Source organism: Dermacentor silvarum, chromosome 4 (assembly GCF_013339745.2).
Source record: "Dermacentor silvarum isolate Dsil-2018 chromosome 4, BIME_Dsil_1.4, whole genome shotgun sequence".
NCBI lineage: Eukaryota > Metazoa > Arthropoda > Arachnida > Ixodida > Ixodidae > Dermacentor > Dermacentor silvarum.
Genome location: NC_051157.2, coordinates 105,866,466 through 106,010,644, shown reverse-complemented (window position 1 = coordinate 106,010,644; position 144,179 = coordinate 105,866,466). Strand labels below are relative to the sequence as shown.

Below are 144,179 nucleotides of genomic sequence, written 5' to 3'. Positions count from 1 at the left end.
CCATCACAGATAGATTTGAAGATGAGGCCCCAGCGGGCGCTCACTTCGGCCACATCGCAGATCGTTTTCAAGATAGGCGCCCGCGTGGCAGCTCCGTGAGCAGCAGCCGCAAGAGCTGAACGAGGGCGATTTAGAAAGTAATGCCTCCAAGCCCACCACTTTGCCAATAGTACTGATAACGTTTTGAACTGTGTATCATCAATGCACTGATGTTTAAGCTATAGAGTGTAACTTGCCTCACCTTCCTCTCTCCTTTCGTTCCAGAGTAATCGAGCAATCCATGGCATCCAGTGGTTGCATTAGGTTGAAATGGCGGGCTTTAATTGAATTTCTGAGTGCAGAAGATTGTGCGCCCATATACATTCATCGCCGTCTGACTGCAGTTTACGGAGATGCCTGTGTTGACGTCAGCACTGTGCGGAGGTGGGAAAGGACTGTGAAAGACCAAAACCCAGCCGCATCAAACCTCCACACAAGCCACAACCTTCCGAAGTCATAAATTCAATTACAGCTCGGTGTTTCACTCCATGTTGCACTGCGAATGATTTATAATTTACGTGAAGACAGAAAACGTATCTGCGCATGATCAGGAATGATAGAGTCGCCCTTCAAACCTAACTCCGCGAGCTGGTGAGAGCCATCAGCAACCACCAATCAGGGATATGCGCTGGCGTATCCACGAGAGATAACTGCTTAGGCCTTACATTTCATCTTTACGTAGTAAATCGAAACCTGGCTAACGCTTGTTCTGTAATTATTATTGATATGCCGAGGGTCCACCATAAGACGCGCTTCTTAGTTCTCATGCCTGAATAAAACTATACTCTCATCAAACTTGGAGTGCACCTACTTTGTTAAGTCTGTCCTACCAAGACTGGTTTCAGGAAGCATGCACGGCTCTCTTCGTATTCGCATTGATTTCTGCAACCATGTGGCACTAACCATATTTATAGACTGTATTATCTTCGTGCAAGTACACTGCTTCCTTTCATATACGTTACTCGTAATTTCGCGCTTGAAAGTTCACTGGTTGCATGGACCGCAACCATTGCACTGACTGTGTCCTGTACATACGCTGCATCAGTTTACACTACATTTGCTATTACAAGGGATGCGCAGACAATTATTCAGATTTGAGACCAGACAATTTCGCAGGCCCTTCCCATCTACCGCACAATTAGGACCCATGGAAGATGCCTAGAAATTTATCCCTGAATTGTCTTTCTGCGATAAATTGTAACATTTAAAATTTGTGGACATTCATGACCTACTTGCTCAAAAACGTAAAAATGCTGAAATCTCGTAGCGGTGAGGAAATGAAATGAAGAAACGCTGAGAAAAAAAGAAAAAAGAAAAAAGAAGAGCGATGAAGAGATGATCAAACATACGAAAACTCAGCTTGTAAAGAGGTAAAAAGAAATAAAATGAATAGGACCAGGGACACACGACGGGAGCGCTTCGTAAGTTGTCTCGCCCACACAAAGTTTCCCCTCAGCGTGAAAGAAGAAGCGTGATGTGCGCCGCGTTTCACGCTCGATGGGAGCACAGTTCGGTTGCCAAAACCTTTTCACATGCGCGTGGGCGTGAATAGGTCTTCCGCTGCAGTGAAAAGACCCGTAAGGGCAATTCTTCGAGAGCAGCGATTTGCTTCGCAAGATGATCCCAAGCGTGATATCCGATGCACAGATGCAGGAGAGGGATGGAACATCGAAGCATCTGCAGTGCAGACGGCCCTACAGCTAGCATTTCTTTATAGTGTAGAAACAAAGTTTCGCTATAAACGGCAAGAAATTCACGCAAACACAGAAAATTCGTGCTGACAGTGCCGAGACGCAGTACAGCGAGGAAAACATTTTTGTTCCGACTATGCGTATATCCTGGTATCCAGTCCTCTGCAACACAGATGCCAAGTGCAGCTGGGCTGTGTAGCTGAAGAAGGCTGTAGAAATGAAACAGAAACGAATAGTGCCGAAGATAATAGGAGAAAAACAAAGAAAGTGCTGAACATAGAGCACAGTGAGATGTGACAATAGAAGAAGAAATTTCGGTTTCTCTTTACTACTGCCACCGAAAACGGCGTTGTTGCCACGTCTACTGAGAGCCGCCGCTAGCACGGTTGCCTCTGTCGCCTGTCAGGGCGTGCGAATCGACCGAAATGTAGTCGATGACGGCGGGCATCGGCAAAGGGGCTGTCTCCTGCTACATTGCTGGGGGAGACATGACTGAGTGCTCCAGCACTTTCTCAGTGTAAACCTCCGCAGCTTCTATTTCCAGTCCGCCAGTTCGTGCAGCGATGCACTTGCTATCGAGGCTGTTGTTGTTCCTTTGTTTATAGCTCTCATGCGCCACAGAAGTATCTGGCAGCCTTATTGCTCGAATAAACTCGCACCTACATGGTTCTGTTTATAACAGTTGTTGCGTCTGATTGCCAGTTGATACGAAAACGTGCCTTCCATGCTAGTTACGAGCTTACTTTGTCCTGCGCAGCTCTAATGTCGCCCTGTCTGGTTATGCGCGAGTATGTTTGCTAAATTCGTTCCCAACCTTCCGGGACCTACATGTTTGAGCTAATTACTACGAAATCTCGCCCCCAATATGCTCGAATTGTTTCTTAAGGCAAAGTCTCCCTAACAGCATAAGCACAACGAAATAGCTACCCAAGGTCACCTGTACAATTTACTTCTCAAACAAATTTGGCTTACGTGACTAACGGTGATACTCTCCCTCAAAGAATGTTGGTTCTGCCTCACTTCTGAAGTCGTTATCCGAAGCCTGGTAAACAGATCGTTACGCGCTTGTCGCCTTTCACTTGCGCTATGATAGGCGGCAAAACATAAAATTCTAAATTCTGAGAATAAACACAAGCCAATTAAACCTATTGCTTCTTTGTAGTGCGTCAGCGAAATACGTTGACAGACCAAAATTCAGCCGGTATGAATGGATGCTTGTTGTGCAGAAGTGCAAAAGACAGGACACAATGGAAGAAAGCTAACAAGCGCAGACATACAACCAATTAATTGTAAAACAATAGACGCACTACATACGGAACCACTTGTACCGTATGTAGTGGTACTACATACGGTACAAGTATGTACCGTACAAGTATGTACAAGTATGTACAACCACGCACTACCACTTGTAACTGAACTACTACTTGTAAAACATGCAAAAGGCAGAAAATCCCCCCCCCTCCAAAAAAAAAACAATACCTATAACGAAAACAAAGCAGCAGCATAATTTACAGCGCAATACAGACGTCTATTTTTAGGACAGACACCTGCACCTTTTATCTGGACACGTTATTAAAGGGTCGCAGTTCGTAGCGACGACTCCGTGCCCTAAACTGCATCGGCTGTCAAATTTATTAATTTATATAGAGGTTTTATTGTACTTCGTATATTACGCCTGTAGACCAACATAGATAACATGTCTCTAGCTTAATTTAAAGTGGCAATTCCGGTCCGCAGATTGCGCAAAAGATCCGCAGGGTTTACGTTTAATTAAGCATTTCGCTTTGTACATTTCGCGGATATTAATAGTCACATAAAAATGCGAACCGTTGCATAATTTCGGAAGTGACCACCAATGAGACGAATAACATGTTGTGCGTTTGTTTCACGCAATGAGCACACATGAATGAGCTACGCTTCCGAACTTTTGCATGGTATGTTTTGAGGTGTATAGCGGAGAACTTACCCACTATGCCGGAAATATTATACTCACTCACAAGTTGATGGGTTGGCGTGTGCAGAAGCCATCGCGATGTTTCTGCTGGGCTTGATCTACCCGCGAAGAAATGGAGCTTTCTAGAACAATAAACATGTTTTGATGTGTTAGGTATTAGGGCATACACTAGGCGCCTGTTCATGCTGCTGCAAAACCAATTTAATGGATTTCGGCACCTGCAGCGCGCCAGTTTGAGAAAGTGTAGCTTTTATTGTGTGACGTAATTTAGATATATAGCCCATCGTGAATGCCTTAATCACTATATGGTTGTTAGTTGAATTCCTTTTAAAAGCCTTCTAATTTACAAGCACTACACTGAGAAATAAGACGGAATCGTAGGTTGAATGGACAAAGCGCGCTGTCAACCTGTGTTTTCGTATTGTATCCCTGTGTGGTGCTTTAAAATCAGCGCGTTCTTAAAAGAAATATAAGTAAATGAACTAGGCACTTTTATTTCTCGGTTTGTAGAAGTAGATTCTGAATGCATGTATACCTCCAGTGCATGCTTTTTCTCAAGTTTTCCCGAATGCGTCGAATATGAATCCTGAAGGTATCTGTACTGTATACGTACGGTACTGCCAAACAACGTTCCAAAATTCGAGATTCTGGGCCAGGATGACCCAACAATAATATTCCAATGCTAATTCTTTTCGCGTTTTGTCAGTGGTCTCAGCGACGCTTTTCTTGTTATCACCGGGAGCAGCGGTTCTGAACGGTGGATGATAGGAAGGGAACATAACAACGCGTGAGGAATATTCTTGGCTTACTGGCCGCCCTGGTTATAAGGCACAAATGCTGCGCGTTTGTTTCACGCAATGAATACACATGAATCAGCGTCCGAATGGCGTAGCATGAAATTCACATTCGAAATGCTCCCTCCCAGCGAGCTGTGCGCAAAGGGGGCGTTGAGCGAAAGAAGTATCAATGCACGGCGGCAATTTGTGTCTTATCTGACTGGATCAGCGTCAGAGACGATAAAGTGCTCTGGGAATGTTCCTAGAACGCGCTGGTCATTCTGTGCCCTGATCCTGAAGGACGAGCCGTCGTTTCCTAAATGACCAGTGAGGCCGTCGTAATGGCTACCGATAAGCTTGCAGGTATACTGATGGCGCAATCGCAATGCTTCTTGGAGAAGTCTGCCATCAAGCAAAGGAGAGGACTGGGTTATTCAAACAAAAGAAAGTATTTGCCAGTGCATGTGCAATAAAGGAGCCACACCATGATGCTCTGCATTTAGACAACCTGCACTATATACGCGCACTGTATTAGAATAGGTCGTTGCCTAGAAATAAATCATGGACGCCATTGGATGACTGTCACTATTATTTGGCTTAATAAAACGTAATTTTATATAGGCGCACTTCCACCGTAGTTTTTCATGGTATTTTTTTAGACTTGCATGACACTCAGGAACAGATGACATACGACAAAACCAACTAGCAACGAATTGTGTGGATTTAGTATTTTGCTCAGTCTTCTGTCTTTGATTTAGAAATGAAAAATTTCCGTGGAAGATGGAAGAAGCTATAGGATGTGCTACCAACTGTTTTTGCTGGCCCTCTTCATGACCACGTGACTACATTGGCATTATCTTCAGTTCGCTGACTGATCTTTATTGAAAAAAAAAAACGTCTGTCTGCGTCAGAGAGAGCGTGTTCTATTGAAAATAATGAAAAAAAAAACGTTCCTTTAATAAATGTGCTTACAAAAGTACTTCACAACACGAGAACTGTATATGCAAGGCGTTCACACGGTATTACGATTCTCGCAGACCTACCGCTCACTGCTCTTCCCTCTGACATCGGTTTTAAGTGCAGAATGGATACACTACAGAGACGAAAAAAAATGCAGGACAAGGCACTGGAAGGGCAGCACAAAGCGTCTTGCCCGGTCCTTTCTTTTTTTCCTCATGTAGTTTTTGCTGGCGCTGTGCAGCCATCATGAATTCATACTGGCTTGCTCTACTCCCATTGCTTTTAGGTTTATTATTTAACCCACGAGACTTCTGGTTGAACACCCAAACATATCTGCCTTATCACTTTCACGCGCAGTATAACATCGCTTGGAAAGCCAGGCAGTGATCGTCCGCGAAGCACGTGGAATGTGACGTACCTATAAAGATTCCTAGGAGGAACGCTGGTGTTCTGATAATTCCGCTGCCATGGGCACAATGAGTAGCACATGAATTTGCCTAAGCTTCGTACTCGTGGCTCGAAAAGTTCTTGGGGCGTTACTCCTTACGCTTTGCTATTCTAAATTTTGAAGGCGTCATAGTATCATAAACACAGCAAAGCAATAAGGCCCTGCGTGCATTCGCAATTATTTCAAACGCTTGCATTCGTGACTCAATGCTTTCGTGAAAAGTTCCAACATGGGGAAAGGCATTCGAAGCCGCAAGAAAGAAGGGAGGAAAAATTCCTTTGTACTCCACTACTCATCATCACACTCACGATTTATGAACCGCCATTGCTGTAGGAAGTTCTATTTATGTCAAACGACCTCGCCGATTTGTTTTAACCTCCGTACCACGGGTCTTACTAATCGACGCTTAACAAGCGGCGGTAGTGCAGTGCTGCAGAATACCCGGGCTGCAAGCGATGGTATATTGTCCCTAGCTTCTAGGAAACTGTTTTATACGAAGATGGGCTTATGTAACAACCACTGGACGACGTAGGTAAAGTAAAATATGGTGTGCCAATGGCCTTTGAATTTATTCATAACTTTCAATGAACTTGTGCATTATTCAGGAACCTTTTCGTTTGCAAGGGGTCATTGCCCTTGGCTATTCGTCTTCGCTAATACCACTTGCGCCACCATGCTTTGCTCATCGATGTGTGCTCTTACGAACAGTTCCAACGTAGGTACTTTCTTTGGGCTAATGGAGCCCCGAATATCGAAATATTGTGATTTTGTGGCAACGACGAAGAGACAAACGCGGCGAAAAGTGTGATTTAAGAACCTAACTTCCATTGACCGATTATTTGCCCAGAAAGCAAGAGAGATCCAAATCACAACAATACAGACGACCACAGTCGTCGGCCGGCAAACGTGTGTCTATAGAGAGAGAGAGATAAATGAGATGCGAAAGGAAGGGAGGTTAAACGGAAGACAGATATCCAGTGTGCTACCCTGCACTGGGGAAGGAGTAAGGGGAGACAGAAAAGATAAAGAAAAATGCACACATATAGAAAGAGAGGGAGATTACGGAAGAAGAAAAAAAAGAAACACATACACACACACGTGTGCTCTTACGCCAGGATGCTCGTAGCATCAAATTTCAGCCAGTTGTGATGCTGGATATGTGATTAGAGAAGGAGGGCGGCCAGTGGCAACGAGCATTTACGAATGCAAACTTTTTTGAATACAGCTCCCGATATGGCACGTCAAGTCCATAAGTGATACAGTGTATGCATTCATCACCTTACATGCCAGAGTAATTCGTAGTGCTCGCAGGCATTCAAGAATGTGCAGCACCATTCACCTATGGCACTCAATGTGATTGTACAAAACACCCGCTATAAAGTTTTTGTTTTATTGCGATAGCAATTATATAGACACTTCAACCGGATTTCTGCCGTCGTCGTCGCCGTCGCCGTGAGGTTCCGTATAGATAAAATCTTCGCCGCGCGCCGTATGCCCCAGCGGAAGCGTGCGGGGACGCGCGCTATCACGGAGAGCGAGCGCACTCAATCTCCCACGCGCAAGCAAGGAAGCGGGAAGCCAGCGCCGGAGGGAGCGGGGGGGGGGGGGGGGGGGGGGGGGCGCACTTCTGCCAACAACCGCGCTCGTCGCTCGACCGCACCGTATCTTATCTCCACACGGCTCTGACCTTTATGCACTGTGCATTCGCCGCTCAGTTTCTGTTGAAGCGATAGACCGCACGTACCTTCGCCCGCTGCAGCGTATGGGCTTGATGCCAGCGTTTTGACAGTGGTGGTCTACGGTCATTCAGTGTGATCTATTCATGTTTGTTTGTGCGCGCTCACACCACGCTTGTTCATTCAGTTAGTAATAGTCGGGCCACATTTTCCAACGCACGCTACACATGTAATGCTGCCCGGATCGGCAGTGCAGCGCTACAGGTGTGTCCCTTCGCACGCGCTGCCCACGGGAAGCGCTTCTCATCAACACCACCGTTTCACACGCGCCTTCTCGTGGTCATCGAGTCTCTCTTCGTGTCGGTCTACTTACGCCGCAGCACACCTGCTTACTTAATCAGCTCATGTTTACTACAATTTATATTGCTACCAAAGCCGCTCACCTTACATCGTATGACATTGCTGTGTTGCTATCGCATTCATTGCTTCGCCCTTAGGGCGAAACTGTCACATTTATACTAGATTCCCGCTAAGACTCAGAGTAGGAAATATTATATGGCGGTATATAGACATTCATGCATGATATGCATACACATTCTTCAGTCTTCAAAATCCTCCTTAGGAAAAAAATATGGTCTACCTTTGTCGACACATGTTTTTTATTCGATAGACATCTCAAGCAAAAACGGCGTTTAGGATGGTATAAGACGTTAGCGCCAATGAAAACGCGTTTCTTCCAGCCTTATTATTAAGCTTGGGGATGAAAGCATTGCGGAAAATACAAAACGCTGCACATTTTGCGGTAAATTATGGAATCTTCTGATGTTGCGCACGTGTGAATGACTACTTTAATCTACAAAATTATTTTTTTAGCTTCATGCGGTATTTGCGAAGCAACTTTCATGCTTAGCCAAATGTATATGTAAGTTTCTATTAAGAAGAAAGCCAACATACACAGGCGGAATAAAAGGTGCATCATCAACAGTAGTGGAGGCATGTGATGATGTAGCGAAGTGCCAAATATGTATTAAGTAAAGAAAATATGTTGCACTTCCACAATTTTTTGACATGGTAAGTAATTGAGCAGGCTGTTTTAGGTCTGTAAGTAATGGCGTATTATTTGAGATGGTAAATGTAGATTAGCACTGATTACGCCAGCCAAAGCACCAGTGTACGACGCACCTGGGGTTCTTTAACGTGCACCTTAATCTAAGAACACGGGTGCTTTCACATTTCGGCCCCATCGGAATGCGGCCGCTGTGGCCGGGAATTGATCCCGCCACCTTGTGATTAGCAGTCCAACACCATAGCCACTAAGCAACCACGGCGGGTGACAACATTCCTGATCTGCAACATAACACCTTTATTGCACTTCACTTTCGTCACGTGAAGCGCATTGGTTGTTACAATATCAGCTCACTCACGCCCAGGCGCAAAAAGTCTCCCAACCATTTTCATCCCGTTTTGAAGCCAAGATCCCCGAAACTGTGAATTTTCGGAAACGTGGCCTTTAATAGTATACAACGTAGAAGTTCAACATTTCAAAGCGAACTCTCTCTAAATGAGGTCTCCCTAAAGACTCGTACTATGGTTTGTATTGTTAGGCATTACTCAACGAGCTTCTTTGGCCATTAGCGACACAGTTTAATAACTTCTGCAACCAGAAGTTGATATTCTGTACGATGCAGTAAGAAGCATTAATTTTCTGATGGACTGCTCATTCTCGTGAATTTACAAGAAATAAAAGCTTTCCGCTTATCGAGGTGGCCTGCTTATACGTCTCCTATTAAGAGATTTATTAAAGCACGACTTCTGCTAGACGAAAGTCGTGATAAACGCACCCCAATCCACAGACCGGCATCAATTGCGTTAGTTACCGTGCGCGTTAGACGATTCAATTTCACGAGACATAGAAAAGATACACCTCATTTGTCGATTTCAAGCTCGCCGTGATAATTACAAATAGAAACGTATTGGGCCACTTTGCTGAGAACGATAAGGCAGATGTAAACATAAAGCTCAAAGCAGAATAAGAGAGAGTACGACCTGACAATCCGCCGCAAATGACTCGTGCAGCAACCATTTCCTAATGCTTGTCGGCGGCGCAGCGAAAGCGACAAGATAATACCAGATAGCCCCCGGGACCGCTCCCTTGATGGAACCTAGCAGTTATCCCTCAAGGCCTCCTGCAAATGGCACACCGAAACCTAATGCTTTGTGCTGAGACGTATGGTGCACTATTGTCTGAGGCAACCTTCCGACAACACCATTTTGAAGATCGATCAGTGTAATGCACGTCTCTGTGGGCTCGACGACATCGTTCTCGAAATGAAAAATAAAGTGGGTGCCAGTGAATGGAGGCCGACCAGGCACGTCGTTTGCGCTCGTTTAAAACACGTACAGCCAAGAATACGTATTGAGGAGGAGAGTTTGGCAGAAGAGATGATGAAAATCCAGCAGCTATTCAAAGGCGTCCTTGATGTAAAGACATCCGGTCTTAAGAATTCTTCACTTGATTTCATAATTTGTTCATGCGGGTTTTGATACGTGGTACTTGTTTTCAGGCGCTATTTTTGTGACGATGTCAATGTGAATCTGGAGCCGAATTTGAGTTCACAAAGTTTTTCTTTCGTAAATGTACCTTGTCCTTAGCCGGCCATCTTCGCTAATAAGTCTATCATTAAGGTTGACTGGAATTTTCTCTTACGCACAATTCTTCGTAAGAACTTTTTGTGAATATGTGCCCTTTGTTCTTCTTGCTATTGTATTTTGTGAATTTGTAGGGGAGCAGTTTTTGTTGATGCTCTACACGTGAAATAAAAAAGGCATAGGGGAAAACTTCTTTTCAAAAATAATTTAAAGGTTAAGACACTACAATTTACTTATTACATCTCATAATGAATTGTAGTTTATGTCCTGATAAATTAATTACATAATAAGATTGAGATAAACACGTTCGTGTCATGTTGTAATTATACTCACGCATGGCTTTCTGTGGCAGTGAAAGGAAATGCTACGGAGGTGGAACTTTGGCCCTTCATTAACAGCGCCAAGTATTCCGGCAGCATGTGACAGCGCCTTTACTTTCTTGGACCTGAAGCTGAATCAGCGTACCTTCCACGGGTGACGGTTTCCGCATTTGCCCGAAGGCGCAACCGCAAAACGAGCGAAATGAGTCAAATTTAAAACTTCGCGCTCTATTTTGTCTTGTTGTAAATGCCGTGTTTATGTCTCCTCTTCCCCAACTTAAACTAAAACAGGTGAGCATTTGGGAGTACATTCAGGAGCACTCATATCTGTGCACGCTATGCCTGTTTAGCTTTCCATTCATTGCCAGCGAAAGTTGCCCGCGAGGGTAGGAGTTTAACGCTGCAAGGCTTCTTTCGCAGAGTATTATTTCAGGAACGCCAAAGTCGAGTGACTTGGCGGTCGCATTCCTTGCTGCTGTTCCGCTCGTTCGCATGGCGCTTTAACCTTATCTATTGAAAGGTGAGCGGCTCTTAAGAGAGCTACCATTGTGCTTGCGGATGTTCTTAGCAATAAATAGAGTTCAACACTGTAATATACGTTTCACGAGCTCCCGCGATGTTGGAGCGGACTTCCCTCGCTAGCAGTCTTCTCTTAGGTAGTTACCACTTTTAACAAAATACCTTTTAGAGAAGTCATCGAGACAGGAAAAGGGCTTCATTAAACTATCTTAAGCAACTCCTTTTCCTCTCTCAATGACTTCGTACTAAGAAAGTTTTACTGTATCTTGGTCAAATATTCCGATCTTGGAGCAGTACATTCTGAACAGGGCTACCCTAATAAACGTGCATAATTTCACAACTTCGTAAGCAATTATATGGCACTCTTTCTCCTGAAAAATAGATAAACAATAAAATATTGGTAATGTCACCAAACTAATGCCATCATGAGGCCCAAAGTATGTGAGACCTAATGTTCACATCAATCAGAGAGTAACATTTAAAGTAGCCAATATTATTGAAACAACGGCGCGAGGTGCCTTTTGTAGAATAATGCCTGCCAAACGTTAAGTGCGCATTACCAATGTATGTTTTCTTATAAATTGATCGAGCTTTCAGACTTGACGCAAAATAACGAACACAACTAAATTCCCAGGGCTCCTGCTCTGATTTGTGGTTAACCGCGCTGTTTACTATCAGAACTGGGAAAGAGTGTGTATTTATAACCGTTGCCGCGTTGAAAAATACTCGGAACTGTTGTTGCAACAGTACGAGCAAAAAAAGATCTTCTCGTAAATTTTAAGTAAGGAGGTCATCCCCTCGAATGGAAAGCATAGAAATCGAAACATAATAGCTGGTGTTTTTTTAATGTATTGATCAGGCGGCCAATTTAGGAACGGCGAGTAGCGCCTAATCATCAATGAAAAAGATAATTAAATATGGTGAGGAAATTGAACAAGAACGCCCCGACACTTAGTAAATAGCACTGACCTCTCTATAATGTTTGATGTTCTTGTAACGAGCACTGCCGTCTTCATGAAACTGCCGGATTTTATGTAAAACAGCGCTAAGACGAGCTTACCCGTTCTGCCTAGTCCTTCTGCCTAGTCCATGAGTGGGAAGTGAAGAGTGGGCCGTCACAGTCAAATCAAGGGTTCACTAAGCCTTTCTTTTGGTTGATTCTGAAGTGACCCGAAGGAAGGGTTATCTGGTGTAGACCTTACTGTTGTGCCCTTACTGTTGTAGCCTCTAATGACACAGAAGTTACTTTCTTGACGAAAACCTTTGTGAAAAGCAAGAGATGGGGCTCGCAACATTATTCAAAATCAGGCGTGCTTGCTATTGAGGATAGGCTTATGTCTGCTCTTGATAGAAGGAATTGCGTGGGTGGCGAAGTCGTATCACTCTCACATGGCGTAAGATTGAACAGGAGCTTTCTTTAGACACCCGTTCGATAACAGAATGCATTCACTCGTACAGCCGTGATATGGCCCCAGGAGGGCGAGATCTGATCTGTTTCGTTAAGGGGCGGTGGTAATTCTTACAGCAATTACCACTCATTCAAAAGAATAATGTTCCTATGGAGGTTACCCTCTTCAACGGTAATATCACAATCAAAGCTCGGAAGTATTTTGTTATCTAGGTAGTGTTTTTGCACTTTGGAGAACATTTTATATGTATTCTGGCAGGGATAAGTTATCTGTTTTTATCCATTTAATTCTTGTTAATTACTCATCAATAACAGTGCACACTCGTCATTCTTCGCCCTTTGAAATGATTATTGAAGCTTTTCACGATAAGTAGGACACGTGTCTTAGGTTCGAAGGCTCAAAAATGAAAGGCAATACAGCCATATAAACGCTGCTGAAACCACTGTTGTTATGGGTGGGTTTATCCAATAATTATTTAATAAATAATTAGTTATTAATTATTTAATAATTATTGTTATATTTGTCAATTAGATAATTACTTGATTAATTATTCAATTAATTGTTTGTTATGTGCCGACATGGCCAAATGTATTACAGTGAGGTGGTGGCAGGGGAATTAAGGATCAGTTAAAAAGAACGTTTTCTGATACAGGGTTACTGCGAACATCACATTGGCAAAACAAGCACAAAGACTGAACAAGAAAAACAAACATGAAGCTAAAGCATTGAAAACTTGAACATTTTTGTGCAACATAAATCTATAGCGCAAGAAGTATTGTAGCGGTATATTAAAAAAATATGCACCTCGCTGTGCTTGCGGGTAGAACACTAGACCCGCAACTTCTGGAGAGCTGGAGCACTGCTTGCGCAGATAATGAGAGATTCGTAGGTCGCAAAGCGAGTTAGAATTTCATCGATAACTCCAGGCGTGATAGTCTTCAATCAATGAACTGATTCCAAGGGCCTTATACCGTGAAAGCTATTACATTCTGACTCTATTCCAATGTCCTCACGCCAAATTTACGTTACCGCCGACGCAAGCATCGGGCGCTGACACGCAGCTTTAAACAGCCCAATTAAACACTCTCCTCGTTTATAAGAGGTCACCTTTGTCTGCTTCGAAAGCAAATAGCATTGCCTACCTTCAGAGGATTTTCTCATAGCTGACAAGAGGCGAGGAGCACACACAAGTGGAGAGGGTTTCAGTGTCTCCGCGCTAGCGCTCTGAAAGTACATAACGGGATGAGGGAGGGCTGTGCCGGCGTCTGTGGTTGGTCAGCTTCCCCTTTCCTAGCTTGTGGTGGCTGGCCGAAAATTACGGCGGCGTACTTTAGTGGTCCTTTACCACTAAAGCAAATCTACAGCGACGAAGAGTTGGCAGAGCGATGTCGTATACGCGTCAAAAGGGCTCGACGACGTTATACACCACCACAAAATTTCTATTATACGCAGAGAAATCCATTCTCATCGGCAGCTTCGAGTAGCCAGTGCCGGTGCGATCGGTGGGCAACCGTATTTCATATCTTTCGAAACGGGACCAGTCTCCGGCTATTCCGAAAAGAAAATTCAGTTTTGCTCGGTATATTTATGCATCTTTAGTTAGTACAGGTCACTTTGCTGTGATGAGTTTTCGCTGTTTTGCGACGTCACGTGATGTCAGGCGAAGTGGGTGCTGCCCGAAAAATTTTGGGCAATAGCGTGGGGCTCATGGAGAAAGAGGCGTATAATAGTGGAATATATATTTTAAAAATTTTGTTCGAGCTAATCATGCATGATCAGTATGTAGACGTCATATCAGATGGCACGTTTTCGCGGTTTACGTGACTTCTCGGGACAGACACGTGAAGTAGTGGTGGCCCGAAAATTTTTGAACAATCGTGGAGCGATATGACAGAATGAATGACAGACAGTTTATTTCGCATTCCGTTTTTACAAAAACAAAATGCCAGGACTGGAGCAAAAAGCTACTTTCCAGCAGGTTGACAAGGGCTCCGGCCCTGTTTGTATTTGGCAGTGAAGATATTAAGGAAAAAAAAACGAAAAAAAAAAAGACACACAAGATATACATGACATATACATCGTATTTGACATTGTAATAACTAAATACAATTTAACATGAACATGTATTTACATTGCAATCATTTCTAATCGTGATTGTTTCCTAGTATAACACATTGATAACAATATTACTCCAAACATAATATACATATCACAGTCACATATAAACGTCTTTAACATGTTTCCAACAACAATCTGAAAAAGAAGATGTAAAGAGAAAAAAAAAAACGTATAAAGAAGCATACGAACATTGGGCTATATGTAACAATTTACTGGTAAACCTAAATGCATTCGAAATCACCGACACAAATTGAACAAAACGCACATGTTTAATTTTGATAATTTCGCAGAGAATAAAGGGAAGTGTTCTGCAGAGAAGTTGCGTTTATGGAATATGCACCTGTCTATTCACAGTTAGCATAATGCCGTTTTAATTTCTGCTGGGTAATTGTGCTTATATCAATATTCTTTTTTGAAAAATTGTTCAGTAACACCGGCATTCTGCATTCTAATCTATTACGCCCTTGTTCAGTCCGTGAAAAAGGAACCGCCCATATTTCGCGATTTCGAATGTTGTACTGCACTTCACCAGGTTTTTCTAACTTGCAAAGATTAAGAAAATTGATATCATTTCGTCTTACGCTAGTAACGTATTTTACTGCCAGATTGAAATCGTACAGCTGATAAAAGGGAAGAACGTTAAGTGCTGAAAATAAATGTCCTGTGTGAGCGTCATGCGCAACCTGAGCAACGTGGCGCAAAGCTTTTTTTTGTAAGACAGATAGCCTACTGAAATTTTTTTTGGTCGTCGTTCCCCACACAAGGCTGCAGTAGTTTGCATGAGAAGCAAATATAGAATTGTAAAGCAGTAGCTTTATTTTTTGGGGAAGAGTGTATCGCAATTTACAAAGTATACCACACGCTCTAGCCATATTTGCAGTTATGCGCTCAACATGCTCATCCCAACTTCAATGTTGATTGAAGGTTACCCCCAGTGTTTTCACACTAGCTGCAATAGCAATTTTTTCATTACCAAAAAAGATTTCCAAATCACGATTTACACGTTTTTGTACAGGAGTAAATAGTACTGCGGTTGTTTTTCTTGTGTTTATATCTAATGAATTTGCTTTAGACCACAGAAATAGATTACGCAATACGGTGTTTGCTAATTGTGACAGCTTTTCTATTAGTAACAACTTGATGAGGGCTAGTTGGTTCATACTTGAGCGAAGGTATGAAGTAACAGCGCGTAATGAACAAGGACGAGAAAGGAACGAAGACCACAGCGCTTGTCCTGTGGTCTTCGTTCCTTTCTCGTCCTTGTTCATTACGCGCTGTTACTTCATACCTTCGCTCAGCTTTTCTATGTAATACGACTGAAAGAAAAAGGCTGTATCGTCAGCATAAATTATAAATTGGGCGTCATTGCTAATATTGATTAAGTCGTTAATATATATAATAAAAAGAACGGGCCCTAGTATGCTCCCTTGAGGAACCCCTGCATGTATGTTTAATAAACCTGAGCGATCATTTCCAATACTGACACATTGTTTTCTTTTGTTTAAGTAAGACTTAAGAAGTTCAAGAGGCAAACCGCGAAAACCGTAATGGTCTAATTTCATGAATAACGTGATATAATTGATCCTATCGAATGCTTTGGAGAAATCTACAAAAACACCTAGTGTTATTTTCTTTTCCTCTTTTTGCGTTAACAGAGCCATTTCAGTAGACATGCCGTGACGAAACCCGAATTGATGCTGAGTTAACAGAGAATGTTTCTCGCAAAATGACACAACACGCTTACAAATGATTTTTTCAAGTCCTTTAGAAATTATTGGAAGTACTGACACGGGCCGATAATTTGAAAGGCTGTTTCTGTCACCAGATTTAAACAACACAGTAACCTTTGCACATTGCATGCCTGACGGAAATACTCCAGTAGACAGACAGACATTGTATATATGGGTGAGGACTGGTAGGAGGGTGTCGATGACAAATTTAATCGGCTTTATCTGTAGTCCGTCAATATCGCGTGCTTGGGTGTTTTTTAGAGACATAAAAATAGCGTGCAATTCATCTGGAGTTGTGGGTCGAAAAAATGCACTTTCCGAGTTTGGAACACCTAGAAAATTGGCAGCCTGAATGTCAAGTGGCATAAATAGAATAGAACCTGATTAGCACAGTTTTACTTTATGGTGCTCTAATACAGACGACATTGTTGTTTGTTTTTGCAAAGCTAGCACATACAATTTCTCATTATTTAGCTCTTACACTGCAATCTTGTAACTAACCTGCAACAAAACTTCAAATATTATAAGAATTGTTATGCTGCGAAATCTTTTGTGATTGTAAGAAATGTGAGAATACGATGGAGTTTTAGTGCGCCATCACGCCAGAACGCTAGGTTCTTGTCTTCATTTTCGCTCCACAGCAGGAGTTTTGCATCGGTGAAGCATAATTGTCCTCATTACCGTCAGCATAACAATCATATGCTTTTTTTAGTTTGATTACTGAACAAACGCGTCTCTCAGAGATGTTCAATAGAGTCTGAAGTGTCCCCTGACACTTCAGACTCTATTGAACTACCTATGAACTACCTTCATAGAACTACCTAGGAAGCGTCATAAGGCTTTCGTAGCGCAACACATTGCTTAACGATATCAGTACATCATCAACTTTATATCAATAACCTTAGGGTTTTACCCTAACACTTCTGATCAGGTCTACAAGCTTCAACACTTCGATATCCTGCCAGTCTTGTTGTACCTGCATCTGTTACCTCGTGACTCTATAAATGAATGTTGAGAACAGAGAATCACCAGTGTGTTTCACCGATTCGGATACGCTTGCTCAGAGGGTCAAAATTCCTGCATATTTGAATCTCCAAACTCTACGCCCACACGTTCGTCGATGCCCAATGCGAAACCTTGATATCGTGGGTACAATGTGCAAAGCGTATGCCTATGTAGAGTATAGGAAACATTTTCTTTCGCGGAAGAATAAAAATATAAAGGTTAGCAACACATCCCTGCGACAGAAACCCAGTAAGCGTGTTTTCAACGAGGACGTTTTGCGAAGGCACACCGGTTGTTGCTTATTGCAGCTGATGTTGCCTTTCGAAAGAGAAGGGAAAAAAGTTGTAAACCTTAAAGATTGCAACATGTTTCCCTCTTTCTCTGTTTGAATACACCTGCTCTGAATAGGGCATTTATCGTGACATAATTCAATCGGTATGAAACGTTTTTGTACTCTCTCCAGCCATCTTCTAGTGCCTAAAAGCTTGATACTAAAAGAAGAAACTCCCCTGAGGAATTTTCTCAGTTTGTAGCAAACCTTAGCGGCAGCATTGGATGTGTTGTCTGGTGGCATTGTAATTCACAGCACGCGGGAAAACGCGTTCCTAGAATACTTTTCTCATTTCTTTGTAACAACCGAATTACTATATTCGCACATTCCGAGTTTCGCAATCGGCTGAGAACATGCGACAGAACGATTTCACGTGGCTCCAATCGCTTGCAAATGCTTTGAGGAAAACGTTTTCGCTCCATACCTCCAGCACTTCACGGTAAACAATGTCACTGAGGAAATAAGCAAACTGAGTATAAGGAAGGATTTAAAAACACCGCCTGCAGTGCGCAATGGTGCCTTATCGAAACAGGAGGAAGCGCGAAGGCAATGTCGACAACGGCGCAATGCAATTGGAAATTGCAGGCTTTGCTTCTACGAGGAAGTGCTACATTTCTGTTCGTACGTCCCTCCTGAATCCTCATTGCGTGTACTGTTGATGGCTTTGTCGTTGTCGTTTGTCCTAAAAAATATCATCACGTTTGCAATCACTTTTACGATCTGTTGACTCTGTATAGCAGCGAATACGAGCGGCAGAGGCCACAGTGGGTGAAATTAACCCCCCCCATCCCCCGCCACCTTTCAGGGGAAGCAAACATGTGTCAAGCCCAGTTAATGGGTTGGCATAGGAGGCTGTCGCTGATCACGTTCTTGTAACCCTCCGCTGATCTTGTCAGGTAAGCTCGGCGCTATTCAGAGAAAACTAGACCAGCGCCTCGGTGTTGCTCAAGCGCTTACCAGTATTCGTTTGTGCGTACAATGTCTGAGAAATGTACATAATGATTCAAAAAGTACAGCAGGCCAGAACCAATATATGGGTTGTTCAACGGAGACTGAGACTCGTGTTTTGAAATTTTTATTTATGAAACTGAATATGGAACACTTTTATCCATTTCAATACGCTCCCCAGCAAGTGAAATGTTCGGTTCGACCGCTTCTACCACGTATGGATAACATGAACCAAGGTATATTCAGAAACCTACAAAACGATTGCATGTCTTGTTCCACGTCGAAGCAAGGTTATTTTTTACCGTTTGATGACGCATCGCAACATTCCATTCACCCGTTTTATAATCCATATGTGGCACTCTTGTACTTGTTTGTGTACCTCACTGTAAACAGGCACATTCTTTTGAGATGAAGCATGTGTCGGAACCATCTGTTAAAACCGCCGCGCTTTCGGTTGGTATTACATGTTTCGGTTTCGCCCTTCTAGCCGAGAAACCTTGTACGTCCGAATTCCGCATTCTCTTCTCTCACTCTCTTTTTCGCGGTCTGTTCCGCCGGCGTTGCATCACTGTGGCAGCACCGTGTTTTATTGCGATAGCAATTATATGGACACTTCAACCGGATTCCTGCCGTCGGCGTCGCCGTCGCCGTGGCCGTGAGGTTCCCTATAGATAAAATCTGCGCCGCGCGCCGTAATCCCGAGCGGAAGCGTGCGGGACGCGCGCTATCACGGAGAGCGAACGCACTCAATCTCCCACGCGCAAGCAAGGAAGCGGGAAGCAAGCGCCGGAGGGAGCGGGGGGGGGGGGGGGGGGGGGGGCGCACTTCTACTCTGCCAACAACCGCGCTCGTCGCTCGCTCGCACGGTCACTTATCTCCACACGGCTCTGACCTTTATGCGCCATGCATTCGCCGCTCAGTTTCCGTTGAAGCGATAGACCGCACGTACCTTCGCCCGCTGCTGCGGCGTATGCGCTTGCTGCCAGCGTTTTGACAATCGTTGTCTGCAGTAATTCAGTGTGATCTATTCATGTTTGTTTGTGCGCGCTCACACCACGCTTGTTCAATCAGTTAGTAATAGTCGGGCCACATTTTCCAACGCACGCTACACATGCAATGCTACCCGGGTCGGCAGTGCAGCGCTACAGGTGTGTCCCTTCGCACGCGCTGCCCACGGGAAGCGCTTCTCATCAACACCACCGTTTCACACGCGCCTTCTCGTGGTCATCGAGTCTCTCTTCATGTCGGTCTACTTACGCCGCAGCACACCTGCTTACTTAATCAGCTCATGTTTACTACAATTCATATTGCTACCAAAGCCGCTCATCTTACTTCGTATGACATTGCTGTGTTGCTATTGCATTCATTGCTTCGCCCTTAGGGCGAAATTGTGACATTTTTTTACGATGGTTGATGCACATTAAATCCAAAGTTTTTATAGTGTTGTCGCCGTCTCTCATCTGTCCGAGGAGTGGGCGCTACATCAACGCGCGCCATGTAATCGGAACAGTAAAAACGCGATGATCGCCAAATCGGCAGCTCCCGGACGAATCGGACACCGCTAAGCCTCGCCGCTGCCCTTCGTCTCGATCCAGGCACCGGCGGCCTCACATCGCAGTAGTCATCGAAATGGAGCCATCAGACCATAAGCCGGGCTCGTCTCAGGTGAGCCCAGACCGCTCTCTCTGCGAAGACGCAGCAGAAGAGAGGCAGCCGATGCGTTCATGTTCAGGACCAACGCCTCCTATAAATTTAGGAGGCGCTGTCAGGACACTCGACGCGGTCTACGCTTTCCGGACACTCAAATGTGACTACAGCGAGCATGCTGGCCGCCAAAGCAAGGGCCGAGGCCACCGCGGTGCGCACACGTGCGGCGTTTACGAAAGAGGAAGCGGCAGTGAAACTAGAAAAGGCAAAACTGGACGCTGAAATAGAGGTGTTGCGCTCGGAGGGAGAAGCAGCCGCCGCGGAAGCAGCAAGCCGACGTACTGGAGGCTGTTGCACAAGAAAGCGAAGAACATCACATCTGTAGGGCCGCTTTGCAATGACCCGAAGACCGCGCTCAACGCACGCTTAACTTCATGCTTAACCAAGCTCCAGTGCAAACCGTGTCGCACCCAGAACCTCCGGGGCAGCAAGGCCCGGCGGTTTTCTCGTTTTCCCAACCACTACTGAGGTACGCGAGAACGCGCCCAACGCACGCTTCAACTTCGTGCTTAACCAAGCTCCAGTGCAAACCGGGTCGCAAACGCAACCTGCGGAGCAGCAGGAAGGCCTCGAATTTCCCGACCGCTGGAGAGGTACGCGATGGCCGTGCTCGACGCATGCCAGACGGCGCGTTCCTCCTGACACCGCCGCAATCCGGCTTGACCCCACGACCCTTAGAGCAGCGTGGCGGGGAGCGCCTCCACATAGCCACTGAACACTCCAGCGCTCGTGGTCGACACAACGCAGAAAGGCGATATGAGACTTCTTCGCACAACGGCTTCCACCGTCGACAGCTGAAACCGGTGCCCCCCACCGAAGTGGATAGTATGGCAAAATTTAGTGCGTCAAGACTTTTTAGGGGCATAGCTCCTTAGGGTGTGGGTCTGTCCCTCCTCTGTAGTATGTAGTAGGTAGCCACGTCTACATTAAGAAAAAAAATTCCCGAAGTTGTATCCGTAGCGCGGAATCGAACCAGGGACCCCTCGCTTGCGAACGCGCGGCGCTAACCACTACGCCACGAAGCGCACATGGACACGCACCACGATGACAATAAATACCCAACATCAACGAAAGACTGCGCGCTATCTAACGCGTTTGTGCTAGCGCGTTACGGCCCGTGTAAGAAGCTGGTGTAAGACGCTGTGGCCTCTCCGCCTTACCCCCGTATTCATAAACGCTCCTCGACTTGAACTTGACTTGCCCACCGCCTTGGGCAGCGCGTTCGAAACGCGTTGAAGGCGGTGGCAAGTCAAGTTGAAGTCGAGGAGCGTTTATGAATACGGGGGTTATATTCTCAGCAGTCATGTGATGGCGTCGGCAAACGCGGTGCACGTTCCGGCATGTGTAAACAGCTGCGTAAGACGCCGTGGCCTCTCCCCCTTACTAGAGAGTATTGCACGTTTCTAACGCGTTTGTGCTAGCGTCCCCTTAAGCGGGAGACGGTGCAATTATAATGAAGGTCGCTGTTATAAAATAGGAATGACGTCACATATGGCGCGTGTAATTGGTGGAAGTCAATCGTTCGATTTAGCGCGGCGAGACTGGGCGAATTACCCGGAAGATTCACAGTTTACCGATGATTCCCTCCGGAGCTTCGCCCACTCATCATCATTCACCCCAGTGGATATGCGGTGATTTTTTAGTTCGGTGCTTCACGAAGTTAGATGATCGCCCTGAGAATTGCAGATCACGGAGTGCAACAGTTTCAGTGAATGGTGCGAAATCTGGATCTGAACAGCGATGAAGAACTTGATCTTCTATTGAAATGGCTGGGAGTCGGATTATCAAGCTACACGAAAAGGCTCAGGTCAGTGCATGTCGCCAATCCCGAAACTGGTCTAGACCTTCTCTGGGAAAGGCTTAAGGACTGTTACGGCCTACCGGAAGTTATAGCGGACGCCCTTTTTGAAAGGATCGAAAACATTCCCAGGTTGACGGACAGGGACACACATAAGCTGCGAGAGCTTCGAGACCTAATGCTGGAACTAGAGTGTGCGAAAGCCGACCCTCACCTCACCGGGCTCAGCTACTTGGATACCGCCAGAGGGGTGTCCCCCATCGTGGAAAAGTTGCCGCCGCGTCTTCAGGAAGCATAGATTTCCAAGGGTTCAAGGTATAAACAAGACCACGCACGGCGTAGCCTTCCCTCCGTTTGCCTTCTTTTACGAGTTTGTCCGCGAATAAGCAAAAATGAGAAATGACCTGAAGCTTCATGCTCCGCCCCGCAGGCAGTAATGTCTCAAAGTACTCCAAGAACTGACAAATGGGAAATGAATGAAGGTAATAAGAAGGCACCCATTTCTGTTCATCTCACCTATGTGGACTTCGGCTCGCAAACACCACTTCCACAGCACGCTAGAATGTGTCAAACTTGATCAAATATTGTCCTTTGCACAAGAAGCCGCATCCTTTGCAGAAGTATCGAGCATTTAGGGAGAAGTCACTCGATGAGCGTAAATCTTTCTGGAAGCAGTTTGGCTTATGCTTCAGATGCTGCACGAGTACAGATCATTTGGCGAAAGGACTGTAATGTTGTTGGCACGTGTGCAGACTGTGGCAGTGACAAGCATGCTAGAGCACTCCACCATGGGAGTCCGAACGCTGTGTCTCTCGACTCCAAGCAGAGCGATAAAAGTGACAAGCTGAACTGTGAGCCGCAACTGCCTGAGGTCTGCTCAATGTGTACAGGTGTGTGGAGGGGGCTATGCTGGCAGGTCCTGCTCGAAGATCTGCTTGATAGACGTGAGCCACGCAAGTCAGCCTCAAAAGAAGGTCAGAATGTATGCCTATCCTCGACGACAAGAGCAACAGGTAACTCACAACAACAATTGTTTGATGTTTTCGGGATAAATTGTCAGTGTGCTGCCTACACATTAAAGACTGTGCTCGGGAGTTGAAGTGACATCGGGGAGAAGAGCTTCTGGGGATACGTTGAAGGCATCCATGGTGGGGAGAAGTTAGCACTCCCAACAATAATAGAGTGTAATAAGCTGCCGGACAACAGGAATGAGATTCCTACGCCCGAGGCGGCATGACATCACGCTCACCTCAAGGCTATAGCTCAACAGATCCCAAGCCTGGACCCAAACGCTGAAATTCTTCTTCTGGCTCAGCAGAGACATTTTGAGAGTCCATAAAGACCGCCAGCAACAAAACGGACCGACTGACGCACCCTTCGCCTAAAAATTCGACCGGCTGGGTAATGGTAGGCGATGTTTGCGTTCACTGCCAGCGCACGTCCGACTGTGTTAGAAACTTAAAAACCAGTGTACTCGAAAATGGTCGCCCTTCTATCCTAAAACCTTGCCCCAGCCATTTCCTTGTTAAAGAAACCATTTACGCTAAATGGTGCACGTGGCCTTCCCAGCTTGTTCTTCGCTCAGCCATAGAAGACCGCTGTGATGATGTCGCAGACGCCTTATTCGAGGTGACTAAAGAAGACAACCAACCTTCTCTATCCATGAATGACAGGAAGTTTTACGAATAATGGACACTGAGTCCTACAACTATGAATCGGACAACTGTATGGCACCCCTTCCTTTTCGCTTTCCGAGACAGCGGCTTCCTAACAACAAGAGACTAGCTCAGGTTCACCTCACCATTTTGAAACGCACGCTCGAGAAGAAACCAGAATCAATGGAGCATTTCATGGCATTCATGAAAAAATAAATGTTCAAAAATGGCCACGCAGAAGGAGCTTCAGCGATTAAAGAGGGAGAAGAATGCTGGTATCTTCCTATATTTGGCGTGTGCCATCCGCAGAAGCCAGGTGAAACTAGAGTTGTGTTTGATTCTAGAGCGCAGTACGAGAACACCTCTTTAAATAGCGTTCTGCTCACGGGACCAAACTTGACGAATAGTCCATTAGGTGTGCTCATCCGTTTCAGGAAGGAGCTTGTTGCAGTGACAGCGGGTGTTCAACAGATGTTCTATTGCTTCGGCGTGCGCGAATACCATAGAAACTGCCTACGATTCCTGTGGTTCCGCAACAACGACATTCACAAAGACGTTGTAGAGTACCGGATGACGGTGCACGTTTTTGGCAATAGTCCGTCGCCAGCTGTAGCAAACTATGCTCTTCAGAGGATCGCACGCGAAGGGGAAGAGGAATTCGCCACGGATGCCGGGCAGTTTGTGGAAAGAGACTTTTATGTTGACGACGGCCTGAATTCCCTTTCCACGGAGCAAGAAGTTTTCAGCCAATTGAAACGCACACAAGGCATGTTAGGAGCTTCGAACCTTTGGCTGCACAAAATCACTTGGAACAGCATTGGACTGATGGAGGCGTTCCCAAGGGACGACCGCGCAAAGGACCTGAGGGATCTCGACCTGGGCGTCGACACACTCCCCATCCAACGCAGTTTGAGAATCTGTTGGGACTTGAAGGGATACGTATTTACCTTCAGGGTACCGAAACTAGAGAGACCATTGACCCGGCGTGGTGTCTTGTCAACCGTTAACAGCTTGTATGACCCTCTAGGATTTGCAGCTCCCGTCACGATCAAAGGAAGGTATCTTCTCTGTGAGCTTATCACAGAGACCCGTGACTGGGACGCCCCACTCGCTGATTAGAAGAAAACGGAATGGGAAGAGTGGAAGGATTCCTTGAAGGCGCTTGAATATTTGCATGTGCCTCGTACATTTGTACCCGCCTCGCTATCTACGGCCCGTCGGAAGGAAGCGCACATCCTTTCAGACGCCTCAAACAAGGCAGTTGCCGCTGTGGCGTATCTGAGGATCACAGACCAAGACGGCACGTGCCATGTGCGATTTATCATGGCGAAATCGAAGCTGGCGCCACGTCCTGAATACACTGTTCCTAGGCTTGATCTCTGTGGTGCAGTCTTGGCCGTGGAGTTAGTGGATCTCATAGAAAGGGAAATGGATACTACGTTGGACTCTGTAGACTTCAACTGTGACAGCAAGGTTGTCCTCGGCTATATATATATATAATGAAACAAGGAGGTTCTATGTGTACGTCAGCAACCGAGTACAACGCATCAGAAAATTAACTCCGCTATATCAGTGGAACTATGTTCCGACTAGTATTAATCCAGCAGGTCTCGGCACAAGGTTCCTACCCGCGTCGTAGCTTCAAGTGTCAGGCTGGCTGACTGGTCCAGAATTTCTACGGCACCATGAAGAGTGCTCAGAAGTCCTGCAAGGCAGGTTTGAACTAATTGGTCCTGACCTTGACGCCGACTTGCGGCCGCAAGCAACTAGCCTTGCAACAACTGTGAGCATGAGAGGACTTGACACCGGTAGGTTCGAGCGCTTCTCGAGTTCCACCAGTTTCGCGCATGCGATGGCACTTCTCGTACGTGCGGCGAGCAACTTTCGCACGAGAAAGTCTCTTCAAGATCTTGTTTCACCGAATCTGACTCGACCATCTGCAAACACTCTTGCACCTAGTCTTTTGACTGTAGGATTTGCATAGGCGTCAGTGGCGTCAAGTCCAATGGCTCGCCGACTCTTTCTTGTGCCGTTGACATCGTGACTTCTTGACCACGCTGCAGAGTCGCCGCAAGTGGCAGTTCCCAAAACAGAAAAGCAAGTGTGGTGACCTAGTGCTCCTCAAGGACCAGAACGTTAACCGCAACGAGTGGCCTATGGCACGTGTAGTGAAAACGTTTCCCAGTACGGATGCGAAAGTGCGAAAGGTGGAGGTGAAGACGGCGAGCAGTGGTGTGGTGAAGAAATTTTCCCGGCCAATGGCCTCCTTCTTGTAGCACACGAGGACTGATGTACTGTTCCCTAGCCCTAGAGTGTGTTCCCTAGAGTATGTCGGAACCACGTGTTAAAACCGCCGCGCTTTCGGTTTGTATTACATGTTTCGGTTTCGCTCTTCTAGCCGAGCAACCTTGTACGACCAGAATTCCGCATTCTCTTCTCTCACTCTCGTTTTCGCTGTCTGTTCCGCCGGCGTTGCATCACTGTGGCAGCACCGCGTTTTTACGATGGTTGACGCACATTAAATCCAAAGTTTTTATAGTGTTGTCGCCGTCTGTCATCTGTCCGAGGAGTGGCCGCTACATCGACGGGCGCCATGCGATCGGAACAAAACAATACATAGTTAAGTCATTGTAGGTGATCTTGAAGTATGTGTCAAAAGATGGCTTGACTCATGCTATCTAGGCGTGGTAGCAACGGCGGGAGGCATGCATTTCACTTACTGGGGAGCATATAGAATGGAGATGCGTACGTGCGTATACATGCGTATGCAGTACAATTGTGGGTCACATTAAAGGGGACATCACCCCAAGTTTTTGAGCTTGAATTATGCATTGCATGTAAAACTGTGCCTGTCTTATAGCAAGCTGGCAAAATTCGAACACATTCGATGCTGCAGAAGATTTTTATTTGAAATAATTTTATATCGCAGTTGATTCCTACAGCAGTGCGGTGGCAGTACTAACGCATGACGAAATCTGAAATATGGCGAATATGACCTGTTTCTGGCTCCATCATTGGCTTCCGGCGCTTGCAGCACACAAAAGCGTGGCCTTCGAGATCGGCTCGCGTTACTCCGAGGAAGCCGTCACTGGGATCGTGATTTGGCTACCACATATGTGCCTGGTATACGCGTGCTATCGTTCTCGCATGGACGTCTGGCGGTGATCCCCAGACTGTTTCTGCAGTTCCTTTCTGCTTCGTGCTATTTTTATTGCCCGGGCGAAAGAATTGCTGGCACAATGTGCCGTCCTGAGAATCTAGGACATCTTGCTCACTTTCATAGTAAGACATCACGCATGGTGGTTTCTGCTGGAGTAGTCACATGCTGGTGGTAATGCACTCTTTCGCACGGTTTCAGAATGTTTCGGCGCAGACAACACAGCTGTGACGCCACGCTTCTTGACGTCATATGCACAGCTTTCTAAAAAACAACCCAAGGAAGTTTTGGATGCAATATCGAAGCGGAAAAGCCTTGTAGACAAGATAAAATTGAATGATGTCGAAGTTACCGACACTCAGCGCATTTCGGAAGCTTTTAACAAGTTTTTTTGTCGGTATTTTTACGTGAATCCACCCAGGAAGATGATGCTCACTGCAATGGTCTAGAGCTTCCAGATCTTGTCATATCGGAGGAAGGCATATTCTCGTCACTCCTAAACTTAGATCCCAAAAAATATGCAGGTCCTGACGACATACCTAATGATTTTCTTAATCGGTTCGCCGAATGGTCCGCGAAATAGCTGTTCATAATATTTAACGCAAGATTAAAAGAAGGAGATCTACCTGATGACTGGAAAGTCGCCAAAGTAATCCCAGTCCACAAAAAGGGAGACACGCTTAATGTAGAAAATTACAGACCTATCTCTCTACTCTGCACCTCTTCTAAGGTAATGGAACACTTTATTTCTAAGCCTTTAAGTTCCTTTTTAGAAAATAATGACTTCTTTAGTGAGAGTCAGCACGTATTCAGGCGTGGCTTTTTGACCACTACGCAGTTACTTCATATGACTAACGAAGTCACGGTGATCTTGGACCGAGGTGGGCAGGTAGACATTATTTTGTTATATTTCGAGAAAGCCTTCGATCGGGTTTCACACAAAAAATGATGATACAGCTAAACAGCATCATACGCAGTGAACAAACTTTGCGTTGGCTTGATTCGTATTTGTCGCAGCGAAAACAATTTGTCAGCACAAATGCTTCGAATTCATCGCTTGCCTCTCTGTACTTTCGGGCGTTCCACAGGGCTCGGTATTAGGGCCACTTCTTTTTCTTATTTACCTAAATGACCTGGCTTGCGAATTTGCCGTGCGGTGTCGCTTTTTTGCGGTCGACTGTATTGTTTATTCGAGCATCCAATCTGGGGATGACCAATCAAGCTTAACCGACTATTTATTTCAATACACGACTGTTGTATCCAGTGTCATATGACTCTAAACATCTCGAAATGCACGCACATGGTTACTACACGTAAAAGAATCCACTAATTTGCACCTACAATATAAATCATATGGATAATAAACAAGCAGAAGAATTCACATATATTGGAATTACAATTGATTCTAAGATGAGCTATAACGCTCATGTTCGGTATGTTTCCTCAGCAGCAACGAAAAAGTTATGGTTATTAAAATACCGTTTAAAAAATTGCACTAGTGCTACCAAATTAACCACACATAAGGCAGTTATTAGACCAATACTCTAGTATGTAGATATTGTCTGGAACCCTCACACAAAGGCTGGCATCGACATTATCGAAAGCGTTAAAAAAAGCTCTTAAATTTATCTACAATGCTTATGATTGGCGCATTTCAGTCACCGATTTAAGGTTACGATCTGGGCTCCAGACATTAGAAACTCATCGCAAAATGTACGGTCTACAAATAATGTATAACATAGTTAACAACCACACTGAAATGAAATTTGACAACTAGATGCAATTTAATAAATCCCTACTGACCAGAGGTAAGCACAATCAAACAATTTTAGTGCGGCATGCAAGAACAAACGCATAACTTTCTTCCCTCCTCCCCAAAACAATTCGCGAATGGAACGCCCTTCCGCAAAGTGTAGTCAATTCAACCACTCCCGCTTCCTTCTTATCTGCAGTACAAACGAACGTACTTGTAATGTCATGCGTCATGCGTCATTGTTTCTTTTTTGCTTGTGTTGGATATTCTGATGTCTCTTTTGTTACGCCTTTCCTAATGGCAGCAAATGTGACGGCGTCATCGTATTTCTTTGTACTATGTATTAGAATATGTTTGCCTTGTCGTGCTTCATAGGATCATTTTTTGCCTTGTCTATTGGGCTGTCTGTTTATTATTTTTTTTTGTTCCCTAGAGGAAAAAGAGTTTGAAATCACGTGATATTTGTACCACTCCTGTCTGGGCTTTCAAAAGGAAACCGGTAGTATTGTGAAATAAAATAAATAAATATAAACCATGCCAAAAAGGCGGTAGCTGTCGGAGGTATCGGAGGCAGCGATTTCAGATGCAAATTTCGCGTTTAAGTGTGCTTTGAGAGCGCCGTTTTCATTTGATTTATTTTGCTTTTGTATTTTAATCTATTAAACATTTATCTCTCATTTATACAATTATAAACTGACAGTAGTTCAGTGACCACGGAGAGGAGGGAGGAAGGGAGGGGGGGGGGGGGAGAATCGTGGCCCCGTCGGGTCAGTGACAAGTTGGTGTCACTGTTTTCTGCGCTATGATGTTTTTTCGTCGATAAATGCTAGTATTTCGCACTGAATCGAGAACACACTGCCACATCCTCAGGCGTAATTCTATGTACACGCACTTGTGTTGCTGCCTTCCTTCCTGAAGTAAACCAGTCGAGTGTGGCGTTCGTCCTGTGACCTTTCTTGTGTTCTTCGTGTTAACGCCAGAAGTTATTGCGTTATGTGTGGCCCGAGTAGCTGGAGAGCAAGTTTTGCTAAGAAGTCTTTCATGCTGAGCGTTTCATAGCCCTCTTGTACTCTTCCTCATAAGAGAAACAGACAGCATTATTGAACAAGACAAAACGGCGCTATACTACTTCGGATAAACGTAATTAATATAAGTATAAAAACAGAAACAGCTGCATTTCTTTGTTTGCTCTGAGGACCTTTGTTATCGAACGCATATTGACGTGCGCCGCGAAAGCGGCTCCTGGAGACAAATATTACGGTAATTTCCTACTTCCTCTAACCCATCCTCTCACAGGCAAGGAACTTGAGACGATAGTGCTCGCATTCCTTCATCTACTCCGCAAACACAGCGGAAATACCGGGAGACTATGTTTTTCTTTTATTTATCTTTTTATACAGTTTTTTTGTAGTTGTTGATACAAGCTGTCTTCCGTCCGCTCTGTCGAAGGGGACTAAGAAAGACTCATTTTCCCCTCTAGCCTCAGCTTCTGCTGTGTTCCCACTATAGGGGCCGACAAACTTCAGTTTAGGCATACAGCCGTAGACAAGAGGACCCTAGCTACATGTCTATTGTCTCCAACAGCAATCCATAGTCGGGGCGTAATTTGGAAATGCGTAGTTTGTTTTTTTCCTTTGCTCGTTTCGATAGATGTGGAGTTCGTACAAATGTGGTTGGAAAAGGCGGAGGCCTAGGCATGCAAACTGTTACCACAACCACCCACGCTTTCGAAATGCCACGCAATGCACAATCAGATGCACTGCTACCCTGCGCAGTGAGTGAGGAACCCAGCAATGAATATCTGACCCCAGTCAGCGCAAACATACAAGAAATGAGAACCTCACTTAGAACGTCACTGCTTTCAAGTTTCCAATAGAAATGTGCACCATAAAAGGTAAAGTCAGATAGTTATTTACGAATTGTAATTACATATGCACTTTCCGTCTATAATTTCCCGCACACCGTCTGTATGCCAAGGAGCCTACAGCATCTGTGTTTTTTGTACTTGCACAGCTCGCGTAGCGTTTTAAACAAAACGAGTGATGATTTAGCTGCTGCTATAGTCTCCATGAGTCATAAAAGGCTGTTACGTATAGCATGCTTCTCCCGTCGTCAACAGTGATGCTTCCCGACTAGGCACCTGCCGTGGTATCTTATTGGCTATGGCGCTGCGCTGCTCAGCCCGGGATCGGCCTACGCAAGAGGCCGAGTTTCTACCAGAAATCTCGCGGTCGTGCATATAATGTTCGCCGCCAGCGTTTCCCGTTAAACGTTACGGTTACATAAGCTGCAGTTGCCGGGAAGCCTGAGAAGCAGTCAGGGATCTTTGAATGCTTTCGCGTTCCGCTCCTAAAGGCGAAGTTTAAGCAGTCCTCCAATGTTTAAGGACAACAGACTTGGACACGCGGTTGTAGGCTGAACTGATGTTTATAGCACTACAAGTGCTACTGTGCTGTGCGGTGACAGTATGCGGTGACAGTGACCGACGGTGATGGTGTATCTATGTGCGGGCTTTCTTTCTCTATCTCTACTTTCCTATCACATTACCTCTACCTCCCCTCTCGCTCCAGCGTCAGGTAGCAAACCACATCTCAGTAGGGGTGTGCGAATAGTGATTTTTGAGACCGAATCGAATAAGAGTCGAATAGTGCCAAAAGTGAATTGAATCGAATATAGAATACTCTTCGAATAGTTTTCGATTAATGAAAAGCTGTTATCACAATTACTGTAAACGATGTTCACATTCCAGTATTCTAAAAATTAGCAAGTTTCTTTCATTACATAGTACGTTATGAAGTGTTGCTTATTAAAAGCACAAATGAAACATTAGGAACAAACAAGTAGTCTCTTCGCATGCACAGGGCTCTTCAGAAAGTGCGAATGATCGCTGTACAGGTTGTAAAGTAGGGCTGCCTAAGTGCTATAGCTTGCTACACTACGCAAGTTCTCCTGGTTTATGTCTATACTATGCCCGTGGGGCTGAAAACTTACCGTACTTTTGCTAAAAGTTTCTCTTTATTTCGGCGCTGTTGACGTGAAATATTCGAAAAGTATTCGAAAAATATTCGCATTTACGAATAGTAACTATTCGACTCGAAGATCGAATGGAATCGGACACTATTTGATTGGTTATTCAAAGGTTTCGAATATTCGCCCACTCCTACTGAGATTTTCCACTCTGGTTAACCACACTGCCTTACACCTTCTCACTCTCTCTCACTTTGAAAACGCCAGGAAAATATGCGACATCCGTTGGACAATGCAGCCATAAACTTTCGAGCCATATATTATTCCGCATCGCGCCGCAGTGAGCCCCCAGTTACGCATTATAGTTCGACTTCTCTTTCACGCAGCTACTGATGACCTCAGCTTTTCTTCAGCCTTAAATGCAGATTCAGCAATGGCGCTATAGTGCGCACGACGGCCCGTAGACGCACACCACGCGGTGATCGTTTATTGAGTGAAGCATTTTAGGCGCCTGGGCTGTCGGCGTCCGTCGTGATACGCTCCACACGAGTGCTCAAAACAGGGTGAAAACAAGTGCAGAATTGATCAAAAGCGGTTCAAGATAAACTAACATGACTCAGAATAATTTAAAAGACAGGAATAATCAAACATTATGCGCATTAATTAGCGGAAACTTGTTAAAATAGGTTTCAAAACGCGAGAGTGGTACTAGCGCAGTGCAAGAGAAGGCGCCACTACCCCACAAGCGCTCGATTGCTAATCCCTCCAGTGCTACTCCTGCACCGGCGCGTGACTGCTTCGCACTTACCCAGGTTTCACGTTAGTGGATCTGCATTAGCGCTGACTTTGAACTAGACAAACTCAGGATTTGAGCAGGATTTGGGCTTGATTGGAACTGCATTTGAGCTACATTCTGCAACAGCACGGAGTTGCCACTAATCATCCGACCACAGCCGAAGCCAACGGTTGCGCGCTGCAACCGTTTCATGCGAGTTTCGCGCAGCGCGCCGTTTCGCTTCTATCTCGTCCGTCTGCTGAGGACTTCGAGCCTAATTTTCATTTCACAAAGCGCACTCCACTCGAAACGCGCGTTGAGCGAAGGAAAGCTCGAGCGTTTTACTCGAGAATCTCAAGGTAGCCTAGCAGCTACCTTGAATCGCTCCTTGAGTGCAGTTAGTGCGCAAACGTGGCTGCGCTGTGATCTGTCACTCGCCTCGTCGGTTTTTTTAGCGTTACATTGCCGGCGCAGGTTAGAGCATACGAAAGAGAGAAAGGATACCTATAAGGTAGGGAGGTGAACTATAGATGCAGTTCCTGTTGGCTACCCTGCATGGGGGGAAGGGGTAGAGGATAAAAGGAGAAATAGAGTGGACGGGGGAAAGAGAGACGAGCACAAACCAACCGCGTACACTATAGAGCTGTAGGGGGCGACGTTCTTAAAGTCTATCGTGAAGGACCGTAGACCGCAGTACCTCAGTAACGCGAGTAAGGCCTTCTGCGTGGATGTTCTGTCGGAGCACCGGCCTAAAGCTTCTAGTTCCGTTAGTGGACGATTGTCCAATTGTTCCAACACTTTGCACAACACTTGTCTTTGGGCATTATAGCTCGGGCAGGCACAGATAATGTGTGCGAGCGTCTCATCACTGTTGCACATTCGCACGGGGGGCTGTTGGTCATTCCAATAAGGAAGGCATATGAGTTTGTAAATGCAAGCTTCGCTTGAAAAATACGACAGAACTCATCTCACGATAACTGTCAATGTTAATGCGATTGGCATTCGAGCAATGTAGCCACACGCCATGTATACCAAGTCTAGTTTATTTAATAGCTGTATTTGTTATTTTGAGACCACCGTTGCTTCGGCTATACGTGATTTGCATTTTGCTATGGTGCTCTATGTTCAAGGTTACCCGGGAGCATGGAGGCATGACGGCGACTGTATGACGCCGTCGCACCGACGAGGATGGAATGACTAAGAAGTAATGATGTTGATGGAACGACGAACACTGTATGACGACAACGACATGAGAAGGAGGTGACGATGGCATGACGATGGACGCGAGACAACGATGACGTGTCGACAAAGGGATGACGAGTGTATGACGACAACCGGGTGACGAAGCCGCAATGATCATCATGGCACAACATCGACGACTTGACGACGAAGGTATGACAACGGATGCACGATAGCAACTGCCGGACGACGACGCAATGGCGACTATGGCATGAAAACGGCGGCATAATCACGATTGAAGGACGACACCATAACTATGACAGAATCACGAAGAAGGAACGACGTCGACCGATCGACGGAGGCACTATGACGACAATAGGAGGACGTTGCTGAAATGATGATGGTGGTAAAACGACAATGTGACGAAGACAACATGAAAATGCTATGAAAACGTCTGGGGCACCAAGATGACGACGACGACTGTATGACGATAGTCAGATGTCGAAGTTAGAGTGACCATAATGGAACAGCCACGACGGTATCACGACGATTTATGACTACGAATGCATGACGTCGACTGTTTGATGACGACGCAGTGACGACGACGGCATGACAATGGTATGAGTACAATAGCGTGACGACGATGCCATGACGAGAGTAGGCAGACGAAGCTGGAGTGACGATGATTGCACGACCACGACGGAATGATGACGGCCTTATGAGAACGGATGAATGATAGCAACTACCTGACGACGATGGCATAATCACGGCGGCATAATGGCGATAGAATGACGGCAGCACAAATATGATAGAATGGCGCAGAAGGGTTCACGTCGATGAAGCGACGAAGACGGGATGGCATTACAATGGGACCACACTACAACGGTGGTTAGATGGGTATGTGGGCCGACCGGCACGTCTGGAGCCTAATTCAGCGCTTTTCTGCGTCATGACGCAAAATTGGCGTTGTGATAAATATAACGGTTCCGCTGCGCGTGTCGTCTGCTACAGGTAGCAGACGGCGCGCAAAAAATAAAGCCCATATTGGAATAGTTATAGGTCGTCTGTTCGTGTCAGTTTCAAAGGTGCTCCACCAAAGAAGACCACCAAGGAGACTTACTGCTTCGCTCCGAACTGCAAGTCAATTTATAAATCTCTGAGAATGAGGCCTAAAATTAGGCTTGCTTTCGATCCCAAAAGACCCTGATCTTTTTAGGAAATGGGAACTGGTTCTTCATCGAGCGGACAAGCAACTGCCGCCGACATCAATTGTATGCGATCGACACTATCAAGAATATTTAATTCAGCGCGATTTCACCCATGTTGTCAACAAAGAGGTTGACCTGACTCCGAGGGAGCGTCCAGCGCTTACCAACGATGCAGTGCCATCAATTCTGCCAGGTGCTCTGCCTACGTCTCTAAAGTGATGCAAAGTGATACCTAAAAAAGGAAAACGAGGAATTCTTTGTGACTGCGATCACGTCAGGTGATCAAGACAACAATTAGGCTGTTCTGAGAATGCGGAGAGATCCCAGGAACGAGATGTTAATGAAGCCCGTGTAAATGACAACGACAACTTTGTTTTTTACACCTACGCTTGGTCAGATCATCAGCTCGTGCGTTCTGCCTCACGGCCGCTGGACACGGCACTCAGTGGAAGGTACAACGGCTGCCGCGTTTTCCGTTTGCGTGAAAAACGAAAACAGCATCACGCTCACTGAAGTCATCCTCCTGGAAGCGTGTGATCATATGTGCGAGCAAATGCTTCTGTCCAGGGAACGGTGGTGCAACAACTGCTAATTAAATCTGCAGAAGATGTCAGTTCCCTCTTTCTGGAAGTAGACAAAATGCTTCTATGCCAAGGCAGTAAAGCCATGCATAAATGCTGCCATGTCACGCAATAAAACACAATGCCGGGATTTCTGGAAATTGAAACATTAGAACTCGTTAAATATCGCGTAACCACATTTCCATATACCTTATAAAACCACTGCAGTAATGTTTTATGCATGGAAAAAATGCTTCTACGTCTTTAATGCAATGGAGCGCTGCTTTTATACAAATAAATGTGACCAATCACCAGGCTAGAAAACTGACTTCAGCATTTCGTTTTTTTTCTGACTAGACGACAACAACAAATTCCTCATTCTGGCTTGGCCTATACACTGCTCAAAACGGTATTTTAATGCGTACTTCAAAGCTAAAATCAGAGGCAGCGATACTATCAAACATGCTGCTCGTCTACACAGCGCAGCCGACGTTACGCGCAGCTGAACCATTATACTGTCCGCAGCGCACCTTCTGCGTCATGATACGGAGAAGCGCACGGTGAACTATGCTCGGTCGGCACACCTACCCATCTAGCCACCATAACACTGCTGAAGTGATACCAATGGTAAAATTAAAGCGTGACAACAACGGAATGACGACAATGGTATGACAATATTTGTTTAAAGATGATGGCTCGACGCCGATGGCATCATCACGACGCTGGTGACGCCGATGGCATCATAATGATATGAGGATAATCGGATGATGACGAGTGTATACCATGACGATGACGCAACGACAGTTGTATCACGAAGCCTGTATGATGACGATGGCATGATGACGATGGAGTGTTGGTCAGGGCTTGACGAGAGCGATTGACGAAGCTGAAGTGACGATAATGCAACGACCACGATGGCATTCAGACCCAAGCTGTTAAACAGCGCGGCTCATTAGGTGTGCTTAGAAGCCGTGACGACGAGGACAAGACGGGACTTAGATGACAAAGCTGGGATTACGACGATAGAATGACCTTGACGACAAAGCTGGTAGACAACTTGGGGTCAGTGCGCTGGCAAAGGAGGAGGAGAGAAAGAGAAGGCAGGGATGTTAGCCAGAAATGTGTCTGGTTGGCTGCTTTACTAACGGGAAAGAGGGAATATAAAGATGAGATAGAGAGAGGAGGGGGGGGGGAGGAAGGACACGGTGAGCTCGCGCACGCACGCGCTGGCAAAAGAGGTTAGATAGATAGATAGGCTCAAAACTCCCGAAGTGGACAAAGAATGCCAATCGTGTAAAACATTAAAAGGGGTGATTAGCGAGGCACTGGGGTCGTTCCCCTCCAGGGGCCGATTCAGTCACTTCGCGCCTAATGTAGAAACCCACTGTCCAGACTTTGGGGAGGCGTTCTGCTATTTATCTCATATGCTCTGGCAATGCCCTGCGTTACGCAGCTCATCGCTTGCCACTCTAGCGGACTGGGAGGCAGCCCTTAAGAGCGGCGACCTCTCAGAGCAACTACGGGCTGTCCGGAGGGCCTTTGACAGGGCGGAGGACCACGATCTTCCGAGCCCGACGTGGGTGCGGCCCGCGACGGCTACGGGGACTCCCTGAAAAGGGAGGTACCCTAAAGCAGTTCCTTAGGACCAGCAATAAAGGTCTGTCTGTCTGTCTGTCTGCTCTCGGCACTGTCCCAGCAAAGAGGAGCGCATAAATAGAGAAGAAAGAAGTAAGTAAGCATTGCGCACTTTGTATTTTACGTGAAAACATATTTACCTGTAAGTATATTTCTCGAAAGGCATCGCTTTTATTGCAGCTTGCTACTTCATGAACTTGAATGAAAGACCGTCTGCGAGTCTTTCCTTAGTAATTAATTAGGAAAGCGGGCACGGAGTGTGCCAACAGCTAATCAGAGCTTCCGCCGCTACTCCCTAGACGTATGGTGTTAACAAAGTGGCTACGAGGTCGACTTGCACTCAATATTTGCCGTATATCAGCGCAGCATTTAAAATGCTCGCATGTTCGTCTTAGTTGAAATTTCACTAGAATTGCAACTGTGAACTTTTTCAGAAACAAAGCCGCAACAGAAAGTTATGCTTCCCTCCATTGGCGCATTTCGCCTTTATAGAAAGTGAAGGCAATGTTTAAATGAGAGCTTCTTGCCCAGAGGCAGCACTGCCTATTCAACGTGTTGCGACAATTCGCGCACGCGATGGTCGATCGCCAGCGTCGCTAATTAATTGCTGTCCCCGGTAGGTCGCCTGCGGTAGTGAATAAATGAGGAGGCGAAACGGCAGCCTCAGCAGCGGCTGCCGCCTTTCAAAGAAGTGTGCTTCGACAGCACACTCGTTGACTACATTTTTTTTGTGAACACAGGTGTTTTCCTCAGTTGGCCTCAGGGCTCATTGTCGTATGAGCTCACTAAAACATCTTTACAGATATTGATGTAGTATATTTATATTTATGGGTAAGCCACCGGGTCGTGGTTACTTTGTTGTGAAATGAAGTGTGCTTCAGGGTAACAGAGAATTTGGCATTAGAAAAGAAAGAGGCATATGTTTCACAATATGCCTGTCAATGCAAATGAAACCTTGACAGACATTTACACAAGAAAAGAATCCGTTACGTTTAACTGGGGCTGTATAGTTTATTCGGTAGTGAAGAAAACCAGGACCGCGATATTGTTGCGATGCATTTTCCTATGCAATTCCTTTTCTTGTTTTTCTACGTTATGTCATTGGTCAGAGCAATGCTCCCCTTTGCTTTATCAATAGAATCAGCCGGTCGGGAATTGTAGATGATAAGAGTAACGATGACTGTATCACGAAGCCCGTACGATGGCAGCATGACGACGATAGAGTTATGGTCACGGCTTAACGAGAGCGATTGACAAAGCTGCAATGACGACGATGCAATGACATACGTCTAGAGTGACACACGTAGAATCAAGCGGAAGACATGGCTACAGAATCGCGGCCCAGCACCACTTGTAGAAGGTTGGTTCCGACTCCCGTAGGCAGAAGGCGATTTGTGAGCTCAAGGCTGGTGATTGCTCCGCCATGGCTAGGCCGGCTAAAATGTTGCAGCTGTACCCGGCATACAGAAGATTTAAACCGATAAACCCAGTAACAGCTTCCTTTGCGTCATTCTTAAAATTTGAATGCACTTGCAAGTGCCATTGTTCTTCCCACGGATACAAAGGGCTTTTACAATACCGATGATCTCTTTTCAAGCTCAGAAAAAGATATTCTCTCTGTTCAAGCTCTTGCCAGAACAAAAGCTTTGTTAGCCCACAGTATAGCTTAAGAGTGAAACACTGACTGTATTGCATTAAAAAGTTACAAACTTCTTTTTCCCTTACTGATGCGATATATTAGCGGAGAATTTGGCTCGTGCTGGTCAGCTATGCATATTATCACGTAATCTGTTCTGTGGTCCAGCATCTTTAGCAACCCTGCTTTGTGTGTGAGAACTAAAGCACTTTAGCTTTTAGTATAGACTGAAAATCTGAAAATGTTGGATCAGGTGACTGTGGCAGGGCTGATTACGGGAAACGTTATGAAGCATAACTTGAAAGCGTGGGTACATACAACAACTAACCAAACGCTATAAATAACCAATATTTAGGACTGCGTTGGTACACATAGCACGCATACTCCGGTTATCAACCGAGAAGGTATGCGCTTGGCAGTGTCGGTAGCGTTGATTGCATAACCAACGCTACCGACGCCGTTAGAGTTTACTGTTACATGACAGCCGATTTCTACTATTTATTACATTGGTATAAAACAGGAAACATAGAAATTTACTGGGACCAGTTCTCTATGCTTCAGAAGCCGCAAGGGCATGCGAGAAGAGGACACGCTCCGCCTCGTCCAGGCTCTGGTGATCAGCAGAGTAACGTTTAGCATGCCGTATCACTACGACTCGCTAAACAAACGCGACCAAGAACAAGTCGATGCCATCATCAGAGGCGCGTACAAAACGGCCCTGGGTCTCCCTGTTACCACCTCAAACGAGAAGTTAGCGGCTCTCGGGATCCACAACACCTTCGCTGAGCTGTCGGACGCGGTTATGGCTTCGCAAAAAGCCAGACTACAGAACACGGCGGCGGGCAGAGCCATCCCCCACCGGACTGGCACGGCAACGGAGCTTCGTGCCCTCGATGGGCAACGATCACTCCCGCCTGAGGTCAGAAGGAAGATCACGGCGAACCCGATACCAAAGCACATGAGTCATGAACTGCACGAAGGACGACGCAAGGCACGGGTCAACAGACAGCGCCGACAATTCAAGGCTGACCCGTACGTAACGTACGTGGACGCGGCGGCGTACCCTGCAGGGGGCCTCTTCGCGGTAGCCGCCGTGAACGGGAGAGACAACTCCTTAACCCTCGTGGCCTCCGTCAGGGCAGAGACCCCAGCTGCGGCTGAGACCATAGCCGCCGCGCTAGTAATAAAGCAACATGACAGGGTGGGCCGGGAAGTTCATGTCGTTACCGACTCGCAACAGGCCTGTCGCAACTTTACAAACGGACGAACACCGGTGCTGGCGGCTCAGATTCTAGGCCCGAGGCTGCAAGAATCCCATCAAATCACGCGGACGCCGGGTCACGCGGGACTGGAGGGGAACGAAAGGGCGAACGCCTTAGCTCGAGCGCTAATTCACCGAGCGGGGCAAAACCAATCGTCTCATCAATCCCTACCCTTTACCTTTGTGCCCCTGCCATCAAATTACTGCGACCGACTCGAGATTCAGCGACTCAACCGCAGGATTTATCCTCCCCCTCACAAAAAGCGCAGCACTGAAGAGGCAATAGCCCTCAGACTTATCCAAACAAACACATTCCCAAACCTACGCAAATACAGCAAAATATACCCACAAACATATCGCGGCATCTGCCCCTATAGTGCGGCGACACACGCCCTACACTCTTTCACATCTCGTGGGGGTGCGGGGGCAAACCTCAATATTTAAAGACGCCTAACACGTCATTTGAGCGGTGGGAGGTACAGCTGACCGGCAATACCCTGGCGGGACAAGAAGCTCTCGTCCAGCAAGTACGTCGAGCAGCCATGGCCAGTGGAGTCCTGGAATGAGGACACCACCCACTCGTCCTCGAGATCAACGATCTCGATGGTCTAAATAAATGTTTTTCTCTCTCTCTCTATCTATGCTTTTCTCCTTTTGTGCTGTAAAGTGGATTTTACTACATGCTCGCTTGATATACCTTCACTCTGCAAAAGATCAAAGCATATAATTTTTTTTCGCATAGCTAGCTTAGTGATGCGGTTTGTAATTGCGATGTTTTCACGGACACAGTGATGAAGAGCATAGGGTTCCACAGCTTTGAACAGCTTGGGAAGCTACTGTTATTTTCCTTTCGCTCCTAACTATCGTAGTTGAGCAGAATTCCCGCTGGTAAATTTCTTGCATCCGGGTGATCTCTGCCCCAATTTTCCCAAACATCGTCGGCGATCACAGGGTTCGAAGCAAAAGAGCACATCTGCACGTACGCTGCACCTTCCATGTTGCCGTAATGAGAGCGGTAATTATTTTCCCAGCAGAGCTTCCCTTGTACGAGTCGAAAAACATTAGAAGAAAAAAATATTGCGGAAAGAAAGCTCCCATCTCTGCGAAAGTCCAGTGTTTCACATTAGGAAAATTTATTCACCAGCGCTACCGCTAATCACCGAGCGGTAGCAAAGTGCTCAAACGGAGAATTCGGTGCTGCTACTAGCTGGCCTTTCACTCTTTCTTCAATGTGACGAAAGCTGTTCCCACTGGATTCCCCCTTGTGAACACGATGACCTCATTATGCCATCAGCGAACAGGTGCCATGTGTATATTGCCTTTCCGATAGAATGCCAGAGGCATCATTATTATTAAAACACAAGTACTCTTCTTATTACCGAGCGAAATTCGTACACACAAGTGCATAAAGAATGACAAGTGCATAGAGTACATGCAGGAGGAGGGTAGTGCTATTTACAGGTGGCTCTAGCCTTCAAAGGCATGCCGTAATGCACTGACTGGAATGGTATATATAGGTAAAAAACCTCAGGAGAAAATCCTGAAACACCTCTCCTGAAAATCTAATGGCCCTGCGGGAAGACTAGGTACTGCATGGTAGCACACAAACCCACTCTATGGTCCATCAAGGAGAGTCATACGCTCTTTCACAAATTTCGAGCGTTCTAGCAAACAATAAATTTGCTGAGGGCGAACTGGTGTGCTAGTTGGTTACGCATGTCTGTGTGATCCCAAACAATGTTTCACGTCCCAATGGGTGTGGCAAAATCCACACGCTGGTGAGGGCCACTCTACTAGCTTGTGTTGTCATGCCACTGTTCGCGCTGACCGCTTGCGAATACAGTGTAATAAGAAAGACTCAGTCGATCGGAGTGTAGCTTGATCGACTGAGTGCTGTTGAGACTCGGGTAGCGTATAGGCCGGTGATCCTTCAGCCAGAGGGATGAATACGTCCGGGAGTAAGAGCGATAGAAAAGGAGGGTTTATTTTACAGTATTTACAGTGGCTCCATATATGGAAGCCCACTCCATGGGGGTGCACTTTGAAAGTCTCAGCTCACTACATGTCTGAGCCCATATCAGAACACGTCAGGACACACCACTGCACGCAAGGTGTCTCCTTATAAAACATCGATCTTCCTTGGTTGACCCGGCTAGGGAATCAGATGACCTTGATGCGACCAATCAAAGGGGTCGTATTGTTCACCGATCTACGCCTCTAATGTTTCACCTTCGAAGCAAGGACGAGGCAATCCGGAAACGGGGTTGACACTCCTTCCACGAAAGTCGGTGACTTAGTTTCTTGCCCTCCACCGGTCATCTTGCCAGGGTCGGGAGAATGGCCTTCAGGCTAATCCCCGCTTCTAACGAAGGGTGGCGGCTGTGGTCGGTCGCTTCTAAGTGAGCTTCTTTGCCCGAACGTCACTGCCGCTGTCGGGCCGCGTCGCCGTCTGGGCGACGCTGATGAAAGGGGTGGCATCGGGGGAAGCACCCATAGAGTGGGCACTGCCTAGTTGGGGCGCTTGTTTGCCCGTCTCGTCGGTGTCTGGCACTGTCGCCGTCAGGGTGACGCTCATAAAAGGGCCTGCCTCGATGGGAAACAATCAAAGAATGCGCCCGGCCGATTCGGGACGCAACAGTGCTCTGCTTACGCAGTGCTTGTCCCGTGGTTACCACAAGGAGTGAAAGTGGTTCACTAGAGTTGTCTTTGGTAGTCGCCCAGTGTTTTACGGTACCCTCACAGTCAACCAGTGCTGCTTGGCGGGCAAGATTGTCAGAATCTTCCTTTTCGGACATGCCGGTATGCGATGAAAGCATCTGGAAGTTCACATGTAATCGTAAGCTGCGTAGGTGATTGAAGTTTCGTCGAGAGAGAGAGAGAGAGCAAGACAGAGAGAAAGAGACAGAGAAATGAGATGCGAAAGGCGATGAGGTTAACCGGAAGACAAGCATCCAGTTTGCTACAATGCTGTAGGAGGGGGCAAGGGGAGACAGAAAGGTGGAAAAAACACACATGCACACGTATACAACAAAAAAAAAAAACTTATAACCCCTCCCCGACCGGAAACGGGGGTGCACGCGAAGCTTGTCCAACATTAGGGAAGAGGTTGGTTAGTTTTTTGAGCGTTCGGATGAGATTGGATGAGATGAGATTGGATGAGTTTGGATGAGAGATGAGCGTTTGGATGAGAAAAGGTGGATTTGCGCGGCGAGCTCCGCAAGTTCACGGGCCCGCTCCCGTTGTCGTTGTTTGAAGGCTGCCTACTCTTCGGCGGAGCGGACCAAGCGCGGCTTACCCATAGCGCAGCTGGTCTTGCACTGGCGAGAAACGGCGCGCGCGGAGCGAGCGAACCCTCGTTTCCCTTCTCCGGAGGGAGGGAGCACTTGTGATTGCCTGGGAGAGTGGCATGATCGGGCGCGCCACTTGCGGGAGGTGAGGGTTTCCGGCGCGCCAACTGTGGGTGAGGAGGGTTTCTGGCCGCCAGCTGTGGTTGAGGAGGTTTTTCGCGTACGGCAACAACCACACCGACGGCGCGAGTTAGGCAATGCAAGTTTCGCTCGAAAAATACAAAGATGCGCTCACATAAAAGTTATGCGAATCCTCACATACTGTGGTAATCGATGTTATGCCAAACGTTTTGCCAGCTGTTGGCTATCTAGCATTGTTTAGGGTTTCGCAATACTTTACCTGGTGGGGCCCAACTTGTTTTGCAACGCCAGCAATTGTGTGTGTGACGCGAGCATGTGCGTGACGACAGCAGCAAGGTGACGACGACAGGAATGATGAACGCACGATGGCGACGGATATTTCTATTCCGATAGTTGGGCGGCATTCTGATTATTTGTTTCTATATAGTTACTGGACGGGTGTAAGCCAGAGAAACCAGGATTGTGACGTCATCGGTGACTAAGTGGTAAACAATCGTACGTACCTATGTCTATGTAATGTGCTCATGTTAAATGGAGCATGGTACTTGTACTACGGCAAAAAAAAAGAAAAAAAAACGTTAATACCTGATCCACATGGGCCGATCATGAAGGCGGTACGATATCGCACAGCTCGTACGTAGCATTTGTTGCTGCGAGAAAAGGATTGGTGAATTTGGGCCGATCCTGTAGGGAGTGCAATCTAACACAGCACCAGAAGGCTGCCAGGAGGCAAGAATACGAGAACACGTGACGCAGGCGTCAAGCATCTCAAAGATATATTTGGCTTGGGCACGAGAGAAGTATGCATGCGATAGTGGTCTAATTATAACACAGCGGCCAGAATGTCATTCATGCAATGTCATTCTTTGTCTTTGAGCTCTGATGAATGTTTGGAAGTGTAATATGTGAAAGAGTGGCAATAAAGAAGAAATCCTAGCCTAATGGTTACAGAATTGAGTTGCTGTGCCAGACGGCAGAGGTTCGATCATTGGCCACGCATTACTTTTTATTGAAGAGGTCCGAAATGAGACGAGAAAGGAGCCTACCTACCTGTTTAGCTATGCCTATGGAAAAGCGTCGGGAATGAGGCAAATAATGGTTCCCATTACCACTCCCTTTCTATGTTGCCCCCCCCCCCCTCCCTCCTCCTGCCGCACAGGTGCCGTGACTCTATAGGGTGAAATGTTAGCGAAATGGTCTCCCTCACCGCATTTCTTCTCTGACTTCGACCGTTATATGATAAAACGCGAGCTTCCTTCGCCAACAAACACTGCAAAGCCGGTACCCACCATACCTATTTATGATATAGTTTGGGGTAGTGTGGGTACTGGATAGGCGGTGTTCTTGTTCGCAAACCGAGTTTGATTGTTCATGTTAGCAAAGCTATAGCACTGCGGGTTTGTTGTATCGATTTTGAGGTATAATGCGCATATAGTGGGGCGTTGTATAGCGTTCCTAGCTCTGCCACTGTTTGGGGCTGCGAAGATCTGCTTGCGGAACTTTCGAGGCATCCTTGTAAACTTGTATGTGGAATACCTTATTCGAGGTCATTGTTCGTTGTTGTCTGCGACACCAACCTCACCTTTGCTTCGCGGCAAGTCGTTACAGGCATATCATGAAACACGAGGGTCACGACATCAGGGGACTGGTATTTCGGAAATAATATGATGCGATGTATACATAGTTTCTAACGCTACTACTTGAAATTCTCGAATACACTCGTATATTGCTGCACACTATGATTTTATTATGCGGACAGAACGACATGGAAAATTACGTCTTCAGGCATCAAATATGTTTGAATACCTTGGGTCCTGTAATGTTTTCGTTTTATTAGAAGACAAACGTGCAGTGGTAATGTCAATCACCGCTACCCCAGTGAGCCAGCTTTCAATACCTTTAGCTAAACGATCAACACGACAATCTCCTGAATCGTTCGCTCGAAGTTGTGCATTGATCATTGCAAGATGTGTCCATCGTGGCTCTAAAGTGTAGTTGATCAAACTTCCTAAATCTAGTGTTCGCTTATTCGGAAAGCGCGAACTATAATTTACGGGCGTCGGGAAAAAGCACGGACAGCAGCCCAAGCGACACACCTACGTAGTGGCGAGCGGTCGCTTGTGCAGTTCTTGCGGTGGTCGTGTACGTTCGCTGAGCAAGACAGACCATATCCTGAAACGATTAGAAAAATGAGTTATTTTCAGCGGATGTGCAGTTTACTGACTCTTCTGCCATAAGATACATTTACATTTTTCTATTGTTGTGAGTGCTATGTGCCGACTTTCACTTGATAGAGGTCACTGGAGTAACAAAAGCTTGTTTTTGCAAAAACCTCTATTATTTGTATTAAGTGGTGGCCTAATACAGTCACACGTGTGTTGGTGCGAGACGACACAACTGTCATAATAGAAGCACAGCCTGAAAAAAAAAAGAAGAAAGAACAACAGACAACATGGTATGCTGCACGGTGCAGTGAAAGATGACCAGTGCGCAGTGGCCTTAAAACGAATGTGACATTTAGGTACTCCATATATCGGCATATATCGGCAAAAATCGTGACGGCTTATTCCCGTCGAAGCCGCATTTTGGCATTCTATGCCAAGGCACGAATAGAAAACTTTTCAGACAGTGGCCGTGCTCTGCGAACGCCTCGAAAAAACCTGTAATTTAGCTCAAGCACGGCTCCAAGCTTTATACAGGGACACGCATGAAGCGGCGTGCAAACAAATACCGTCTGGGGGGCGTCGTATATACGTGCTGTATGCGTTGCTTTCTATATAAAGCACTGAAGCTGTATCTCGACGAAAGCGGGTTTCTAAGGCACGAATGGTATATATGCACGAATGGAGAGGGTCGTGAGCGCCATTCGTAAAGAGGAAAATCGGAACAATAACGAAACCCTCGAATGAAGTTCTTCGAAATTCAGAGGATGAAAAACGCTCGGCGAGACACGAAAAACGGCGTGTGCAACCGTCGGAAAGCGTGGCGCAAAACAAACGACCACCCTCCACCGCGCTACTGCTGAAGAGAACGCAACTGCCGCTTGCGCGCCGAGTCTGCCCGAGGCTCGGCTGAAAGGCAGCCGACAGTGAGAAACTGGCACCTGGGTCCCTCGGCATACGTGACCGGGAAACCGGAAGTAGCCTTGTTCTTCCGTTCGCGCATCATTTTTACCCTACACCGTTCCCCTTCCACCCGCTCTCCGGGGAAGGTCTCTCCGTTTCGGGTGCAAGTTTCTCTTATTTGTAATCTCGTTTTTCTTCATTCAGCCTCAATTCAACCCAATTTCGTTTCCGTGTAGCAATGTATCGCTGAAGTTTTCGCGCCATGCAGTTCGGAGCCTATACGAGAGCGGTATGCGAAAAACGACCTCAGCCCCAATATTTTATGGAACGATGAATATTTGATTGCAGCTGAGCTTTGTGGGTGACATAGACTAGGAAAGAAAGATGTAGCGGATAATAAAGATTACTTAGCATTCGCGTGGGCAGTTCTGTGCTTCTGTGGACCTATATATTTTTCGAACATTAGGCAGTCTTGTTAGGTCAAAGCAACGCCTGTAACTACCTTTTCGACAATAGGCTCTATATTAGCGAATCATTTCTGCTTCTTTCGGTCAGTCTTCCAACATGATGTGTAGTCACCATATATATCGCCATCATCATACTTTTTTAGGCGAATTTTCGCATTTAAAACTCAATAATATTTGCGAAGTCGGCTACGTGACCTGTGCTTACCTGGCCACACGTTTTTAGTACTTATACGTTACGTATACATACCTGCGCCGTAAGGATCTCATTTGAAAAGCTCGCTAATCAACGATGGTCTGATGACAATTTGCAGAAGTGTGTGTGTTAGAATAACAATCCTATATGTCATGGACGTTTAACAGCTCCATTGGTTTTATATGCGACCACAATCAATTACCTGTATAAGCGATTTGCACTCGTGTGCATAAAAGCAGATACAAGTTGTAAGGTTAGACTCCAGTGACATATAATGTTGGGACTGCAGATTAGCAATTGCCCATCGCAACGTTGCTATTACAACTGGGGAAGTAGCCAGCGAGCCCATAATGAATATTCTTACACGCCGCATCTTTGGTTGCAGCTCGATTCAGGGCGGAGACTGAAATCAAGGAATACTTTGATTTGTGGCTCAAGTGTTTTCACGCCGGCACACATAGCAGCAACAAATTCCTGATTGCTATATTGGAAAGGTAGTGTGAAAATGCACACAGGAGGAAGGAAAGACAGAATAACTTAACCGGAGAGATCGCTTATCTGAGAAGCGCTCCGAAATTCTCTCAGAAGTTAACCATGTCGGTTTGCCCTTTTATACGTTTTTTTTTATACATAGCACCTCCACCAGATGCAATGGGGATATTTGCCTAGCAGCACTCTATCTAGCGTTTCAACGGTAGAACGAAACAAGTCAATGGGAGCTATGGCGAAGCGGGTGAGCAAGCGTCGCTTGTCTTCTTCCACCTTCACCAGCACCGTCACCCTGTGCCTTCAGTACAATTCATTTACTATACTCTCAATGCCAAAAAATTGTGCAGATCCAAACCACATGCTGGAATCTACGTGAGGCGAAGCTTTGGTGAAACGGTTAGTGAAATGCTATAGGTTTTTCCATTTGATTACTGCGCCTTTGACGTAGAAGAAACTGGCGCTCTTGCGTAACCGCACTATACGCAATGTGACAAATCTTATTTAGGCCTTGTATTTCTTAATGTCATCTTATTTGCTTAAAATATACCGGCCTCTTCTTGGCCATTCCCTCATTGTGGGTATGTGCCATTGCACCGCCCGCTTCTTGGCCAACCTCACAGCTGTGGGTATACGCCATATAGTATGAAAATCACGATCATCATCAACACGCGTCGATCATCTGAAACAGCTAGTTGGCATTGGAATGATCTGCATGTACTTCCCGCTTCTTGGCCAACCGCCCAATTTGTGGGTATGTGCCATTGTTTGTAAATCATCATCATCATCATAATCTACACGTGGACACGCTCTTTGGCCGATCTCCCCTTGTGGGTACGTACCATAGTATAGTAATCCTAATCATCAACACATGGGGATGATCTGAAATAGCTAGTTGGTGATGGAATGGAAAAACTTTACTGAGTTAACATGGGTCATACGATGCTGAATACGCCGGCTCTCGTCCGATCCCCGAAGCTAAGCTAGTTGGTGACGGCACGAAAGAAATGTACATGTGGCTGTGGCCTCAAGGTCTGCAATGCTCTAGGCTAACCGGTGCTTATTATTTAGGCAAACAAATACATGCATCTAAAAATTTGGTAGAGACACTTAAGACAGCTTACGTGCGGGAATGCGAAAGCATTATCCCGTTTGTAGACCTCGGAACGTCGTGAACGCGATCATTTTATACACTCATTACGTGGCGCCACCTCCTCCCCATTGGTTGCGCGGCCACGTGCCAAAGGACGCACGCACTAAGCCACACCTTTAGTCATCCAGATGGCTGCGACGTGACGTGTGCCATGACGCAAGCACTAGGCACACCTTTAGTCAACCAGAGCCGTGAAGCCGCCATGGCGTTGGGGAAGCGTGCTCCTCTCGCACCCCTCAGTTCGATTCCCACCCAGATCGGAATGTACCAAATGTTCTTTTCAAAGCCATTTATTTATTTTGATTACAGGAACCTCCCTGAGAAATTTCAACTGCATTCGGGGATTTCTTGGCACGTACAAACTCATGGCAGCCGTCGGCCATTTTTCTACCATCTTCCGGCGACGCCGACTACGACGGATTTTCGCCAAAAGGCGAATGTTTTCGCATTAATAAAAATCACCAGCCCTTCCCCTGTCGAGAAAATATGGCTAAGCGAAGCTTGTCGTGTGTGTATCTGACCTTCCTGGTGATTTTATTCTTTCTCTCTCTGTTTCTTTCTCTCCCTTTCTCTCCCTCCCTCATTCTCTCTCTTTCTTTCTCTTTCTCTCTGTCTCTCTTTATTTCTCTCTTTCTTCTATTCCCTCTTTCTTTCTCTGGCCTTCGTGGCGACTTTCTCTCTCTCTATCTTTCTCTCTCTATTTCTTTATTTCTCTCTCGCTTTCTATCTATCTTTCCTTCTCTCCTTATGTCTTTTGTCTCTCTCTCTCTCTTCTTTCTTTATTTCTTTCTTTCTCTTTCTTTCTGTCTTTCTCTATTGCTCTCTTTCTTTTTTGTCCCTGGCATGCGCCATTGAGCTTGGACCATTTCTGCACCATCGCCAGGATCGGCCCACTTTTCAGCATGACACCGCCGCCGCCACCACTACCACCACCGACACTTGTGCGCCTATAAAGGTTCGCTTAATAAAAACATCCACTCTGCTGGCTGCTCTTGCGCCGCATAGCAAATTACGCATGCACGATGCAGTTTCACGGAAAAATGAGCTAGTAGACCGCGGAGTTTCGGCGCGCCTGTCACACATCTCTCTTTGCCAAAGACTATATCGTCTCCATGTAACAAAGAGAAGTAAGTGCGGCTGTAGCCCAATGGTTAGAGCATCGCGCGGCTGCACTATGGGGCCGAAGTTCGAATCCCGTCACCGGACACGATTCAGTTTTTTAAGTGAATGCGAATCTACTTGGAGAGAACGCGACCAGCGACCGACCGACTGACCGACAGATAGACTTACCCACCTGCCTAGGCGAAACCATGGAATGATAGGCAAGGAAAGCTTCGCTTTAAAAGTGGAGTGGTATACAATTGTGATACGTTGTAACAGGTACGTCTTGAAAGCGGATTGATCTGGGTTGCTGGCGATGGGAGCCGGGAATGTGATGTCATTGCATTCTGATGAATCCTGGCACAAATCAGTGAGAAGACATGTTGGTGCGGGAGCTTAAAATCTCCTGGGGCAGCTCTAAAAGTCTACCTCCACTCCACCATGTCAAAGTGGACGTATTTATTCGGGCCTTTTCGAGCGCAGCTCTTAGGCGTTCATTCCTGCGTTGATTGTCGGCGACCCTCGGCATACCTCGTCGTACTTCGGCGTCCCTGGGCGTAACCGAACGAACGAGTACAGCGAAGGATGAAAGGGCGAACGTCGACAGCGAAAGCGAAGAGATCATGAGGAGGAAAGCGGAGGAGGAGGGTATGGCGAAAGCGTGAGAAGAAAAGGGTAGCGCCGCGCGAGACACGTTCTGCGGCTACGATCACTACGAGATGGCGCCAGAGTAACGCACGTCGTCTGTTCACTGATGACACCATGGATGCGGCGAGCGCGTCCACCGATATCATATATGGAAACAAAGCACTGCATAAGCGGAGGTCTGTCTGCGGCGGCTGGAGTGAATCGCGCCCACGCGTCACCCACGCACTGCCTCTCGCGATCTCCCGATTAGCGAGGGAGTCGCGCCAGACTTGGCTACTTTTATAACGTGCTGCACAAGAGAGATTGATTCTCTACGCCAGCGAATATATTGCGAAATGAAAACACGCATAGAGTTGCGCTCAAATTTCGCATTAGGAAGCATCGTAATCATCGGTTAATTTTTTTAGACTCTTAGACAGAGCTGCTTTGTATTTTCTGCCAAATAAACATTCATTCACGGCCTCATTCTTCTAGGCCCTCTGCCGAGCGCAAGTGCCTTATTGAGCTAAATGAATGTTTAAAATTTAATTACTTCAGAAAATGCGTTAAGTACTACTTACACACGAGGTGCAGACATGAGAGCTTCGGATGGTTATTCGAATATACGAGAATACCTAAATCTCGTAAGCGGAAACGGAGACAACGCCCTTTTTTTTGCTGCCATTTTGTGGTCGTTCTGAGTGGCCTCGGCCGCTAGGTGGTGGTACCGTTTTGGGACAGTGTTTGCCGTAATATGAATTACGGTCGCAGCACACGGCGTGGGACAGATGCAACTGGTAGAGTGCCCACGCACCAAGGACAGATACATCGTGCGTGCACGTTCGTCCCGCGCGCATGCACGAGTGCTAAAGTGCAGCATACATCCTCATTATTGTAGGTTCTCCGCCTGGCACAAGTGCGTTAATAAACTAATTATATTTCTCCCAACACAATGCGTCGCAAAACTCGGATACAACTTAAACACAACCTGCAGACATGGTAGTATCGGATTGTAATTCGAATTTACTAGAAAACATGAGTGTGTTACGTGGAAACTCAAAAGAGCCCTTGTCTAGCTACCCTTGACTTTCGGGTGCGCACAGACCTAAAAATTCCGACTAACCAGAGGCTGACAGCTTCGGTGTAAAAGAACGAGATATTCATAAGAGGTTATGCACTACTATCACCGTGCGACTAACTGTACCAGCAGAGAGAAAGCACCAATGAACGAGCTGAGCAACAGTTAGGACTCGGGTATTTTAATAGTCAACAGCTGGTGACATATGCTACGTGAACCAAACCACATGTCACATGTAAGTTGCCGCAGGCAAGTGTGCAGTACGAGACGGTACGGGTAGGTTTGTGTGGTAGGTAGCTAGCTGCAGAGCCACATGCACGATAGTATCAGACAAAACACCACAAGGCCTCGTGCGAAAAGAGACAGAAAGCCATGGCTGCATGCGTTGGTCTCGGAACTTTTGCTACTGCGCTATACGCTAGATGACTGGCTTTAGTGTAAGCGTCCCTCCCGCCTTGCAGACAAAATGAAACTACGAGTAAGCCAAGAAACCGATTTCTGGTACGTGCAGAGCAGGTAGTCTATTTATTCATTTTAAAGGTAAACAAATGAGAAGCGTCAAGTTGGTTTAGGCTGACGAAGTAAATTTTCAAAACTCTATTTTCGTCCGTTTAGGGGTAAGAAGTTGATTACGGCTACAGGAAAGGGAGGCCCAACACCAATTTCTTGAATTTCTCTGCAAAACCTCAACAACACGTCCTTAATTTCAAACTATTTTCTCGCATATGGGCAGTTACGGTGCGGTGAAACTTTTAGAAACTTCGTAAGTTCAATATCTTGGTCCTTATGAACGCAAAGTAGTCTACGCCCGAGCAAACTGTGCCAATAGCCATGACATCACGGCGAACTGTTGCGTAGCTTCGAGGCGCTGTAGTTGCCAGTTTTCATTCGGTGAGTTTTTTTATTGCGATAGCAATTATATGGACACTCAAAAGCAGATTTCTGCCGTCGGCGTCGCCGTCACCGTCGCCGTCGCCGTGAGGTTCCGTATGACGTCAATGGAGATGAAATCGTCGCCGCGCGCCACCGAACGCTGTGTGTGCGAGTGAAAGGGCGCGAGGGACGCGCGCTTTCACGGGGAGTGAACGCACGGCGGAGAACAAACGCGCGTTCTGCGACGTGCTCCCTTAAGGGCTGCAGAAGTAGGCGTCTCTTTCCTCCTCTACAATCACCATATATGTAGAGTAAACGTACCTTCTTCCGACGCGCGAAAGGCTGTGGGGGAGGGGGGGGGGGGGGCAGGGAAGGGAGGCGACGTTGAGCTGCGGCACCAAGTGCCTATTTATATCAGAGGCTCCGGCAACAGTCACCAACGCCGCACGCATTTTGAGCGAACGTGGGCAAAACGCCGGCGGCGTCGACAATAGTTCTGCGTGTTGCCGGTGCTGCTGCATGTCCAAGTTTATACAGCTGATAAAGCTGCTATCATTACTCCCTATAGCTCTCTTCAAATTTGCTATCGCAATTGATGCTTCGCCTTTCAGGTGAAACTGCGACAACTTTTTTTTTCTGGCTTAACAATCCTCCTCTCGCGGTAAGAGTGCTTTCTTTATTGTGGAAGCATATATCATTATTACAGCGATGCTTGTTTTTTATTTATTTTTTGTATTTATTGCCCCTCTAACTTGTAGTAAACGTTACAACGGAGAGTGAGTGAAATTCGTGAACAATATGACAAACCCCTTAGCAGACAACTCCTGAGCGCGCAGTTGCCATTTTTTAAATAATATCGCGCGAGCATCGACGCCATGGTGTGTAGGGGGCCCTGTATAGCTGCGAGAGGCTCTAGCGAACACCGCAGCAGAATAAATTTGAACTGGCAATCGACCGTCGGACCTGAGCATACTGGCACCTCACCCGCCGCCCCTCGGCGCTACAAGCCCGCTGACACGCCGTGCGGTCGATGCGCGCGCGATATTATTAAAATATTGCAAGGGTGTACGCACAGTGTAAAAAAATTGTCGCAGTTTCACCCGAAAGCGAAGCACCAATTGCGCTAGCAAATTAGTAGAGAGCTATACGGAGTAAGTATACTAGTTTTATCAGCTGTATAAACTCGGACATGCAGCAGCACCAGCAACGCCCAGAACTGTTGTCAACGCCGTCGGCGTTTTGCCCGCGTTCGCACCGAACGCGCGCGGCGTTTTTATATAAATACGTATTTGGTGCCGCAGCTAAACGTCGCCTCCCCTCCCTCCCTCCCTTCCCCCCACAGCCTTTCATGCGACGGAAAAAGTTGCGTTTGCTCTCTATATATGGAAAGGAGGAAAGTGACGCTTAATTCTGCAGCCCTTCAGGGAGCACGGCGCCGAACATGCCTACAGACAACAGGGTCTACCTGGTGCGACAACCAGCGACCTCCTGTTCCCGTCGCCTCCCCACCTCCGAGCTCTCCATAGCCTTTTGGAGTTTGTGGAACTGAACGGAATCTCCGCCCATCGCTAAGCGCTCGCCCCTAGCAGGCCACCGCCTCCACCACCAGCCTCCTCCATGATCGGATGAGACTCTTGGTGCTTCTCCTTCTCTTCCCTTCCTTTCAACATCTTTATCTCCCTTTTCCCCTTCCCCTGACGCTGCGCCGTGCTCCCTATTGGGCAGCAGAAATAAGCGTCATTTTCTTCTTCAATAAAATCACTACTACGGCGCCGAACGCGCGTTTGCTCTCCGACGTGCGTTCGCTCCCCGTGAAAGCGCGCGTCCCTCGCGCCCTTTCACTCGCACATACAGCGTCCGGAGCACGGCGACGATTTCATCGCCGTTGACGTCATACGGAACCTCACGGTGACGGCGACGGCGGCGACGGCGGCGACGACGGCGACGCCGACGGCAGAAATCTGCTTTGGAGTGTCCATATAGTTGCTATCGCAATAATATTTTCCACCTTTACACTCAAAAAGCGTGTAAGGGTGTGAGTTATAGATCAATTCACACCCTTATTTGCTTTAGGCGTGTAAGTTATTTTACAGTGCATAGACTGCACTGAGTACACGACTGTGTCGCCCTTCAACTGAAGCAAACATACTGCTTCGACAACGCCCATATAAGTGATTCTTGTGACGTTCTTATTGAGAAACCGTTTTTTTAATACAGTTGCTCATCAGTATAAGAGTGATAGTGCTAAGTAACGAAATTTGGCTCAACAACCGCCTAGAAAGACGATTTCTCAGCAGTGGCGTTAGGGTTCTGACAATTTCTGCAATCCGCATAGATTGTCGAGAGTGGAGTAATAACTCGTCAATGAATGCGTGCTGTTGTTGGGACCTACCTAATCATTAGCAACTAAAGATGTTTCCTATCTTAAATATTAGGCGATAAAAAAAACTAAAGAAAAGCTGGACCAGTTGTGTTTTCCCAGACGCGTCGTAAAACAGTATTGAGGCGATGGAAAGTCGGTGTAGTGCATTCTACAACCTGAAAAGGCAGTATAAAAGTGCGCCATATGCAAGCGGAGCGCCGTTCTTTTTTCCAACCATCTCATTTCTACAAACAAAAAAAAGTAATTGCACTTCTCGAACTCTAACTTCTCAGATGAAAAAGGAACGAAAAAAGGTATGATTAAGCCCACACACAAGAAAAAGAAAAAAAAAGAAACGTCGGATGAACGGGTATAAAGATCACAAGTGTCCTTTCCATTCGTCGCAAATTCCAAGGGGAAAAAAGTGGGCCTCAATGGGTAGGCTTCCATCTTTGCCTTCTCTCTTTCGCCTGCCAGTGCCACTGCGCCACTTTTTTTTTTTTAATTCTTCTTCACGGCTTGTGCATTACCCTATAGCCCCGAAACGGGAGTACGACTTCTCACTTATCGCCCGACTGTGGCGTGCGGAATGAGTTTTTTCCCGAGCAAAACTCGGCAATCTATCTTCGTTTCTTTCCGTCGCGGCATAGCAGCAATTCCTTTATTCCTTCTTTTGCGTCGACGCGCTTTGTGGCAGACCTATTATTCAGCCCAAAATTTCCCCACGGCTTCTCTAGTTTCGTCTCCACGAACATTGCCGTGGCTGCCAGTACGCTGAGTTGATCACCGCATTAATTTGGGGGAAAAGGAAAGGAAAAGTCATATCCTTGAGTTACTTTCCGAGTGTCGTGAGAAATGGCAGGAACTCGACGCGCTTTCACGCCTCTCCCTTCTCGTAACTCGAGTGCCGCTTTCTTGCCACTTCAATTTCTACATCTGCTCGCCTCAGAATAATAAACGCATGGTGAGCGACGAAAACCGAAGAAGCCATTATTTCAGCGCACGTCGAGGGTTCTCTGGGCGCTATAGTGGAGACGTATTGGGAAATACGCTCCTTTCTAAGAAGGAAAACCCGAATCAGCACCGTATGTAGGCTGCTATATTTGTGAGGTAAGGAACATGAATGAGAATGTAAGGCAGCTTTGTATTAAATATTTCTTCACTATTACTTCGTTTCTTCAAGCACGTTGTCATAGTGACGCTCAGTATAACGAAGCCGTAAAGGTGACGCATTATGCGTTGTTCCTGTACCATGTGTTATTTGAACATGTCTGTGCCGTCCTTAATTACATTCTTACTAATTTTACCTGATGCAATACCACTGCACGGAGTACTCATCAAATTACTTGTTTCCATATAGGCAGTCAAAGTTTTTGCGTAGAAGTGGAACGTACAATAGGCATACGTGACTGGAGCCCGTGCCTGCATTTAAGGGCAAGCGCTAAATATAAGTGAACTGCGACTATACACGGCGACCTTTAACCCAACAAGCAACGGATAACTTATGCAGCATTTGGAGCTCAAGTAAATGCCTGAAGGATCAGAAACGAAATGTGGGAGACGTTTCAACTGAAGCTTCTTACTTCAGGATGTTTCAAATGCTAGCGCTACAGTACTGAAAGTCTGCCTGCCAGAACTCTTACATCTGCCTTTAGCCACAACAACTGAAGAAAACAAATCTCACTGCAAGTTTTATTGGTATTTCTTAAAACGTAAACTCTAAAAAGGACGTTTACAGTTACTTGATGGCACACTGTTTCATAGATTCTGCTCATATAAAACGCGGTTTGCGGAGTAGCACTAACCAGACGCATGTGTAACACCACCATGCTTTCAAGTCAGACTACGAACATGCTCGTAAGGTGCCATCGTCAACCATCTCTCGTTCATTTTGAACAAATATGAAGCTTTGAATTGGCTTAGGTTGCAATTTTTTAACGTCCTCAAGACTCGTTGAATCCTTATGCCTCAAAAAGTACGAGAAGTCTCTACATACAGGGAAATCCACCCATGTTTACCGATCGCACCCCCCAACAGCTTCCTAAATCTTTTCAGGTTACCAGAAGGGCGGTGATAAATTGGGCCCGCAGTATTTCAGTGGAGCGCATCTTTCAAAGCTTTGGCAACTTCGGCGTTAATGCTTAACAAGCAATTCTGCAAACTTTTCCTGACCTTAGTAGATCTTTGTAAGTTTTCCAACTCAGTGAAATGGAATTTCTGCGCAACCCCATAAACAATTTCAAGTGGCTTATTCATTAGGCAAGGCAAACAGTGTAATTTAATACGTTAATCTGCTAACTTCGTTCATTCATTGCGCTTCATCTATTCCCTGCCTTATTGACACACTTATGCTGTGTACTAATGTTGGCAATATTGCAGCAATCACTAGGAATCAGTACCTCTCTGCAATCGTCTGCTGCATCAATTTACAGAGTGATAGCGGTGCTTTATGAAGTGTATGAGGATATTCTGTTCCGTTTTGTTACACATGGACTGCTGTTGAGAGATTGAGGTGATGAGTACCTCGGGTACTCCATTTCTGTTATGCAGCGAGAAATGAAGGAATAAATTATAATGCTAAGAGAAATAAATAAATACGAATTGAATGAAGCAAAAAAGAATAACAACATCGCTACGGACAGTTGACTGACATCTGTCCATCCCACTAGCCGAATAATATACAGGGTGTTTCAGCGAACACATTCAAAAATTTGTAAAGGTTGCCTGTGGCAGATAGCACATTTCTAGTCGGTGGGCTAGTCTACTCGAGGAGGCGGACATTACTTGCACAAAAAATTGAAATGCATAATCGACATTACCAAAAGTACACTATGTAAGTTTTAACTAATTGCCTAAATTCCAGCGATGGAGTTCGCAAGATGGATCCACTTGACACGAATTCTCAGGATGACACCAGTTTTGAGATAATAATTCCAGAACTTTGCTGATAAATGTATTGGCGTTCCAGTTACTTTCTTAGCAAAACAGCGTTTTATGCGTTGCAGCCCAAAAGTAACTGGAACGCCAATGCATTTCACCGCAAAGTTCGGGAATTAATATCTCGAAACTGGTGTCGTCCTGAGAATTCGTTCCAACTGGATCCGCCTTGCGACATCCACGGCTAGAATTTCTGAATTGCAATATGGGCCATAAGGTGATTAGTTGAAAACTTAATTGGTGATTTTTTGCTAATTATTCAATTATGCATTTCATTTTTTTCTGCAAAAAGTGTGCCTCTTCGAGTAGACCAGCTCATTAACTAGAATCATGCTATCAGCCACATGCAACCTTTAAACATTTTTAATGTGTTCACTGAAATACCCGATATACACTTTGGACCCGTTATACATTAGTGCAAGGGTTCGTCACACGCTAAATGGATGGTAGATCCGAGCACTTGCCTCAGTACCAGCGCCGTCCACAGTAAAGAGCACAAGGGTGTCACTGGTGCGTGTCACTTTTATATAGCAGCACCACTATCACTTATCATATAGGCTCTTCTAACTGTGTCCCCACTAAAAGTCCTTTAAGCCTTTAATTTTATGACGGCACATATAAATACACGAAAAATGTTTATTTTCTATCTTAATGTGGAAAACACATCGAGAATTAGCGTAATCAACGAAAAGAAAGAAAAATAAGCGAGTGTTACACGTTTGTAAAACGTGAAAGAGAAAGAAAGCCTGATTGCATCGGAGCGCACGATAGAACTCGCCGAAATCACCGCACCTACCAGTAGTAGGACAGTACCGTCAGCGCCGTCGCAGAGGGAGGGGCAATATGGGAACGCTGGCATCGGAGCCAGCTGTGGAAGAAGACGACGACGAACGCGCGAGCAGTGGCACGAGCGCGTCTCTGTGACTACGTGGCGTGTGCACTCAGGCACGCACTACGCACACCTTTAGTAATCCATAACCGTGGAGCAGCCGAGCGGAGCGACTCTTTTCATACAAGCCAGTAGATGTCGAAGGGTACCGAGAAAAATACCTCTCACGTATTCCTGAACTATCAGCCGAAACGAAGTCGCTTCTAGAAGCACCCATTACCCATAGAAAACGCTATAGATAACCTGAGTCCTAATAGGTCGCTAGGTCTGGTTGGTCTTAGTGCGGCTTTTTATAAAGCGAGTTGGGTGCGAGTTGGTGCCTTTGTTGAAAGCGGTGTTTGATGGGGCATTAGCGACCAACGCATTACGACCATCATTCTCTGAAGCACATACCATCATTATTTCTAAGACGGACCAAAAAGTAATGTTGAAACTGGTCACAACATGCAGGCCCATTTCGTTAACCAACACGGATTACAATGTTTTAATCGAAGTTCTTGCAGGCAGACTACAGTGGGTCATTAAGGATCTTGTAGGAATACACCAGACTTGTTGTATAAAGGGACGCACTATCGCCACTAATATAGACACGAGAAGAGGCGTCTTGTAATGCTGTGACGATTTTCAATATGCCGTTGGCATTCTGCAGATAGATTTAGGAAAGGCTTTTGATTTTGTCCCGCATGATAATTTGTTAGTTATTGAACATGTGAATGTAGGATCAATCATCGCTGATGGGGTAGTAATGGCGTACCGGAACTGCTCAACACGGCTAATTATATATAAGACACTGGGGGCCCCCAACTAAAATAGAACGTTCCGTGCGCCAGGTTTGTACACTCAGCCTGCTTTTGTTTGTCATCTGTCTAGAAACCTTTTGTTTGTCAATCATTTGGAACAGTAGCAAAAGGGGCTTCAAACTCATGGAAGCCGAAGTGAAACTCTTAGCATATTCAGATGATGTAGCGGTTTGCTGCACATCGAAAGAAAGCATTACAAAAGTAATAATCATTGTTAAACATTTTGAAAACACTATAGGGAGATTGAAGTAAATGTCTCGGTTTTCAGCATGGTGAATGGCAGTCAACACCAGAAACGTTCGCCAACATTAGATGTATTAAATCGCCAGCTAAATACTTGGGTGTCCCACTCGAACATTACCGGCGGAATGAGGACTACTGGCTCGAAGAAGTTAAGTGAATCAAGGAAATAAACAACAAATGGGAATGTTCGACAGAGCCACTCTATGCAATTTGTTTTTAATAAGCAAGATATGGTACGTTGTGCAAGTTTTCTGTTGCTGTCGTATAAATGCGCAGAAGATTCACAGTGTTTTTGCTGTGGTCATTTGGCCATCAGATTGGGAGAGATGTAGCCTTATGAGCTTGTTTAGGCAAGTCAAAGACGGGGGTCTGGGCCTGTCAGATATATATTTGTGAAAGATCTAGTGAACAGATTTACTTTGTTTCGAGACATGCGTGGCCCCTTTCTGTGCACAATGACTGAGCAAGCGTCTGCTGGCTTATATGGTGCTCAATTTAGGTATACCTGGTGCCTTTCGAGGGTAGGGTACCTAAGGGTAGTAGTTGACAGTGTCCCTTTTCTGTCCGTACGTTTTTTCAAATGATTACCTTTTTTCGGATTCACGGAATAATTTATACAGGGACACCCTTGACATGATCATACCGGTTCCTATGTACAGAGCCATAAATAGTGGAGGACAGGGACATGACGTTTTAAAGCATATTAAACAATGTCACAGTTTCGCCGCAAGGGCGAAGCAATGAATGCGATAGCGACACATAGCAATGTCATACGGAGTAAGGTGAGTGGCTTGGGTAGCAAGATGAATTGTAATAAACATGAGCTTAGTAAGTAAGCAGGTGTGCTGCGGTGTAGGCAGACCGATATGAAGAGAGAGAGTTGACGACCATGACAAGGTGCGTGTGAAACGGTGGCGTTGGAAAGAAGCGCCTTCCGTGGACAGCGCGTCCAGGTGCAAAGGGATAACTGTACGTGCTGCAATGCCGATCCGGGCCGCATTGCATATGTGGCGCCCGTCGGACAATGATCATGTGAGATAGGCTCGACTATACGGGGGGGAGGGGGAGATAACGCACATTAAGGTAGAAGGCGAGCAGCGCTTCCTCACCGCTTTGCTCCCTCGCGTGCGTGAGAGCGAGCCTCGATCGCCGGCGCACCCTCGCACGCTTTCACTCGCACTTCCTGTACACGGTGCGCGGTGACGATTTCATCGCCCTTGGACTGTATACGGAACGTCACGGCGACGGCGACGATGACGGTGACGCCGACGGCGCAAATGATGCGCTTGGAGTGTCCATATAATTGCTATCGCCAATAAAAAAATGCAGTTGCAGCCGGGTACTAAATCTTTTTCTTTTTTTAAGTTACATACCGGGACTTTGCCGGTACCGGCCTTTTTACAAGAGAGAGGGTTTGATTTACCTTTTGGAGCAAACTGCCCTATATGTAAACAACTGGAAACAATCAACAACGTTTTTTTCTGCATTGTTGGGAAGGGGTTTATACTACTGAAAGGATTGGCCTTAAATCAATATATTAGGTATTAGATTTCCAACTGTAAAAAATGAGAACGGACTGCCTTTGGACCTACTTATGCTAATAGGCCTCCACTGTTTATGGCGGGCTTGAATGGCTGTTCCTTTTTTTTTGTGAGCCTGACCAACGACCTGCACGACTACTTTTCCGACAGGATGTTTACAAATTCATGGACGTAATTAAAGATCAAGAATGCCCCCCGGATTGGCTGACGAGAATTGAGCAGCTCGCAACATTAAAGGAACCTTAAACATGACATGGCCAGCCACAATGTGCCTGACCGTGCAATATATATATATATATATATATATATATATATATATGCATGCAAATTTGAAAGTCTGTTTATATGTATAATTAGGTATCACTTTCCTTTGAAAAAAAAAATGATGCACTTTGTGTTTGCTACGTGAAAGTTCCGGGAATAATGAAAACGTAGAAAAAAAACAGCCATGAGTTCTGGGAAGAGTGCTCGTCTCGCACCGCGGAAGCCCGGGCTCGATTCCTTCGCAGGCCGAAATGTACAAATTTTTTTTACAGCCACTAATTTACTTTGTTTACAGGAGCATCCATGCGAAACGTGACATCAATCCGAGCATTTCCTGACGTGTTTTTATTATTCTTTGCAGCGCCGGCCATTTTTCGTTACAGCGCAGTTTCGCCAAGGTCACCGCAAGGTCACCGCCAAGGACACCGCCAACGCTGACACCTAAAGCATTCGCCTTAATTTTTCGCGGAAGCTATTTCAGTAATAGGGGGGGGGGGGGGGGGGCACCAGGTAGAAAACTGGAAGTGGGCTTCACCCCAAGCGACGTGTGGCTTCGTTTGACATCTGTACAGACAACTCTCGCCATATGTGAACTATAGGTGTACATTTTATTTGCTTTGCATCACGTGCGTGAGACCACTGCAGCTGGAGGTCTTGCATCAGTCTGTCTCTTCTGACCATACCTTCAAAAGAAAGCAAGTCGCGTGCCAAACTTCCCCTTCTTCGTCCTGTGATCCTGCTCCAAACCAACAAATAATGACGCTTGAAGCCTGTCGTTCAGTGTTGGCCGAAGACATTTAGCCAGGAACTTCGTAGTCAATAGCAAAACTCGGCAAGCAAAAAAAAAAATTGTTCTTGTATGTTTCCTGTAGGCAACATTCGTCAATATAGGGCTAAAATATATATTTCAGTTTTGCCGTAGATTACTTTCTGGCCATGGCCCAAGTAATTTTTGCATTGTAAAGGGGCGCTTGTTCAAACTGCCTAGTTTATCACTAACGTTGTTTTCCGCAGCGTATTGCGAACGCTCAAGAAGACTGTGGCAAAAGTTCTCAATTTCGTAGCTACCGCACCTGTTGCCGCACCTGTTGCACTCAGGTATATGGGAGTGGCGTATTCTGTTCAGAAAACTATTTGCATATGTCAGTACAAGTGGAATGCTGTGAATTAGTGTATGTATGCGTCACGGGAGCTTTTCTGATATTGTTATTGTCATTGCGGGTCAGCTTTGTTTAAGAATGGCCGATCATAATCACTTGTGATTTAAATCTTGGTTTAAATCTTACGACAATCAAAGCCCAAGGAACACGCCTAGAGACTAGAAAAATTCGCACGCTCCGGGAACGAGAGTGCTTGCGCTTCCGCCCTTGCTAAAAGGTGCCACTTTTCTAACGCCATATTCTTCTCCTTATATCAATTCTAGACTATCTTTGAACTGAATATTTTGATTATGCACTTATCAATTTTTAAAGCGAATAGCCTTCTAAGCATTAAAAGACCAGTTTTCTCTCCAGCTATGTGGCTATCTGGCAATACCACCTAAAATGTGGGCTGATTCCGCCCTTGGTGCAGTCTAAATATGCCGTTAGCGTCGGTATGTCTCACTAGGTTTGTGCTGCTGGGCATCTGTTGCTCTTCAATGAACCTCCTTGACGCCAAGTTAGGTCACTTTGTATGTGCCACTAGGTATGAGTGGACTTCGTAGCATCGCCACCAAAAGACGTTTCGAGAGAAGCTCGAAAGGAGCGCGGTTGCAGTATTTCTTTTCGACACATGCAAACAACGCTAGGAAATACCAGCCTACTAAGCACAAGGTGGGCAGCATCGTCCCTGTATATCAAAGGTATTAACTGCAAGAAGAACTATATACGTCCCAAAGCACACGTTCATGGCAATAATGCGAATAATGCAGCTCGCATTCGCGATATTAGTTCCCACAAATCGCAGTACTGGCACCAATATTAGCCGCAGAACGCGTGCACGTATAACCCTTCTTCTTCTAGTTTTTATGTATGCAGTGCCTTTCTTGTACACTTCGTGTTGTGAATGGCCCCTGTTCATTATCCCTCTTAACCTGTTTCGCAGTGTCATTGTTATTAATGTTACAAGATGTAAAAACGATGAGCAACACGAGAGCAAGGTGAGAGCAGGAGCCAACCTTTTGACAAGTGGACTTGTCTTCTTCAAGGCGACATATGTCGTCTTCAAGGAGACATAAGAAGACAATCCACTTTTCTAAACGTTAGCTCCTGCTCTCACCTTGTTCTTGTGTTGCTCAGCGTCTTGAATGTCCATCTCCCGCATTACCCGTGTTTTCCCAAGATATAAATACACACATATACAATAAACAGAGCTCGAAAGAAGAAAGTAGGTTAGTAAACAACTCATCCATCTTTGATAATTAGTAAGCAGCCTTCACTAAGATAGAAATGGGACCGTATAGATGAGTACTCTGCTAGCTAGGGCATATCTATAGCCTTGCTGAGGTATACAGGCAATGTATCTGCCAGAGTGCCTCGATTTCAAGAGCTTGTATGAGGTTCTACAAAGTCGACTGCAGTCTGAATAGGTCTAATGCTACCAATACAGATCCGGGCGATTATAGTGAACAAAAGTACAATGCTAGCACTCAACCAAGCGCAATTAGGCCGCACACAATATTAATACTACTGCAAACGATTTGTGACGTTTAGCTTTATTCGCTAAACGTAACCACTTGCTGATTGCTCATTATTTTCAAGAAGGTTTAGGAGGAGGCGCAACCAGTTCTGAAGTGGCCTCGCGGGAATATGAAGTTCTTCACGGCAGCGCATGTGTAGTCATTCAGTCCGTCAAGGAAAGACTTGCACTCTTCCACGAATTCTGGACATTCTAGCAAGCAATGTTTCCTATTATCACGAGTGTGGTCCAATGACCACGTTGGAAAGCACAGAATAAGAGCGCCAGGTCCTCGTATATGTGACGAGCCTACAGAGCACGAAGTGCCTGGCCGCCGGGATGTCGATACCTACAGCAGAACGTGCACTCTGGTTTCAGACCTTCGTACTTTGTGTTGCTTTTCTTTTTTATTGCCATAGCAATTATATGGACACTTCAACCGGATTTCTGCCATCGCCGTCGTCGTCACCGTCGCCGTGAGGTTCCGTATAGATAAAATCTTCGCCGCGCGCCGTATGCCCGAGCGGAAGCGTGCGGGGGACGCGTGCTATCACGGAGAGCGAACACCGCGGGGGTATGGAAGGGAGGGAGGGAGGGAGGCGGGGCGACGCTGTGCTCCGGCACCAAAGGCCTATCTTGCAACCAGGCGCAAGGGGAACTTCCCACTCAATCTTCCACGCGCAAACAAGGAAGCGGGAAGGCAGTGCCGGAGGGAGCGGGGGGGGGGGGGGGGGGGAGGGCGCACTTCTACTCTACCAACAACCGCGCTCGTCGCTCGCCCACACCGTCTCTTATCTCCACACGGCTCTGACCTTTGTATGCGCTGTGCATTCGCCGCTCAGTTTCTGTTGAAGCGATAGACCGCACGTACCTCGGCCCGCTACGACGTATGCGCTTGCTGCCAGCGTTTTGACAGTCGTTGTCTGCAGTCATTCAGTGTGGTCTATTCATGTTTGCTAGTGCGCGCTGACACCATGCTTGTTCATTCAGTTAGTAATAGTCGGGTCACATTTTCCAACGCACGCTACACATGCAATGCTGCCCGGATCGGCAGTGCAGCGCTACAGGTGTGTCCCTTCACACGCGCTGCCCACGGGAAGCGCTTCTCATCAACACCACCGTTTCACACGCGCCTTCTCGTGGTCATCGAGTCTCTCTTCATGTCGGTCTACTTAGGCCGCAGCACACCTGCTTACTTAATCAGCTCATGTTTACTACAATTAATATTGCTACCAAAGCCGCTCACCTTACTAAGTATGACATTGCTGTGTTGCTATCGCATTCATTGCTTCGCCCTTAGGGCGAAACTGTGACACTTTTTTTTTTCATTAGAGGCATACAGGCAATGACCGCTGCATTTAAATCCATACTGCGCGCGAAAACGCCATTGAGCAGCGGTAGTGAGGAGCACATTACGCGTTGCGGCTTCCTTCGGAATGCATGCGCAGACGCCTCGCCAGTGTCCTATTTTGTGCTGCGCTGCAAAACCCACAAAAGCAGCAACGCATCCGATTGGCTCGACAGCTCATTGCTTATAGTACGCTTCAGTAGCTGTGGTCAGCAACGTTTTTTTTTTTTTTTTTACGACGTAGGAGGAATTGATGACTATCCGATAGACTGAGCATCCGTACGCGATATTTTAACTGGGTTCTCTCAGGAAAAACAACTCAATCTTTCCTTTAAGTTCTTTTGTGCGAACGATTCGTCAATGTTTATGTGATCCTCAACGATACAGCTGCGCAAGCTACACCACTGTGTCCTCCGTATGACCCAATTTTTGCGCATTATAATGCTCCTTGCAGTTCTTTCTTGCTGTATAAGCGCATTACGTTCCCTTCTTCCGTTCCTTAAAACAACGTTCTGTCCTATAGAGGCAGTGCTTCTAAGTGGGAGAGAACCATTAGTGCACTGACAAACACACACAAAAAAAAACTGTAAAAGAGTAATAGCCTTCCAGTTCGGTCATTGCTAGGAGCGTGTGGTAGGTATAAGCGTTTAGTTGAAAGGTCAGCCATGTTCCTCCGTCAATCTTGCTAAGGCGAAAAAAAGTCTATTCTTTCGGCACAATAGGGAACATGTTCTATAGCAAACTTCTATTTACTTCCCGTGACTGCCACGACAAGCGCAGGGGCCTTTCATTACACATACTTCCCTGCCATCCCCTCCACTCTTTTCTCTATTTTTTTAGGGTACGCGACACCCACGCGTTCAATAAGCTCCACGGCACTACGTTCGTCTTATTTCCATTACTTTTGTAGATCCTAATCGGTACGCTGTCCTATTTTGTGCGTTAGTGGTTTTGTGCTCTAAACGTGCAGGAGATTCCGTTTGCATTGTACGTCCCCTCTCCCCCCCCCCCTTCCCCCATGCTATTGTTTCAATGTACTCTTCACAAGAAGGCCTCATTGAAAGTACCGGAACGTGCTTCGTGATACACAGTTCCACAATTTTTCTCCATTTCTTCTCGCTGGTAAGTCATGTTGAATAGTTTATCCTTACTGCTACTTCTGGAATGGGCGTCATTATGCCGCATTCCGCCTTGCGATTAGCTTGAGCGCCTAGTATTGGAGGAAACTTCTTGCAGTGTAGCGTGCAAAAAAATTAGACTGATACACTACTCCAACAATTTTCGATACACTACTGCAACAATTGTTGCAGTAGTGTATCAGATACCTCTATCATGAGGCAAAGTCTACGTAGACCGAAGAGGAAGGTGCGTGAATGTACGCTTGCTTGACCATGAATTGTCAATAAGGAATAAAGCGAATGGGCACCTTCCTGTTCACTGCTTTGCGTGCCCGTGTAAGCCAATCATGAAAAATGTAGAGATTTTGTGTCGCTGCCGAGATAGCCGAGCGAGAGAGCTATATACTCGAGGCCTACTATATAAGAAAGAAGGAACAAGATTGTGTCAGCGACACCTCAGTTTATGTGCACAACAGTGAGATAATGTTTATTGACAAGCGCAGGTAGGTTGCGTTTTGCATAAACAAGGTTTTCTTAAAATTATCATTATTCGCGCACGCGCCGTAGTGTATGTCTGGGTTGCGCTATTTGTGGAATAAACATAGGCTGCAAATCTGCGTCCGTCTCTGTTCGCTAAAAAATACCAGCTCATTAACTAGAATTGGGCTATCTGCCACAGATAAACTTAAATAAATTTTGAAAGTGTTCGCTGAAACACCCTGTATTGTTGAGGTATGAAGATATTTCAGTCCGTGATGTTTTATACTCACGCGAAAGTCTGAGTTTGCGAGAGTCTGCAAACCTAGCAGACCTGCCTCAATCTGATTCTGGTGAATCTGATTCTGGTGAAGTGAGAGTCCGAGTGAGCCCGGCTGAGGAGGATTTTGGTGAATATAAGGCTGAATGAGTCCTAAGGAAAAAATAACCAGCGACATTCCACTCTGTGAAGGCGGATGACCAACGAAGCTGTGTATGTGGTGATTGACCGTCGCTCCGGTGAAACGTTTCAAGTTTGCGGGATCGGGGTCGCATGGCCGGTTCGCATTTCTTTCCGCCTCGCAGTCCTGGCGGGCAGCATGCTTACGCTTGGTGTCCTTGACCCGCTTATCGTTGGTGGTCTCCTTCCGCCGCCGCCGCCGCCGCCACGCCCATTCCTTTTCTCCGCGAGGCCCCAGTGATTTCAGTGGGCGCCACTAGGTGACGCTACGCTTTGGGGCGAGGTACATTTCGTCTAACGCCGCAAGGTCGCTCTAAACATGCGCTAAATGGCGCTAAACACAAACTTCACATGCAAAGACACACACACGATTGTAGAAGAGAGATTAAGTTTTATTTTATTTTAGAGTCCGGCTGCCCAATCGCGGCGCGCGTACTAGCGCGACACATGCGTGGCCGCCGGGAGAGAAGCCACGTCACGCTTTACAAAAACCCCGGAGATTTCAGTGGGCGCCACAAGGTGGCGTTACGCTTTCGAGCGATGCAACTTTCAGCCTGCGCCGCAAGGGGGTGCGACGCTCTGGAGCGATGTGCGCTAACTCCCAGGCAAAGAACTTACACACGATATAGGAGAGACTATGACGTTTTTCAATAAAGCCGGATACGTCAATCGCAGCGCACGTACTAGCGCTGACGCGCTCACGTGGCCGCCAGAGTGAGTTACGTCACTTAGTGGAGAAGCAAACATGAGGTCTGTAGAGGGCGCGAGTGCTAAGCCGATTATGAGGCGCCCTCTATAGGATGTAGCATATAAAGGCTGTACTGTGAATAAACGGGGGCACTTCTGCTGGGGACTCGGAGCGTGTGTCTTTACTCCGCGGCCCTCGGGCTTCAGCCTGCCTCCTCGGCCGCCTCGGCTCGAACCCTCCCACCACATGGTGTCAGAAGTGGGATGCGTGGTTCCCGCGACTTGCCATGGCTAACAAAGACGCTCCAGTTCCTGCTCTCGCTGCCGCCAGTCTCCGGAGTCCCGCTCCGTTCCCCTTCGACGATGTCGGCGAGTGGCTGCCCTGGTTACGGCAATTTGAGGACTATGCCTTCGCCACCGGCATGCACGCAGCCCCGGACGAGACGAGGGTTAGGACTCTCCTCTACTGTATGGGCCCCCGTGCACGCATTGTCCTCAGTTCTCTCATGTCCGATGAAGAAGCGTACAAGTCCTACGCGGAAGTCACCCGGCGGCTCACAAGCTACTTCGTGCACCCTGTAAACGAGGTGTACGAGAGCTCTCGGTTCCACAAGCGGACGCAAGAGCCAGGCGAAACCGTCGACAGTTTCTTCACGGCCCTTCGGAACATGGTACGCAAGTGTAACTACCCGTCACCTGCCGTTGAAGAGCGTCTTGTTCGCGACCGTTTCGTCGTGGGTTTGGCGGATTCTCGCCTTTCAGACAAGCTGTGCCGCACTCCGAGCCTTTCCCTGGACGACACACTCGTGCAAGCTCGTCAGCACGAAGACGCCGAACGCGAAAGACAACGCCTGTCCCTCACCGCTGGGCAACCGCTTACGGCAGCTCACGTGGACGCGGCGACTTCGCGTAAACCCGCGCAGCGTGCACGCGGACGACGCAATAGACGGGACTCTGGCAACTTTGCTGACTTTGCGTCACGTGACCGACCCGACGGTTCGCACTCGAGCAACAGAGCTGGCGAGGCTTTGAAATGCGGCCTAGGCCTAAGTAGGCAATGCGGATTTTGCGGTCACGAGTTTCACCGACGGTCTGACTGTCCAGCGGCCAAAGCGGTCTGTAACCACTGCAAGAAGCGAGGCCACTTCGCGGCGGTATGTCGCTCAGGGAAGCGCCTCGGATCCGTCGAGCTCCACTCCGTCGCGGCGGTGGCCCGCAACGGGCGGTACGTTGAGGTGCGTGTCAACGGGAACCCTCTCGTCTTCAAAGTGGACTCTGGAGCCGACGTCTCGGTGGTTCCGCGCACGTTTCCCGGCTGCCCAGCCGTCCTCGATAAGCCGCGAGGCGAAGAACTTTTCGGACCCGGGAAACAAGCCCTGAAGCTTCTCGGCACCTTCGACGCGGCGCTGTCTTGGAGAGGCAGGCAAGTCAACGAGCGCCTCTACGTCGTTGCGGGACAAGAGCAGCCACTTCTCGGCTATCCCGCTATCGTTGCCCTTGGGGTCGTCAAGTTCGTCGGCGCCGTCGCACCAGCTCTGCCGGACGCACCACCTCGTGAAGTCCCTCCAGCCCTTTTCACCGGCCTGGGCACGTTTCCGGAAGAGTACACGATACGTATCAAGCCTGACGCGGTACCGTATGCCCTCAGCACAGCCCGGCGTATCCCGATACCGCTACGAGACGTAGTCAAAAAGGAGCTCGACAAGATGGAGCAGGAGGGCGTGATCCGGTGCGTCGACGAACCGACGGACTGGTGCGCGGGACTTGTCGTCGTCCCGAAGCCAGCGGGGGGTTACCGCCTGTGCGTTGATTTGACCAAACTCAACCAAGTCGTTCTGCGTGAACGCCACGTACTCCCGACCGTCGACCAAACCCTCGGACTTCTCGGTGACGCACGCGTTTTCTCGAAGTTGGACGCAACTTCAGGCTTCCACCAAGTACGCCTGGCGCGCGACTCCCAGAAGTACACGACTTTCATCACTCCGTTTGGCAGGTATTGCTACTGCCGCCTCCCATTCGGCATAACATCGGCCCCGGAATACTTCCAGCGTCAGATGTCTCGCCTGCTGGAAGGGTTGGCTGGTGTTGTTAACCTTATGGACGACATCCTTGTGTTTGGCCGCACCACAGAAGAACACGACCAACGCCTCCAGGCAGTCCTTGGTCGCCTCCAACAAGCGGGGGTCACCCTCAACGCTGCCAAGTGCACTTTCGGCGTGTCCAGCGTGCGGTTCCTTGGCGTTGTCGTCGGTGCCAATGGCATCACTCCGGATCCAGAGAAAGTGGCCGCCATTCAGCGCATGCCAGCTCCTCAGGACGTTCATGGTGTCCAACGTTTTCTCGGTATGCTCAACCATGTCGGTCGCTTCCTCCCGGGCCTCTCTCAAACGACTGCGCCAATCAGAAGTCTCCTGAACAAGCTTGCAGCCTGGACATGGGGACCAGCGCAGGCTTCAGCATTTGAAAAGCTCAAGAGCATGCTGTCGTCGGACATCTGCCTCGCAAGGTACAACCCTGCACTGTTGACGACAGTCTCCGCAGATGCCAGTTCCTTCGGGTTGGGTGCTGTCCTCCTTCAAGACCAGCCATCAGGGGAGCGCCGACCAGTTGCATACGCCTCTCGAGCGCTGACTGAAACGGAACGGAGGTACAGCCAGATCGAAAAGGAGGCACTGGCTGCCACCTGGGCCATCAACCGATTCGACGAGTTTCTTCGGGGTCTTCGTTTCACCCTCGAGACCGACCATAAGCCGTTAGTACAGCTCCTAGGAACCGCGGATCTCGATCTCATGCCACCACGAATCCAGCGCTTCCGCATCCGCCTTCTCCAGTACCAGTTTGATGTCAAGTACGTTCCTGGGAAACAGCTGGCCACCGCAGATGCACTCTCAAGGGACCCAGTCGTCCAGCTGCCAGCGACTCCAGCTGTTGACAAGGTGGAGCTGTACGTTCAAGAAGCACTCCGTGCTATCCCTCCTACATTTGCAGTCCTCCTCGACGACTTCCGAGCTCACCAGGCTGCAGATGGGGAGTGCGCGCAGCTCAAGTTGTACTGTGAGCAAGGGTGGCCTAGGAAAGAGAATCTGCCTCTCAGCATGGCTCAGTTCTGGGCTCATCGGGCCGAGTTCAGTATTGGTGACGGCCTTCTCCTCTGCGGTGGACGCCTGCTGGTGCCCGCTTCTCTGCGGAAGCACGTCCTCTCCCTCATCCATGACGGACACCTCGGAGTGAACCGTTGCCGCGCCATCGCCAGGGGAGCTGTCTGGTGGCCGACCATGGGGAGTCAGATCAAGACAATGGTGGAGAACTGTCCCAACTGTGCTACCACGCGGGTCCAGCGAGCAGAGCCACTGCTGCCTACCGTGACGCCTAGCCGTCCCTGGGAGCGAGTCGGGGTGGACATATTTCATCACGAAGAAGCCGACTACCTTCTCCTCGTAGATTACTACTCGAGGTACCCTGAAGTGCTGTCCCTTCGCTCAACGACGTCTACAGCGGTGATCTCCATCATCAAAAGTGTCTTCGCAAGGCATGGGATCCCAGAGACCCTCGTCAGCGATAATGGGCCTCAATTTTCGTCGGCAGAATTCCGCGTCTTCGCCCAGAGCTACGGATTCTCCCACGTCACCAGCAGTCCCAGGTACCCGCAGTCTAATGGGGAAGTCGAGCGTATGGTGCGGACGGTTAAGGAACTCTTCAAGAAGTCTCCGGACTGGCCTTTGGCCCTCTTGGCATACCGCAACGCACCTGGCGTGACCGGGTACAGCCCTGCTCAGCTGCTCATGGGGCGCAGCCTCAGGACTCGCCTTCCGGTCCCCATGGCCGCGTTGCTTCCAGAACCACCTAACGCTGCCGACTTCCACCGGCGTGACACTACCCAACGACGTCGCCAGCGTCAAGATTTTGACCGTCGACATGCTGCACAAGATTTGCGGCCCCTGGAGGAGGGAGAGAGAGTGTGGATTCGCGACACAGATTGTGCTGGCACTGTTCTTAGCCCAGCGCAGCGTCCACGCTCCTACGTGGTCCAGACGGATGCAGGTGCTCTCGTCCGCAACCGGAGACATCTGGTTCCGCAGCAGTCTCCGTCATCAGGTGGTCTAGACCTCGGCAGCTCCAGTCCACGGACACGAGGATCTGAAAGCCTGCCACAGACTCCAACTCGCCCAGAGCCTGTGTGCAGCAGTCCAACTCCCAGGGCACTTACTCCTCTACCAGTTGCATCGCCACCGGTTGCCCCGGCTACTCCCTCAAGACCGCCTGGGTCAGTTGTACGCACTCGGTCTGGACGTTGTGTTAGGCCGCCGGTGCGGCTGAACTTGTAGAACGTGCCATGAGACATTTGTCATTACGTTGTATACCTGAGAGCAAGGGGTTGCTTTCTGTTACTTTCCCAAAAGGGGGGATGTAGAGGGCGCGAGTGCTAAGCCGATTATGAGGCGCCCTCTATAGGATGTAGCATATAAAGGCTGTACTGTGAATAAACGGGGGCACTTCTGCTGGGGACTCGGAGCGTGTGTCTTTACTCCGCGGCCCTCGGGCTTCAGCCTGCCTCCTCGGCCGCCTCGGCTCGAACCCTCCCACCACAAGGTCCTGCGAAAAACGCGATGGGGTGCACAAGTTTTTACGATCCCGAAGTTTAAAAACGCCACCATCCCGAAGTTTTCATGCGACGCGCCTAAAATTGATCTATTTCCGTATGTTGCCGGACGCGATCTCGTGGAACCTAGCCTATGACAGCTTGGCTGTAAAAATATAATTTGTAAGTTAGCAATAGTGAGTAGCTTTTACTTTGCCGAACTATCATTCCGACTGCATTGTCCGCCCTAAGCCAGGTCATCAATACAAGCAACGTGCAGATGCGCAAGAACGATTGACGTATGGTTCAGCACAAAACGTCCTTGTTCATCGTTCAGACGCATCAATGTCCTCACCGCCTCCTAAAGAAACCAGCAAACTCAGTGAAATTTCAAATGCTGGCTTCATTTTCTGTTGTAGACTAGAAGTTTGAAGTAGTAATTAAGTAATACAATGTGCATTCGCGCTGTCTTGACACAATAAATCACCTGCAGTTCGCGTGTTCACAAGTGCTCTAGTAAAAACAAGAAGCAAAAGGAAAATGATCTAGCCCTCCTCTTGTGAAAGTAACGAGTGTACAAGCTACGCATACGTACCTCATGCTGATGCAGGGATTCTCACTAATTACCTATGGCTTTATTATGTACACGAAAAGTCGCCTGTATCTGTCTCTTTCATGCGTAAATTTCTGCCTCCTCCTGATGAAATTTTCCCATGCCCCATGCCAACAAGTCGATAGTATTGTGCAGCATATCGCGGATAAAATTGACAGCGCCGAAGCGTTTTGCGAAGAACTTTAGTGCTGCGAACCGGTTCGCGAACCGTTATAAATTTTTATTTATCTGAACCGGAACTGAACAGGAATGAAATCGGAGTGCGTTGGGCCCGAACCCGAACCAAACCGGTACCTTTTCTTTCGATTGGACAGCCTATAATTTTTAGACATTATTATTTTTAACTATGTATATTTTAATTACTGTCCCAGTGCACAGAAAAGGTTGATACCGTATGAGTCTGCCTTAATAGAAAATTGCAAACGAATGACTGTAGTCAGCCGTGAATAAATGATGTTCTCATGCATTGCAGGAAATCTTTCAAAGGCAGGCAAAAACACAGTTTTTGGCTGTATTCCCCTTGTTTCATTCTGATTCCACTAGTTTGGGGCCTATACTTTTGAAGGCCAAGGACCCAAGAAGAAGTAAAGCTTAGACATAGCACTCCAGGAATAGACAAGCTTTGCTACCCTGCCTGCATAGGGTCTCGGATAACCTCCAAGATGTTTTCAGATGGTATGAGCTGCCGAATGTGTTTTTGGCTGTGTACAACCTCGCCCGGGTATCCCACGCACTGATTGCAAGCGGGAATGAATAGAAGGTTCAGGCAAGAAGCATGCCAAATTTTTTTTGAATGCACTGTAGGTGTCTTATACAAGGTACGTTGCTCGACTTCGTCGCGAACTAAAAACAGAGGGTGCAGGAAGAATTACCGAGAAGGGTACAACTCGTAACTAAGTTTATTTTAGGGTAAATAAGGTGCATGTGTACGCCTGCTGATTAAGACGAACGTGAACAGAACAATGCCTGTATGATTTCACACAAATGAGAACAACAACAAACAACAAATGTAAGCATCCCACGTGGCGTTCAGGATTCAACAGGGAATTATTACCAAGTCCTTCATTTTTCAATACTTTTGCAATACAAGGTGCCAATATCGTGTGACAGGTCCTATGTTGGGCAAAGTGAACACTACATGAACGACTGGCTACACGATAACATGCGGCGGCTGTCAAGAACAAAGAAGCGCACTTTCCCGCACATTGCTCGTTCCTGCTCATGCAGAGTGCTGTTTTCTGACACATACATACAATAGCGAAAAGCCAGAACACGCTAGCACGGGAACATTTAAAGGTCCTACCACATAAGCAAAAACGAAGGTAGATGCATCAGTGCCGCATCCTTACTGTTAATAAACTTGTTGTAACTTGTGACACAACACGAAAAAAAAACACTAATATTATTTCGCGGCTTTTTCGCCTCCAGAATGAAACGCACATTCTTAAGGCATTGTATACAGTGTGTCAGTACATTTTCCGCATTATAAAATATCTAGTAGCGGTGCTTGTCCAGTCTCTCCTTTTTAGGAGCGTGTATGTGTGTGAGTCCGTGCTAACACACTAACCTACCTTAGCGCCAAGATGGAAGACACAAAAAGAAGTGCACAAGTGTACTTCGTCTTAGGGTTGAGTTTGCTCGTTGTTACAATGAATCCAATCCAACTTGTTTAATCCACAATCGTAATTGATTGACGTTTTCATACTTGTGTGGGTTTGTTTATTTCTGTCCCCGAATAGCTATGTTTCCCCTTCTATCTCAAAATGAAAGCTTTCAATAGAAATCGTCACTTTGCAGGTCTGTTCTTGAACGTTGCCACACGTCGTCAACAAACCAGTCACCATGCACAGCCTGTCTCTTCTCAGTTGCGTTATCGATGAGTTGAGGATGTGATACCACCCGATCGAGCTGCCGAAGTCATTACCCGCTCAAGAAGAATCCACACCAAAACGTATGTGAGTGATCGCATATGCCTTGGAGCAACTACAAGAAATATGCAGCAGCCTTGCGGCTAATGCTTTTCCTCCGACAAAAGGGTCATTGAGGGTCAGCGATCGAAGAAGAGAAAGGAAATTACGTCGGTCACCGCTTTCTCTCTCTCGCCAGCAGCAATATCTAATGCCAAAGTCAAGCCTTCAAAGGAGTGGGGAGGGGCCTAGAGGCTGGTCGTTCAGGACGATGCTGGGGTCAAGGCGCGGAAGCGAGGACGATACGATGAAGAGTACCCGACCGAAGATTAATAACGAAGTGTTGACGGGGTCATGGGTGCGTGATAAAATTGGCGCAAGCAATACGAGGAACCACTCCGCTCAGGAAATAACGATAAGAAATGTAGCCAACAGGAGCATACGTCAAAAAAGCACAATGAAAGCGTAATGCTTTTGTTTGGCCAACAGAGGATGGCAGTTCCCTGAAGCCAAGTATAGAAACAACACTTTCGTTGCAAGTAGGGCAAGAGTAAGGATTCTGAGACCATCACGATCCATATATACGGCCCTTGCTTGTGTATACAACGTCATGGCCTGTTTTCTTTAGCACACGAGTTTACAGAATGGTTCCGAGTCAGAAAAATAATTGATGTGAGCTAAGAACTCACCTGACAGAAATAAAAAATTACGAGGTTGCGCGGGGTGGAGTCCCCGATAATGGGTTGCAGACAGTTGCCGCAGATGTTATCGATCCAACGAGCTTCGGGAATGATTACGTTCGAGAAAAACAGCTTAGGCAAGATTGTGACCTCAATTGCGTTATGTACGAGCGACAGCAGTTGTTATGCACGAAGCAGCCATACGTTGGCCTACAGTTCACAGGTTGCTTGACCTCATTTGATTTCTGTAGCAATTGCCCCTGCAATAACAGTTGCGCTTATATAAATCCACCTGGAAAGTCCAGGTGCATTTCCACTGCCACTGTCGTTGCCGTCTCCGTACTGTTCCGAATAAAGCACAAATGCGAAGAAAAATAGCTGCCCGTGTGCCGTAGGTTGGTGGTCACGTAATGAGCTGCGTGTGCCAGGGCAACCATGGATATGAAGGAGAGCCGATAAGAATGCTGGCTTGATGGGCGCCGAATTCCCACTCACCGGAGGTTGCAAATCACGTGATCGCGCGCGCACGATGTTTCCCGCGGCCCGGTTAGAGGAAGAGAGCCTTCCACGGCGTGGAGCCTGCGTATCCTCCTATCCCTGTGCCTTGCGCGCGACGGAGTACGCCACGCACCTTCCTCGCTCTCTTCCCTTGCCCAAACGAGATTGAGCCGCCATCATCGGCTCACCAGACGATGGCGGCTACGTGTAGGGTAGCAAACTGGACTAAGTCTGTTTAACCTCCCTGCTTTTACTACCTCCATTCTCTCTCTTTCTGTCTCTCTGTGCTAAAAGATGCAAATTACCAGGTAAAAGTTAAAATATATATTCTATTAGACTTCATACCATCTCATTCCTCTGTTAATTTTTTTTCTCCTGGAAAATGCAATTTCTCAACATGGTGGCTTAACTACAAGCAATGGGACAGGGAATACTAGGCTCTGCTTAAAACCACTCGCCATCCCTTTTTCAACCAAGACCTATCATCTACGCTGACTAACAACCCTCGTAAATTTTGGCAAGTAATAATCGCAAACGATCATCCTGATGTAATGCTTACTTATCCGTCAGGCACCACTGTTCCCGAGTCAAAGTGTGCACAGGTATCACACGACACGTTCTCGCCTGTATTCACCCGCGAGGACGTCAATTCATGCACAGACATAGGTACACTTCCCGTTGTCGCCATGCCGCAGATAATTGTTAGCGCGTCCGGTATCGTATCATTACTTACTGTGATGATTATGGACGTTCGTCACTATAGTTTGTGTGTCTTAGGACGAGAAAGGATGCGCAAGAAACACTGGTAGGCAAAAAAAATGTTTATCTTTCACACAAACGATGGGCAAAGAAAAGGAAAGGAAAAGAAAAGAAAACAGCATCACACATCAAGCTTCACGCAGCAGACATGCACGCGACGCTCAGTCCAGAGAATGACAGGGAGTGAAGACAATCAGTCTTGCACCAACGTTAGGCGCGTCAAGAGTTCATAAGACCGTGTCACAGTTTGCGTCGCGACAGCTCGCTTATCGTTGCGCGGTACGGTCGTCGAGGCGAGCCGAGGCAGACGTGGCACGGTTGCTGCGGCTGGAACCGTCGCCGGCACACGGCTGCGCAACCGTATGCGGCGCCTTCCCTACGTTGAGGACACCATTGCGATGTCCGGCCGCAACTGACGAGGACCGCGACCCAGGGTCGACCCACGCAGACAGCATCTCAGTGTAGGCTTCGAGCAAGAACGGCCCTCAGCAGAAGCCGCTCAGCAGGCCTCGTCCTTGGTCCCGGAACAGGCCTCCGCATCTGGCCCGGGTAGGCACGCCTTGGTCACTCAGCCGCAGCAAGAACCACGCCAGGAGCTCATCTCGCCGAGCGTCGCACTCGTTCTGCTGCCACCGTGGCTTCGCCGCTCGAGCCTCCTCAGCACGTGCTCCCCTTAGCACATGTTTTCGTTTGTTACGTTCTTTTTTTTTTTTTTTTTTTACTCCAGCTTCCGTGCCACCTGCCATCAGCTCGTCTTCTTCACTTCGGTTTCCGTTTTCTTCAAACTTCCAGTTCTACTCAGTGCACAAGTCACAGCGTGCACGCGAAAAAAAATTATAAATAGGAATGTAGTGTCCTTTCCCCACACCTAATAATCGTAGCGTATCATATGCACGCGATCGCATTGGTTTCAACAACAAGCTACTCAAAAGTACATCACAAAGGATTTCGGAAATCTTGTGCACTCTTTTTTCGGCAAACTTTGTCGTCGGACCAAATTCCTGATAATTGGAGGACAGCCAAGGTCATACCAATGTTTAAATCCGGCGATCGCTCATCACCACTTAACTACCGGCCCATTTTGCGAACTAGTAAAGTCTGCAAACTGCTAGAACATGTCATACAATCGCAAATCATGACATACCTAGAGGTACATTAGATAATCTTGAAATACCAGCACGGCTTTCGCAAGGGATATTCATGCGATGGGCAGCTAGCTGGATTTGCTAATGACGTGCTTTCGTGGATTGGTGCTGGCAAACAAGTTGACGCTATCTTCTGAGATTTTTCGAAAGGTTTTGACCGTCTTCCTCACCTCAGGCTACTACTTGAATTAAAATATCTTAACATTCACACAGAAATCATTGCATGGATGAAACATTTCTTGGTATATCGAATTCGATTCACGAATATTAATAACTAAAACTCCTCCTCTACTCAAGTTTCGTCCGGCGTTTCACATGTCATCCCCAGTAAGACCGTTCGCCATGCGTTATTAACCGTAAAATGTCTACTGGCACTAACCATGAACCATTGCAATCGGCCCTAAATGCATTGAATACAGGTGTTCTGACAAGCAAATGGCCCTAAATTATACTAAAAGTAAGCACATGTCATTTACACGCTGCTCGTCTCGCATTGCAACGTCATACCCTCTTGATAATAATACTGTTGAGCTTACTACCACGTATAAATACCTAGGAGTGAATTTGCGATCGCATCTAACATGGCATCATCACATCAACTTTACTCTTGCATCTGCTAACCGCGCATTTGGATTAATCAAACAAAAACTAAAGCAAGCGCCTCCAGACTTAAAAAAAGTCTTATACGCCATATTAATCTTACCTAAAATTGAATATGCACATGCCATCTGGGATCCGAACCATGACTACATTGTACGTAACCTTGAATCTTTTCAGAGCCATGCTGCTCGTTTTATCTTTTCGGACTACTCTCCGTACACTAGTGTTACATGTTTAAAAAAGCGTGCCGAATTGAGTACCCTATCGCTACGACGGAAACACGCGCGCTTATCCCTCTTTCATAAACATTATCACCATGAGCGTTTGCATGATGTCTTCTTTCAGTCACCCTCTGTCATTTTCTGTCGCCGATATCACCCTTTCAAAGTCCAACGCCTAATGTGTCACTCAGCTCTTTAAGCGCAATCTTTTATACCCAGAACCTTATCTGACTGGAATAATTAACCTGTTATCAAACATTGCTGATGAAGTTCACCCCCATAAATTTTAACAAATGGTGCGTACATATACCAGAATGCAACGTCTCTGTGCAATGGGAAAATGTACAACTTTTTTGTTATTTTATGTATTTTGTTCCTCTGGTACCTTTGCTGATCATCTGATATTGTTTTCCATTCATTCTTTTTAAGTGCCTTGTAATAATATTAATTCTAGGTGTTGCATTTTTTACATTTATTCTAATTTTGAGCTAAACTGGTTTTATCCGAACTTTGATTTTAGAACACATAGTCGTGTCTGCGTATTTTGTCGCATTTGTTCCATTTTTCTCATGAATTGTTGACAGTCAATTTGTGTGCCTCCCCCCCCCCCCCCCTAAGTAATACTGTCTTCCAGTGGGCCATTAGGGGTATTTTGAATAAATAAATAAATAAATAAATAAATAAATAAATAAATAAATAAATAAATAAATAAATAAATAAATAAATAATAAGTTCAAGGTACACTAAAATGAACTTCAAATTTTAAGTGGCAATGCGAAAAGAAAAATAAAGAACTTAAGAAATTCCAGCCTGGAAAGCAGGAAAGGCACCCGAGAAATAATAACTTCAGTACAACTGCAAACCAACGCTCCAACTTAGAGGCGTCCGTTACCTAGAAGTCGACAGGGCTGATCTGTTGCCAATTTCTCTCGGGTAGAACGCTCAGCTGGTGCAAAGTCATTGAACCTGCCCCGCTAGCTCGGTGACGCACGGTCTAAAAATAACAAACGAATTCCTCCGAACTGGTAGCTTACAAAGAGCAGCAAGCTCTGCGAGCATTCAGTGTTCCATGTGGCGATAAAAATCAACTCCTTTGTCCCTATAACGCGCTTTCGTTCATTGTGAAAATGATCGCCACATTCCTGCGTAATAGAACACGAGAAATACAGAGTGGGGTAGCAAGCATCAAAATATCCCTGGGGCCTTGGCAAATGAGCGCAGCTATTACGCTGAAGTAAGAAAGAAGTTGGTGATATGGTAGTCAATTTCCAAGCTGATAATGTTGTCTTCCATGGCAGTGCTTGCTTGAAAGATGATCATTTTCTCTGAAGAACGAATGGGAAGGTGGCAGCAAAAATAGCTGGCGCACGAGAGATATCGATATTGTCGGTTTCCAAGCGCATATTTTCCGTTTAGTTCGTAGCCTCCATCAGTACAAAATGTACGGTGTATTGGTCCTATGTGAGAAGTATATTCTCTTGAGATAATCTAGGAGAATCAAACAACGAATCTTAAGCTATAGCACTAAGAACTAAAGGAGGCTTTAAAAGTGATTTTATACTTCGTTTATCTGATTCAGAAAGTATTGCTCTTGAGGTTCTTTGCCGAAACTTGCGATATATACTTTTGAAATCCCTATCAGCTGTACACTAGTGCTCGTACATCGGCAGTGAATAGTCCCTTCTTCCCGCACATAATACCCTTATGGAAAACGCTCCCTGACAGCATAGCTGCATGCTCAGATGGAGTAAAAATTTCGCGAACAATTACCCGCCACCTCCTCTAAGAGGAAGCACACCCATCATAGTGTGTTGCTAACTTGCCTTCGTACTACCGTATGCTACTTTTATTTGCTTTATCTGTTTTATATATTTTGATAATTTTTGCTTCCAGTTGCTTTTTATTGTATTGTACTTGGAAACTCGATGTACGCCACACTTATGTTTGTAAATTTTGTTACCAATTCCTTTTTATTGCATTGTATTAGAAAACTGGATGGTACGCCCCTCTTATGTAATGCCTTCGGGCCTTTAAGGGCTAATGAAACCCATAGTAACGTCCTATCTTAAGCCATGTTTTTGTTTACGCACCATGCAAGTCACAATTTTATTGTCGAGCACTATTTATGGTTGTGTTTACGGTTACACAGTTCACAAGCTATGCCGAATTGCAAACAGCAGCATTTTCTTTCACCCGTGCCAAGTTAGATGAACTGCCACGAGCGCAGAGGGGTAAGGTTAATCACCCGTTTCCTGCCTGCGTTGGTACGGGATCCGGCTGCACCCATTCCCTGCCTCTTCTCTCTCTACCCCCTCTCCAAAATTCTCCCTACCTCCTCTCTGCACTGTCGTTGCGATTGCGCGTGGGCACGGAGACAAGCGCGGCAGCTCCTGCAATGCTTTTGCGAGGGGTCACGCCTAATTACGGCGTCTAGATGGCATTGTTGAGTGCCCCAGGGCAGGTCAGAGGGAATTGTGGTCCCGCTTTATAGAAAAGTCATGGACGTCGACTGTCTCGTCTCCCTCACCCTTGCAGTCAACTCTCAACCACCCCGCCGACGCGGCGTGCAAGGCAGCAGCAGCAGCGGTGCAAAAATTCGATGGATGAGGCAAAGAAGGCATCGCTTTGAAAACGATTTGCATTACACTTCATTCAAACACGCTATCAGTCAAGCCGTAATTGGAGGAGATATGGCTATCCGTTCAATGTGCATCAATTTTATATTGTGCAAGAAACCCGAAACAAGCGAATAGGTATTCATCAATTTTTGGGGCGCAGTATTCCACTCGGGTATATTACAGCGCACTCTAAACAAAGATCTACCTATAACTACCCACGGAATTACATTTTATCGCGATAGCAATTAAATGGACACTCTAAGCGCATTTCTGCCGTCGTCGTGATGTTCCGTATAAAGTCCACACACGATAATATCTTCGCCGCGCGCAGTACGCTGCGTGTGCTAGTAAAAGCGCGCGAGGGTCAGCCGCCGATCGCGGCTCAATCTCGCATGCGCGAGGGAGGAAGGCGGGGCGGAAGCGCGCTGTTTGCTTTCTATCGCGCGTGAACCATGGGGAGGAGTCGAAAGCGGAGGAGGATGGGGAGTGGGGCGTTCTACTCTGGTGGCTGCTGCTTAGGGGCGCGGCCGCGTGGGCATCCTATATTGAAAGCGATGAGCGACGTGAGCAAAGTGCGCGCCCGTGCGGGCCTCATCTTCAACGCTTTCTGCGATGTGGACAAAGTACGCCACGCCGAGTACTGGTAGGTTCGTATGCGCTGTGCTTTCGACGTTTCGCTCGCGCTGAAGCGAGAGACAGCACGAAGGTCAATTGGTTCGCTGCTGCTGCAGCGCTTCCTCACTCCAGCGTTTTGACATCGAGTTTCCGCTGTCATCGACCGAGATGTGTTCATGTTTACCTGTGCGCGCGTGACACCGTGCTTGTTAATTTATTTAATACGCGAATGTTTACAAGTTTACACGGCCGATAAGCCTAATATCCTTATTTCGTATAGTTGTCTACTAATTCGCTATAGCAATCGATGCTTTGCCTTTCGGGCTAAACTGCGACATTCTCTTTACTAGTAGAAAACTCTGATGGCGTTTTATACGATGTGATAACAGTTCGGAAGTCTTCATAGCATCTGGAAAACCAGAATGTATATGTTGTAACTTCAGAGCCGGGGCATGCTTTTCGAATCCTTTATTCAGGCATGCCAACGGGCAGCCACAAACAGCACAAAGAACACAGTAACGTATAGGGCACACACCCATATATACAAGTAGCTCCAGGTTACACATGCGCAGTGGCGACCATTCATTTATCACTGCAACTTGACAACTGCGACACGTGTAGCCTATCGCGATATGAACACAACAGTATATTAGGTATGCGTATGTAAGTGTACAAGCGGTCGCGGGCGCGAAGTGTACGCACACTATCGGAACCCCGTGAATCTATCAAGATGCTGGATTAGCAGGCTCACTAGGAAAATATCTGATTCACCATATGCGCCTCACCGTCGATGGCGTGGCTTCTGCTATTATCAGTGCGTAAATTGTGATTATTCAAATAGGCCAAAAATACAAAATACAAATAAATAAATACATAAATAAATACAATTGTGACCTATTGCCTAGAGCAACGGGCTGCTATGCTCTCTGGGAAACCAAGGTTCGATCCACATCATCACACATGTCGACCGTTCATTTATGTCTTGTTGAGTTATTAGGCAAAACAGCAGCAAGCGCGTTCAGCAAAGTTCAGGATTATTCTCAAAAAAAGGTTTGCTTTAAAAGTAAGAAAAAAATCTCCGATCCTCTATTCTGTATGCATCATTCAGAAATAAATTCCGGGGGCTTTCCGATGATTCTGTGAATTCTACGCTTGAACACATTTTTATTTATTGAAGTGACTATAGTGTCGGTGTTGGAATAAATATATTGACTTGCTCTTTTAGTCGCATTTTCACTATGCGATAGAAACCTTAGGCTGCAAGATTCCTGCGGTGAAATACTCCAAATGGTCTACCCGAATCGCAAGTTTTTCGCGATAAAATGTCCTGAATATTGTCTCCTGTAGGCCTGAATGTCGGTTTCCCAATCAAGCACGTAGAAAATAACGCTTCGATCGATTGAGACATGCTGACTCCATCAACAATTTATTGGGTTCATAAATTATAAATTGATGACAATTATTGATTAGGCCCTCAGAGGTTATCTATAGAATCGGTAATGGTCAGGATAAAGATGCAGGGGCTCTTTGGGTATGTACTTCCTTGCAACTTCTAGCATCGGCAAAGTTCATGGCTGAAGCTGACAAAGTTTCATTCGACCAATGCATGGAGATCTGAACTGTTTGTCATGGTGCTAATTCTTCTTCAGCATTCACAAAGCATTTCGTAAAAGAAAAAGAAAACTTCGCTGCACATGAAGTAAAGAAAACTGGTAAAGTGTTTTAAATAAATTAGAAGAGCCACGCTGAAAACAAACAACCATAAGCTAACTGGATATAATAACGCACTACGTGTAATTCCATTTTGGAGCAGGCACGTAGAGGTGCCAGTAATGTTCAACACCCAGCCTGTGAATACGGTCGTGTATACCTATGTATCGGTCAAAAGAACGCAGAACAGTACAAAAGAAAAAAAAATGGAAAGGAAGTAGTAATTCAATTTTTCGAGTAGGCTCCCCCACTCGCAGATTTTTTTTAGAGATATCGCCCTTATAACAGAAATCTGCCTCATCGACACCTTTTTTTTTCAATTATTTTCGCTTGCTAGGCGTTCTCGCTGGGCGCAGATGTTGGGCGAGAACGCGCTGATTACATTTCACAAAGAAACTGAGTTTGGCAAAAGTTTTCCTCTGTAACAAAAAGATAGAATCCAGAAGCGGTGTTGTGCTGCTTGAGCGCTGTGGATCTTGTCTGCGCGCAAACCGCTATGCGCGTTACAGAGTTTGTTCGTAACGAAGGCGAATGTGAGTGCCCCCCGCGTATCTTATCAAATTTGCGCGAGAGTTTTCACGGTGCCAGCCAACTCTGAAGCTCCCCGGATGGTATAGTTTTTTGGTGTGTTTAAGTTATGCCTTTTTTTTAACGTGGGGAAGTCAGTAAGAAACGTGGATGGCTTGGTTTGGCGAGCTACAGCGGCATACAGGGAAGAGCTATCCCCTTAGCTGTGGCTCCCGTGGGACCAGTAGTCAAATTTGACGGAACCGAAATTGAGCTCGGGGCGTTTCGAGAAATTGCCGCCTCGTGAGCTGGGCAGTTCTTTATTTTTATGTTTTTTCGTAAAAAGCTGTTTCATGCCTTCTCTTTCTCCCCTACATACATATCTTCACTCTTCGTTTTTGTGGAGCAATAATATTTGCGGCGATTCATGCTCGATGTTTTATGCAACTGCCGCTGATCTTCATAGATTTCCGCCAAGTCGATCCAGCTTCCTTTCTCTTGAATGGGCACAGGCATTCCGACAGCAAACTACACCAAAAACTAGAGTGCGTCAGACAACTTGAAGCTTTCGTTTTCTCCTTCTATCTATTACTTAGCAAAAGTTCAAACTTCACATTTAATACGTCTATAGGTGTATCTTCTTATCTATCCTTCACCTTTCTCTCTCCCCAAGTGTAGGGTAGCCAACCGGGCACGTCCTCGGTTAACCTCCCTACCTTTCCCTTCTCGTTTCTCTCTCTCTAGATAAAAGTTTAGATTGCAGTGGAGAACGTATCATATCATTCCGTATCATAAGCAATTTATGCTTCGCCTTTCGGGAGAAACTGGGCCTTTTTTTTGTTTCGTCGTTCGTTGGGCGTTGCTTAAATTGCTCTCGCGCTTCTTTGTTAACCTCCAAGTTTCTGCCCCGTATGTTGTATACATGTCATGTTCAACATGACACACCTTAATTCGCCATAATCTCGGCTGCTCAATTTTGCTAGTCGATGCCACACGTTGCATCCTCGTCAGAACTGCCACAGAAGTCATCCTCGTCGGATGCTTGGCGGGCACAGAACGTCATCCTCGGTACCGAAGAGTGCGTTGCATATGCAGCACTTCTGAAAGCCAGTCTTGTTAATCTCCAGACTGACGTTACGGCATGCGCGTCGAAAAAACTCCGTTAGTTCGGTAATATTGCAATAGCTTTGTTCGCGAATATAGACGAATGTAGATCACGAATGGTCACGAATATGTCACGAATGTCACGAATGTAGATCGATAAGCTCGATTCGGGGGACATTTTCGAGAAACGAAAGTGCAACCTGTATTCACATAAATACGATAATTATCGTTGAATGACCGGCTTTAAAGATATTCCTACTTGGTGAGAAAACAAACAACTAACAATATCTACAAAGTGCGTCCCCGTAGTTTTTTATGTTGCCACAGCACCACCGTTCCATTGCCTTATCAGCCTAACGCTCGCGCAGCGAGATATTTACTTCAACATTTGCATATAGCCTATAATATTTGAAAACAGTCAGAAGATAAGCTGCGATGGCTCCTTGAGGATTTCATGCAAGTATATTTGCAGGCGGAGCCTGCTTCGGTTTCTTTTATCCACAAGTTCGCGGGGCCACCTACTGAGTCAAGAAAATAATAACAAAAATGCGCCCTGACAAATGTTTCAATCATCGTTTCGGAAACTTTATTACGAAGAAACATCATATGTCAGCCCATGCCTTCCTCAGTCGTGTGCGTCGAAAGAATAGCCCCTGCAAAGTAAACTAGAGATATAGGTGCACCGACGACACGAGAAATAGCAAACAATCTCCCCTCGATTTCCAATACGTTCGGTTGGAGGAAAAAGATACACAAGTTTGCAGAGAAGAACTCAGGGCAGGCATAAAACTTCTCGCTTTATTGTTTTGCGCAGGCCGCCTGAGTAAACACGATAAGAAGTTTGGTTTGCCACCATCAGGTTGGCGACGGGACCGGCCACGCGATATTGCAGACGCTGAGATGGCAGCCCTAACATCGTAAGTCGCAGCTGCTGTCGTGAGAAAGCAAGACAGAGAGTCGAGATGTCGTAATTGCATTAAAAGAAGAAGGAAATGCTGGAAGCAAAAACAAAGTGCTGCGAAAAACTATTAAAAGTTGAAAGAGGCACACGTGGAAAAACAGTAACACTGCGACGGAAACGATTATGGTGACGAGCAGAGCGAAGGTACACGATAAAAAAAAAAAAATGCTGCTTGACATTATCCCCGGATAGAAAAGCAGGTATCAAAGCTTTCTCAGAAACAGCAGCTTCTGTACATTGGCCGTTGATATTTGCACAAATGTTGGAGGAAAACACTGCCGTTGAAAGTACCGATGTCTGCTGAAGTTTTAGGCGAACGTAATGTAAGTGGGAACCAACATAAATTGACCGGAGCGATGAGATAGCGTAACCATTTATACCAGTACGCAGAAAAACTACAGTGTATCCATGCGCTAGTTTTCTTTTCTCCTGTTTGGCTTTCTGGCGACAAGCAAAATGCCGCTATTTAAAGTGTTTACGTTAAGATTCCTATAACATAAACTTTGATCTCTTTGCATTACTCAAAGTTTTTACTATATTTTGTTATCGCTTCCAAAATGCGTCCTTCTGTCCTCCACCCCTGTTGCTGGCGCTACTTTGCAAATAAAGTGCGTATAATTATGTCATTGCTGCGCGACAAACAGACGAAGGAAAGACGAAAAGCTGTTCGCGAAATAATCTGCAATATGGTCCTGGTAAAGACGAATTGATTGTGGTGGGCACACCTTACTAAAGGATGACATCGGAAGGAGAAAGAAACTACACAGCTCAACTACTCACCGCCAGCGGTGACTGACTTTCTGAATTGATGAATCACTGGAAAGATTGCTATTTTGTCTAAGCAGATACAACAGTTATCACACAGAAATAATAACAGCAGAACAAACCAGTAAAATAAATTCAGCAATTTATTTTTCCCGAATCGGCTTGTATTGCTGTTTTTTTTACAAATTACGCATAAATAGCGTGAACCATATAAGTCCAATTTGGCCTGTTAATGTGGATTACCTGTAGAGCAGGACGCTACTTGCTTTACATATCACCATAACCATGTGGCTTATTAAAAAGTCTTACTAGCACCCTTTCCAATTATTCCCTTTAGGACGCATTCGAATTGGCACATTAAAACATTACTTCAGAAGAGCCAAGTCTGCTTAGCAGAAATCCTAATAGTAACGTCCCTTTCGAGATACCCGTCCTCAGAACGTTCTAAACCTATATTAGCATTACAGTTAATATTACCCGGAACTGCTTGACGCACGCCTTTGTGAAACTGATAACTCGAGCACCCAGATATTTCGAATATCTCGAAAACGGTCATAGTCTTATGATTTCGGCTAAGCAAACAGTATTTGAATACAGCTCAATCTGAATTTCGCGCTTGAAACATGCCCACTGCCTAGCCTTTCTACCTAGCCTACCCAGCCTTACTAATTGGCGATCTCGCAACATCCAAATCAAATAAAGTTCACTGTCTGTCTGTCTGTCTGCCTGCCTGCCTGCCTGCCTGCCTGCCTGCCTGCCTGCCTGCCTGCCTGCCTGCCTGCCTGCCTGCCTGCCTGCCTGCCTGCCTGCCTGCCTGCCTGCCTGCCTGCCTGCCTGCCTGCCTGCCTGCCCGCCCGTCCGCCCGTCCGTCCGTCCGGACTAAAAATAAAAAAAAGGAGACCAGGTGATACAAGGTTGTATAATTGCCTGTAGGCTTGCGCGGGCTGGTCTCTATTTTAGCATGTAACTATGGGCGCTATACCGTAAAATGATTCCAAACTGTTTTGATTCCAATTTCTGCAATCAGCCTCCACGATTGGTCAAAACATTTTCGGGCCACTGCCAACTTCGCCTGTCCGTCACGCGACGCCACAAAAACCGCGATAGCTCCCCATCTGATATAACTTGTACATACTGCTTATGCATGATTAAACCACAGAAAAGAAAAATAATCATTCCTGATTCGACGCCTTTTCACCATTAGCCCTTTGCTATTGGTCCAATGTTTTCTGGCTACGCCCACTTCCCCTGTCTGTCAGCGACCTCACAAAACCGCGAAAGCTCACCACGTCAAAGTGACGTGTATGCGAAAAAATGCATTAATATACCGAACAAAACTGAAAACTTTTCTGAATAGCCATACACTGCCCCGTTCCGAAAGGAATAGAAGATGGCTGCCCGCGATTGCCCGCTGATCGCTCAGGCCCGCGCTACTCGCACATGCCGGTGAGCATGTATTTATTTGCGCATGATAAACCTTTTTGCGTGGCAGTAAAACGTTATCGAGCCCTTTCGGCATGCATACGACATCGCTCTGTCAACTCTTCCTTGCTGAGGATCCATTTTAGCTGCATTCTTATCCTTCCGTTGCACGCCGCCGTGATTTTCGACCAGCCACCGCAAGCTAAGTAAGGCGAAGCGGACCAACCGGAGAAGCCGGCACCACCCTCTTCATGCGTTTATCTATTTTCACTGTGCTGGCTCGGCCCCATCGAAACCCTCTCCAATAGAGCATGCTGCTCGCCTCTTGTCAGCCATGTAGATAAAAAAAACACTGAGTGTAGACAATGTTATTGGTTTTGAAAGCGAACAAAGGTGACCTACGAACGAGGAGAGTGTTTGATTGGGTTGTTCAGACAACGCTGCGGGTCACCGCCCGATGCTTGCGTCGGTGGTTACGTAAATTTGACGTCAGGAGTTTGGAATCAAAACAGTTTCCAATCATTTTACGTTATAGCGCCCTATAGCTGAGGTCCGCGCAATTTGAAAAGCTAGTCACAGAAAGGTAGCTCATTATAGCTGGTGCACGTAAGCGGTATGCCGTTATCTTAGGTGGAGTAAGGTCAACCCAGTGTTATCGGCTGTATGGCAGAACACGAAGTCTGGACTCTCCTTACATTCGCCTTATTTAAATGCCAAAAGAAATACTTCTGATCGAAACCTTCCCATCTAGGCAGGATAGTGCTCTGTATCCCAGAAGAAGGCGGTATGGAGGCCAGAGAATATGGATCTAGTCTCTACGCATTTTGATGAGAACATTTCGGTCTCCCTCTGCCGTATCGAAACTGACTTTTTGGGCGAACCATGCTAAATTTATGCGTCAAGTTGCGGCTCATAAATGCGCCGGTTCTGGTGAATTCTCCGTGGACTCTTGCCGCCTTGCCGTTCAACGTCTTATTTTTACTCTCCCTAGTAGGTGCGCATTGATTCAGAAATGCAGATGCAAGAGTTGACGCGGCTTCACGCAGCAGTTTCGCAGCTTCTTTTTCCAGATGCAGCTTTCTTCATGCCAGTGGCTCAATTTCGACGCACCAGAATTGAGTTTGGGCCCTATCTGCGACGTGTTCGTCTGGTAGTGGCCCTGCTTACATTTTCTCTCGAAATCTCCCACAGTTATCTTGTTATGCGTTTCGCCGTTTTGAAGACAGGGTCTTGTACATTTTTTAAAGGATATTTCAAACACTAGCTCTCGTTTGCGTGTGACTGCACGATTTGCGCTGCTTGCTTTCCTAACATTTCGACCTGTGTTCGTTCACACATCCGTCATCACTGATTCGGCGATAACTCTGAAAGTGATGATTGCGTCTCAACGTTTATTGGACGTTGAACGTGGCCCATTTATTATTTGTGCATGTATACGTGCACTTTACAAGCCTCAACGCCTCACCAATCGATGTGTGCACCTGCTGCGCAGTATATCGCGAATCCTGAAGTTTACTTCCCGCCGAGGCTTCTGTGCGAAAAGAGAAAAAAAAAATAAATGTTCGCGGTAGGTATAATAAAGGTACCATTAGTGTAGTAAATTCGTGGTAGTTTCCTGAATCATAGGCTCAGTAGCATTTCTTAACAGCAGCAAATTGTATACACAGATAAATCTACAGTACGAGGTAAATAGGCTAAGAAAAATTAGTGGTGTAAGGGATATTTACTACGTTCTGATGTTGTTGCTACGCGGGTTAGATATATCAAGACTCACGAAAGACGAAAGCACACTTTGAAGATGACGACCCGGATAGAAAATCGATAATCAGAATCTCAGTGAAGGGCATGTGTAAGAATATGGCACATATCGCCTGTCCATACTTGAGCATTCCTCGCATAGAGATCATAAAATAAATCCATGTATGCTGTAAATTACCGTGGATTAGCGGCAGTACTAGTGTTTTGCACACCGTCCTATCTTCACGTCTTCATTGGAGCACACCACATACTTTATGGGGGACTAGGGGCTGAAGATTGACTTCTGAACCGTTGCACGGATATTTAAAAATTTGAGGCTTGGGTATGTGGTCATAAGTATGTATTCTAAATTTATTTAATAAAGGTCACATAGAAAATACGTAATGGCGGTCATACGGACGAAATAGGCATGGCACCTTAGGAAAACTATCATTTCAGAAATAATGAAGGTGCTGATAGTTTTTGTTACATACCTTCTAGGGGGGTTATAGTGCAAGATAAGGCCAGCCGCGTGTTTTTCATTACATTTCTGTAACAATGTCATCACTTTGAGGCTAAGTTCATTTTTTTCCTTGTCATATGTGAGATATGTAATAATTTTTGGCGTTACTAAATATTCACAACTATAAAGAGTACCTTACAGTTTTCCTGACGAATATTCAGCCCATAATATTTGAAAGCAGGTTTTGACGAAGCAGTTGGAAATGATAGTTTTCCTAAATGTTGTGTTCGGCCAAAAGTGCAAACTAAGGAAAATGAGGTCAAACATATCAGAATACGATTTTTTAAAATCTAATACTAAAAAAATAATTTAGCAACGTGCGCTGCTCCGTAAGTTCGACCCTCCTCTTCAATTCGAACTTGCTCTGCGGCAACTGCTTCAAGTCGTCCGCAATTTTTTGCAGCTTCGGAGCAGTGCAGAGCCCTTGTCTGCGCTCGCCGATAAGGGCGCCGCAGCTAGAATTATGCCCTTCTATTTTAGTATATACTTTGCGGACTGCTGCACTCTAGATAGAAGGGCTCCCATGATTAAAACGCGCGATAATGAAACTTTCTAACACGGGCATTCACTCTGTGTTCGGTTTCTTGCCCGTTCTGCGGGCGCGTCTTTAACGTTCGTGGCCGCTTTCGACAAGCGCGCGTCACCTTCACGAGAACTAATTTTCTTCTATTCTAAGGCGCATATTGCAACCAAACTTAGTAGTAAGCTTCTTTGTACGTCTAGGAATCCAAAATACGTAATTTTAGTCCCACATACCCCTTAATACATCAAACCACTTAAATGACGCGAAGCGCAATGTTTAATTAGAGAGCATTATTGAAGGCAGTGAGAAGCATTTGATTCTTCACCGTTTAAGTAATTTTATATTTAAGGTATCAGAAAAAAAAAGGAGCTGTGTCTCTCACTTTGATATATATACTAAACATTAGGCGTAGTTCCAGCCACTCTCTATATATCGGCTCTCTATATAAACTAATTCTGATAATCTATCCTCCTTACTTAAAAGAAAGCAACTGCCCCATAATTTTCGTATGTAATAATCCCAGATACCATACGAGAGAAACGGGTTCTCATATTAGAACCCGTATTTTTCATAGTAGATTATTGGATGTGGGAGTTACGGGGCACGCGAGTTTTTTCAACAGGGGATTTATTAATTTTATCACCGCGCAGCCACTAATCGACAATGGGCAAAGCCAGACCAAATTTAGAGCACATATAGCGAAACTGTAGAAAAATATTGACACTCGTACAGCCTCCAGCACTTTTAACTACATCCCGCGAACATGTATCGCTCATTCAGTCAGCGCCAATCTGCGAGACCGGCAGTATAGTACGTCGTGCAGGCGCACACAGCGCCCTGCAGTACAAGCCTTGCATGCTTCTCTGTTTTGTCCAGGACGACGAGACGCCTTCCTTACCAAAGCAGAAGTTTCGTATCGTTGCTATTTGTGACGACTCTTGCGCTGGAGAGGGACTTGTGCGCATGTGCGTACTACTTCCAGCTTGGTGATTGTCGCCGCCGTAAGGCGCTAATACAGCGTCTGGTCGACGCTCGCGCGATATAGGTGAATTTGAAGGAGACTGTACGTTGCGGCGCGAATAGCGTTACACATTCTGCAAGGCAGGCGAGCACCGGCGATTACGCTGTTAAATGTCGACGAATCATGAATAAACGTGATTCTTAGACCAAACCCGTAGACCAGATTATCGGTGATCGCCGACTATGCTTGCCGCTATCATTGTGCCTTCATTCGTAACTTTTTTTTCCTGACACAGGTTCGTTGAGTAAAGAGTTACTTTCGTGCCTCACAGTTCTTGCTACGGTCTGGTTCTTCATCGTCACTAAAACGTAACAGTGTAGACAATCTCAGAGGCATGCACCCGCCGAATCATTATGTAGATTTACATATACCTTCCGGTGAATTGAGCTGGCGGCCTCTAAAATCCTTAGTGAAAAAGTGCGCATACAAAACGAAGTCTGACGTTATTTCAAAGTAAGGTTCACAATTATAACTTGCCTATTGAAAATACCCATGTGCTCCATAGCTGCCATATAAAAATCTGTTTTTCCCATGTTTCATACGATATGATGTGGGAGTGTTATGGAATAAGGATTCTTTTTTCAGTAGGGTTGTCATGAAAACGTAGAAAAAGTGAAAAGTAGGTAATACTACCGATGCTGCTGCAACCAATCAAACACGAAAAGTTGAGCCACAATGCGGCAGAACCGAAAGGGCCGTGTGCCACGAGTCACACTGCAACGCAATATGTATCACGGCAGCGCCGATACGTGTGCAAAACGTTTAGCCGCCCTATAGGAGCGCGCTGAACTGCTCTGATGCGTACATATCGCAGCATTTCCACCTGTGAAGGGGAATCAACATGCAACTACAACTTCTGAATAATGGGGAAGTTGAGCTAGGAACAGGGATCGAAGGATGCGAACTCGGTGCCTGCAGGGGAATTTGTGCTAACGCTTGTTGTAAAAGAAGTATTCCGGGTCGTTTGGAACGAGAAAGGTCGTGTAACATTGGCTTCAGCTGTTTAGCAATATAACTTGGGTTAATTTTACCGACCTGAACATTTACGAGGTAATACAGTGCAATAACCACAATAGTCAACTCAGTTCAAGCTGAATTCTACCCGCCGCAGCGGCTCAGTGACTACAATGTAATATTGCCAAGCACAAACTTCAAGGTTTACCGCTCCTCCCAAGCGACTGCGTTCCTAAAATACGGAATGAAAAAATGCTAGCGTACTTCCTTCTAGGTGCACTTCAAAAAGGTGGTCGCAAATAATCCGGATTCCCCCACTACTCGTCATTGAAACCCGAAATTTTGACTTTTAAAACCTATTTTTAGACCCATATTTGCAGCTGTCACTTTTCTTATGGCTTTTGGTTCCCTTCACCGCCGTTGAGGTCACGTGGTTGGCTTCTGGAGATATTTATGAGTCCAAAGAAAGCCTGATGAGGTGCAGGTGCTGCCGCCGCAAGGAAAACATGACGATGATGATAACGATGAACCATGCAGCTGGATAGGCAACAAGGCGTGAAAGAAAAAGAACAGACGCGGAAGAAAATCGTATCACGAGTATCAAAGGGGAAGGCCGCGCCATTGTGGAAAGAAGAAGCCACTGAGCGAGGTAGTACAACAGAGTAAGGGTCCTCGCTCGTTCAACCTGTCCCTAGGTGCTACCCGGCCTGCACAGCCACGTCTTAGGCTGGTCAAAGTCTTCGGGACGTCCCGCGGATCAATGAATGCCACCACTCAATCCACTCGTACCCAGCGGTGTCATGCACAAGTGGTCTGATCACGTCATCTCGTCATTAGTCTCCATTTGAAGCGTCTCCAGCGCAGCATGTTCTCGATAGATATGTTGCTTCACTCATGGGACTGGTCCGATATCCCGAACCTTAACACAGTGCCATACAACCTTTGTTTCGGCGTTTTCAAACAGTTTTCGAACCACATTGTACTTTTGACGTTACCTTATATGCACCAGTGCCGCAATAGCTTTATTTCGTTCCTGAGTCAAGTTTTGAAATGTGTTTAAACGTGTATAGGTGTGTGTGCATGTGAAAGAGAATATGCTTCGCCTCACACTGAACGGATTTAAGGGGCGTTATAACGTAAAATGATTCCAAACTGTTTTGATTCCAAACTCCTGACGTCATATTTACGTAACAACCGACGCAAGCATCGGGCAGTGACCCACAGCGTTGTCTGAACAACCCAATCAAACACTCTCCTAGTTTATAGGAGGTCACCTTTGTTCGCTTTCAAAACCAATAACATTGTCTACACTCAGCGGTTTTTCTTATCTAATTGGCTCACAAGAGGCGAGGAGCACGCGCTCTAGTGGAGAGGGTTTCGATGGGGCCGATCCAGCACAGTGAAAATAGATAACCGCATGAAGAGGGTGGTGCCGGCTTCTCCGATTGGTCCGCTTCGCCTTACTTAGCTTGCGGTGGCTGGTCGAAAATCGCGATGGCATGTAACGGAAGGATAAGAATGCCGCTAAAACGGATCCTCAGCAAGGAAGAGTTGGCAGAGCTATGTCGTATGCATGCCAAAATGGCTTGATAACGTTTTACTACCACGCAAAAAGGTTTAATTATCATGCGCAAATACTATGCTCATCGGCAGGTGCGAGTAGCGAGGGCCTGAGCGATCGGCGGGCAGCCATCTTCTATTCCTTTCGAAACGGGGCAGCCTGTGGCTATTCAGAAAAATTTTCAGTTTTGTTCGGCCTATTAATGCATTTTTTTTCGCGTACACGTCACTTTGACGTGGTGAGCTTTCGCGGATTGGTGAGGTCGCGTGACAGACAGGCGAAGTCGGCGTAGCCAGAAAACATTGGACCAATAGCAGAGGGCTAATGGTGAAAAGGCGCGGAATCAGGAATGATTATTTTTCGTTTGTGCGGTTTAATCATGCATAATCCGTGTGTACACGTTATATCAGATGGGGAGCTATCGCGGTTTTCGTGACGTCGCGTGACAGACAGGTGAAGTTGGGTGTGGCCCGAGAATGTTTTGACCAATCGCGGAGGCTGATTGCACAAATTGGAATCAAAACAGTTTGGAATCATCTCACGTTATAGCGCCCATGAACTTGCTACGGTAAACCTGACTTAAGCGTGACAGAGAGCCTCTGTCATGCATACAGTATGGTCTACAAGCATTCCTGCTTTCTCTTCATTAAGAACTTAGCTCAAAGCTGAGCCTTGTAAAGATTTTTGGTACTCAACGGTTGTAGGTACTTGACTTGCATAGACAGCGCTTTTTTAGGCACAAGGAAAAGCTGAGAAGCAGCGTGGACAGAACGAAGATCTTGCTCTACGCTTTCCAGTGCATTTTTCATGCGTTACGCTTGCCAGGCAGCTCTCTTCGCTTTTATTTCGTACGTTATGATCATCCTAGACAAAGTGGCCAAAAATTACACGTGATGAAGAAGCACAATACTGACGAAGGGTTAAAACTGCGCGAAAAAACATGGACAAGCGGAAGGAACACACAATACACCACGTGCGCATTGCGTGTTTCTTCCGCTTGTCCTCGTTTTTTCGCACAGTTTTAACCTTTTGTCAACCATGAACCAACTAACCTGCAAGAACATTCTACCAATACTCACGCACATTTTTACTTTCGAGAACATTGCAACGTTGCGTTTTGCCGCATGCGTAAACAGCTAATGCAATGTTTTGCCAGAAAAAGGAAAGGGAAGCTCTGCAAACTGTCACAAACTGTGGCTAATAAACAACACTATCGATGCAATAATTACGTTGATTCTGCGGCCTCCCCTCGTGGCGATGCACTACCTTAAAATGAACCAAAGTGCAGAATCTGCCGCCTTTTTGATCGCTTCACAGCTCACATACAACCACTGATATCGTTTTTTTTTTTGGGGGGGGGGGGAGATTCATTCCACTAATCATGAAGATTTTTACATCACTTGAATCGGGACAACTGTGAACACTTCGGTACACAGCTTGAAGCTCGTCTGATGAAGGGATTTTATAATAGATGGCGCTAGGTGAAATATGTCGCGTCCTGCTACCAGTCTCATTTGGCCCCACCATCCGCTACACTAATTACGCCGATCCTTTCCTAAGGGAGGTCTGCAAATATATTCATGACCATAGGTATGAGCGTTGTAAGTCAATTTGAAGCAAATGTCTCATGCAGCATATAAAAATGCAGTACATTGCTTCAAACCATGTTGAACATCGCTGAAATTATCATTGCACGGGGCAAAACATCCAACTTGACAAGTGTGATTTACCTGTCGAAACATTCGTTCTGACGAATTCATCACGGCTGAAAGTTTTGTAGAACTAGACACTCTTAACTACGTCTTTCTCCTTCGTGCGAGGTGGCGAACGAACGTTTGCTCCACACTACGTGCGAGCTCCCCATTAGCGCGCGAGTTCCCGCGGAGTTCCTGCTGAAAGTATGCTTGCCACAAGCCTAACGACTGCACTTTCGCTAACATTCTTGTTCTCCCTTGGTGCGCCAGGTCTTGTTTCCACGGCCCTTACTCCGAAACAATTCCGCTGTCCTCGCATTAATAGTTTCCGGGACTGGCCACAGTAGCATTGTACGCATCGACGTCTTCTCTCCGTGCCAAGGGGCGGAAGAAAAGAACGCGAGCTGCTGAAGCGGAAAGAAAGTACGCGCACCTCTCTAAGTGTCAGACGAGAAAAACGTAGCGCGCTGGTCTCGGCACGCGATCGCATAGGGGAGGTAGGTGTATACATTAGAAAGGCTAGAATCACATGTACATTTTGTGCGTTTGGGGGAAAAGGAAGATAAACCAGCGAGTTTGGGAGATAAGTTGACATCAAACCTGTCCTTACACTCAGTTAATTCAGCTGTCACGTGGAGTTCCGACAGGAAATCTTCAGGTTATTCCGACATCATCAACCCTGTACTGAAATGTTACGGTATGCGTGCTTGTACGTCCATGTTCTCTGAAATATTGGGGGGTGGGGGGGAGGGGGAAATTATTGAAACAATTGTAAGTTACGCACTTCAATTGTCGTTCCCGTCAAACAAAAGCCCCGAATGACTAATCAAATCCTAGCGGTGCATCATTATTAAGATCTGTGCAAGATCTTTATGATGAAGAAATATAGATTTTTTTTTAATTCTACAACTACAAAAGTATAAATACATGCAATCGTTCACACGTGGTAATGTGTCAATGTTTTTGTTGTCAACATTCGCACAAGTTAAATGTAGGAAGTGTGAACGCAGACAAGTGCATTATTATGCGGGCATAAGACAAGTATGCCGTTTTTCATTAAAAACCGCTCTTTTTGACAGAGGCGTTTATCTCCATTTATATTGAGCTTGACAGACACAGACAAGGCAACAGTCGATAGTAAAAGTTGGTACTGGTTCGTGTAATTATGACAGTTGAGTAGTGTCATGACGCATTTATATAGGAAGAAGACCTTTCTGTCTGCTTGATTATGATGGCTTTAGCATAATCTAGTTATCTGCAATTGCGTATTATAAATAAAGGCAGTCGGTGCTTGTAACAGAATATTCTGCTACGCAAAGAAAAAAGAATAGGCATAATAATTCAATAAACAAAGATTATCACATTCACTTAAGAAAACAAAAGAAGCGGAAATTCTTCATACACATCAACCTCAGTGCTGCAGTTATTTAGTATGAATAACAGCTCATGACATGAAGATTTTATAGATCTGTGACCAGCAAATGTCCTATTACGACAGGGCTGCATAGATTGATGTAGAGGAAAAGTAGTGATGGCTCATTTACAAATCGATTCTGCTGCTTAAGGCGAAGTCGCTGACTCGACTTCTAATAAGCCGCACTCCATTGTGGGTGTGCTTTTTGCGCACGTGGGCACTAAACAGAAAAAATAGAGTGAACTTTGTTTGCTCATTACCTTTCTGCAACACCAAGAAGGGCACTCTTACCACTCTTCTGGCTTATTGGTAAGCCAGAAACGATACACAAGCGATAGATGAGTGCCGACGTAGCCTTGAAGTTTCCAACGCCGTGACGTCGCGGATTCCGGACGGTGTATCCTAGGGTGTTGTTCTCTTTCATTGATATAGGTTGCACAGTACATTAATAGACCCAAACAAGGAACTTGGCAACATTCAAGAAGCGCTACTGTGCCACAATGGCACCAATACGAAAAACCAAATTCACATTTGCGGTGTCACGCTGACGCACTGACGTTGGGATGCCTGTGCGAGTTTTAAGAATTTTGAACTTAAGCCTCAATTTTCGCTTCGAACGCTTAACCCATGTTCAATAAAGAATCCCGTACGTCCCATATGTCCTCTATTAATAATACAGTATGATTCTATGAAATCCTGCTTGAACACTTGCATGTTTCTGTAGATAAACCCGTATGATCGTATAATATTAAGGTGTACGGGGAATGTCAGTGCTATGGGACTATGGCACAGGTCATATAGAAATATTACCTCGAAATTATCAAGCTTGCGTTCTGAAAGAACGTTTATTTAGTCTAACCTCAATTAGAATTTTCACTCTGGTGTCCCTCTAAAGAACTTCAGGGTGTCAAAATTATTTAGAAGCCTCCCACTACACCGAACGCCGTCACTCTCAGCCTAGTGCGCGGCTTCGCCCCTTTAATGTCCCTTAATACGATCCAGCTCAGTTCAAAGTCGATGATATTCTGCTCATCCCCGTCGCGAAGCTTAGTGCGGTGGGCAAGGATTGCGGCAAGTTCATCGCATACGCTGAGTCGGAACGAGATCAACTTGTGCTAAAAACAGCTAACGCCACTATGCTGGCATCGGATGGAAAAAGCTGAAGCACGTAAAAAAAGGGAGCAGAAACCATCGGGTGATGATTGTGAACGTCACGGAATAGCTCTTCGATAGATTTGTTGAGATGCTGTATCGTTGAATAGGCTCACTCAACAAATGTAGCGGAATTCTACAAAAGCATCACAACATAACTTTGTGAAATACTGTATTAATCAGCCACTACAGCCATTATTTTGACGCTGGAGGAACAGAGAGAAGAGAGAAGAGAAAAAAAGGTAAACGAAAGACAGGCAGGTTAACCAGACATTATCTCCGGTTGGCTACCCTGTACCGGGGGAGGGGTAAAGGGATTCCACAGGAGAGAGAGAAAAAATAAGTACAAAAAAGGGGAAAATAGAAAGAAAAAATGTGGTTGATCCCTCTTATATAGGAATCGGTATAGAACACGAAAGTGAAACGTGTCTTCACAGAAGTAGTGTAATGTTTATTGCACATTGATATATAATGTCTATTGGTGTTTTGTGGCTAAAGCGCCCTTAGGCGTTGATGCACCCACGCTGACGCCTGGTGGCACGTCTCCTCCATCACGACTACCAACGTCGATGACCATGAGCAACCGTCGTGCATATGGAAGCTGCACTACGCTGCACACGCTAGCACAACGCGAAAGACGAAGCACGTAACTGACACACTAATACAACGCGCAAGACAAAGCACGTAACTGAATCGTCACCGAGTCAAATCAGCGCGTACAGCGCGTCGTAATTGCAGCCTCCGCGATCAACTTCAGAAACATTTTCAGAGCTAATTGCGGAGGCCACGCTCCGCTGTGCTGAGTACGGTGAACGCCACCTAGGTGGCGTTGGTAGTGCTTCTTGATGCCAGCGTCCCTTCGAATGCTGGCATCGAGGCGTCGTAGTGCTGAGACCACCGAAGCGTTCACTGTCGGTGCGCGTTAAGGCCGGAATACATGGAGCGAATAACCGGCGTCCGAGCGAAGAACTTCGTCGGGCGGCGAACGTCCGACGGCCGGCGTCAAGAAATTTGCCGTCCGCAGCCGATCTGCCTGTCCAAACATTTTCGTCGGGCGAACGCCGCCGCCGGAAGCGTCTAGCGCGCAGCGGTGGACGACAGCCAATCAGGAGGCACTAGTTCCGGTCGCAATGCATGCTGGTGTTTCGCGCGCGCGCGCCTTTTCGCGTCGTCTGCAATCGCGTTGGTGTTGCCGTGTCTGCATGTCTCTGCACCGATTGAGTAGTTCCTAGTATGATCTCTCAGGAATCGCGTTGTATTTGTACATCCCATATCCGCTGATCTGCGAGGAAACAGACAAGCAGTGCAAGCTCTCTACAACAACCTTCAACAGAAATCTTCTGATCTCAGAGGCCACATGCTGTCGTCATGCCTATCTCCCGACTTCCCCGATAGATGACGTTGGCATCGGATATTTCTTTCGCTAGGCTTAGACGCGTTCGAAACGAGAAGCGATCTCGAAAACTACTCAAGGTTATCCATAATACTCTGTCGTCGAAGCGGCCTGAGACTAAGCGAAAGCCGTTTACGCAGTCATTTGCTTCCAACTAAGTGAATTCTACAAGGACAACGCCAAATTCAGTTCGAAGCGGGCGGCCGGGACCGCCGCCAACACGGCGGCCAACGCGCGGCGGCGTTCGCCGCATGTATTGCAACACAGCAAACATCCTGCGTCGTGTCGCCGCGTCGTTACTTGACGCGTGAAGTTCGTCGAGAAAGTTCGCTCCATGTATCCCGGGCTTTAGTGTCATAATGCAGTACTTCTCTTTTCTGCTCGTAGGCGGCGGCACCGCCCCGAGCAAGAGCGCGGGTACACGGAGGAGTGTTAGATATATAAGGCGCGTCTGTGTAGCTCTCTGCGAATGCGTTTGTGGCGCAATGGGTTAAACGCTCGGCGATCTATCGTCGCGGACCGAGAGGTCGTGGGTTCGATTCCCAAATTTTGCATGTTTGTGGAACTTTTTCTTCTGGTTTCTTTCTTTGTATTATGTTCTATGACGTATTTCCGTGACGGAAATACGTCAGTGAAGTCTTGGTGGACCCCGGAATAAAACACTTTCGTGTTAAAAAATCACACAGACACGCACACACAAAACAGAACTGTTTCGGTGGGTATTGTCACGCAGTCTGCGAAGGCGTTCTAGTGTTGCATAGTGTCAACGTCCCATCCTACGTCACACAGTGTAAGGTCACAATTTGTCACTGAGTTCGGTGTCTTTTAAATAACGCAGCAGTGCCTTCAAGGCGGCTCGCGCTGTTGTTTGTGTAGGCCAGTTTCCAAGGATGTTGATTTGCGTTATTAAGCGTTTGTCCAGTTGACCTATCGTGGCTGAGAGAGCTGCTCTCTGCGGGTTAAAACGAGGGCACTCACAAAGAAGGTGTGCGATTGTTTTGTTGCACCGGAAGAGCGTTCTAATCATAGTCGGTCAGATAGGCCGGTGGATCGCAAGAAGCGCAGAAGCGCCTGCACGGCCTTCTTCTGTGACGTTAAGTCCAGTCTGTAGTGGAGAATTTTTTCTTCCGACAGAGGCCGGTCGTCCAATTGGTTGAACGCGTTGGTAAGAGAATGTCTTCGTGCACTGTACTGCGGGCAGTCGCACAAAATATGTACAATTGATTCTTCATTGCCGCAGTGGTCACAGGCTGCGCTGTCAGCCATTCCTATGCGGAACGCATAGGCGTTGGTAAACTCAACGCCCAACCATAATCTGCACAAAAGAGTTGCGTCTCCTCGGCGAAGCCTTGATGATACTCGAAGGCTTAGGGTTGGGTCACGAGAGTATAAGCGAGCATGCATGAAGTCCGATTCATTCCATTGTGACCTTGTGCGTTGGCGAGCAAGCACGCGGAGCTTCCGTGCAGCGTCAGTCCTAGAAAGCGGAATGGGTCGTTTGTGATCTTCTTTATGAGCTGTGCGTGCAGCTTGATCGGCCCGTTCATTGCCGATAATTCCACAGTGACTTGGAAGCCACTGAAAAGTTATTCCTTGCCCTATCTCAGTCAGATTGTGTATTGCCTCGGCAATCTCAAAGACCAGGTGCTCGTGTGGACCGCGGCGTAAAGGTGATAGTAGCGACTGCAGAGCCGCCTTTGAGTCCGAGAAAATTGCCCATTTGCGTGTCACTTGATCACTAATGAATTGCAGCGCGGCGCAAAGCGCTGCGAGCTCTGCGGCCGTCGATGTTGTGACGTTGTTGTGACGATGTTGTTGCATATCGTTGGTATCATCACTGCCGCGGTATAGAGCTGTTCGGCAGGACGGATCCGTCGGTGTATATATGGGCAGAGTCTTGGTACTTCTCGTACAACAGAAGTAAGGCGAGCTGTTTAAGGGCTGGTGATGACAGCTCTGCTTTTTTCTGGATGCCAGGTATTGTCAGGTTGATATTTGGCTGGGTAAGGCACCACGGAGGAATCGAAGGTCTTGCGGCAGGTGTGTAGCAAGTTGGTAATGATTCACCATTCGTGGCTATTGTTTGGCAGGAAGAGGTACGTGGTCAGTCCGCTGGCAGAGATGCCAGGTGGTGGTGGGGAGTCCGGGCAAGATGTCGTATATGTGTCCTTAATGCTTCAACCTCAATGTGAGTCTTGGCGAGGTGGTCTCCAGCAATTGCTATAGTCGCCACTGTGGATGCACTCCGAGGCAGGCCTAGGCAAATGCGGAGCGCTTGTGCTTGAACACTTTGTATGGTGCGCAGACTCGTTTTGTTGACGTTAGTTAAGGCTGGCAAGCTGTACCGCAGGATGCCAAGAAACAGCACATTGTACAGTTGCAGCATAGCACTTGTGGACATTCCCCATGTCTTTCCAGTGAAGAACTTAAACAGGTGACAGATGCCTGTGAACCGCTTCTTCATGTATGAAACATAATGGCTCCATGACATGTCTCTGTCAATTATAGCACCTAGAAACTTGTAAGATCGAATGTAGGGTATTCTTTGGCCATTTATCAATACGCTGTAGTTCGCCATGGGCTTCCGTGTAAATGCCACAAGTGCGCATTTCTCAGACGATATTTCCAGACCTCGATTCCGGAGGTAAATAGCAGTCTGAGATGCGGCTTTCTGGATCCTCGCTCGCAGCTGTAGGCGTGTTACTGCAGACGTCCAAACGCAGATGTAATCCGCATACATTGATAGCTGAACTGTGCTTGGCAGGTGCTCAAGGAGAGACAGGAGAGTCAGATTAAACAGCACAGGGCTGAGGACACCGCCCAGGGGGACGCCGTGGTCGCTGTAATGTAGAGAGGTGTGGCCGTCCTCAGTGTTCACGAAAAAGGATCGCATGGAGAGGTAGTCGCGTATCTATTGAAACATCCGGCCTCCCACACCTACCTCTTCGAGAGCAGTAAGTATGGCTTCATGTGTAATGTTGTCATATGCCCCTTTCACGTCGAGAAACAAAGAAGCGCAAAGACGCTTTCGGCCTTTCTCGTGCTGAACGTAGGTGACTAGGTCGACGACGTTATCTATCGATGATCGACCATGGCGAAAGCCTGTCATAGCCTCTGGGTAAATGTTGTGGTACTCTAGGTACGACTCCAGGTGTCCTATAGGATCATTCTCTCCATTACTTTGCCCACACAACTAGCCAAAGCGATCGGGCGATACGATGAGAGCTCCAGCGGCGATTTGCCAGGCTTCAGTAGTGGAACCAGGCGACTGGTTTTCCAGCTTATCGGGAGCGTGCCATCTCGCCAAGATTCGTTGTAGAGCTCTAGGAGAACAATGCTTGCACGCTCACCCAGATGACGTAGGGCTCTGTAAGAAATGCCATCAAGTCTTGGAGCCGATGTGCGTCCACACAAAGCTAGTGCTGCCTTAAGTTCATGGGTTGAAAAAGGTAGATCCATGTGTTGATCTCGCGGTGGTGGAGAGCTGCTCGAAGGCGGAAAATTGTTGAGAGAAGCGAGTTGGCCGGATAATCTGGCGCAGAACTCTTCTGCCACGTCAATATCCGGTTGCTGTTGTGAAAGGGCTAGGGCCTTGAATGGAAACCGCTGCACGGGCAGTGTCCGGAGACCTCGTACCGTCCTCCACAATTGCGATAAAGGCTTGCGAGGGTCTAGAGACTCACAAAACGCAGCCCGGCGTTTTGATTCCAACTTAGCTAACCGGCGCTGGATCTTCTTTTGGATGCGTCTGGCGGTCCGTAAATCATCCATTGCATGCGTGCGGCGGTACCTTCGTTCAGCACGTCCACGAATTGCTCGAAGTCGTTCTAATTCTACATCAAATTCCGCTAGCTTCGAAGAGCATGTGAGAGTGCACATAGTATCTTGTACTGCGCTCTTGGAAGAACAGCGGAGACAGTGTGAGCATGACCTGGCCATTTGGTATAAATATATCTTCACCAACCACGCAATGCCTTTCAAGGCGGCATTCTCGTCTATTTTACTTGTCTACAACTAAAATTAATTATTATTAATGAATGTGAGAGAGAGAGAGAAAAAAAGCAACGTAGGAGAGAAAGGACGGGAAGGTAAACCAGACCATACCAACTCCGATCCAGTTTGCTACCCTACATTGGGGGTAAGAGAAAGGGAATATTGAAAGAGGAAAGGAGGGAGAAAACACCGCGCACATGCGGGCGGATACCTAGGCTGTACACGATCACTTAGACTAGTTAACTTGAAGTACTGTACAAGTGGATGAATTATTTTTTTGCGCCAACTACACTTGTTGTCAGTGAATTAAGTCATCTAAGAAGACTAAATCATCATTGATCAAAATTGCAGTTTGCCTGAGGGTGAGACGCGAGAATCCGCGTTATAAAATTGACCTTCATTTGTAAAAAAAAACTAAGGAGGAACGACTCGAAAACGACATACCAGAGTTTCCTTTCAGCAAGATTAACGAGACTGAAAAAAAAAAGAAAGCAAGAAAAAAAGAAGAAAAAGCTCTTCAAATCTTAAGAAGCTACCGAGTACCACAAACGCCTTCTTGCAAAGAGCGATGACCGCATAATATCGTTTGTCTTCATTCGACGAAATGGTTCTAGAAAAGGCTTCACCGCAGATCATGAAAACATAATTCGACACAGAGATCCTTATTGACGTGGGATATTCGATTTGGAAAAGAAAAAAACTTTACACACAGCATTAAACTGAAATAGCTGTAGGCATGAAAGATGGCTTGCTTGTCTACGCCATGTTTTGGAAGTTCGAGTTTTCCGCTATTGAGGTTATAAATGTAAAATAAAGTGGCGAATTTCTTGTATACACTGAAAATGCAAAAATGAAATCGCACTCTAAAGGTCTTCTTGTCTCAATGTTTAATTATTTTTTCACGTACAGCGCGAGAACAGTATTGAGAATCACTTACTTGAAGTTATTTCAATCGCCCATCTATAAGATAACTAACTTATCTAGTAAAACCTGAAGAAGTCAAGCAGCACAGTAGGAAGTCTGTGCTCTCGGTTTTTAAGTCTGCCTGTACCATTCAGCGATATACTACACTGCGGAATACCTCACTTCGGCATCATTGCATGCTGCTTGTGACTTTCTTATTGTAGCCTAAGTCGAAGCAAGTGAGAACTCAGTCGCCGTGCGCGATCACTTGGTCGAAGGTGAAGTGATCGCGCACGGCGACTGAGTTCGTAGTTCGCCATCGTAGTTGTCGTCACGCCATTTACCATGCGCAGCTTACGACAAGCGTTAATTTAAGCACTTCGTATTTTGTGTACTTACTTGCCCCTGTATTTTGCGCTGTTTAGATTCGTCATTGCAGCTTCGTCATCCGATTCTTGTCGTACCTTCGTTGTCAAGCAGTCGTCGTCGCGCCATTGTTGTCACCCAGTTCTCGTCATGCCATTGTCTTCATTCCGTCGTCATACCATCGTCATCATAAAGTTGTATTCGTCCCATTGTCATCATGCTGCCGTAATCACTGTCGTCGTACTATTGTCAGTTCAGAAGCGTCATCCTATTATCATCATGCCGTCGTCGTCATTCCACTTTAATCTCTCCATCGATATCATTCCTTCTTCCGTCACTTCGTTGTAATCATGCAGTCGCCAAGCAATCGTGTTTACGCTGCATCGCTATGCCATTGTCATCGTTGCGTCGTCGTCAAACAGTCATCACTGTGCATTCATTGTAATACCGTCCTCATGATGCCGTCGTTGCCATTCCATCGTCGTCATACCCGTAGAGCGTTTACATGGGTTAGCTGTATCATCATCATCATGAACCTATATTTACGTCCACTGCAGGACGAAGGCCTCTACCTGCGATCTCCAATTACCCCTGTCGTGCGCTAGCCGATTCCAACTTGCGCCTGCAAAGTTCCTAACCTCATCACCCCGCCTAGTTTTCTGCCGCCCTCGATTGCGCTTCCCTTCTCTGGGTATTAAATTCTATAACTCTAATGGTCCACTGGTTATCCATCCTATGCATTACGTGGCCTGCCCAGCTACATTTTTTTGCCTCTTATAGCGAACTAGAATATCGGCTATCCCCGTTTGTTCTCTGATCCACACCGCTCTATTCCTGTCTCTTAACGTTAGGCATAACATTTTTCGTTCCGTCTCTCTTTGTGCGGTCCTTAACTTGTTCTCGAGCTTCTTTGTCAACCTCCAAGTATCTGCCGCGTATGTTAGCACCGGTAGAATGCAATGATTGTAAACTTTTCTTTTCAACGACTGTGGTAAGCCCGCAGTCTGGATTTGGCAATGCCTGCCGTATGCGCCTCAACCCAATGTTATTCTTCTGTAAATTTTTTTGTCATGATCAGGGTCCCCTGTAAGTAATTGTCCTAGATAACCATACGCTTTTACAGACTCTAAACGCTGACTGGCAATCCTGAATTCTTGTTCCCTTGCCAGCTAGGCTATTGAACATTAGGTTTGTCTTCTGCATATTAGTCTTCAACCCAACTCTTACACTTGCTCGGTTAAGACCCTCAATCATTTGCTGTAATTCGTCCCCATTGTTGCTGAATAGGACAATGGAATCTGCAAACCGAAGGTTCCCGAGATATTCGCCGTTGACTCTCACTCCTAAGCCTTCCCAGTCTAAGAGCTTGAATACTTCTAAGCATGCAGTGAATAGCATTGGAAAGATTGTGTCTCCTTGCCTGACCCCCTTCTCGATAGGTAACTTTCTACTCTTCTTGTGGAGAACCAAGGCTGCTGTGCCATCCTTGTAGATATTTGCCAAGATATTCACGTATGCCTAATGTACTCCTTGATTACGCAATGCCTCTATGGCTGCTGGTATCTCTACTGAATCAAATGTTTGTTCATAATCTATGAAAGCCATATAGAGAGGTTGATTGTACTCTGCAGATTCCTCTATTACCTGAATGATGAAATGGATATGAATATTTCGTAGAATATCCCTTCCTGAAGCCAGCCTGTTCTCTTGGTTGGCTGAAGTCAAGTGTTGCCCTGATTATATTGGAAATGATCTTGGTGAATATTTTATACAATACTGAAAGCAAGCTAATGGGTCTATAATTCTTAAAAATATAACGTCTTCCTTCTTATGGATGAGCCGTAACATATCGAAGTATAAACAGCTCAGCTCTGGGGAGCATTCGCATTCTTTGCAGTGCAAAGCGAGGTTCTCCCGGTTCTATTTTTTGATTTAGCGTGTACCTGCAGCAGCTCACTAATGCAGGGGCAGGTTTGTTTAACGTGAGAACGGCCGCATGGTAGAGCGATAGCGTAGACAACTTTGGCCGGTGCTGGTTGATGCACGGCCGGGGCTTTGACTATTCTGAATTTACCAGTCTGCGCATCTTAATTAACAGATTGGGCATGGAGAAAACGATGCGAACGCCGGCGTGGCCTGCGGCGTAGCGTCTTGAGCTTGTGGGAGACGTTGTGCACATATGGAAACAGAACCGTATGCACCTTTCCCACTTTCTTGATGCGGTTCCTCTTGTAATTTCATGGAGGCTCTTTCGCAAGACTACCAAGGAGTGGCTCTGCAACTTAGACGTCTAGCTGTCTCTTGACTTGAGCGTCGAAGCTACGTTGTTCTGATGCAGGCACGAGCGGATTAGAGTATTTTGAAGCACACCCATGGTGATGCCTCTCTTCGCGACTTTCGAGAGGGTCGACGACAATAGAAGTAGTCTCTTCCTGCACCGCAGGTAATAGCTAGAGCAGATGCGCCACCGCTGAAACCTTAACGCAAGCTCCAAGAAACGGCGTTGGCAGGTGACTTGGTTCTGAGCTGGAGGCAAAAACTATTGAGTTGTAAGTCTTGTAAATCGTGTCTTTTAGTTTACGGTGAAGAACACCAGGAAATCTTTCCGTAACAGAAGACCTTTCGGCTTCCTACGGCGCTGACTTTCTTGCTCTTTGTGTTTGAGCATTCCGCAAAAAAAAAAGCATTACTGCGTCGAAAGTAGCGTATTGTTAAAAGGCAAAATGTTCGCTTGTTTTTGCTTCTAGTGAATTCATTTAGGCAAGGCATGGTGTAGATGCGTGTTTCAGTTTTGTCAAAGACGCAGGTACGCGACAGATATGTTGCGTTTTCTTGGCGCACGTGCGTATTGTGTGAGTTGCGATATAAAAATGTGGGTACTGCGTCTTGGTACTACGGACGCTGGCACGTTGTCGCCTGTTTTTCCTCCTCCTCCTCGCCTGTTTGTCCCCAGCCGAGCTGCACTACACGACCGCGGATAAATCCTCCAGAATAAGTGCTCCCTCGGTTACTCTTTCGTAAGGTAGCGGTCGCACCGCCTCGGTCGAGATTGGGAGGTCATGAGTGCGAGCCTTTAATTTTCATTGTTTTATTGCGATAGCGATTATATGAACACCTCAACCGGATTTTTGCCGTCGCCGTGAGGTTCCGTATTGATTCCAAGGGCGATAAACTCGTCGCCGGGCGCGTATGCGCGAGTGAAAGCGCGCGGGGGACGCGCGCTATCACGGAGAGCCAACGCACGGCGGAAAGCAAACGCGACCGTCGCGCGAAAGACGTTGGGGTTATGGGGGAGAGGGAGGTGGGGCAACGCTGTGCTACGGCACCAAATGCGTATCATGCAACCGAGCGCAAAGGGAACTGGCAACGCAATCTCCGACGCAAAAGCAAAAAAGCGGGAAGGCAGCGCAGGAGGGAGGGGGGGGGGGACAGCTTCTACTCTGCCAACAAATACGCTTGCACTGGCTGTGGTGGCGGTCGCCCGCACCGTCTCTTATCTCCACATGGCTGGTATGCGCTGTGCATTCGCCGCTCAGTTTCCGTTGAAGCGATAGCCTGCACGATTCTTCGCCCGCTGCAGCGGCTGCGCTTGCTGCCAGCGTTTTGACAGTCGTTGTCTGCGGTCATTCAGTGTGATCTATTCATGTTTGCTTGTGCGCGATGACACCACGCTTTTAAATTCAGTTAGAAAGCGAATGTGTCCAAGTTTATGCAGCCGATCAAACTACTATCCCTACTCCTAATAGCTCTCTACCAATTTGCTATCACAATTGACGCTTCGCCTTTCGGGTGAAACTGCGACATTTTTTTAATCTGCATTATTATATAAGGCCCATTTTCACTTATGCAGTAGTTGCTTTTTACCTATGCTTCGCCAGCAGGCCTGACATGGAGGGTTCCCGACAAGGGGAGCGAAGTGACCGGGTGTGTAGCTAAGGGGTGGAACCTGTTAAATACGGATGTCCGTCAAGTTCTCCGAGCTCACCCATTCGCCGTCACCTGTCAATCCTGGTGCGCAGGGTCCGTCGACCATGCTATCGATCTCGTCAAAACGGTTGATTATCCCCACGTCATGCGCCGAACGTCGAGCTATTGTCTGCCCCCCCCCCCCCCCCCCCCTTGCTTGACTCCTCCCGCAAGTGCAACGGGAGGCTGGCACGGTTCCATGTAGTTGACCTTGGTCCCAAGCAAAGCTGTTTTGTAGCTCCGGAAGGCCGTTCAATACAACCCGTCCCCTCCAACTGAGCGCTTCCAGGCGAGGAGGCAACGCTGGGGGCAAGCCAACCATCGGACAACGGAGCCCTTGGAGCGTCCCCATTGGCCGACTATGACGGCACTTGCACAGGCCCCTACCATTGGAGAAAAATGACGACACCTGAGCTGGCTCGACAATTGGAAAATGACGTGACCCCGAGAGACCAAAGCGGTTAAAAGCGAGAGATCGAGAAGGAGAGATGTTCTTGCCACGGGCCGCAGCGTCCGATTTGCTGCCGGCCGTCGATGACTTTATTACTGTTCTTTACTTTGTGCTAATACTGCAAATAATGTAAATAAACCCCTATTTCCCTAAGTCAACCTCAACAACGGCCAACTCCCGAACTCAACGGCAAGATCTAATAAGGCTGATGTTGATGCCGCTTCAGGGGCCGCCGAATAGTGACACGTCGTTACAGTTCTAATGACTTAGCATTCTTAGGATACGTCACGCACTTTCCTTGGGTCATCTATCTATCTATTTGCCTATCTATCTATCTATCTATCTATCTATCTATCTATCTATCTATCTATCTATCTATCTATCTATCTATCTATCTATCTATCTATCTATCTATCTATCTATCTATCTATCTATCTATCTATCTATCTACCTATCTATCTATGTTAGTATCAGTGTACGCCTGCCGGGGTCACTGGGTACTCAGTGGTAGACTTGATAACGCAGGGGGCTGCTGTGCTCAGGTAACAGGATTGGAAACCAATCATCGGACTAACTTTGGTCACTGAGCATGTGGAAATGTGTACATACATGATGCTCTTCAACGAACCTCTTTCACGCCGACGTGGGTAATTGTAGACGGGGGACTGGAGGTACCGCTGTTCAAAGAAATTCTTTGACGCCTGCTTGATGTAGTGGGTATGTGCCGCTCGGTCTGCGCTCGTCACCAATGATCCTATTTGATGCCAACTTCGGTCACTGGGCATCTGCGAGTAGGTGTGCGCCGTTCTTTAATGAACACTTGTGACGCAAACTTTCGTAACTATATTATATATGTGCCACTGCGAATGTGACGCTCTACAATGACGAAAAGGGATCCCTTAAATTCGTCCGATGCTGAGTGGAATCGAATCGACGTCACAAAGGTTCCTCAAGAACAACAACCCGGCGCAGTAGTAGGCTGCGCCACAAATTCCCTGCGCGAAGCGCGGGGGTTGGGGCTTAGGTGGATGTCACTTTAGCGGCCGCCAGCCAATGAATAATGCCACGTTGTTACTGCAAATTTTTTGTTTTGCATGCATTCCTATTACGGACTCGGTATTGGCCCTTGTGATCCCGTTTGAATAGAAATAAGGCGTCGGCTCTCGAGTAGTGCGCATTGCCATCGGCTAAGGATGAACTGAGCAAAGCGTGTATTCTTCCGCAGTTCCTATAGGCACAGTCCCCAGATTTCTCACTTGCAACACACATGCGCAAAAGCACTAGCCAAAGCAGTGCAGCCCTCGCGTGCCTACTCCGTTGGCCAAACGGAAATACACGGTGGAGATAGCAAGCCGTAGCCTCCTTCTCCCCCGCCCCGCCTGATAAACCGATATCAATTATATGGACAATCTAGGCGAAATTCTACCGTCGCCGTCGCTGTGATGTTCCGCATCAAGTACATGGGCGATAAAATCGTCGCCGCGCGACATACGCTGCATGTGCGAGTGAAAGCATGCGACGCCGGCAATCGCGGCTCGCGCACATGAGGGCGCGAAATGGGAAGGAAGCGCAGTCTTGCAGTCGCGCACAACGATCTGGAGTGAGGGGTGGGAGGTGGAGGGGCCGCACCACACCGCGGCCGCGCGCTCCCGCCGCGCCGGAAGTCTCCGAGTGGAGGGAGGAGGGGGGGGGGGGGGGGCGTTCTGCGCCGCGAGCGTCCGCTCGCGCGGCTGTATCTTGAAAGCCATCAGCGGCGGGGGCAGAGTCCTGCCCTCTCTGTGTTTTCTCGGCTAAGGCCGCGTTGATGCGAGCGCCTGCACGAAGCTCAATTCACTCAGTGCTGCTGCTGCGCTGACTCACTCGAGCGTTTGACAGCCAGTTTTCAGCGGACATCGAATGAGTTGCGTTCATGTTTGCTTGTGCGCGCGTGACACCATGCTTGTTAATTTAGATAGTATTCCTATGTTTACAAGTATACACGGCTGATCAAACTACTATGCTTACTTTGTATAGCTGTCCACTAATTTGCTATCGCAGTCGATGCTTCGCCTTTCGGGCGATACTGCGACTCTTTTTTTTTGAACAGCTCTCAAACTTTTCGCCGGCGGACAACATATGACAAAATAGCGAAACGAGCAGCCTCTTCCCATGCGCTGTGCCTTGGTATCAGGGCGAGATATATCAATGCTTTGGCTGCGCAGTGCCTGCGCAGTGCCTGCGCAGTGCGCTGCTGGACCGGAGAAGAAACGGGAGCAGCTCCTGCAAATTGCAAACTGTTCTTGAAAATTGAGCCGGGTACTGCTGTGGCCTTTGCGTATCACGCTACGTGGCTCCGCGAAAGGCGGCTGTTAGGCAACCTGAAACCGAAAGCAACGCCATAGAATTAATCCTAGCCACGAGCTGATCCGTGCAGCAGCACACGGAAAATGATATCCTTTCAGCTTGACAGCTACGAAGAGGTCCTTTGAATGACGTCATAGAACAAAATAATAAGCAACCCAACAAACAAGCAGGAAACTGGTAGCAACAGAAATACATATGAAAGAAAGTCAAAGAACATATGTGTTGGCCGGTGCTTTGCGGTACACACTTTGTGTTGCACAAGGAAGATGACTATGCAGACTGGAGGCTCAAAACAAAAGCGCAGTCCCAACCTTATTGCGGAACGCTTGGGGGGCAGGTCGTACCCTTCCACTCTATTTGCATCAAAACCCACCCACTCGTGTGGGAAACGAAACAAGGAAGATAGGTAAAGGTAAATGTTCGAAACGATTCTAAAAAATGATATCACCTTGGCGTGGTGCGGAGTGGAAGTTTCAATTCTGATCGGGAGACTCATGAGATTGCCTCCCGTCGTTGGCATTCTGCAACAAAAATGTATCTAAAAAAGAAGAAAAAGGCGCAGAAACAAAAGAAGAACTAATAAAGCTAGGGCATCCGGGTGATGAAAGCAGGGAAATCGGGGTTCGTGGCCTGAAACTCGGCAGCGGTATTTCGTGCTGCCAGTGCCCCCTGTCCGGTCTGGAATCCGCGTGCACGTGTGCATCCTGTGAAACGCGGAACACTTCCTCTCGGTTTGCGTCTTTGCTGCGAACTTCCTTGGTTATTCTATTTTTTTACATGCCATCGTTCTGGGGAACTTTGAGGTGATTCGTTTTTTTTTTCGTTTTTTTTTTAAATGCGAGCAGACAACGCGGTTTGTAGAAGCCTGCTTTTTGCGAACGAGATTGCTCCAAGTAAACCAAATTGACTCATTTTAGAGCGCGCGGAAATCATGAGCCTGAAGAAATGAGCGAGCGATTGAGCAAGCAAAAATACGATTTTGATTACGCATCAAAACTTAGCTATTGCACCTCTTACCTCCGCTTGCGCAGCTTCTATGTTTTATCAATGGCAGGATGTTAGGAAACAAATGAAGATCTTGCTCTAATCGCACTGCCCGTGCACTATTCGAGAGTGGCGTTTCACCACCGTCAATTTGCACAGAACTGCCTTTGCTGCATATGTAATGTTCTCGGATTTGCTGTAAACTTTGAATCCTACACAAATTTACTTACTCGCTCATAGTATCATACTTCGACATTGAGATTCAATTTCATGGAGTGGCCATTGTGTTTACCAGCCGACTTAACACCTTGCCTGCCACCCAGGCTCTTCCGTCATGAAAACACTTTAGTGTGCCGTCTGGGGTAGGGCGTAACATGGACGAGCGTGTACTCATTCTTCAACAGATTGACCTATATCACCGCGGGCTACTCTTGCGAACGTGATGAAAGCATAGCGAAAATCCTGTGCTACTGTCCAACCTACAAACTCTCAAATTATATGCATCTGCGTACTAGCCTTAGCCACTCAGACAATAGTCCGTTCTGGGAAGCTAAGTTCGTGGCTCCTTGTCTGCGGACATCTAGTATGCACAAGGCCAGCAAAGAGCTAATATTTCGAAGCAGTGTCTTGAAGAAAACTGGATTAGATGAGCGCTAGTGACCATACACGTGAGGGAACATTCATTCCTGGGCGCGCGCCCAATGACTCGCCTCCTTATCTTTCCCCTTCCCATGCGTAGGGTAGCCAACCGGTCGCGAACTTCTTTAACATTCCTTACTCTCCTTCTCAGTTCTCTCTTCTCTCCACATGCTTTTTTTCGAAAATCAATGACCTGCGACCACTAAACCATAATTTACATAGCCGTCAAACATGTCGCCGCACATGCAACAAGTTCTGTTCAGATACCAAAGGTGTGTTGGTGTTTTAGCCATTAAGAAAAAATAGCCGAAGGTAGAGAACTTAGTGGTGAACATATTTTTTGGTTATACGTTAGGTACAACGTTAGAACCAGCTTTATTGCCCTTCGGTAACTCCAAGTCATGTTTTACGGTGATGACATTCAGTCGGCTGGATGAAGATGGTAGATCCCTGTTACAAAGAGGCCGAAAGACGCACGAGATGACTCAAAGAACTTCATGCAAGAAGACAAGTTATATGCTGATTGCTTGAAAAAAAAACATTCAAGACTTTTTGATTTCTGAGGCAGAATAGGTTACTAAAGAAGCTGCGAGCTCTGTTGAATTGCTTGTCGCCGATGCGGCCATAGCATCTCACGAGGCATGCAGGATTGTCACATACGCCAGTGAATTCTAAAGGGAAGTTTCGCCATGAGAAGCTCCCGCATGTAGGATGCGTTAAGATCTCATGAAATATTTATGAAATTGATTTGATGCGTCCGAGCTTTTATGCATTAGCGATGAAAGCATATAATGCAGGCGTATTTTGCCTGAAGCTACGCCAATCCATAGCAATGATAAAACATGTCCACTGCGGCGACACTACAGCTGGTAAAAATCGGCTACCCGTTCGAATTTTAGCGGATAGGCCTAGGCCGGCCAGAAGCCGACATGCCTATCGATCACATAATATTTGCGGCATCCGTGCGACGTAAGCCAGCGGGAGACCTTAGAAGAAAAAAAAACACTTCTGTGGTAAAACTAAACTCTCCGGGACTCTCTGAGAACAACTTTTCGTCGACCGAGTTCACAGCCAAAGCTGCACTGTGCCCAAGACGCGAGCGAGATACGCGATCGAGGTCGACGTAGTCTACAATACATATACCCCACGGCAGATAAGATGGTAGTGCATCTGGAGTCTGATTTCACTTAATAAAAATCAAAGTCCGGCTTCAAAAAATAAACTCTACCCGAAACTCTACCTGTAAATATCCCGCTGAATTTGCCTTCTTAGGGTCCTCACATGCCTGCTAATCTGCATTTGCCAGCGACCTCACTTGGGCTTGTTAGCAATGCGGTATCCTTAAATACACAAATTGTACCCCTTACCTTAGTATAGCAGATCGTGTTCATTTATTGTCTTTAGGGAACTCTGCAAATAAACAGCATGTTATTCTCTCGTGCTGCTCCTGTTTTCAAAGTGTCGCTGTCGCCAAGCGTGTGCAATAGCGTTCTCCGGTTGCAGTCAAACAGCGCCCGAACCTCGTGAAAAATGAGTTCCTTTGCGCCGTGACGGTCCCGTTTTATCTGTAATTTCCGGACGATATTTCCTAATTACCATAATGCGCTGATTAGATGCATGAACGGGGTGAGCAATTTTTTTTTACTTTCTTATTCTTTCTTTAACGAGACTACCACGTATTTTTCGTGTGAAACCTACCCTTTGAATGCGGAAACCTACCCCTGTGAATGCGCAGTGTTTGCGCTATGATATTAGATGCGGCAGATGTGTTTTATATTTTTATCATTTGCGGGGACAAACTTACCCAGAGCGCATGACCCTTATCATAAAACAACCTAATATAACTGCTAAAGGAATTTCTTTAAAATACTATAGTAATATTATTTTAGCGCCAAGAATTCTTTGTAGGGCAATAGACGCAGCTCATATTTTTTTTCAGCCCTCCGTTAGGTTAAGGAGGCCGGCTAAATGAGAGAAGAAAGCAACGTACCTCTGGCTACCCATTACACTGTCGGAAAAAGAAACCTTACTTAAAAATACTAACCATACAAAGCTGAAAGAACGAGAATTTATCACGCTCATGCATTAGAACCACTGCAACTTAAAATAAATTGGGGGAGGGAAGACATAACAAGAACAACGAACGCGAATCACTGCGCATACCAGCATTCTTCGTAGGGGGGGGGGGGGGGGGGAAGCCAAAAGTAAAGGAACTTTTGATAAACGGTACACTTATTCTAATGATAAAAAACTGAAACATACATCATTTTTCTACATAACATCCCGGCAGTTCAACCCACTTTTCCCAGCGTTTCACAAGATTTTTTGGTTCTGTCAGAAAAAGAAAAACGTGGGCTGCTTGCACTAGTGGTGCAAGGCCAGAGTAAACAGTGGAGCTGGTGATCGACCTAGCTTCTTCCAGGTTTTACTAGGCTTCGCTACGTTTTGCTAGAAAATGTTAAGTGCTGCGAGGCACGGTATTCCGAATCGGCTTACCGCCGACGCACAGATTCTCGCTTGGCCTCGCGACGCGCTTCAAGATGAGCGGCCTCTTCTTAGGATGTCCGGATCTTCTTTGTTCGTCCCATGTCAAGGCTACATATACTCGCCAAAGAGGCAACGAAAGTTCTGCCGCCGGGGTGGTGGCTCCGAACTTTATAACTCCAGTGACGTCACGGCCAAGCTGCGCCTCCACACTTGCCGCGGCGTGGCTGGTCAAACCTGCCGAGCCGCCGCCATGGCGCCGGCTGCAGTCACGGGCACCGCACGCGTTCGGCGCAAACGCGGGGAAACGCGGACGGCGTCAGCAGCAGCTCTGCGCGTTGTTCTCGTTGGTGCTGCTACAATTTCTTTCTCACTCTCTCGCTCTCATTTTCTCTTTCTCTCTCCCGAGCATAGCGCCCGCCGCACGCATGCTCTCTTTCCCTTTCCTTAACGTCCTATTTGAAGGCAACGTGTGCACGGCACGGAGAGGAGGCGAAGCACACGCCGCTCCCCGAGGTGGTTGCTAGGCATTGTGCGGTGACGTCATCGCCAGGCGCAGTTTTTTGTTCGCACTACGCGGCCTAACCAAGAGCTTAAACAGCTCAACTGTTAAAAGTTTTTGGTTGCACCAGTAACCAATTTTGCACCGCAAAATAAATAGTCAATCAATCAATCAATGACTTCTGCATCGGTTGCAAATCTTCTTCCCGTGAGCGTTTCCTTCAATGTTCCAAACATGTGAAAATCGCTTGGAGCCAGGTCTGGACTGTATGGCGAGTGTCTCAGCAAATCTAATCCCAACTCATTTATTGTTTCGGCCGTCCATTTGGCAGAATGTAGGCCGAGGGTTATCTTGCTGCAGGATGACATCTTTTCCCAGCTTTCTACGACGTTTGGATCTGATTGCAGGTTTCAGTTTAGTTCGCAACACATCACAATAGTTCTTACTGTTAACAGTTCCGCCTAGAGCACTGCATGGGCTCGGGCTTACCCGAAAGCCCAGGCCCGGCCCGGCCCGGGTAGGGATAGTTTTTTAACGGGCTCGGGCCGGGTTCGGGCACGGCATGTGTTTTTTGGCCCGGGCCCGGGCCTGGCTGGGGTATTTTGACGCGGGCCGTGGCTGGGCTCGGACTTTCTGGTGGTGTGCATGTAACGTGCGGCGAGTTATCCTCGCGCGTCTCGACTCTGAAAAACATGTTGCCCCGGCGCAGCTTGAAGCTAGCAGCGCTACTCCTGTGTACTTACCTTTTCTTCTTCCGTCGTATTTTGCGTTGTTTGAGCAGAATGTAAAAGTTCAGAAAGCCCGAAAGGGCCTCAAACAAAAGGATGCCATTGTATTCCTTACCTAAATCAATGTAATTATACTTTTCAGCGTGGTGCAAGCGCGTTCGCGACTTGCTGATTATTCAAAGACGAATTGTTAAAACGATGACTGGTAAGATGATTCGTCACGCGGCTGAAATATGGCACTGTGTCCATCCATGATTGCACGCATGTTCTCAGCCGGGCGCCTAGCAGCAGCGCATTACGCGGCACCATGGAGGAACGAGAAGCTTTCTTTCTCCATTTACTCCATCTATGCGCTGCGCTCACGACCGGTCGTGGCTGCGCTTCGGCTATAGTGTACTAGAATACGGTTGAGTGGGACGAGCGGCTGGGGCGGCGCATGCTTTGCAATGAGGCGCCCGAAATGGAAATATACTGTGGCGGCGCTGCGATAGAAGTGGATTGGGCCGCATCGAAGTCGCGCCGTTAATTGGAAACTGCTGGCTATACTGCTCGGCAGGGTCATTCGTACTACTTCGCGCGCTGGTATTTGCGTTCAGACCACTCAAATGGTGTTCATAATTGCATATGACATGTACTTATGTCTTAAAAATAAATTACTTTTACTCTCTTCTTTGTTTTTTTCTGTCGCTCGGTGATCTTTTTCGGTTTCGAGCCGGGCTCGGGCCGGGCTTGGGCCTAAGGTAAGGGGGTGGCGGGCCGGGCCGGGCGGGTAACGTAGATTATTTTCGGGCCCGCGCCGGGCCCGGGTCTCACCATAAAACTTTTGGTTGGGCTCGGGCAGGCATCCCAACGTAAAACAGGCCCAGGCCGGGCCCGGGCTGGAAAGTCGGCCCGTGCAGTGCTCTAGAACTTCCGTCTCTTGGGATAAAATGAACGGCTACCACGCCTTCCATGTCCCAGAGTAGTGTTAGAATAATCTTACCAGCTGATGATGAACGTTTAAATTTCTTAACTTCTGGTGATGATGAGTGTTTCCAAACCATGCTCGCAGCCTTACCTTCCGGTTCAGTTATGATGTACCCAAGTTTCATCTAGAGCAACAATTTGCTGTAAAAATCCATCTCCCTCGCCATGATAACGGGCCAAATGTTTATGAGAGATGTCGAATATTTGTGCCTTCTATGCTGCGCTGACAATTCTTTCGGGGACCCAGCTTTCACACACTTTCCGAAAATTTAGCCTGTCGTGTAAGATGGAATACCCTAAACCATGACTGGTATGTAAAGTATTGGTGATTTCATCTACTGTGATTCGTCTGTTTTCCATCACGATACCGTCAACGACTTTCAAATTGTCCTCAGTTGTCGACGTCAATGGCCTGCCCGAATCTTTCCTGGTCACATCAAGAAGTTCTTTTCTATTTAAAACGCTCTATCCATTCGTATATCTTGCTTGGCAATAAACAACTGTCACCATACTGCGCTTGCATTCGACTAATAATTTCCACAGGTTTAACACGTTCCGCAAACAATAAGCCTATCACTGCCCTCGTTTCCCCCATGGTGCAGATCGACAATGAGCTGCCATGTTTTAAGGTTTGCAACACTTTAACGACGAACGCGGGAATGAGATTGACACGTTCCATGGAAGCGTTGCAGACGACACTATATCAGCGCTGGATACTAGCAGTGTTACCAAACCATAGTGCGAGAAATTGCAAAAGTTCCTTTACTTCTTGAGTTCCCCTCGCAATTCATATCCAATTCCGTCCCATCCCAATAGTTATATTGATTTGTAATGGGAATATTTTTTCTTTGTGTTATGTGCTACGCTACTAGCTCGAGAACAAATCCTCAGTGCATGAAAGGCCGTCTTGCTTAAATCCATCATACTTCGCAAGAATAATTTACAGTCTCAAAATTCTGGGCTACGGAGTGACGGTTTTCCGGTTGTACCGCGAAGCAGTTATTACAACTTCTTACAGCTTCTTACAACTTCTTACAACTTCTTTCATAACTATTCCGCAAATAAATGTGAAACTTCGTAGGAATGAAGTGGACGCACAGGACTTGCTGAAAGTATTCAAGACTTATATAGGTGCCGCGGACGCGCTGATGGAAAAAGGTGATTTATTTTACCCTTGGTTCTCTCTGATTGGTAGGGGATAAAACACTTGCCGTTTGCGAACTTTCAACACGGTATAAATAGAGTGCGAGATAAGAGAAAGTATGTATAAACTTCAAAATGAATGGGTGGCTTCGGAGGAGCCGATAAAAGTTTGCTGGCCTTCGGAACGTGCCTCTTACCGTCTCTTGAATTTTAGTATATTGTTGCTCTAAGCCAAGAGCGCCACATTTATCCTTGAAACATTGAACAGGTGTACTTGGTACCATCTATATTTTGTATCTACCGTTGAAGGCATTGTGCAACTGTGCATGTATTTATTTAGGACCGTTAATTGCACGCTGTCGTGCATTCACCGCAATTGGTGCGGCCGCTACAGCACGTGGGTCCGCGCGGCCTGCTTATACGCGTGAAAGGGGTGCTCGTACTATGCGAAAAAGTCCCGCAGGGCATATAAACAACTCTTTCCTGAAAAAAAAAAGAAAATGGAAGGGAAGAAAACTGGCGCCAAAACAAGTAAGCCGCTGCGCGTCACAACCGTTTTGTCATAACTACTGCTTTGGAGGATTTAGGGCTTCTAATACGCAACGTCACCAATGTATTTTGGATTATTTGTATTTTTAGATCATAATAAGTTTGTTATTACTATTATTATTATTTTCATGGATGATGCAATCTGCGTGCATTAATTCCTCTCGGCGCAGTCCTTTTATCTCTCCATGATACAAGTACAACACTATGTCAACCACACCGTAAAAAACACATACGACTCGACAAAGAATGTTTCGCTTTAGAAACCTCAAGTAGTTACGCAAGAATTCAGAAATTGCGTCCGAATGGACGAACATAGTGAGGCTGCACTGAACGATAGATACAAAGTAGAATTATAATCGGAGCCAATAAAACAGGAAACAAACGCTTTCGCTAATAAAGTTGTTTAGGTACGGCATGAATCACGCAAGACATGGCAGGTAAAAGCTACTGGTCCGCGATGGGCTTCCCACGAAAAGGAAAAAAAAATTCTCGACGTGCTACCTTGCAGCAACAAGAAAACAACGTCGCTTTTTACACGAATAACGAAAATCCCAGCACACCGGAAAATGGTGACAGTTTCATCATTTTCAGCATGGAGGCGACGGCGGTTTCTGCACGAGGCTTGTCGCAACAAAGTATAAACGGGATGGCGTGGAGACCGGATTGCCTGCCTGTATAATGTATACGAAAAAAAAAGTGAAAAAGAAAAAGGGATTGAAATGCGCGACTCTGGAAGCCAGCGCCAGTTTATGTGGCCCTCCTGACAGTAATCACTTATTCATCGTCGTACCCTGCCGGGGACGCTGCAGTGTCGCACAAAGCTTGCAACGTTATACTACGCCGCGACAGCAAAGTGCTCAGCGGGAGGACTCGAGCTTGGGCGCGCGACGTATAGCCCATCAGCTCATCAGCAAGTATAGCGGCGTGGGTCTCACTTTACCTCGGCTTCAACTTTCCCTGTGCACTCGTGAGACGAGCGCAACCGCTAATTGAGATTGGAACTTGTGGGGCGACATGAATGCGCCATCAAACTAGGCTGCAATCTATTGTTGCCGGTCCTTTCTCGCTCGGCACGTAAAGGAGTCGTGTTTCGCGGACAGCTCGCACGAGGATATGCCATCTACGCTTGCGCGACGGTGCTCAAGGAATTACGAGAATGGCACCGGCATGCTGGCTATAGCAATGAAGGGTATCATGTGTCTTGCGCGCCGGAGAAAACACGAGTGACGCAGGTTTTGTTTCTGCTAGGCAACATTTGTCTGATTGTTATTTCTCTACAGAACTTGCACGAATAAAAAAAATTAGCCTTCCAACGTACGCGCATTTTTTGAGCAAGGGAATTCGCTCCCTCAGTAAACTGTTCCTTAACGAACACTTGAAAAATGCGCAGAGGTCTACTCACCGATTCTTTAACACGATAACTTTCTGCTAGAATACAATATACATAAAGTATATGGCCTCAGTGTAAGTAAAACCACCCCAAATTCAGCATACATTCATATCGTAAATGCATCAAACTTAAATCTCGGATACTGCGTATAAAGAAAAGCAGGAGAATCGGAATATTTAGTAGAGGTAGGTTATTCCAAATTTCCCCGTCAAACATTTTTAATGAGGGACACTCTGGCATATAGTACCTTTAACAATTATCATGAGCTCTCGAAAATGATGGTTTCACTGGCGGCAAAGCAATTCAATCAAGGGAAAAGGAAAACTGTCATTCAACAATGTACCAGCACGAAACCACAAAGTAAATACTTATGTTGTCCGCACAAAGGGAGTAAGCATAATTGAAAAGAAAATCAGCTTATTTGAAGATTGAACCCGACGGCAGCCACTGTACCAAGTAATTTAAATAGAGCCGGTACTTCGAACGCATTTACCTCCGTGTATAACTCCCTGTATAGCCAGTCAGCCTCTAGAGTCTGTACGTTTATCTAGGTCAAATACTCACAGGAGACCCTGATCACGCGAAATAAATTTACGGAAGAATAAAATTGGATTGGAGTGCATACGGCAGGCATGGCCAAATCCTGACTGGTAGCTTACCACTGTCGTTGAAAAGAAAAGTGTACAATCATTGCATTCTACGGTGCTAACATATGGGGCAGAAGCTTGGAGGTTAACAAAGAAGCCCGAGAACAAGTTAAGGACCGCACAAAGAGTGATGAACGAAAAATCTTAGGACTAACTTTAAGAAGATAGCGGTGTGGATCAGAGAACAAACGGGAATAGCCGATATTCTAGTAGACATTAAGCGGGAAAGTGGAGCTGGGCAGGCCATATAATGCGTAGGATGGATAACCGGTGGACCATTAGGGTTACAGAATGGATACCAAGAGAAGGGAAGCATAGTCGAGGTCGGCAGAAAACCAGATGGGGTGATGAAGTTAGGAAATTTGCAGGCGCAAGTTGGAATACGTTAGCGCAAGACAGGGGTAATTGGAGATCGCAGGGAGAAGCCTTCGTCCTGCAGTGGACAGAAAATATAGGCTGATGATGATGATAACTTTACATGGATCATTGATAATAGAACCCCATTGTCTTTATATAGACTATCTTTGACGGCACCGGATGGATTGTTCGGTGCATAACTCGGTGCCTATGTCACAGTTCCCCATAGAGAGGGGCAAGTGCCGTATGTACAACAACTGACCAAGACGTCTAACGCGCTTTGAAATCGTACTGCTGAGTCAGTTGATTTTCACCAAAGAAAATTTATAGCTGCTGTACAATCAATTCTGCGACCGCACTAGGATCCTCAGTAGCAATCTGATTTCGCAGATGGCTGCATGCACACCAAGCGTGTCTACGGCACAACAGTCACGCCTCACCATGCGCGATGTGTGACGTCCTCGAGCAGGCTCTGGGCTTGACTGTTTATTTTTAAATTATGTTGTTTTATGTCCCCCCCCCCAAAAAAAAAAACATAGAGTATGATCATCATCATCAGCCTATATTTATGTCCACTGCAGGACGAAGGTCTCTCCCTGCAATCTCCAATTACCCCTGTCTTGCGCTAGCTGATTCCAACTTGCGCCTGCGAATTTCCTAACTTCATCACTCCACCTAGTTTTCTGCCGTCCTCAACTGCGCTTCCCTTCTCTTGGTACCCATCTGTAACTCTAATGGTCCACCAGCTTTCCATCCTACGCATTACACGGCCTGCCCAGCTCCACTTTTTCCTCTTAATGTCAACTAGAATATCGGCTATCCCCGTTTGTTCTCTGATCCATAACACTCTCTTCCTGTCTCTAAACGTTAGGTTGCTTATAAAGTGAAGTTAATGTGTTGGATTTAGCATCTCGAAACTGCTGACTGAGAAAGAGACACCGAAGTGTAGGACTCGGGATGAAGCCTTCTTCGTGGATGCTGCGGGTCCTGTAGGAGGGGTCTCCACAATATCGGTGGTGCATCAAGGGCAGACGGTCAACGGACTTTCTGTTCGGCACGGGGAAATTGCAGAGTTGGAAGAGGTGGCGATTACCGTGGCATCCTAATTACAAGTACATCATTACGGGCTCGCAAACTGCATACAGAAATTACATGCGGGGCAGGATTGCACCGCTAGCTTGCAGGATCCTGAAACAATCTGGGGTCTTCGCATCGCGCAAAGAGCCGATTTGGGTACCAGGTCATTAGGGTGTAGAGAGAAATAAGTGTGTACACGTCGCCGCCCGAGCTTTTCTTCCTACGGGTCTCTCCTCCTCTCTGCTTAAAGACTTGGACCTCCCATTATAATTAGTAACCTATGCCGATGCATCACAGCACTTGCGCTTATCGCGACGAAAGAAAATACCCGGGCCCTGCCTAGGGATTACATAAAGCAGAAGAATGTCATTTACGGAGATTACAAAGCATGTCATTTAACAATCCACTAAAGCTACATGCTGTCGCGCCACAATTCTATTCAGCCGAATATAAATTCTGCGGCCAGAAAGCAGATTTGTACCATATGGTAGGGGCCTGCCAGGCTAATAGTGCCTTAGACACCACACGAAAGCCAACGTGGGAAGGACGGCAGGCCGCCCCATCCAGCTCAACCCTCGAGAAACAGCAAACCCTAGCGGAAAGAGCCAGGGCGGCGGCCTTAGCCAACGAAATCCCGAAATAAGGATCCTACCACCCTTCCCCTAACTCGCCTCCCCTTTTCCGTCCGTCCGGCCGTCTTGCACTTTGGGCACTTCGCCTGCAGGACTACGACATCCGCGTACTCTACCGCTGCGGATGACACCACTCGGACGCCGATGCCCTCTCGCGCTATCCCTTGGCTGACAACAATATATCTCGGTTGGCTGTGTCTTCCATCGACTTTCACACCATAGCTTCTGAGCAGCGCAAGGAACCCTGGATTGCGTCGCTTATAGGCTGGCTCTCTGATCCATCGACTGGGTCAACAACCCGCGCGTTGCGTCGTCAAGCTCACCATTTCGTCATTCGCGACGACCTGCTTTACCGGCGCAATTACAGCTCCGAAGGCCGCCGGTGGTTGTTAGTAGTGCCTCGCAGCCTGCGTTCCGATATTTGCGCAGCTTTCCACGCCGATCCCCAGTGTGCCCACTCTGGCGTTTTCAAGACTTACTAGTGCCGTCAACAGCGGTACTACTGGCGAGGGATGTACAGCTACGTTCAAAAGTTCGTACGCTCTTGTCCCGATTGCCAGCGCCTGAAATCTTCACCCCGCCTCTGGCCAGCTGGGCTGCAGGCTTTACCTTGCCCTACCAGGCCCTTTGGGCGCGTCGGTATAGATTTGTACGGGCCCCTTCCCATGACATCGGCTAGAAACCACTGGGCTATTGTGACAGTTGACCACCTTACGCGATACGCTGAAACATCGGCGATTCCGGCAGCTACTGCGTGCGACGTTGCCTCCTTCCTGCTTCGTCGGTTCATTCTACGTCATGGGCCACCCCAGGAGCTGCTCAGTGACCGCGGACGTGTCTTCCTCTCGTAAGTAGTTGAAGCTGCTCTCAAAGAGTGCCACGTTGTTCATGGCACAACAACGGCGTACCATCCTCAAACCAATGGTCTCACGGAACGATTCAACCGTACGCTCGGCGACATGCTCTCAATGTACGTCTCCTCCGACCACACGAACTGGGACGCCATTCTGCCCATCGTCACTTACGCGTACAATACCGTTACGCAGAGCACTACTGGTTTTTCGCCATATTTCTTATTGTACGGCCGGCACCCATCGCACACCATTGACACAATGCTACCATACCGGCCCGACGCATCTGAATGTGCGCCCATTTCTGATACGGTGAGACATGCCGAAGAGTGCCGCGACTTCGCCCGGGCCTTTACCTCCAATGACCAAGAGCGCCAGAAGAACACTCGCGGTGACACCACCTCTGCGCCCACCTTTCTTCCTGGAGCGCTTGTGTGGCTCTCAGTTCCTTCCGCTGCACCTGGTCTGTCTTCCAAGTTAATGCCCAAATATGAAGGTTCCTACCGCATCGTCGAGCGTGCATCACCCGTCAACTATGTGATCGAGCCCGTTGAACCATCTTCGGACATGCGCCGTCGCGGACGCGAGATTGTCAACGTCGAGCGCCTCAAGCCGTTTTATGATCCCGTAATAGTGACGAACTGTTAGGTCACCGGATGGCTTTCGTCCCCGGTGTAATTTTGTAGTGAAGAAGAGGGACGATGCAGCGGGGCATCCTTACCAGCGCTGTCTAGTGGGGCAGTCTCTCCAGCGCATCGCTCGGACTACGCCGCTCGCGCTCGCGGTTCCCTGAACTGATCGAACGGTCAGCCTTACGCTTGCGTGAAATAAACGCCTTTACACTGTCAACAAAACGTTTTCATCATCATCACCACCACCTGGGGTTCATTACACCATGCACCCAGTGCACGATACACGAACATTTTACCTTCCATCTTCGTCGGAATGCGGCCTGAGTGACCAAGATCAAACCGGCGACTTCGTGCTCCGCAGTGGATGCAACGCTAAAGCCACCTACGCGCCACGGTGGGTCCTGCTTTTATTGTCACCAAATGTCCCAAAGGAAATGGCGGGAGATCGAAAGAGTTTAACGCGCGGCTCTGAGCTATCACTAACAAAGGCCGCACCACGATTCTGCTTTGGTGACAGCCTACAATTTCTGGTCTTTTGTTTCGAGGTTTGATTAAGCCTATACGAATCGAATGAGAATGCAAGGGGTCAAATTACATTACAGCGAGCATTCATTTCTCATTTGGGGTGATCACTTTTTAAGTTATACGGAATTTAAAGAAAAAAAATTTCTCCTGGGATTGATAAGATTATTCTTGTCCGTGAGCTGGATTATTCGAGGAGGCGGACATTACTATCACGAGAAATCGAAACACATATTAAACTATAATTCACTAAAAATCCTCTTAATACTTAAGGCGCATTTTGAAATGTAAGAATTGTAGCCAGTGAGTTTAAAGGACGTATCCACTTGAAATTGATTTCGCGGATGACACCAGTTTCGAGATATCATTTCCTAAAGTGTGGGACAAAATACATGGGTGGTCCAGTTACCTTAGCGCTTCAATACATAACCGATCGTTTTGTTAAAACGTGTAAGTGGAAAAAAAGCTCATTTGTACAGCATGTTTTATGGCGCATAACTTCAAACTGGAGTCATTCTGAAAATTCATTCCAATCGGATAAGCCTTGCCAGCTCACTGGCTACATTTCGCAATTCACAATATGGGCCATAAAGTATTTCGTTAAGAAGGTAATTTGTGAATATTTGTTAATTAGTTGAATATGTGCTTTTATTTCTCGTGCAAGTAATTTCTGCCTTTCTCAGTAATCCAGCTCAAGGACTAGGATTATGTCATTCGCAACAGGATATTTTTTAATAGGTTGCATATCTGCTTGCTTCGCTGCAAAGGACGTCGAAAGACGATAGTCTTCTGCCGCCCCTGATACGTCACAGTCTCTCTTCTCCCCCTCCCACCCCTCACGCTGATTCCCTCCCCTCTCACTCCTCCCATGATGGATGTAGTGGAGGTTTTCCTGAATTCCATTCAAATTTTCCGCGTTCGCCCTGCTCTCGCACCATCAGTTGCGACCACTGATCTCCACTATAATTTGCTGGATGCCGCATCGCCGCTCACCGCGGCGGGCGCAAGTGAAGTCACCGGAAGTTAGGAGACGCCCGGCGGCTTGTCCCGGAAGGAGGTGTCTGCTGCCTTTACCAGTGCGCGTTTTAAGGGGATCAAGCTGCGTTAGAATGGTTTTTTCTTTTCGTTCTTTTTTGCGCAATAATAGTTATTCTTTTTTTTCTGTCAGGAACATGCCTTTTTGCCAGTCTGAGCCTGTATTCTTGTAATTTTATTTACTTAAAACAATAATATTGATGACCATCGTTCGAGTGTCCATCATTCACAATAGCGACGCGATCGGCGCGGGATTCCCGCTTTGGAAAGCAGCTGCATAGAATTACGTGAAACATGGCATCACATCAGGAACTTTCGATTGCAGTAGGGATGTCTCAGGATCGATCGCGATTGGGCTCGCGCAAAACGGCCAACCACATTCGAGAAATTCGTTCCCGATCACGCTTGAACGCGATCGAATATGCTCGGCTACTTATGCGCCAGCAAGGAAACATTTTCCATATTGGATATCTGCTCTAAATTCCGTTTTGCTGTTTTCAGACGGAGTTTATGTATGCTCGTGACTGATATAGCCAGTTTACAGTGCATGGTGTTATAACTCCTCACTGATGTCCTTCCTTTAACACATAGCAAACACGGAGTGGTGAATAACAAAAAGTTTGGTGAAGAAAACTCATGCGCATTTATTTCAAATCATATGTTAACTCTATTAACGGTGCAAGGATATGGTACAAAGGATGCAGGCTAAGCACAAAACATCTTGTTTACTATTTAAAAAAAAAGCCAGCAGATCCCACGCCATGTGGGAATCGATGTTATGCGAAGCAGTGTGCGGGGAGCCTACAACGTTAACGAAACGACCATGAGAGCACCAAGACGTAGGCGGCTCTTTCATGACCTACATGACACGCATGTCATGAGTCCTCGGGAGTCCCTTTAGCTACACCCACGGTGTAAGAATAGTTGCTACACCTAAGAGACCTTAAGGCGAAAGCCATAGTCATGCTTATGACTATGACTTCGGCCATCAAGCTTTAGCCTTTTCCTTCACTTAGTACCACATCCGAACCCATTCCGTTGGTTTTAGAGTGTTGATTTTTTTTCGCTGAGTCATCGTCATTTTTCCTGAGCCATGCTCATGGCTGACTTCTACCAGCCCCCTTTAGTGTTTCCTCCCCTTAGTACCCACGTCCGAACCCGTTTCAGTGGTTTTTGAGTGTTATTCTTTTCGCTGGGTCATTGTCATGACCTACATGGCACGCATGTCATGACATTTGTGTCATGACCTATCACTTATGTTCGTCATACACTCCTGTCCTACTATGCCGATTTTGGTACCGACCAAGTTAACGAAACGACCATGAGGGCACCAAGACGTAGGCGGCTGTTTCATGACCTACATGACACGCATGCCATGACATATCATTTATGTTTGTCATATAATCTTGTCATAGTATGCAAACTTTGGTACATACCAAGTTAACGAAACGACCATGAGAGCACAAAGACGTATGCAGCTAGATAGACAGATAGATAGATACTGTCAAAGTAGCAAATGTTCACCAAGGAATGCTTCGCATTAAAAAAAAAAATTCTGGAATCTTTCTTTGTGCACACACTTCAGCAATGCTGATGACTACTGGTTGTGAAAAAGAATGTTAAAATGAATTGAATATCGTAGGGACAGCATCAGGTCATAGCCGCGTTCGTGCTCGCGTGCGGTCGAAGCACGACTCCGCGAAGTGGTCGCTACAAAGGCTGCTTCCCGGTGATGGCCTCCACTTGTCTCGCCTTAAGTTTGCAACCATCGACTGCAAAAATCTCTCCGAGACCACGGGAACCTCTGCATAAAATGAACCAACTTGTAGTGCCTGTGGTTTGCAGTGTTGGGATGCACGCCGAAATGCCAGCGGTACAGCCTTGGTTTTACGCAACGCACAATGCAAATTACACTGATTTGAAAAATGCTTACGCGTGAAACATTTTTACAAAAGACTTCTCCGGCCTGCGTGTGCAATTCACGGCACAACAAGCAGGCATTTTTGGGCAGAAAAGAAAACACGTCGAGCGCATCCGAGCTGCAAAGCGATGCGAAGCCGCAAACGGCCGACTTCCGGGACAAGGCCTATCACTTCCGGTAGCTTCAGTTGCGCGCGCTCGAAGCGCCATCCAGCCCCCTATAGTACAGATCAGTGGTTGCGACCTTTTATTACTGTTGGCTCAAAGCCGGCTACAGAGCCGCGGCTTCAGTAGGCTTGTTTTTATCGCGTAGTGTCTCTTCGACACCATTTCTAACGCGTTGATTTAAAATTTTTAATTTACTACCGTAAACACCCGTCCAATGTGTACTCCTAATTAAATGAACGCTGCGGATCACGGGTAGATACATATATTTTGCCTCAAATAGGCCTGAGGTTTCCTTTGCGCTGTATATTGTTGACGTGTATGACCCCGTGCGACCAGTGCAAGTAGCTTGGTTGGTTTTGGCCGTGTAGTTGAATCGAGTGACAGACCGCCAGACAGACAGACAGTGTTTCGCGTTTAGGTAGCCCAAGAAAGACTATCGTCTTTAAAATTCCCTAGAAGTGAAGAATGATCACCCTGCAAGTCAAGCACTATTATTGCAGCCTTGCTCCTCAGTAGAACATTGGAAATTCTAAAGGGAAAAAACGCAGAATTCGCGAAGGCTACGTACGAAATTCAGTCAGCTTGTTCGTTGTAGGGCGCTTTCGACGTTGTAGGTGGCACTGACCGACACAGGCACGGAGTTCCGAGATGTCTACTAAAATCAAATAGTCAATAGACAGCTGAGCGCGCGTTACAGCAGCGGTGAGCCTATATATATATTGTCGCGCATACACGAGAACGGGTGTCCCTTTTTAGGTTTTGAAATGAATGTGGGCGCTGTGCTTTACACTATAGTAGGCAAATTTTTCATGCATTTTGCGGCAAAACTAATTCCAACGATTATTAGCTGCAAAAACGAAAAGTGTTAGAAATCTGAAGCATTGTGCACTCCGCACTAGTGCAGCTTGTTTTTGCCTTCCGTCCTAGCTAAACTTACTAGGCTATTTCAATAGTTAAAACAGACAGCTTTTTATCAGCGGCCGGAGAGAGAAAGAGAAAAGAAAGACAGAAAAGCGTCTGGATGGCTAGACTACACTACGCGAAGGTAATGGGGAATAGAGAGATCAGAAGGAGAGAGAGAGAGATAAAGACGGTGAAATGGTTTATATGCCCAAGCGCCCTGCCATTCATGCCTCTTGGTACGCTGTAAGTGTCGTACAAATAAAGCTCATACAACTTTAATTGAAGAAGTGTTTTACCCGAGGACAGCGGTGCTCCGAGAATGGAAGACGTCTTCTAAAACCACACTACCGAGAACCACACTATCTCGTCGTGCTTCCATGGTATGCGGCTGGTGGCACGACCGCCCCTTTCCGCTTCGACACAGTTCACCTCTGCACCGGGCATCAGTTGCCCGTGTTGCATTCTTGGTAGAGGCTGCTGGCACCGTTCGGAGCGGTTTGAAAATAGCAATTATATGGACACTCCAGGCTCATTTCTGCCATCGTCGCCTTCACCGTGAGGTTCCGTGTAAAATCCAAGGGCGGTAACACTTTCGCCGCGCGCCCTACGCTGTGTGTGCGAGTTAAAGCGTGCGAGGGGAGCCGACGATCGCGCCTCAATCTCGGCCCGCGCGAAAGCGAGGACAACAGGCAGAAAGCGTGCTGTCTTCCGCCACGCGTGAGGCACCCAACGTTGCGAGGCATCGGTGGGAGGGGAGGGAGGTGAGGCGGCATCGTACTCCGGCTGCAGCTGCGTATGTGTATCTGTTTTATTTTACAATAAAACAAATTGGCACTAACAACGTGTCAGCATTCATTCGTCTGCGGCAGTTAATACGGCATCTACCTAATCGCACACCAAGGATACGCGTCGTGTCGCTCCGCTACCATTGGCAGGAACACTCCGTGCCAGGCCATATTATGACGCATATTAAACAACAACGTGCACTGCAGAAGCCTAATGAAAAAAGCGATAGGCAATTATACAGAAGAGGCGCTTCTGCGTTGCCGTGCCACAGCTAGCTACGTTCATCTCTGAAAACCGACGTTCATGTTCTTTATACTTTTTGATCAAAATGACACGAGTAACGGATGCTATCTTCAATGTTTGGATACGTTCAGCCACCTAATGCACACCGCAAGGCATCGAGACAGCACACGCTGCATTATTACGCAACTGCCGCCTTGTATGTATCGCAATGGCGACCGAGTAGCGCGAAGCCCTTGAAATGCTGTCACCACCCTTAACGGTCGTGTTGCTGTCGAGGCAGCTGCCTACGCCAGCGTCCGAAAACGTCTGGTAGCTGCCAGATGTCTGGCTAAATTCAGTTACGTAATAAAGGAACAGCTTGCCGATGAACCCGCAGAAAGTAACCAAATCTAGAAAGTGACCAGAGCCTGCTGAAGGCGTGCGAGTGTCGGCGCTGCTACCAATAATAATAATAATAATAATAATAATAATAATAATAATAATAATAATAATAATAATAATAATAATAATAATAATAATAATAATAATAATAATAATAAGTTACGAAGAACATCGAAAACAAAGTAGGTGGCAGTTCCTGTTAAAACATGAATTTCAAGCTCTCGTCCGCATCTTATTCTCGGAAAACCGGTGGTTTCTCTTTTTATTTTACAATGCGTAATACTATTTGAAATCAAGAGCACAACAAAACATGATGCATTCACAACGAAACGAATTTTCGCAGCTCAGGCTGGAAATCGCACTTTTCACGGCAATGGACTCGGCGTCTCTTGCTGATATTAGCGCAGTGTTCTAAGTACAGCAGGGAACAAAAATAAAATGTGATAACCACGAGAAGCCAGTCTAGGAACTTCATGACGCCTAGAAAACGCGGCAAGTAAGAGAAAGAGACGCAACTCCACCACCCAGACCTAATTTAGACAAACGATAGGATGCACCGTTATCCTTGGCAGTGCGCGCATTTACCGCGCCTGGAAAAGATGCCCGCATTAATTGTTATTTACCGAAAACTTCACTGGCTGCCTGACTAAAGAAGCACACTCCTAGTTCAGTGATTTGTCTTTTAGGCTTAAACCTACCCTTCTTTCCTTTTCTTTTTCTTTTTTGCAGGTAAAGAAGCGCAGCAACTTTCACGAGGAGTTATAACGATAAAGAACTATTGTACAGGCGACTGCTATTTGATGGGTGTGTCCCTTTGTAAAATATAACAATTAGGAGTCTCAAACGAGACAAGAGCCTCGGCGTCGGCTAGGAAAGTCGTGGCTAAAGTACATCGCGAGACAATAGAAAACTACAGATTTGTAAGGGAAAGGAAATCTGTGAAATACCACAAAATAATAGTTATGTGAATGAAGACCGCTACTTGGGTGTCCTAAATTATTATATATACGAAATGCTCGATGCTAATTGAAACATATCTTCTTTAAAGTGAATTATATCGGTTCAATGTTGCTTTCGTCACTATTCGTTATTTACATACTGCACACATTAGATCGTGAAGCCGTGGTCACAGTTCGATCGTTCGTTAACTAAGATGGGTAATTACCTTTGTAAAAACTGGCTCCAACTTAATCATTGCAAATGTATCACTGGGGGTCGACACCACCGGAAGCAGAAGCAGCTTACTTGACTTTAAAAACGGAATTTGTAGTTAAGATACTCGTCAACAAATTTCGCCTATTGTCGCTTCGATACCGAAAGAGGCCACACAAAGAGCAGGCGAAGAACTTCCCATCCGACGCTTCCCGCCTCCTGGGGTTTCTTTACGACAATGAGTTTACTGCGTTTGTGCGCGTTTCTACTCAATTTATCTCCTGACGCGGCAACTGTAGTACACGGAGCAAGGAGTGACGTAACTATACCCTTTCATATGTTATAGCAACCGATTTCATTTGTGTTGTGATAGAGCTATGGAAAGAAATGCAGCGCGAACACGATGAGCGGCGACGGGAACAGCAACGTCAACATGCACAACGGCGTCGTGCTCAGGCTAGGCAGGACGCAGAGTTTCCTGCCCAAAGCAAGCCACGCACAGTTAGGATGGCTGAAGAGCAGCGCGAATACAATATGAGTGATGAAAGCAACAGCAACGTCAATATGCACAACGGCGTCATGCTCAAGCTCGGCAGGACCCAGTTCCAGGTTACGTCACATTGGTGCACCGCATCAAGTGAAACCATAGCTACGCTGGCCAACCATCTTCCCAGCGTGGATTGGAACCCTATTTCTTTCATTGGGTTTGATTTGTTTCAGCGGCAAGTGCAGCGAGGACTATAGTGTGTCGTGATAATAGTGTCTGCCTGTGTTTATCGGATGCGCATAGCAGAAAAGTTTTAAGCACGACCCTCCGCGGTTGCCTAGTTGCGATGGCATTGCGCTGCTGAGCTCGTGGTTCTGTGTTCGATCCTAGCCGCAGTGGCTGCGTTTCGATGGGGTGGAATGCAAGAATGATCGTGTACTTAGATTTGACTGCACGTTAAAGGACCCCAAGGGGTGGAATACGTATATTCCGGAGTTCACCACCACGGCGTGTCTCATAATGAGGGCCTGATTCTGGTGCGTAAAACTGTTGAACTTGATTGACTTTATAGACTAGAGTTCAGACCCACCGCGGTCGCCCAGTGAGCTAAGGCATTGCGCTGCTGAGCCCGAGATCGCGGGATTGAATCCCGGCCGCGGCGGCGGCATTTCGATGAAGGCCAAATGCAAAAACGCCCGTGTACTTGCGTTGTAGTGCACGTTAAAGAACCCCAGGCAGTGAAAAATTAATCCGGAGCCCTCCACTACGGCGTGCCTCATAATCAGAACTGATTTTGGCACGTAAAACCCCAGAAAGAAGAAGAAAGAAGAAGACTAGAATTCAGAGCCGCAATTTTCGTCGTCGCCGTCGTCGTGAGGTTCCGTATAAAGTCCAAGGGCGATAAAATCGTCGCCGCGCGCCATATGCGCGAGTGATAGCGCGTGGGGGACGGAGCTATCACGGAGATCCAACGCACGGCGGAAAGCAAACGCGACCGTCGCGCGAAAGGCCGTGGGGGTATGGGAGGGAGGCGGGGCGGCACTGTGCTGAGGCACCAAATGCTTATCTTGCAACCGAACGCAAGGGGAACTGGCCACATCCCACGCGAAAGCAAGAAAACGGGAAGGCAGCGCGGGAGGGAGGGAGGGGGGGGGGTGGCGACAGCTTCTACTCTGCCAACAACAGCGCTTGTACTTTGCCACGCTGTGGCGGTCGCCCGCACCGTCTCTTAAAAGCGATCTCCCCACGGCTCTGACATTTGTATAGGCTGTGCATTCGCCGCTCAGTTTCCGTTCAAGCTATAGACCGCACGAACCTTCGCCCGCTGCGGCGGCTGCGCTTGCTGCCAGCGTTTTGACAGTCGCTGTCCGCGGTCATTCAGTGTGATCTATTCATGTTTGCTTGTGCGCGCTGACACCACGCTTTTTAATTCAGTTAGTAAGCGAATGTGTCCAAGTTTATGCAGCCGATAAAACTACTATCCCTACTCCGAATAGCTCTCTACTAATTTGCTATCGCAATTGATGCCTCGCTTTTCGGGCGAATTAAGCTGCGACATTTTTTTAATCGTTTCGCGGTATCATGGTCGCAATGAAGGCGACGCATTTTCGTTTGCGGAAGATGTATGCTTTGGTTTCCGCGCATCGTATAGCGAGATATCTTAATAGATTAGGTGTTCTGGCAAGTTCCAACGATGGTGCAAGATAATTAGTGCCAATAAGCATGCTACAGCTGCACGTAACGTCACTGTGCGCTGTAACAGAGCCTTTGTAGTCACAGAGCATTTGCAACGCTGAAGAAACATCGTCATTAGCCTTGGTGTCATTATTATTATAACTATTAGGCATGTTATTTCCTGTTGGATTCCTCTGACTAAAGCAATGAAATTGCATATTGTGCAACCTGCCATTTCCTCCCTCTCCACAAAAATTCAACCCCCCCCCCCCCTGGCAAAAATCCTGGGTGCTGCTGCACTGTGTTGTGGCGAAGTTTTAGTTGTTGACAAAAGTATAACTAACAAGTTATACAATTAGATTTCATTCGTACCACGACAAACTTCTCCAAACAGGGTAGCGCGCGATTTTCGAATGTGTTTCACACCTCGTGTAGGGATACTAAGTGACGGATGCGATAAAAGTTACAATATTGCCGCGAAGCACTGTTTTTTTCTTTTGAACCGCCTCTGAAAGCTTCTCCAATAACCTCGTTGGCTGCGCGGTACGTGACCAAAGCGCGCTTGCTTGAACACTCTAAGAAAAAAAAAACGAATACTTGGGGAGCCCTTTTGCCACTCAACAATAATCATGATCTGGTTTCCTGGTGTTTCATTTCTTGAAAACTCATCGCTCGACGGCGCCGCATTGGTGCAGTGGTTACGGCTGTTTGGCTGCTGACGCGTAAGACGCGGATTGGATCCCTGACGCGGCAGTTGCATTTCGATGGAGGTGAAATGCTAGAAGCCCGTGTACTGTGCGATGTCAGCGCACGTTAAGGAACCACATGTGGTCGAAATTTCCGGTACCGTCCACTATGGCGTGCAGCATAATTACGCCGTGGATTTGGCACGCAAAAGCCCAGCAGTTATTAAGATGACACTTTTATGTGTCTCATGCGGAGATGTCGTTTAAAGAGTGGCAATGACCTTGTCGAAAACCCGGTGTCGCCGCGGATGGCAGAAAAATGTCACGTGGCCCTATGGAAATGCATATACCCGATCACGTGTGGCGCATACCTGGCTTCATACCCAAGTCCGGGATAGGCGGGTATGCGCCACACGGGGTTTTACAAAAGCGAAAGCCTATCATTTGGTAATGTGTAACCTAATGTATAACTCATTGCATGACTAAATTTGCACCAGGCTTTCGCCTTCACCTGTTACGAAAATTGTTAAAAAAGTGTTACGGAAATTTTAAAAATTGGCGCTCGCACATTCCTATCACGAATGCCGACGACGGCACAATGCCGCCCTGACGAGTAGTTAGTTGTGTACATAGTTGCTACTCACTCAAATCATGAGTAGCAACGACACAAACAAGCGCCACGCACAAATAAACACACGCTAGTCCGCCGATTCCCGAAGTCCACGCCTAGAGGTGGCGCCTGGTGTCGAGAGTGTAGGAGCGCGCCCGCAGCTAGCGTGCGATGGTAAAATAATCTGGTCTATAGCGATAAGCAGTCTTGGGGATCTTCACCCAGTTGGATATATAATTGTATCTAACCACTTTCACACCAAGTTGGCTTACTTGGTATATGCCGCTCTGCAGTGGACCTCTTTCACACGTCCGAAGGTTGGTTTCAAATTCTGTATACCTCAGCACAGCCGCCCGATACACAACCTATTCGACCACGTCCTACTCATTGACCCCGGTAGGTGGGAAAATGGTTAGATACAAATATACCTAGATACATAGATACATACATATAGCCTCAGGAAAGTGCGTTAAGTACCCCAAGAATGCCAAAGCATTAAAACATCCTATAGAATATTTCCGCTGCTGAGGGGAATAGAAGCCGCGTCAAACAGGTTCCTCAAGCACAGTTACCAGACGCTTTGACGATCGAGCTTCACCACGAATGCACTGGCTATGGGCCGTTCTTCAAAGAACCTCTTTCACGCCAACATGCGTCATTGGGTATGTGCCGTTGTTCGATGACATTAAAATCCTTTAAAATTTCACCGGTGCTGAACAAAATATATATGACGCGTCATAAGTGGTCATATATATACCGCAGGTACAAGAAATTTTAAAGGTTGCCTGCGGCAGATAGTGCGATTCTAGTTCATGAGCTCGCCTACTCGAAGAGGCGGACATTACTTGCACAAACAATTGAAATGCATGTCGAATAATTACCAAAGATTCACTAATTAAGTTTTTAACTAATCACCTTATGGCTCATATTGCAATGAATGCCAATGCATTTGCAATGACTTGGCGTTCCAGTTACTTTCGTAAGAAAACGTCGTTTTGTGCAGTGGACAACAAAGTAAGTGGAACGCCAATGAATTACTCAGCAAATTTCGGGAATTAATATCTCGAAACTGGTGTCACCCTGAGAATTCGTTCCAAGTGTATCCGCCTTGCCAACTCCGCGGCTACAATTTGTGAATTGCAATACGGGTCATAAGGTAATTAGCCAAAAACCTAATTAGTGCATTTTTGTTAATTACATGTTTTGGTGCAAGTAATGTCGCCCTTTTCGAGGAGCTCACGAACTACAATTGTGCTATCTGCCACAGGCAACCCGTAAAAATGTTTGAAAGTGCACACTGAAATGACCGGTATATACATGCTGAGGACCTTGTCTGAAGGTATTTTCGGACACGTGCCAACTGAGGTCTTCGCGATGGTGCCGATAGATGGTGCAGCGTGTTCAGACGGAAGAGCGAAAGAGATGCCCGGCTGCAGCACACAGCTGATACAGGATGTGTTTCGTCGGAGGCAACACGGTATGTTGCTACATTGCTTCAACGCCAATCACATTAGCGTCGACACTCTGCCCGAGCTGGCTTGTGACACAATTTTTAGATTTTCATCAGAAAACACTGACACGGACGGCAGCTGGCGATTGTGCATCCGTACCGCATCTATTTTACACACAGAAAAAGGTTAAGGTTACCTCCTCATGAAACAGCCATATCAGTCTAAGAAATGTTTAACTTCACATGCGGCCATAGTCATTTCGACAAATAAGGTGATGTATTAACAAACGCTGGCGAGAGCCCAACAATGATTTAGGTGACGGAAGAACGTCTTAGCTTGTTTGTAGTGTAGCGGAAGCCGGTGTTAGCGACGTCTTGAAATAGAAAAAAAATATCAATAACAATAAAAAAAACAGTTGTACGAGATCGGCATCACGATGGGGGCACGCCCGAATTATCGAGGCTTTCTATGTAGAAAAAAAATAGGTGCAAGTTGCTGTATTTCATTTGCTATTTTTTTTAACTCTGGCTCAGATATTCATTTTCAAAATCTTTCTGTTTAATGGACCTGCCGATATTAACGCGTATCTGAGAGGCCTGTGTTCGATAACCCTCTGAATATCTTTGTTCGTATATATAGGTTCTGTGACCTATAACATTCATTTGGTGGCCAGCGTCAGTGTTTGTACATCTTTCCGGTAACCACCCACCTATCTATTCCACACTTCGGTGCCTTGCCCTCCATTCACGCCACGAACATAGACATCACCGAAATTATTATTATGGCGAAAGCCTTATATATATGGCTCATTAGTCAGTATACTTTGACTGAAAACGCGTCGGTGGCTTGAAAGGCACAGAAAGGCTACGAACCCTCGACCTTTGGTGAGAGTCGAAACTACGACCTTTGGTGTTAGTGAAGGCGAAGTTAATTAAGGGACAGGTATTTCAGCTAGTGTTAACTAAGGCGTACACCCCCACGAACTTGGGTGGGAGTAGAGCCCTCGACCATTGACCACGCCTGCCAGAACGACGACCACAGGCGTCATTCTCCAACATGGTCACGATTCATCGTGCCTGCCTACTGTCGGGCTTCACACCCTCGACACGTCCACCGTCAGCGTTGTGGGGCCTAAAACAACCTAAGTGTAGCCTTTCCGCTCCAGGAATAAGAAAGAAGATTGACCTGCCTACCTTGGCCTTGAAGCAAGCAGCTCTCGATTGCTTGCACACGTTCTACTTTGACCGAGTCCACAAATATACGAATGGCTCTTCCACGCAGACCAGCTTCACCGGTGCAATGGTTATAGCATCACGATCAATAAGCATCAGATACAAGATTTCACGCGTCACATCATCGACCGGTTCGGAGCTTGTAGCCTCCCTAATCAGTGGGCAATATTCTGTGACTCAAAGGGGCCTCTATAATGTCTTTTGTGAGCTCTTCGTCGTTGGTCCTGTGAACAACTCGTGTCGGAGATACGGGAAATGCACCATCATATGATCGCGAAAGGACACGACGTTGTGTTTCAGTGGCTTCCGGGTCATTGCGGTATCTCCGGCAACGACCTCACCGACGAAGCTGCTGGGAAAGCACACGAAGGAGCAAACCTTGTCTATGTGTCTGTATTGAGGACTGACGCAGCCCAGCATTTAAGCAAGCTAGCGCGCCGTATGACATTGGAGAAGTGGCACACACGTGAATTCACCCAGCATCGGTTGCATTCTCTCGACCCATCTATGCCACTGCGGCTGTTACCTGGATTTCTGCGAAATGAGGAAACAATTCTGTACCACTTACGCTTAGGCGTTGCATTCAGCTACGCAAATACGTGTTTGATTAGAAGGGCTGATAGCGCGGAGTGCAATGCCTTTGGTGTCGAGGAGACCATAGCACACCTACTGTGCTACTGTCCATCATCATTACTGTCCATCATACTGACCTGCGCACAGCTCAAAATCAGCTGGAGAAAAAAAATTACACCATCTTTCCGTAGGGGAACCCTGAGTAGTATGCAAAGCAGCCATGGGGTCGACTCAAGGTAGTTTTATTAGTTTTATCAGCTGTATAAACTTGGACATGCAGCAGCACCAGCAACGCGCAGAACTGTTGTCGGCGCCGTCGGCGTTTTGCCCGCGTTCGCAACGAACGCGCGCGGCGTTGGTGACTGTTGCCGGTGCCTCTGGGGCGTCTAACGTCGCGCCTCTAACCGAAGCTCCTTCGCATTGTCGCGCGTGGAGACGCAGGTGTTGCCATTCGTTGCGCAATCCGGAGAGGAGAGGAGCGTCCGAGAGGAGAGGAGGAATGCCGAGAGGAGAGGAGATGAGACAAGGAGAGGAGAGCAGGGGAGGAGGGAAGAGAGGAGATGAGACAAGGAGAGGAGAGGAGGGAGAGGAGGATGCGCATGCGCAGTATGGGTGTGGACGCCGCACGGCGGAGGGAGGGAGGGAGTGACATAGCCCCGACCATAAGATGCTTAGCATCTAAAAATTACTCCATCTCCCGCTAAAGGTAACCATGTGTGGATGCGAAGCAGCGGGGAGATGGTTAGTTTGAGAGGGAGATGGTTTCGCGGAAGCGGTCCGAGCACTCATCGCGGCGCTGCACAGGAGAGAGAATGAGGCGCGCGCGCTCCGTCATTTTCATCCCGCGGAACTACCGTGGTGCCCCCAGCGGAGTATGCAGCTGTCGCACCACCTGTCGTGTGTGCCGCTCCGGATTCCTAGAGGAGAGAAAGGGGGGAGCGTAGGAGAGAAGAGAGAGGGGGAGGGGACCCGCATGCGCTGTGGGAGTGTTGCAGGCGGGCGCCGCTCCATACAGGATTTCTCGAGGAGAGAAGGGGGGGAGTGTAGGCGAGGAGAGAGGGGGGAATAGGACGCTCATACGCTGTTTGGTTGTGGGATGCGGGAGTCCCGGGACGCACAAAGCCGCGGGCAAGAAATGATTCGCATTTAAAAAACTGTCAGCCCTTACCCTGGAGGGAGATGAAAGACTAGCCAAGCTGCACTATGGTGGGAATTACGGACTTCCAATTATGACTATTCAGATGTGATGGTGTAATTGGTTATTTGAACTATTAAAGAATGAGACATATATATGATCCGCTGGTTTTCATTTATTTAGTGACCACAGGGACCATGGCCTAGTGGTCGCTACGGTACACCACCATAGCGTGTACGGCAAAGGTTGGCACGTTCTGCATAAACACGTCACCAACGCCGTGCGCGTTCGGTGGGAACGCGGGCAAAACGCCGCCGCTGTCGATAACAGTTCTGCGCGTTGTTTGGGTGACCGCACGCAACCGCTGTCGAAACCCTGGCGTGAGCAAGCGCGCCAGCAGCAGCGAGCGAAGGTTCATGCGGTCTATCGCTTCAACGGAAACTGAGCGGCGAAAGCACAGCGCATACAAAGGTAGGAGCCGTGTTGCCGATCATTTTCGAGATACGGTGCGCGCAACCGCCCGGCGCCGCGCAAAGTACAACTTGCTCCCAGAGCAAAAGCCGCAACCCCTCCCTCCCGCGCTGCCTTCCCGCTGTCCTACTTTCGCGTGGGAGATTGAGTCGCCAGTTCTCCTAGCGCCCGGTCGCAAGATACGCATTTGGCGCCACAGCTAAACGTCGCCTGCCCTCCCTTCCACCCTCCCATCCACCCACGGCCTTTGACGCGACGAAAGAAGTTGCGTTTGCTCTCCGCCGTGCGTTCGCTTCCCGTGAAAGCGCGCGTCACTCGCGCGCTTTCACTCGCACATACAGCATAGGGCCAATGAGAGTTTTTTTTTCCTACACGCAGACACGACCATCGTAGACAGAGCCCTTAACAGCTTAGCTGTAAAAAAAAAAACACTTGGCCTTGAACAAGATCTTGGAACCATGGCCTTGAATCGGCGATGTCCACAGTGGACTTTCTCTTGTTCTCCTAATTTTTCTCTCCCATTTTCCCTTCCCCAGTGTTGGTAGTCAACCGGGCTCAGTCCCGGTGAACCTCCCTGCCTTTCATTATCATTTTCTTCCTTTCTCTCTCTCTCGACCTCTGGAATTAAAAGGGATGACTAAACGAAGTACACTAAGCGAATTAAGGCGGATGACTAAGCTAATTAAGAGGATGAGAAAGCGAATTAAGAGGTTGAGTAAACGAATTTAGATGGATGATTAAGCGACGTAGACTCACCGAATTAAGGGGGATGTGTACGTCAAGTGTGCGTCTTTAACGCATCAACACTTGGGCTTTCACCTGCGAGTCGTCTTAAAGATAACATGAGAGACCTGTGAATTCAAAAATATCGTAAGGTCAGCTTTGGTAGCCTTGGGGAAAACAGGAAAAAGAAACAAGCAAGTGTGAAATGTAGGGTCACCCATGTAGAAATCCTCGAAGTTCTCAATCAATGCACAGTGAATGCAAAACAAAAAACAAAAAAAAAAGAAAGAAAGCCATTGCTATGTCATTTGGACTTTCCCTGTTTTGTTAATTTCTCCTGCAAGTCCTGTGCAATAGGAAAAAGCACTAATGAGTTCATTTGCCACCTCGTTAACAGAAGAGACATTCTGGCCTGGAAATGGAGTCCGTCCACGTCCGTCCGGGTAATTTTCTCTTCCGGTAGGAGTTCGCTACAACGTTGCTTTCGTTCACCGTTTTTGAATTGACGCCTTTTAGTTTGTTTACTTGTTTCTTTTTGTTGTATCTAATAAAAGGACAAAGCGTGGTGACGTCACTACTGACGCACCGCAACTTGTGTGTATATATATTGCCAAGCAAGATGCTGGGTTATGAGATTAAACTGTTCGCCACGAAACGTGTCACAGCTTCCTTCTTGTTCCCGAGCTACAACAGTTTTCTTCTATTAAAATGTGACCAACAGGAAAGGAAGACCTTGAGAAAAAATATAGATTGGTAGTGAGGCTGGCTCTGCAGGAATAGCTGCTTCTCATTGAAGGGAGAAAGGAATCCCTCGTCTCAATTGGACGTTCGCTGTAATTTCACACATCGGCCACGGTAACTTTATGCTGTCAGATAAAATTTAATGAAAGCAATTGTGCGTTGATACTTTTAATTGATGGCGTCAGGATAGATACGGTAACCTGCGCTATTACTATAACAAAATGAAAAAAATATATATAGTGCTTACCGCAGCTCCTATATTATTTTTCCCCTGATATTTTTGGCCCTAGCTCAGCAAAACTAGTTTATTTTTCTGCAGCGCCTCTCAGAAAGTACACCAAAAAATAATCTCTGAGAAAATGTAGAATTGTTTTGAGAAATTCGAGTGCGAGGAAAGTGGCAGTTAGCGCGACAAATTTTTTAAAGTTACTAACAAAAGAATTCACGCGACTGTACTGAATTTGCTCACTCGTAGTTTTTTTGCGCGCAGACATGAACAGATGCGGTGAAATTTCACTGCTAATAGAATATGCATTTTCTTAATATTGTCAACATTGGTAGAGCAAGGCATGTCTCCGGAGCCAATGTTTTGACAAGACGACTTGTCTTGATCGACGCTTCACTGTGTCTACAACGGCGTCACACTGTCATCCTGTTAAACTTCGACGACAAGTGGGGTTATTGATGGCTATTTATTCACAATCCTTCAGCTGGCACGGTATTGAGCGGTTTTTTGAGTTTCGAAAGCGTTATCGAAACAAACTTTAGTGAGAAGTAAAAAATAGGGATTGTGGGTTTTCAAAGGATGACAAAGACGAAATCTACTGCCCCTTCGCATGCGCTAGCATTCGAAGGTCAATATAAAGATATAGTCACTGACAACCCTCT

General features: G+C 46.8%; 1 pseudogene; it reads left to right on the top strand.

Moving 5' to 3' along the window:
• The first annotated feature begins 71,790 nt into the window (after window positions 1–71,790).
• On the top strand, window positions 71,791–72,436 carry LOC125945195 (uncharacterized; annotated as a pseudogene).
• The last annotated feature ends 71,743 nt before the right edge of the window (window positions 72,437–144,179 follow it).